The sequence below is a fragment of the Amborella trichopoda genome, chromosome 3 (genome assembly GCF_054954075.1).
Source record: "Amborella trichopoda isolate Santa Cruz 75 chromosome 3, AtrichopodaSantaCruz75HAP2 v2.0, whole genome shotgun sequence".
NCBI lineage: Eukaryota > Viridiplantae > Streptophyta > Magnoliopsida > Amborellales > Amborellaceae > Amborella > Amborella trichopoda.
In genome coordinates this window covers 59,047,486-59,177,642 of record NC_142338.1, presented here as the reverse complement: position 1 = coordinate 59,177,642, position 130,157 = coordinate 59,047,486, and the positions used below count along the sequence as shown (strand labels likewise).

The 130,157-nt window shown below is 35.7% G+C and overlaps 10 protein-coding genes across 23 annotated transcripts; 5 read left to right on the top strand and 5 right to left on the bottom strand.

Moving 5' to 3' along the window:
* Positions 1–9,506: 9,506 nt before the first annotated feature.
* On the top strand, positions 9,507–14,317 carry LOC18429679 (nuclease). Of its 2 annotated transcripts, none has more exons than XM_006838962.4 (2): positions 9,507–9,846; positions 13,075–14,317. In XM_006838962.4, exons 1-2 carry the CDS (start codon positions 9,669–9,671, stop codon positions 14,142–14,144), a joined length of 1,248 nt encoding a protein of 415 aa, XP_006839025.2. In that variant the 5' UTR covers positions 9,507–9,668; the 3' UTR covers positions 14,145–14,317. The 2 variants fall into 2 exon arrangements, with proteins under 2 accessions (XP_006839025.2, XP_011621665.2); XM_011623363.3 differs by having other exon boundaries at positions 9,634–9,846; positions 13,120–14,317.
* A 2,345-nt stretch (positions 14,318–16,662) lies between these two features.
* LOC18429678 (F-box/kelch-repeat protein SKIP30) lies at positions 16,663–22,508 on the bottom strand. 2 transcript variants are annotated; one of them, XM_020664558.2, is made up of 3 exons: positions 22,360–22,508; positions 22,071–22,200; positions 16,663–18,283 (listed from the first exon to the last, which is right to left on the bottom strand). In XM_020664558.2, the coding sequence occupies exons 2-3, from the start codon at positions 22,093–22,095 to the stop codon at positions 17,178–17,180; spliced, it is 1,131 nt and encodes a 376-aa protein (XP_020520217.1). In that variant the 5' UTR covers positions 22,096–22,200; positions 22,360–22,508; the 3' UTR covers positions 16,663–17,177. The 2 variants fall into 2 exon arrangements, with proteins under 2 accessions (XP_020520217.1, XP_011621664.1); XM_011623362.3 differs by lacking the exon at positions 22,071–22,200.
* Positions 22,509–23,056: 548 nt separating this feature from the next.
* Positions 23,057–25,264, bottom strand: LOC18429676 (F-box/kelch-repeat protein SKIP30; the record flags this gene model as incomplete). Its single annotated transcript, XM_006838959.2, is given in 2 exon segments — positions 23,057–24,591; positions 24,673–25,264. Coding segments are annotated over 2 exon segments (981 nt in total), but the record flags the coding sequence as incomplete, so codon positions are not given.
* An 8,679-nt stretch (positions 25,265–33,943) lies between these two features.
* On the bottom strand, positions 33,944–40,073 carry LOC18429675 (F-box/kelch-repeat protein SKIP30). The gene is made up of 2 exons (XM_006838958.2): positions 40,036–40,073; positions 33,944–35,239 (listed from the first exon to the last, which is right to left on the bottom strand). Exon 2 carries the CDS (start codon positions 35,229–35,231, stop codon positions 34,197–34,199), a length of 1,035 nt encoding a protein of 344 aa, XP_006839021.1. The 5' UTR covers positions 35,232–35,239; positions 40,036–40,073; the 3' UTR covers positions 33,944–34,196.
* Positions 40,074–43,838: 3,765 nt separating this feature from the next.
* On the top strand, positions 43,839–49,286 carry PHP (PLANT HOMOLOGOUS TO PARAFIBROMIN). The gene is made up of 4 exons (XM_006838957.4): positions 43,839–45,074; positions 47,080–47,162; positions 47,282–47,385; positions 48,702–49,286. The coding sequence occupies exons 1-3, from the start codon at positions 43,859–43,861 to the stop codon at positions 47,372–47,374; spliced, it is 1,392 nt and encodes a 463-aa protein (XP_006839020.1). The 5' UTR covers positions 43,839–43,858; the 3' UTR covers positions 47,375–47,385; positions 48,702–49,286.
* A 3,170-nt stretch (positions 49,287–52,456) lies between these two features.
* LOC18429673 (non-specific lipid transfer protein GPI-anchored 15) lies at positions 52,457–57,179 on the top strand. Its single transcript, XM_006838956.4, has 3 exons — positions 52,457–53,012; positions 55,203–55,277; positions 56,862–57,179. Exons 1-3 carry the CDS (start codon positions 52,697–52,699, stop codon positions 56,984–56,986), a joined length of 516 nt encoding a protein of 171 aa, XP_006839019.1. The 5' UTR covers positions 52,457–52,696; the 3' UTR covers positions 56,987–57,179.
* Positions 57,180–64,101: 6,922 nt separating this feature from the next.
* LOC18429672 (uncharacterized) lies at positions 64,102–70,250 on the top strand. Its single transcript, XM_088860423.1, has 8 exons — positions 64,102–64,711; positions 64,811–64,837; positions 65,217–65,258; positions 66,123–66,359; positions 67,488–67,808; positions 68,667–68,702; positions 69,046–69,102; positions 70,019–70,250. The coding sequence occupies exons 1-8, from the start codon at positions 64,378–64,380 to the stop codon at positions 70,147–70,149; spliced, it is 1,185 nt and encodes a 394-aa protein (XP_088716549.1). The 5' UTR covers positions 64,102–64,377; the 3' UTR covers positions 70,150–70,250.
* An 856-nt stretch (positions 70,251–71,106) lies between these two features.
* SDE3 (P-loop containing nucleoside triphosphate hydrolases superfamily protein) lies at positions 71,107–86,568 on the bottom strand. Of its 5 annotated transcripts, none has more exons than XM_020664199.2 (5): positions 86,062–86,568; positions 84,209–85,088; positions 83,435–83,602; positions 80,970–82,415; positions 71,107–71,726 (listed from the first exon to the last, which is right to left on the bottom strand). In XM_020664199.2, the coding sequence occupies exons 2-5, from the start codon at positions 84,980–84,982 to the stop codon at positions 71,472–71,474; spliced, it is 2,643 nt and encodes an 880-aa protein (XP_020519858.1). In that variant the 5' UTR covers positions 84,983–85,088; positions 86,062–86,568; the 3' UTR covers positions 71,107–71,471. The 5 variants fall into 5 exon arrangements, with proteins under 5 accessions (XP_020519858.1, XP_020519859.1, XP_088717920.1 ...); XM_020664200.2 differs by having other exon boundaries at positions 84,209–85,114; positions 86,062–86,521; XM_088861794.1 differs by having other exon boundaries at positions 83,345–83,602; positions 86,062–86,521.
* Positions 86,569–99,251: 12,683 nt separating this feature from the next.
* LOC18429669 (proteasome subunit beta type-2-B) lies at positions 99,252–106,584 on the bottom strand. Its single transcript, XM_006838952.4, has 3 exons — positions 106,239–106,584; positions 105,530–105,653; positions 99,252–99,709 (listed from the first exon to the last, which is right to left on the bottom strand). The coding sequence occupies exons 1-3, from the start codon at positions 106,394–106,396 to the stop codon at positions 99,371–99,373; spliced, it is 621 nt and encodes a 206-aa protein (XP_006839015.1). The 5' UTR covers positions 106,397–106,584; the 3' UTR covers positions 99,252–99,370.
* A 3,073-nt stretch (positions 106,585–109,657) lies between these two features.
* On the top strand, positions 109,658–129,779 carry LSM8 (Small nuclear ribonucleoprotein family protein). 8 transcript variants are annotated; one of them, XM_020664344.2, is made up of 8 exons: positions 109,658–109,844; positions 109,939–110,092; positions 117,633–117,730; positions 117,981–118,021; positions 118,098–118,188; positions 118,997–119,060; positions 129,095–129,147; positions 129,356–129,779. In XM_020664344.2, the coding sequence occupies exons 5-8, from the start codon at positions 118,157–118,159 to the stop codon at positions 129,444–129,446; spliced, it is 240 nt and encodes a 79-aa protein (XP_020520003.1). In that variant the 5' UTR covers positions 109,658–109,844; positions 109,939–110,092; positions 117,633–117,730; positions 117,981–118,021; positions 118,098–118,156; the 3' UTR covers positions 129,447–129,779. The 8 variants fall into 8 exon arrangements, with proteins under 8 accessions (XP_020520003.1, XP_020520001.1, XP_088717916.1 ...); XM_020664342.2 differs by lacking the exon at positions 118,997–119,060 and adding an exon at positions 110,918–110,954 and having other exon boundaries at positions 118,114–118,188; XM_088861790.1 differs by lacking the exon at positions 118,997–119,060 and adding an exon at positions 110,918–110,954 and having other exon boundaries at positions 117,549–117,730; positions 118,114–118,188.
* The last annotated feature ends 378 nt before the right edge of the window (positions 129,780–130,157 follow it).

Below are 130,157 nucleotides of genomic sequence, written 5' to 3'. Positions count from 1 at the left end.
TACTTTGACTGTTTTAGGTTTGAGAAATGATCCGATGCAACGGTTGTATGGTAGTATAATGCAACCACACCTCTAGAAAACCATATTTTTGGCATTTGTATGACCTCAAATTTTACATACACATTCTCTTCATCCTCATAATCAATCCTACGAAATAAAAAATTAATTTAAGCTCTATATATGGTCAAAATTAGTACCTATCCAACAATGAATCTCGACCATCCATTTGGTGAATTTCAAAATCTAAGCCTTAACAAATTCAAAATCATTTTTTTTTTTTTTTTGAGCATTATGAATCTAATGATGATAACGCTACATAAAAACTTTGGGAATAAAAAAAATGCTTATGAGACCTATATCTAACCATCGTAATAAAATTGACGGCTTATATTAATTGGGTTAGAATGGAAACTTTCTAAAGCATTTTTTCAAAAAAAAAAAAAATTTGTGATTGTTCTTTAAAATGTAAAGAGTGTACATTTAAAAATTTGTGTCAAACAAATATCTCTAACATGGTTTTTGAAGATGATTGCATTATAATACTTATACAACCATTGCATGAAATCATTCCCCTTCAGGTTTACTTCTTATACAAATCACATCATCTTGGGTGAGGTTTGTATAAAGTGCCCACCATGTATTATACAAATAAGACGCACCTTTAAATCTTGTTAGAATATGTAGTCTAGTATCAAGAACTTTACGATAGCTCTAAAATCCTTGTTCAAAACTCGATTCCTATTAAATTACGCATTGATGTTAACTATTTAAAATTTTACATGAGGATTTTGATTTAATTTCAAAATGCCCATCAAAACAAGCACCATTTTGGATTGGAATAGTATAAAGTAGTAGAATGTTAAATGGTTGAAAAATTAGGTATCTTAATAAAATTTTGGCATATTTTCAAAGGAAATAAAATAAGTATTGTTTTTGGGCGGGTAGACCACCTCGTTAGGCCGTAGGGTTAGACCATGCAATATTTTTCCTATTTCAAATTCCATCTATTCTGCAAAGAAATCAAAGGCAAGTGTGAGCATTTAAAGTAATGAAAATGATTAAAATGCACCTAATTTAGCAAACAATTTGACATTTTATCTATTTTCAACTATTCCAAACTCCTGTGTGTTTGTTGATAAATTGGCCTTTAAGGTATCCACATCAGAGTGCTGGGTTTTGCTAGAACTCAAACCAAAATCATATGGGTTTTGCTAGAACTCAAACCGAAATCATACTTCCAAATTTATGCTCTAGTGACAATTGTGCCAAAGAGCCCCAACCCTAATTGGGGGAATTCAAATTTGTAATGGAATTTTTTTTATTTTTTACAATAATACTGTTATTTCATTAATAATAAGAAAAGTTACATAGATAGACTCTCCTCACATAAATAAAACTTCATATATCACCACCTCGCCGCTCTTTTGATATGCACTCTCTCTTGCCCAAGCTATCTGCAATCTCATTAGCCTCTCTATATGCATGCGTGAATGAAACTTCTAACTTATCACTATTGTCTATAAACCTCCATCCATTTACTTCTCGAGCTCTATGGTGATTTATACTCTTTATTACACCAATTTATGATATTAAGGGAATCACCTTCAAGATGGAAGTAAATCTCTGACGAATAAGGTGAATCCCTTGTAGCATAGCTTCCATCTTGTAATCAAATTTTCACATCACTTAAAAAGTAGACAATCATTTTATCGAATCAGTGGAAAGGAAGCTATATATAAACATGTCTATGGTCCTTCCCTTGTGGATCAAGTATTTCCTCAAGAGCCCTTCTCTTTTGAATCCAACTTTCTCCAAAACCCTTTGAGACCCCACATTCTCAACATCTACAGTAGCTTCTATCCTCTCCAACCCTGGCTTCTCCTTGAACACAGTAGAGACCACCATCTTCACTGCATGTGTTGCTATGCCTTGGCCCCAATACTTAGAAGCCAACACATAACCAACTTCTGCTCTACAAAGGCCAGCACCTGACCCTTGGATCAAGCCTATGGAGCCTATGGGTCGATCATTTAGGCAAATAGCCTTTTCCCGTTGGTGGGGAATGGTGCGATCTCTCAAGCGGGCTAGCCCATCTTCTTTAGATGTGCATGTATCCCAACCACAAAACCTAGCAACATTATCATCACAATGCCAAACCATGAAATCATCAATGTCTGAGAGTTGGAAGGGCCGCAAGCTTATTTTGGACATTTGGTCCTCCATTTTTTGACTTGGGTTTTTTTGGCTAGTATGGAGAGAAAATAAGAGGCTGAAAGAGAGAATGAGAGGCTCCTGTTGTTTTGATTTGTGCGGGGGAGTGAGTTTTTATAGCAATGAGGATGTTGGTTTCATGGAATGTGCTTTGAAACACAACCCGTGAGCTCCAAGTTTTTGTGAAGTTCAACTTTGAGGTCAAAACTGGCTCAATAGCCTACGTGGTCTCACCTTATTTGATAAAATAGAAGAACCAAAATGGTTTGATAGGGCTGCGGCAGCCCGGTCAAAATAAGTAAAAGTCGCACTTCATAACTCATCGAAAATTTGTTAAATTTATGTCGATCATCTCGGCTTGAACATTATAGTTGTGAAAAAAAATCAGGATTCAAGTTCTAAAAATAGCATACATTACAACAAATTATCTAGATCATCCATTTTGCCCTCAAAATAAGTATTCATATATCCCCAAGATTTGTACATTTTTTACTTTCAAATGTTATTATCAATGTTGAAAATTGATTTTAAAACCATCATGCAGATTTTCATTGTTGAAAGTGTTTTTTATTTTTTTGACAAGAGTACAAGTACTTTATTAATGGAAACGAAATGTACATATATAACATGGAAATTAAAAAAAAAAAAATTAGAAGAAAGAGAATCAAATAAATAGGTTCGCCTCTCCTCCATCTCTACTCCTCTGTTTGCAAGATCATTAGCCATTGTATTTGCCTCTCTATACACATGCTGAAAAGTTACAGTCAATTGATTAGACATGTCTGCAATTTTCATCAATTTGCATGATGAGTATATGTGGTCTTGCTTTAATTTGTTTTCATAAAACAGAGGCTGCATAGAATCTTCATTTTCATCAATTTGCCTGATGAGTATATGTGGTCTTGCTTTAATTTGTTTTCATGAAACAGAGGCTGCATAGAATCTTCATTCCCTTAAAGAAAAGCAGATTTTCATCTCTAATTATTAAAAGTCGATTTAATGGGGAAGAGAGTTGGTCAAGAGGTGAAACTTGCATCACAAGAAACTAGACATGACCCGAGTGCATTTCGTTATCTTAACATATCGCTCTCAAGTCATTTTGTGTGGACAATATCACTTGAGACCTTTTTCCATAAGTTATTTATCAATTTTGCAGCTAACTCGTGGAATATGGCATTGGGTTAACTCGACGTGTAGAGTATAGTCAATGAGGTGGTCAAATCAAACTTACTCGTTAAGGAGTATGAGAAAAAATGACAAATACATGCTCAAATGGTGAACATGCTGACTTCTATAATGCTTCAAAAGATGGTATATGTATGTTACAATTTGAACATATAGGACGCAGGAGCACTATGACTCAATTCTACAGACCACTTCTCCATAGTCTATAGTGCATGCTTATCCACTTCTACCGACCACTTCTCTATATTGGATCCGTGATCTAAGCAAATTGAGTTATAGTCCTCCCCAACTGCCGCATCCAATAAGGTGCGACCACACAGGCTAGGCTATTGAGCCAATTTTGACTTGATAAGTTGAACTTCACAAAAACTTGGAGCCATGAAGCAACATCCTCATTGCTTTAAAAACTCCCCCTCACAAATCAAAACCACACGAACCTACCTCTCATTCTCTCTCCATACTAAGCCAAAAAAACCCAAGTCAAAAAACGGAGGACCAAATGTCCAAAATAAGCCTGCGGCCCTTCCAACTCTCATACATTGATGATTTCATGGCTTTGGCTAGTGATGATCTTGTTGCTAGGTTTGTGGTTGAGAAGATGGGCTAGCCCGCTTGAGAGATCGCACCCTTCCCCACCCATGGGAAAATGCCATTTGCCTAAATGATTGACCCATAGGCTCCATATGCTTGATCCAAGGGTCATGTCCCGGCCTTTGTAGAGGAGAAATTGGCTATGTGTTGGCTTCTAAGTATTGGGGCCAAGGGCATAGCAACACATGCAGTGAAAATGGTGGTCTCTACTGTGTTCAAGGAGAAGCCAGAGTTGGAGAGGATAGAAGCTCTTGTAGCTGTTGAGAATGTGGGTCTCAAAGGGTTTTGGGGAAAGCTGGATTCAAAAGAGAAGGGCTATTGAGGAAATACTTTATCCATGAGGGAAAGACCATAGACACGTTTATATATAGTTTCCTTTCCACTGATTCAATAAAATGAATGTCTACCTTTTAAGTGATGTGAAAATTTTGACTACAACATTAAATTCCCCCACTTGGGGTTTGGGGACTTTGGCTCATACTAGAGCATAAATTTGGAAGTATGATTTTGGTTTCTAGCAAAACCCAACACTCCTATGTGGATACTTTAAAGGGAAATTTATCAACAAGCACACACTAGATGAACTATAAAACAATTTACTTAATTTTCAAATTAATTTTAAAAAGCCCATCGTACATATTTTATCATGAGCTGGGACAGTAAAAAACAAATAAAATGTCAAATGGTTGACAAATTAAATGCATTTTAGTCATTTTCCTTACTTTAAATGCCCACTATTGCCTTTGATTTCTTTGCAGGATAGATGGATTTTAAATTAGGAAATATACTGCATGGTCTAGCCCTACGGCATTACTAGGTGGTCTACCCGCCAAACAACACTTATTTTTAATGGATGGAGTTTCTATAAGCCCTAGGCTTTATGAAAACAAAATAAAGCCTCACCTCAAATCGTCATCTTGAAATCACTTTCAACAATGGAAATCTACATGATAGATCTAAAATCAATTTTCAACACTGGCAATAAATTTTGAAACTAAAAAAAAATACATATCCTACGGATCTATGCACATTTATTTTAAAGGTAAAATGGGCTAATTTTTTTTTCAACCATAATATTCAAGCCAAGATGATTGATGTAAAGGTTTTCCGATACTTGAATTCTAAATTTCAATGAACTACAAGGCGAGGCTTTACTTATTTTAATAGGGCTGTAACCCTATCAAACCATTTTCCTATTTTATTTCTTTTGAAAATATGTCAAAGTTTTAATATAAAGTGTTTGAATTTTATTTTATTTTCTACAAATCCAAATCACTTAAAATTTTAGACATGTTGTAAAAAATAGGTGAATATTTGAAAAATATTAAAAAAATATTTTATATGAAAACAAATGACCAAAATACCTTCCTAAATTTTAGGGGTATTTTGGTCATTTCTAATTTTACATATTATTTTTTATATGTTTTTATTAGGTGCAGCTTAATGAGAATGATATTTATCTAAAATTTCAAGTGATTTGGATTTATAAAAAAAAATTAAAATTCAAACACTATCAACTGTCAGATCGGCCCAGATTCAATCTGGGCCATTGGGCTTATATTATTATGTGAGCCAGTGGGTTCACCCAAGCTTTTTCCATATATATATATATATATATATACGCATGGACTAGATAAACACGCCATATTTAAAATCTAAAAATAAAATAAGTTTGGGGTGGTCTAAGATCTCCAATGCCAAACAGCCACATCTTGACCCATGTATGACTAATAACATGCACCAGCTTTGAATGTCCCATTAAAATGTTATACATAATCAAATATGAGCAATGATCCAATACAACGGTTTTATCACAGTATAATGAAACGACACTTCTAAAAAACTATATTTGTGGTATTTGTATGACCTCAAATTTTGCACACATATTCTCTTCATCTCAATAATCAATCCCCCCCAATAAAAAGGTTCAATTTGAACCCAGAATATGGTCAAAACGAGTCCCCTCCAAAAACAAATCTAGATCATTCATTTTGTGAATTTCAAGATCTTAGCCTTTATAAACTCAAAATAATTTTTTTCTTTTTTAACATTGTCCATCTAGTGCTAATAAAACCATCCAAAAAAATTGGCAATGAAAAAATCCTTCGAAGTCCTAGATCTAAGCTTCTCATCAAAATGAATGGCCTATGTTAATTGAGCTAAAAAAATATTTTCTAGATTGTGTTTCAATTTTTTTTATTTGATTATTGATTATTATAATGAAAACAGTATATATTTCAAAATTTGGATCAAGCAAATGGCCATAAGATGGTTTTTTAAGGTTGTTGCATCATATTATTATACAACAGTTGCATGAAATCATTGCTCAATCAAACATTGATATAGTCATTTATAAAAAAATATGGTGGACAGAATAACAATTATGACTCTCTCTTTATGCAATATGATTATAATTAGGGATTGTCTACATAGAGACCATTTACCTTTGTACAAGGTAGTTACAATCATTATTGTCCCTTAGATTTCAAAATGTGTGGTGGTAAGAGTGGAATTTGTTTAGACACAAAGTTCTAAAAAAAATAAATTATCGCACTTTGTGATTCACCCCAAGCTATCAAATGAGTGCGAATAGTTGTGACCTCATTATATAAAAAGTAAATGGTATATTTTAGACAATCCCAATTAATTATACTCTTTTTGTATGATATAATTTTATCATGGGACTATCTACAAATAGGGCATTTATCTTTTGTGTATGGATGTCACATTCATTTTTGTCTATTAAATTTCAAAATAGGTCGTTGTAAGAGTGTCATTGAATAGACATAAAGTTATAAAAAAAAATATCCTTTGACTTTGTGACTCACTTTAAGCCATCAAATTTGATATCTAATGAGTGGAAATGATTGCGACATTCATGTACAAAAGATAAATGGTCTATTTATAAACAATCCCCTCTACCATAATATGAATTTCACGATATCTACAATATTAGCCAAAAAATAACTCCAAATAATAAGGAAAAAAAAGTGATAAAGGTATATACAATTTTATAATTACTAAATTTACAATAATTATAACATGGATAAGCCTTCTATGTATCCCCTACTACATAAAACTTATATGTTTTTCCCTATCCAACCATCCATTATCAGAGGGTAGTTGAGATGGCCTTAATCACAACATCACGTCTTTAAACTATTATATTTTTAATTTTTTGAACAAAATATTTTGACACCAAATTTTGGGCGTCCACTCTACTCTTAAACTTGCACTTGTAAAAAATATAAAAAATTATTCCTAATAAAATAAAATGACAAAACCCTTGAAAAATTTAAGGTGTATTTTGGTCATTATATTATATCGAAAATATCTTTTTAATATTTATTTGAGGTGCGCCCCATTGGGAAGATGACACATACCAATTTTCATATTCATACAGTTGGTAGAAAAAACTAAAAAAAAATATTCCAAAGCATCAAATCTAGATCAAATAGTTAGTAGCTCACATGATTTAAATTGGATGGCTGGATTGAGGGGCAATATATATTTTCTATGCTGTAGGAAAAGTATAGAAACCTTTCCCTATAGTTAAAAGACTAAAATTAGCAAAGATTAAAATAAAGCCTGGGCTTTATGAGAAAAAGCAAGGCTGTCTCAAATCTCGCCGAAAATTACAATTTCGACGGTGAAAACCCTTCAAATCGATCATGTCAATCTTGACCATTATGAATATGAAAAACAAAATTAGGAATTCAAGTTCTAAAAATGATGTATATTGTAGCATATTATCTAAACCATCCATTTTCGAGTATTTATCGATGTGCGAGTCATGTACCATATTTTGAACTACAAATTTTAAAATCAACGGTGGAAACATATTTCAGAGCCATCACATAGGTTTACCATACCTGAAGTGTTTCCCATATGAAGTTTTGAGGTAAGGCTTTACTTGTTTTTCATTAGCCTAATCCTGACAGAGACTACATCATCAAAGACAAAGATCGGAACAGATAGCAAATAGGTAAAGTTAGGATAAATTGAAAACCAATAGGATCAAATCGGCACTGGAAATTATAGGCTTATGGCAAGAATAGAGGGGGTGCCTTCTCACTTAACATGTAATACGGTAATAGCAATAAATAGATAATAGACACGCTAAATGATAATATATGATACAAGATATGTAATTCAGGGCTATTTGGTCAATTTGGAGACAATCGGTAGTCGGATGTTGGAGACATCGTACTCCCCTCTATTTTTTACCTAAAAAAAAGAGAATTTCTTTTTTATTTTGGATTTTAAGGGCAATGTGATATTCCACCATCCGATCAGTCCCTACTAACAACAATCATATGATCCAATGTTTTCCAACATAGAATTGGCCCAAAAATAGGGCGGTCCAGACGTCTGACGTCAAGCTCCATTAGAATTCACCAAAAAAAAAAAGTTGGTAATTGGGGAAATTTCAGATCAAAAGGAATTTTTGTGAATTATTTCAGGATCTGTACATAAATCAATAGATTTTATATCCAAAATATACATTTGAAAAGATACCGCCTTTATTATTATTATTTTATGGGTAATTCAGTAGGAAAGACAAGCCCCACCCGTTTTTTCATATATATAAGGGGTTAGCTTTTCGAAAAGTATTAATGGGGTGATGTTAGTAATAGGAATGAAAATCACTACCTAGGCCCCTTTCCCTTGGCGAATAGGCGCCCCATCCAAAAGGTAGGAGCCCAAATCCCCATTGGCTTATCATTTTTTTCCAAAGCCCCATCCAAAGTTTTTTGGGTGCGGTTCGTATATAGCCTAGGCTCTGAACAATCAAATCAGAGCCTACCCTCAAATAGTATTAAGAAATGTGGTTTTCATATTGAAAATCTTTGTAATAGCCTTAAAATATATTTTCATATTTATTTATAAAGTTTAAAGTTTAAAAAATAGTATAGATCGATAGATCTATGAAAACTTGAAAATCTTGAAAATTGACGGTCCAAGTACGTGTTACAAAATACATTATTTTTAAAATTTAAAATCCATTTTTTTTCCTCATGTCTATGCATCTTGATGTTGAGATGATCGATTTGAAGATATTTGAGCATTAAAACAACCTCTTCTAGTGAAATTTTTGAGGTAGGCTCAAATTTGATTGCTTAGAGTTGGGCTCTATATAAACTTTTCCCAAGTTTAAAAGGGGTGATGAAGGTGCTTTATTAGTGTTATTCCAATAAAGGTGCGGTTTCTATAAGGTTACAACTTTAAACAATTCAATTAAAGCGCGCATTAAAATTCTATCATAACATGTAATTTTGTTGTAAAATTTTTTTAGTATTATTTTAAAATTTATTTTCATACCTAATTAGAAAAATTTAAAATTAAAAAATAATTAAAATCAAGTAGATTTATAAACATATAAAAATCTTGAAAATAGATAGTCTAGATAATGTATTGCAATATGTTCTATTTTAAGAATTTAAAAACTTTTTTTTTTTTCATATTATATATCACGATCTGGAGATCACCTCTTAAAAGGTTTTTTCGATATTAAAACAACATTTTCCATAGATTTTTTAGGTGCATGTGGGATTCTGCAATGCAACCTTATATAAACTTTTCGCTTCCAATAAATATCAATTATTCTCCTCAAATTAACAAATGACTATTATGCCCCTTCTGTATATATTGGCCCGGTTTCTTCGTTTTGCTTTGGTTTTATGGCGCCTGTGAAGAAGTTGAAGAAGAAGAAGAAGAAAAAGAAGAGCAAGAAAGGGGCCATTGTTGCAGAGAGAGAGAAATGCAGCTCTTCTCTTCCCCCTGAAGCCAAGGCTGTCGATTCGGATTGGTGGCAAAGCTTTTGCAATAAAAATTCTACTCCTTTTATACCCTCTTCAGGTTCTCTCTCTCCCCCTCCGCCCTTCCGTCTCTTTCTCTCTTGTCTGTCTCTAATAACTGGAAGCTCCCCTCTCTCATTTTTGAGTGATTTGATTGAATGATGAGTGAGAAATATAATAGAATATTTGTGGGTGTTTCCGTATAATCACAAGTGGTTTTTCAAACTGTTTGTAGGATCTACGAATGGAATATATTTTTGACCTATTTTTATTCTATTTTATCTTATTGGTATGTGCTCATCAATTTGGTTTTCTGCACCGATAATTTTTCTCACTTTATTTATGTTATTTTTCATTTTTTTTGGGATCAAATTTCCATAGCCAAAAAAAGGGTACGCTTGCTATAACGAGTGGTAGATATTGCTGTATTTCTGAACAGTTAATCTAGTGATTATTTATGAATATGTTATCATACCCCAATTGTCGATTCAAACGGGGTTTAAATAATATTATCTATGAAATAATGTTTCTTTCTAGTTCCTTGTTCGTTCTGGTTCAGTTTAGTTTATTTAAATTATGTTTCTGATGAATGTAGGTTATTATTGAACTTGTTCCTTTCCCACTAATCTGAAATATTGAATTTCAGTATATGATTATGTGTTAAGATTGTTTCTTGCACATTTTCACGAGGAAGAGTTTGAACTTTCTCTTGTAATTGCTAATGCAAATTTTCAGTCCTTCACCATTTGACTAAGTTTCAGAGGTAAGTTTTGATGGATGTTTGAATAGGTATTTTGAAGAATAATCTCTGAAGGGGATAATCATAGCATTCATTTGGCCCCTCTATTTTTTCTGGTCTGCAAATCTCTTTCTAGTTAGCCATTTGATTTGTGCACTCCATTTGAAAAGACTTAATATTGGGTTCTATAAATTTCTTATTCACCCTGAGAGACATTTTATAAAGACTTGCGACAAAGGGATCTGTTTGCCTTCTCTTCTTGTCCATATTTCCCTTTAACACTGATATCCTAGTGATACCACTTCCACTTATGTAAAAATGCCTTACAATATTGATTCATATCCTTACGTCGGTGGTTTAAAGCAAGGGCTTGGTTCGGGACTCGCTAGGGTGTGAAGCCCGAGTCAGAAAACTCAGCTGGCCAAGTCTGTCAGAGACTCGGCCGAGTCTTAGGCTTGCATGGGTTGGATTCTAGATTTCAACCTACCGTGTCCGAGTATCTCGGGCGAGACTGAGTCAGACTCACAGAGTTTTGATTCACCACCTTGGCTGCATATGTTAGTCGTAGAACATGCCATTTTCTCTACCACCCACATGCTCTTACTAAAGTTCAATTGGCCTCTGGAGCTGCAAGCTTCACTCTCCTTAAGACACTTTAGTACCTTTCTCGTTGTGTTTCTCCAAAGTTATATTATGCATAACATCAATCTAGTCCACGTTGCCTGGTTCTCATGTTCCGTTTTCCTAATACCCACGTCCCCTCTGTATGTTGATCTATGAGCCTACTGTCAGTTCATTAAGTTAATTTTATCCTTTTGGTGCTACCACTCCATGCAAAATCACATTACACTATCTTCTGTGTAGGCAATTTAAATCGTGATACATAATCAAGGGGCATCATTTCCATACAACATTAGCACTCCTCATTCTTACATTTTCCCTTTTGAAGCTTTCAACTATTGAAAGTGATTGAAATAACTGTAAATCCTGAAGTTTATGCTGCAAGGAAGGGTTGCTTAACTTGTTTTTATTTCTTCTTTTTTTTATCTAAAAGTGTTGTTTGATATTGAGTTCTTAAGAATTTATATATGAAATTTTACATTTCAGATTTTCGGTTCATTTCCCATGTGATAAAATAATAGCCATTGTTTCTTTTAGGTTTTTCTGTTTTGTTGATTTTTCTTAAAGATTTCATACACACACACAGACACAAACTCTACGTCATATCCCCTATAACTTGTGGTTTTCTCCCAATCATTACGCATATTCAACCTGTGGCTTAACTAGACGTCTTTGAGCAGTAAGCATCCAGTTGCCATTTTTTCCTAAACAAGAAAAAGGTATCCAGTTAGCATTGAGTCATGAGCTAGCTATGCTTCAAATACTGAAATACCTCCAACTGTTATCGGGTCACATTGCAGAACCCTTTATCTCAACCCTAATCGCTGGGTTCAATTGATATTTACTTGCCCAAAGAAAAATAAAAAAGCTTATATTTTTATGTTTATTTGTCTAGTAGCTGAATTCCACAACCACCCTTACCATATGAAACTTCAACATTGTCAATAATCTCTTTAAAGTATTGTCGAACACTAAGAAGTTGCATTCCATTATTTCTCAATCTTCATAAGGCTATGAGAACATCAATAAGAAAGACTCTGAGATCCTGCGAACATACCAATTTTTTGTGCTCCATATAATGAACTTGGCCCACTCCATGCACAACAAAGAACAACTGCCTATGTGGCCCATGCTTATAGGCGCGAGAAAAGTTATTTCATAATTATGGATTCCCATAAATATGGACTTCATTTGATCCATGAGTTTCTTATATGGCCAAAAGAAATTGTTTTGGTTACTGTTTAAGCTGGTTGGTGCAGTTTTTTCTTTGTATAAATGAGTAACAAAACATGTTATTTTGTTCTTAGAACTTTTTGCTCTTTCTAGGCTTTCTATATGATTGTCCATGATTTGTGTACATGATGTGACAAGTTGGGCTCTTGAGTGTTAAAGAACATAGCATAACTAAAATAGTATTAGCTTAATTTGGGCAGAAATTAATCTAAATATAAACCCGACTATGTTAACGAAGAAGAAAAGAAAAAAGCCCAACAATGTCTAGGTATCGTCTGTGACTTTGGATGGCAGGCTTCCACTTTCATGACCATGATTAGTATAATTCAGTTCTTGGTGCATCACAATGTAGAGGATGCTTGTGTTACAGCACAATGCATTACTATTGGTTATGCAGGTCTATATTTATGTGTTGCTTCTCTAGTACTCTTGTATCTGATCTACATTTCACAAACACATTTATGTATTCACTTCCTCCTATAATGAGCACGTTTCTCCCCTAAAAGGCTTGGCCGCTTAGGTAAGCCCCTCCCGACATAGTTGGAATACTTATGGTGATTTAGTAACACTAACATGGTTTTCTTTCATTTACCAATTTTGTTAGAATTACATTGTAGCTAATGGCTATTATGGCAACCATTAATGAAAATCTTAAGCTTAAGTTCTCCCTTCCCCTTCCTGTATATTTGTGACCAGCTTCAGAAAAGCACATTGTAGCTGACCACCCTCATGGTCAAGCAGGACCATCACTCCATGATGAAGAAGAGGAGAGGTTCAAACACTTCTTCAGGGTCTCGAAAAAAACATTCGACTACATATGCTCCCTCGTGAGAGAAGACCTGGTCTCAAGACCTCCCTTAGGCCTCATAAACATAGAAGGCAGACTCCTGACTGTTGAGAAGCAAGTAGCCATAGCGATGCGTAGGCTTGCCTCTGGTGAATCCCAAGTTTCTGTTGGAGAAGCCTTTGGTGTTGGCCAATCCACTGTCTCTCAAGTGACATGGCGCTTCATTGAGTCCATGGAGGTAAGGGCCTGCCACCACTTAAGTTGGCCGGGGCCCACTGAAATGGAAGAAATAAAGGCGGGTTTTGAGGCCAACTTGGGGTTTCCAAATTGTTGTGGAGCCATTGATGCTACTCATATAACCATGACTTTACCAGCAATTGAGACCTCAGATGATTGGTGTGACAGTGAGAGAAACTATAGCATGCTTCTACAAGTTATAGTGGACCATAACCTAAGGTTTCTAGATATAGTTACGGGTTGGCCAGGCAGTATGAACCTCTCTCTTATTTTGAAGTGTTCAGGATTCTTCAAGCTGTGCGAGAGTGGTGAGAGGCTCGTTGGGCCTGAGAGGGTTTTGACCATTTTGCCCTCGAGGGCTCGGGTAAGAGAGTATATCCTGGGTAGTGGGGCCTACCCTCTTCTTCCTTGGCTTATCACGCCTTATGAGGAGAGAGATTCTTCTGGTTTTAATGCTAAGCATCAGGAAGCAAGGAGAGTTGCAGAGAGGGCCTTGTTACAGTTAAAGGGGAGCTGGAGGATACTTCACAAAGTGATGTGGAGGCCTGATAAGCATAAGCTTCCAAGCATAATACTCGTATGTTGCTTGTTGCACAATATTATGATTGATGGAGGTGATGGACTGAAGGAAGGGGTTGCTCTTTCAGACCACCATGATCTGGGGTACAAAGAGGAGCTGTCTCAAGTTGTGGACCCTCAGGGGCAGGCCTTGAGAGATGATCTGTCGAAATATCTGTCATGAATTTGACTTTAAAACTGTGTGTGTGTGTATGAGAAGTAGAAATGTGATTCTATTTTTGTTGCCATTTTTCTGCTGATAAGTAGCGGTATCTTGTATGGTGCTGAACTGACTTCAGTCGTATCATATGATGAAAGAGATTTCAAATACTAAATCATTTGGAGAGTTTGGTTTGACATGCTGCCTCAATTAATATGAAACAAAACAAATGACAAAAAAAGGGTCTACATGGATTTTGGTGGTTAGGTCACTTAGGAAAACACCTGTATTTCATAGCCCATGTACTGGTAAGTTGTAAGTTCCTAGGTTGATGAGAAATAGGAAGGGAGAGAAATTCTCGTCTTGTCCCAAGCAATGAATCCCATGCAAGAATAAATTGACAGGTGCTTATGGAGCATTAGAAGATGGATGCTTAAGAGAATAAATGCATCTCAATTTCAATTATTTGTCAAAGCATGTTAGAGACATAGCCAAGTTATAATGTTTTTAAGTTACTGTAAGGGAGTGACTTACAAGACTAATTGAGATTGAATTGAAACTCCTTAGAAGTAGATATTTTTAATGAAAATAATCTACTTTTACGCAGAGAAAAAATTTATATAAGGTTGCAACCTTAATTGCAGAAATAAAGTTACAGTAAAATCTACAATATTTATTTTATTTAGATGGTGTAGATTAGAGATTATCTTTTAAGACATATTATGTATTGGTATTATTTTAAAAGATGTATCAAATCTGCACTGTCCAAATAAAATGAAACGTATAGAACATCGTAATTTTATTTTCACAAATAAAATTACAATCTTATACTAATCACAAATAATTACACTGCAAATACTTACAAATAAGATTGCAACCTTATACCAACGGTAAATACATGCACCCAATACACATATTGACATAAAAAGGATCCTCTCATGTTGATGCAGAAATGACCTTGATATGTAAGTTTTTCTTTTGCTTTTGCCTTTGTTAAAAAGATTTTTCTCTCTAATTGTGTTATAAAAGTTATTAAAAATGATTAATGTACGGTGGTCAAATGGAAATGACACAATGCAACATGAAAAGTAGTGCGTACGGGCGAGTTTACCTCTCACTCAAGAATAGGAATCCCTTGTCTTGTCCAATATATTTATATTGTATATAAATAAATTGTTTATCTTATTTTTATGGAAGTTATAATCATTTTTATCTTTTAATTTTCAAAATAAGTGATGATAAGAATTTGCCATTGAATAGACATAAAATTTTAATAAAAAATTCTCAAATTTCTTGACTCACTCCAAGCCAATCTAAACTCCCAACAAGATGAAAAGGTGAAAACACGTTGAAATAGGCTTCCAATTGATAATGGGGATCAATATTTTACCCATTTCCAACTATTCCAGCTCAAGTTAGGTATGATTTTTATGGGTAATTTCAAATTAAATCAAAAGATAAGGGTTATGGTGTTAAAATATTCATCTGTCATGGGTGAGCTAATAAATCTACGCTGACTATGTTATTGGAATTCATCAGGCATGAATAATCCATTTTTTGCACTTTTCCCATATTTGTACACAATTCGTTCCATATTTGTTAATTCTTTTCCTCGTAAATAAACTTCAGTGCTAGGTGTTCAAAATAGTCTATCTTATGGGCTTGCTAGTTGACCTTTTTTTGGTACGGACTTCTTACCTAATGTTATTTTACTGGGATTGTATAGTGTAAGGCCATTTATTTTTTATCTAAGGGGGTCAAAACCATTTTTAACCCTCCGATGTGATACAATATTTTGAAAATTTTATTTTGGACATTGTGCCCAATAAATGATATATCTCCAACCATTTAATTTTACATCTAACAATTAACAATAGTCGTGATCGACTTGTACCAAAAGTAAATAGTCTTATTATTTATATTTTTTTATTATATATATTTTCCATTTTACTAGCTAGTGGAAAAAATGGTATTTTATTACTTGTTGTAAAATAATAATAATACATAGTTTCAATTAAGGACACAGTTAATATGTGGTCAACCCAGATATTGTAGAAATGAGGGCTTGGCAATAAATATATTTTTTAAATATAATTTGATCCTAATTTTTAGAGAGTATAAAATCTTTAACATGAAGATCATGAATATGGATTTTTTTTTTTTTTGAAAATTAGAAGTAATAATTATATTAAGAAGATATTTGGACAGTTAAGTACTATTGTTTTTAGATGGACCACCTATTTGCATCCATCTTTAAGATGGATGCTTTATACCTCTTTACCGTATATTGTAGAAATGCGGACCATCCCACATGAAACAATTTTTCTTCAATTAATTCTTAGTTTCTTACCAACACATTGCAATTACACATTTTGAGACTTGTGCCATTCATTTCAAAAGTATGATGCCTAAAATGAAAAATTGTCCAAACTTAAGTTTTTCCCAAGATTTTTTGAAAATATTTGAATATTGCATTTTGGCCCTCTAAGAAAAAGTCACTCTCAGGTTCATAACAAAAGAAGTGCCAGAGGAAAATAAAAAATTTACAAGAAAAATGAGAAGCAAATTTATAAGAAAAAGGAATATTAGCAACAGAATGTTTATGTGTTTTCCATTCCCCTGGCCATAAGATTACCCACAACTTTTATACATGAGAAAAGCAACCTTTGCTAAGGTCACAGTACACACTTCTCTAAACATTGGATACGATTATTAAAATCACAAGTGAAATTGCTTAAACTCTCAATAGCAGGCCTTTATCTTTCCACATATATTCTTTTTCTCTTATCTTCCAAGACTCCTCTCAAATATTTTCGAGAAATATCATACTTCCAACATCCACGCTCCAGCATCTCCATATGCAACTACGCCATCCTAATACATGGCTTGAAATTGGGATTCGGGCACTTGGCTTTATGATTTGGTGACTTAAGGGCCCTAACACAACATCCAACCTCCAACCTCCAAGCCCAACTAACCCACTCTCCCCTGCCCAACATTGCCAAACCACCCATTCATAACTAGCCTCATCACAAGCCCTCCCCCCCAATCTCCCCTTCAAATCCTCAATGAAGTGCATCCAACCACAGTGCCCCTACACCGTGTCATGGGTGCCACACGTCGCCATGCCAACTCCTCCTCCCCCAAATCCAACATATCCACATCCGCCAGCAGCTCGATGTTCATGTTCGATCGCCTCATCCCCGAAATATTCCACCCCCCAACCACAAACAACTTTCCCCTGATGAAACCCACCCCAAATCCACCCCCCCTGGGCTCAGGACCCTGCCCTACTACCTTCATGGGTGCCCTCCCCCCATCCCCCCACTCCTCCACTCGGCCATGGCTCACAAAGTACACCTTCTCCCCCGCCACTACTGCTGGCCATTCAGGCCAGCCACAATTTGCAATTTCCCAACCATGTTCCCCTCCATCCCACACCTCCATTGAAGGAGTCCCTTTATGCATTACATGCACCTTACCACTAACCACAAGCCCCGAGCAACCCAGATTATGGGCTTGGCACAGGTTCGGGATTGGCACCCATATGTCGAGCTCGGGGTCATAAGCCTCTGCTGATGTCATCGCCTTGTGTCGGTTGTTCAAGCCCCCTGCAACCACTATCCGCCCCTTGAACGAGCAGCAGGCAAACATGGTGCGCGCTGCTAACATTGGCGCACATGGGGACCAGTGGCAGCGTACAGGGTCATAAGACCACACTTCGTTGGTGGCAAGCGTGCCATCACGGTCCCCGGTGTTCGGGTCCACACCATCACTACCTCCCCCGATGATAAAGAGGTTACCACCTATGCAGGCGGTTCCAAAGCGTTTGAGTTGTTTGATGGTTGAGGGGTGGGGGGGAAGGGTCATCCAGACATCTGTGGAGGGGTCGTAGAGCTGCCAGAGGTTCTCGGGCTGGAATGCAGAGACACAGAGGAGGTCCTCGGTGGAGTTTGCATTTATTCTTGCCTTGAAGAGGTATTGACTTTGTATGGCGTCCCGCCAGGAGCGGGAGACGAGGCAAAGGGATCGGTAGAGAGAGTATGGCAGTCGAGCCAGGCATTCGAGTGTGATTGCATCGGGAAGGCCTTCAATCAAGCTCATTGGTGACCCTCGAGTCATATCATAGTCAGAAGGTGCAGCTCCAAAAAGTGCAGAACAGCCTGGGTAGAAAAATAAGTTATTTATTCAAGTGATCAACATGAAGAACAACTACCATTTGACATGTGAGACAGGCTCACAAACATATAAGCTGCTCGCCTTAACAATTCCAAATAAAGCAAGTCATTCATAATTTTGTTCTTTTTTTTTGTTTTTTGTTTTCTTGGGGGGTGGGGAAGGAAACATAACAGTTTTTCAGGTGTCGAGAGATGCATTTACTCTCTAGAGGCAGGGTGTAAATCAGGTGGAAGCTTTGCAAATTCACTTTTGACAATTGGTAAGCCTCATTTCTAGCTCAACGGTGTTGGTCAACGAGTGCGCAGATTGGACAGAGGACAATTGATTTCATGTGCAAGCTTTAGAAGAAACTTGAAGGACATTAAAAGAGAGGAGTGAGGATGTTTGTTGGGTTGCCTAGAAGAAGAGTTTATTTAGCATAGGGCAGGACAAATTATTGAAGAGACAGAGTCAACTAAATCTTAGTCAAATTATTCTTTAGAATTCTTCAGGATGAAAGTGTGGGAGCTCCTCTAGCTGACTTTCATAATTCGGCATTGCACCCAAACTTTTGGCTGGTTGGCTACTCCATATAAGATCACCTAAACATGGGGCTTCAATCCCTAACATACAGTTCATAAATAAGGAGGATGAAGAGATTGTAGATCACGTTCTTACACATCAATCTTATGTAATCATGATGCAATATTAATACCTGAATATGCTAGAGATGAAGAAAAACATATAGAGTTATCAATGGTTGAACGAATGAACCAGAGGAACATGGCATGGGCTCCAGTCCAGAATGAACTAAATTACATGCTCATTATTTCCCTTCTGATAGTTAGAGCATATGATTGGATGCAAAGGAAAGAAGGTAAAGACGATGGCTAGCATCAAAATTTCAATTCTAGACCTTGCGTTTGGTTGGGTAAGCCATAAGACTGCTTGAAACCCAACTCTGATGGAAACAAAAATAAAAACTTATTTCATGCCTTCTATGGTGTAAAACAATTTCAGGAAATGGATTGCCAACTGCGATTTATATTCCTAACATGTACTGCAACACAACCTTTAGTTCTCACAACACAATGTATAAACATTCAAACAAGTATATATCATATGTTACAAAAAGTGTATCAGGAGATTAAGAAGACTCAATATAAAAAGGTGAGAACTTTCTAAACATGAAGCTCTCTAAAACAGGAAGCTTGGCTCTAGTACTATTGTATGCAAGCATGGACCAGGTCCATTGGCAATATAAATGGGGGTCTATATGATACAAGTTTCTACTTACATTAGCAATAGAAATGAGGGTCTATGTGACATACGCTCATCAGCTGCAGAGTCAATGGTTAACTAAATGCTGGGGCTAGAAAAAATAACCTTGACCATCATCATAATTATGTAAAATAATGGGTTTAAGGATTTTGGTGCCAGATCAATATGACAAAGCAAGACACATGTTTATACAAAGTACCCAAACTATGATATATTGATATCCCATTGCATAGTAATTATCAACTATTTGGCAATCGACCAAGTATCACCCACTAGGGATGGTTTTTGTATCCCACACAAGTTATGAGACCAATTAATGGTGAATGATATTTCATTTATAATAGATCCAACAATCCTCATATTTAATCTGCAGCATAGCAATGAATTGTTTGGGTTTTGGATTTCCCACCCTATGTACTCATCCAGATCAGCTGGATCAGCGATTTGGATTGGCCGAATCCAATGATTTAAAAATCGCCGAGTCAAACCGGACTCGCCCGGTTCGACTCGGGAATCGGCACAGGCCATGCCGGTTCCAACACAAAACCGGGAACCGCCCGATTCCAGAGCAGAACCGCCGGTTCCTTCCCGGTTCTAACAATTCCCTCCCGGTTCTAACCGGGTTCCCTCCCGGGTCTAACCGGTTCCCTCTCGGTTCTAGCCTTCACACGTGTGTACGTGTCACGCGTGCCACACACACCACTCACACATGTGTGTACGTGTGACACGAGCCGTACACACTCCCACATGTGCCACACGCACATGCACGCATGTGTGTGCATCACGCGTGCCACACACACCACTCCCACACGTGTGTACGCGTCACACGCGCGACACACACCACTCCCCCATGTGCCACACGTGCAACACACACCACTCCTCCATGTGCCACACGTGCGACGCGCACATACACATACACGTCACACATGCGACGCACACCACTCCCACATGTGCCACGCGTGTGACACACACATGCACGTGTGCCATGTGCACTGAAGCCCTAGTGTTTTCACACTTGCATTAATCTTCCAATTACATAGTTATTTATATAGCATATTTGAATACTCATCCTTTGATGTGGGATAATTCCCAAACATCATTAAATGAAAATATAATGTAAATATATGTTATTAATAGGCAATTTTAAACACATATGTTAAGGAGGCATGATAGTTATCACTAATGTTATTTGTTTTGACATCTCAAGTTCGAATCCCCTCTCGGACCATATAAGAGTTATCTTTTCTTGAGCTAATTTTTGTTCCCCCTTGGGCATATAATAAATTAAAGTGTTTTTTCCAAAATTTGTACGCATTTTATTAATTTTTACATTGATAACCACATCTTTTATTTTATTTATTAATTTTTACATTATAAATCATGTAATGTACTATTTTTCTTATAGTTGTCAATAATACATTTTAAATTAGATAATATTATAAAATATTTTTAATTTGTTATTATTTATCTAATAAAATAATTATAAAATGTAAACTAATAATTATAATTTCAGTATATAATATTATAATTAGTTAGGTTATAATAATTTTGGATTATAGTTAGTTAGGTTGTAATAATTTTGGATTATAGTTAGTTAGGTTGTAATAATTTTGGATTATAGTTAGTTAGGTTGTAATAATTTGGGTTTTTTTAGCGGATTAGGGTTTTTCGCCAAAACGAGATTTTAATGGCCATTCTTTCATTGATTTAGTCTATTCTTTATTAGTCCACGTATAATTATATATTTTATCCATGATAATGCTATGATTTTTTTTTATGTGATGCAAATTTAATACTTAAGTTTATACAGGGAAAGAGCATCTCAATATTAAAAAATTGATGAAAAAATTGAAAGTTAATAATGTAGTACCCTCATTTCTTATTGGATTTCTGAAAAACAACATTTATAATGAATTTTAATAATTTTTTTGGATTTTTTTGAAGCTTTAATCCGATCAATTCAGCCGATTCCCGATCCGGATCGGTTTTTGAGGTGCCGATCCGGGTCACCAATCCGCTTTTTAAATCATTGGCTGAATCAGTGAAGAACTGGTTAAAAAAAAAAAATCAAATAGGGGGGATTTGGGGGGGAGGGGAACCCCATTGTCCACCACTTCAATTTGATACAGATTGGTCATTGATGCATTTAGTCTTTCAAGAGTTCCTTGAAATTTTTGAAAAGGAAATCGTGCATGTCACATTCCTTTCAAGCTAAAACCAACAAATTTACTCTAGATAACCCCTAAAACCAACATATTCATCGAAAAGAAAGTAACTAAAAGAATGCATTTCAAAATACAAAATTAACAACTAAATGTGATTTAATGAGGAATAATATCACAGTACACATGAAATGAAGAAAGAAAATAATGTAACTCAATGATTTAATAAAATCACAGAAAATAATGTAACTCAATGATTTAATAAAATCACAAAAATGTTATAACTAAATTTCTAGGAAGGAAGTAGAAATGTGAAAATAAACCCTCTAGAAAGAGTAGAAAAGAATACCCCTAGGAGTAGGACCATTGATCATGAGCCACTCAAATATCAACTTGCTAAATTATAGAAGATAAAGGAGGAGGAAATTGAAGAAAAACCCTGCTCTCACTTGATCATGAATTTCCCAAACATCTTTTTTCTGGTAAAATGAAAAAAATACAGCACCCCAATTCCAGCAATGCTTAGGCAACAAGAAATTCGATGAAAGAATACAGTTTCCAAAAGCATAAAAATTGTAAAACCACTCACTTCAGAAAAAATAAGCCCCCAAAAAATGAAGAGAGAGAGAGAGAGTTACCATTAAAAGAGATGGAGATAATATCGAAACCCCAACATGATTATACGCTGAATCACGATCCACTGATTCCATCCAGGCCATTATAATCTGTTTCTTGCCCTAGGGCAAGTAGTGGTCAAGGGATATCACCGTCGATTGAAATGATGAATGGTTTAGAGAGAGAAAGAGAAGTGGAAACTAAAGCAGACGCAATTGTAGGTCCTCCTCTGGAGCGTCCAAGAAGTCCCCGTACAAATGTTTTGTATTTACGTGCGTAATTTTATTGAGCGACTAACATAAAACCCTCATTCGCTACAAGTCAATCAAGACGGTGGCGCTCCCTTTTTACTCTTGAGCTCATATAGTGCTCCCTCGGGATCGTCGTATACATTTACTCCCTCGGGGCAAAAATTTTGGGATCCACCCTAGATGATTATTTTAAAAAAAAAAAATGGATTTCTAATTTTTTAATATCTAGATTATTCTCTGCAAAATGGTTCATGCAATCTTGGGATCTTTTTTTTTGAACCACTTTGAGTTAATTTTTTTTCTTTGAGGTTGGTTGTCAGATCCTAGAAATCACATCCCCAAAATTTGGGATCCAAAATATCTTCCTAGTGTTAATTTTGTATGAGAAAGTAGATGGATACTATGCTTCTGCTGGAGTAGGAAATCTTTTTCTTTTTTTTTTTTTTTGATGATTAGTTCCGTGGCCCTACGTGAAACACGTGTAAAAAAATGTGGTCTGTTTTTTTCAACCATGGATGGGTGGGATATTTTGTGTCATAATGTGACCTTTTTACCTGCAACTCAGTTTTACAATAAATTTGGGTGGCCCTTGCCTTAATTGGAGCCAAAATAAAAAGTACATTTTATTGTTTAAGGGTATTTTGGTTATTTTAACTCACAAGCATTTTTTGATTTTTGTTTCTCATCGGGTGTAACCCTTAGAGGCACACATCATAAATATCAATGCATGATGATTTATATATGAAAGCAAACATAAAATACTTTGAGCCATCCAAACAAGATCCAACACTCGAAAATTAATTAATAATATTACGCCTGTTATCATCCCAATTGTGTATTCATCGAAATCCGATGAATGGGAATAAAGATGAGATATTTTTTATAAATAGGTGGGGCCACATATAAAGTTTTCCCTTAGCTAATTTGATCATAGGTGCTTGATTCCAAATAGTCCATAAATGTTGGGTTTCTAGCTTAGATTAAGGGTTTTTTTTTTCAGACAACAGTGAGTCGTCGATTTTATACTTTTTTTAGTTGTTATGTTTCAGTATGGCCAATCCATGGGAGAGAAAAATGACAAACACATGCATTCTACATATAAACAAAATTAAGATTAACAATAGTTCTCTCTTCTTTCCCTTCCAAAAGATCACATAACATGTAATAGGGAAAGAACTCTTAAAAACCAGTGTGTAACCTTCTCAAGATTCTTCTTCTCTCATCTTCCAAAACCTCCTCTCTCAAATTCATGCCAAAGTATCATATGCCCTTCTAATCCAAATCCATCTTGAATCATCTCCCCAACAAGAAGATGCCTGTGATTCTACCTTGCAGTGTAACAATCATGTGGCTCCCATGCATAAATAAAACTAGGTTTTAAGTTTAAATCACTTTTAAGGTTCCTATCCCAATAAAAAGAAAGGAACAACATGGCTGAACTACTTATTCTTTACTGAAGTCAACTGATTTAAACATCTTGCCCGTCCCATTTCCATACTCATATCCCTACAGAAGCAGAATCCAACATACATAAAAAGCGACAACATGGCTAAAACTACTCATGCTTTACTGGAAGTTAACCAACTCAAGCCTCTTACTCCTCCCATGTCCATCCTCATATCCTCAGATTAGTGCAATGCAACACAAAGCCCAGGCATCGAGTCATGGGTGCTGCCCGGGGCAATGTCGGCTCGTCCTCGCCTAATCCTAATACATCCACATTAGCCAGATAAGTCGCGTTGGAACCAGACCAAATTCTCCAAGCCGTCCTTGTTCTTCTCACACCCCCAACCACAAACAACTTTCCCCCTGCATGACCCACTCCATAACCAAATCTTCCAAGACAGCTGGGGGGACCTTGTCCCACTTCACGCATGGGCCCAAACCCTGCCTCCTCGTAGGCAGAAACCGACCTAGTGGTCACAGTGTAAAATGCATCCGCCATGACTACACCCCACGTCTGGGGTCCAGCATAGTTCACAATTTCCCAACCGCGCTCCCCACCTTCTCACACTTGTGTGTTTTCACGTGACCTTGCCACAACATGCACTTTCCCTCTAATCATACGTGCTGAGCAGCCCAAACCTCGTGCTGCACGTAAATTTGCGATCGGCTACCACACATCAAGCACGGGGTCGTAAACCTCTGCTGCATTGATCTCCACCTCTCCTGTAGTGAAGCCCCCTGCGATGAGTATCCGGCCCTCCCAAGCACAACAAGCGAACGAGTGACGTGGAGATCGCATAGGTGAGTGCTGGGCCCACTGGCGCCATGCTGGGTTGTAACACCACACCTCGTTCGTCACTACAGGGGGTCCGATTTCCCCAGTTAGTGGGTCCAAAGGATGTTCACTTCCCCCAGTTAGTGGGTCCAAAGGATGTTCACTTGAGGTACAGAACCATCTAATTCTATGGATAGTTGTTGGGAGTGGGGGCAGGCTCATCCAGATATCCCTCGAGGGGTCATAGAGCTGCCAAAGGTTTTCACGTTGCGCGGCGAAAACACATAGGAAATCCTCAGTGGAGTTTACTTCGATCCGCATCTTGAAGAGGTCTGGGCTCTGTATCGCATCCCGCCATGAGTGGGAGACGAGGCAAAGGGTTGGGTATGAAGAGAATGGCACACGAGCCAGGCACATGAGTGCAATATCATCAGGGAGGCCTTCGAATATGCACAATTAGAAAGCATAGACAAGGAAGAAGCTTAGGGCCTGGGTAGGAAAAAGGTCCAAGGGATCAATATGAAGAATAATAGATTCACATTTTACATCAAAGAGGGAAAGCAGCACAGAAATATACAAAAGGCTACCCTTACCAATTCCATCTAAGGCATGTTATGAAGCCCTTAAGAGATGCACAGTAACATGCAAAAATGTGGCAGAAAGAAATGCACGAAATGCATGTTGTTTCAATTGAATATAAGTACCTTGCAAATTCGTGAGAGAAAAAGGAAAGAGAAATGTACAAAATGCATGTTGTTTCAATTAAATATATGACTAATGATGCATTTGGATGTAACCATGAAAAAACACTAGGAATTATATAACCCTGGAAAGAGCATGGTCACAGGAAACACTGAGCTCAGACTTATTCAAATTGGGCTCCTTTGTGTAGAGGATCTACTTGACCTTGGCTTGAAGTTGACTCGAGCTTGAACCATCAAGGTTGAGCTTGGTTTAATTGAGGGTAGATAAACGTGAATTTGGCATGGGTTGGCTTGCTTACTTTAATAAGCCCACAAACAATTTGAGTTGTTTATAAACAAGTCAAGCACAAGAAAGTTATAAGTTATGCATACATGTGTGTGTAAACAAGCACAAGCGGAGCTTGTTAAGCTTGGTTTTGTTTCACTAATAGCCGAGCTGTTGGGTTGGGCTTGGCTTGGCTTGTCAGGATGTAGAATACAACTCAATTTAGCTCATTACAAGCCAGACCAAGTTGGCTTGCCTTGTTAACATCCATAATTATTAACTGTTACTTAGGCGATGATCAAGGCGTGGATCCCACAAAATATGCCCTCTTGTACTGGCTTCAGTCCCACCATCAATGTCCAACCTGTTTCATGGGGCGGTGATGACCCTAAGTCCATATTCTTTCCATGATGCATGAGTATACAGACCCACATAACTATATCTTCCACTTGTATGTGGGCAAGTATGAGCACCAAAAGACAGCTGAGGTGCTAGGGCACACACAGAGAGTTTAGGGGTGGGGTTGGACTAGGGTCGCAGTGTTAAGATTAGAATATCTGTTAAGATTTCATGTAAAGCGAGAGCTTTGCAGATTCGGATTTGAAGCTTGGCGAGCCTTGGAGCCAAACTGAGCCAGCTTGTGAGCTGGCTTGTCTTGTTAACAACCCTAGTCATAACAATCATGTCAATGGTTTTATATGAGATGATTGGGGAGTGGGTCCCACAAAATAGGAATTCATCCTTTGGCTTCTCTCCAATCATCAGGAGCAACCCATTTGATGGGATAATGATGACACCAAAGGTTATAGTAAACATACCACATAACAATAACTGGCACTTCTTTGTGGGCATGTATGACCAGCAAAAGATGATTGCAGTGACAGGATTGAAATTAATGTGGGCTAGGGCATTCAACGTGTAGCTGGGAATCACTTAACTAGCTTGTCTCAGAATCACTCAATGCTGGGTAGGAGGAATCACTCGGCTCCATGTAGGAGAAACTTGCTCAATACCAAGTATAGTAGAGAGTTTGCTTGCAAAACAAATAAGATTTTTCACTCGAAAGACCCACCTCTTTTTTCATTTCTCTTGGGTATTTCTAGGATAATTGAGCACTTGGACAACTAAGACTCATAACCCTGTAACTATATTTCCATACTCAAAACCTCATTTTCATAAATTTTGCTGTTTACTCATACATTGAGAGGACAAACTTCACCCTCAAACTACTCAAACATTGACTAAACACACATTGAAACCAAGAAAATAGTAACTTTGAATTATTAATACTGATACTCTAGCCATTGCTTATTCTCCAAAAAAGCCTCAAACACTGCTGAATACTTCCAAAACTACCCTATTACAAGTTGAAACTTGACCAAACTACCCCACCCTAGTCTGCTATGACCATAACTTGCCGAATTTCCCACGTTATTTGAGTTCTTAGAGAGGCTCAATCAAGGGGGCATCCTACTTGCTCCTGCATCAAACATTATAGAATTTAGTAGTGAGAATGGATTAGGGTGGCAATGGTAAGGTCTGAATCTTAGCTCATATTCTGATATTCCAAATGTGGGCGGCCTCTCGTTTCTAACAAGTACGTGTTGGACGCAAGTGTGAATTAATTAAATTGAGGATAATGTGAGCTTTAGAAAAAACTTGAGGGATACATAAAGAGATTAGGAAGAGGAATTTATCTTGTAGATTGGACAACTAAGACTCATAACCCTGTAACTATATTTCCATACTCAAAACCTCATTTTCATAAATTTTTCTGTTTACTCATACATTGAGAGGACAAACTTCGCCCTCAAACTACTCAAACATTGACTAAACACACATTGAAACCAAGAAAATAGTAACTTTGAATCATTAATACTGGTACTCTAGCCATTGCTTATTCTCCAAAAAAGCCTCAAACACTGTTGAATACTTCCAAAACTACCCTATTACAAGTTGAAACTTGACCAAACTACCCCACCCGAGTCTGCTATGACCATAACTTGCCGAATTTCCCACGTTATTTGAGTTCTTAGAGAGGCTCAATCAAGGGGGCATCCTACTTGCTCCTGCATCAAACATTATAGAATTTAGTAGTGAGAATGGATTAGGGTGGCAATGGTAAGGTCTGAATCTTAGCTCATATTCTGATATTCCAAATGTGGGCGGCCTCTCGTTTCTAACAAGTACGTGTTGGACGCAAGTGTGAATTAATTAAATTGAGGATAATGTGATTTGGTGCCCAAAGCTTTAGAAAAAACTTGAAGGATACATAAAGAGATTAGGAAGAGGAATTTATCTTGTAGATGACAGGACCAATTTAAGGAAAGGAGCAAGTGAAGAGTAGGTCTCAGTCAAAACATCCCTTAGAATTCTAAAGAGAGAAGGTCTAGGAAACTGCTCAAGGTCCTTGGGCTCAAATATTCACATACTGACTCACAACCTAACTTTTATCTGCCTGTCTACCCTAAATAAGATCCTCAGAACATTGGTTCCCCAAGGCATATGTTTCATGCCCAGAGAGGCTGAAGAGATCTGGGATCAATTTCTTACATATTTTTCCTACATGATCAAGGTGTTCTCTTGACTAGTTAGAGATGGATTGGTTAATGCTAGAAAGCACTCGTTCCAGAAAGCATTTTATCCAAGTCTGCTCTTGAAGTTGTTCATGAATACCATTTTGTTAAAGAGAAAAATGAAGTTTAGTAATGGTTGCAATGACTTATTAGTCTCTTGCAATAGAAATGATGGTTTGTATGATGCAAACTTCACATTTATCTAAACACCATGAATAGATGAAGACTGGATACATGGCTTGGAATAAAACATGGAAAATATGCGATTCCTTAGCAACTATGCTTGACAGTGCAATAATCGATTTTCATCAATTAGATGCACTATGTACTATTCACATCCGAACTAATGGCAGGTCACACACCCATCTAGTTTCTTAAAAGTTTTCATTTCGATTTTGAAAATAAGATTGAACAAGACTTAGATTAATTATGTATCATAGTAAGTACTGAACTAGGAAACCTCTGAAAAAAGGAAACAATTATTGAAACAATTGTGTTGAGAACTATACCCATTTGTGTTTTTTACAGTACTCTAAAATTTTTGTAAGTTAATCATGCTTGAAATTTTCCTTTTGATATAAAACCAACTTCAGTTTTGGAGAAACACTTAAGCCAACATATTCATATTCATGGATACTATAAATAACTAAAATAACTTTCCATAATGTAACTCAGTGACAACCTTGCATGCATGCCAATAAATCAATATAATTCAACTTGCACGATAACAAGGGCATGTTTGGATGAGGCGAATAACTCGTCGAGCCAAACTGCTGTAGTCGGGATAAGGGGAAATCTGTTTTATGTAGTTTAGCCTTAATTCCGAAAGCACGCGATTTTCCAGATAATCGGCCCCACACTAAATGCCTAACAGAGTGGGGCCAATTTACAAAATTGCTCTATTTGCCACTTATAGGCCATTCGAACATCTACAAACTTAGATAGTTTAAATTTCTATTCAGGCAGTGGAAATGCAAAAAACACCCATCTGGAAACAGGGGGGAATTTATTATTAAATTCCCAAACATCATTTTGCTAAGTAAAAGAATCTTATTCACGATGTTTTTATTAGGATGCAATAGTGTGATAAGAGGTATATTTTGGGTTGAAAGTAAAATCCAAGTAGTGATAAAGACAACCAATTTGGGATTAGTAAAAGAATTTATCATTTGACATTAGGTAAGAAATGGAGCCAATTTAGAATGTTTAGGTTAAGGAAAACATCTCATTAATTTAAAATAGAATCATCCAAAAAGACTTGAAAAATGTACCAAAGTAGAAACAGTGAAAATGATATGCCTAAAAAAAGTTCACATGTACTAGAAAGGAAAGGATGGCACAAAAAAGAATGTGGCTGTCATTTTCCTCTCCCAACAGATGCATTGACCACTTTCATTGAAGAAGTTCAGACACTCACTTAGTGGTCAGTACATTAAGAAAACTGCAACAAACAAAAAAAAGAAAAAAGAAAAATGGGGAAACATGATTGAAACTACCAAACTACTTATTCATTATTTATATAACTTCCAACCCTCCTCTATGTTGGCATGAGTTTTTTTTCTCTACTTTTTTTATTTAAAGAGATATGGGCTGGGAGAGGAAGCTATAGTTGTAGATATACATTTATATTTCGTATGTGATTGGATTATATACATATGAAGTGTTTGATTATATTTTCTAGTGATGTTCAAAGACATATTTTGATCCAAATGTGATTTTGCACTAATCCGTATTAGTAGCCACTTTAAATCGATCCTGACACTCTCTTCTCCTTATCACAATCTAGCCAGTGCAGTTGCAGCCCTCAAGCACCATCCCATTAAGCACAAGCCCTTAACAATGCCCTTAGTGTAAGTTCGGCATGGGATCGCTCGTGTCGTGCATGTGGTCATAAACCTTGTGTTAGTATATCTTCCAGTCGATAATGTAGCCCTCAAAGACCATTATCCGCCATCCGCAAGTGCAACATGCACACATGCAATGGGCGGAAGGGATGTTTTCGATATGTTTCCCACCAGAAAACGCCTTTTCTAAGGCCATGGCAGTGACTTCCCTTGAGAAAAAGAGCATGCCTTCAATTCAAACCTTACTGAATAATTCAAGTTACTTAATGGTTGATAGAGGCTGGGACCAAGTCATCTAGATGTTTCGGGAGGGGTTAGAGAGCTGCAAATATTCTTTTCGAAACCACAAGCATTGATTGTTCCACTGAAGAGGTTTGGGCCTTGAATAGTTTCTTTCAAGAGTGTGAGGCATATTGGGTTTATGCGGCCTTTAAAGGCATAATAAGACATGTTAGGTTTATGTGGCCTTTAAAGGTATTATGAGACATGTTGGGTTTATGTAACATTATGAGAGTTTATATGAGCATTTTATATAGTAAAACATAAAACCAGTGGGAGTGTAGTCCTCTTGTGGGCCATACTAGGTAAATGCGATTTGCTGATATTCAAACTAGGCTCGACGTGCTAGGCCAGTCGAGTTTGAAAAAACTCAAGATAACTAGGCATAGGGATCTACCAAAAAGGATTTAATGAGTTAGCTCTTGATGAGGTCGGCATATACTGAGATGAGAGCCAATGGATTGTGTGGTCATTGCATGTGATAAATAACCTTTAGAGACATGACTAAAACCTCATCGTTATATCATCATACAATATGTATACAGATAGCCGTTTTGAGATTTACCAATGATGGTGAATCTTCTTAGAGTCATGGTTGCATCATGCTTGAAGGACCATAATTTTTTTGTCTATAGGGGAGAACCTGAAATCCATAAACTTTGCATCCCCTAGTCTATTGGCTAACTTTGGTGGTCCAATCATGAGCCCCTGCAGTTGACTGTTGGTCATGGGAACTGCTGGGTTAGTTTTAGAATGCTAGGTAGATCGTGGTTCGCAGTTAAAGGTGGAGTGCTCCTATATACTAATAAATTCTTAGATCTAACATATCCGATTCCTGTCAAAATCAATTAATTTTAATTAATTTTACGATATGTGAATTTTTAGAATGTTTATTTGAATTTTGGTGAATCTTATGATATTTTATTTTTGTCATTTGGATTTATTAATTAAGAGAAATTAATTTTTCAATGTTTTAAATAAAATATAAGATTTAAAAATTTAAATAGAAAATAAAATATTTTCTAAAATTATATGTGACCCTCCATAAATATGGGGCCAATTTAGAACATGTGGGATTGGGTGGGGCCCATGTGGGGCCACCAAAGGGTGCTACCGCACCCATACGGCCTAACTTAGCCAACTTTCATGATAAGGTTGAATATTTGAAATATTTAGTAAATCTTTGAATCAAGATTGTTTGATCAAAGAAAATAAAGATTGAATATACTAAAATAGAAAATAAGATAAACTTTCTTTATTCATGGGAATAAATCTAGAAAAAGAGGATAAGATTCTAGCTCATCCCTTTGAATATTGATGGTGGATCAAAAAGATTGATGGCCCAAATCTCTCACCCCACAAATCTCCTTAAATCAACAGTCAAGATATGACCCTACGAATTGAGGTAAACCCAAGGCATAGAATTTGACAATACTAAGTATGACAAATCTCAAGGCATAGAAAATCTATAAAAAGAGAAATCTATTTTTCTAAGCATACACCCCAACCAAAATCTCTTTCAAGCTAAAAAGGCATGCCCAAGTCATCTATCTCGTTCCTAGGTGTCACTGGCAAGGTTAGCTTGTGGTGGTTTGATTTTTGGGTAGCAAAGGAAATGATCCCCTTGCTAGTAGATATCTCCCTCTCTCTTTGATCTCTCTCTCTTTGATCTATCTCTCATCTCTCCAAAGATTAAACCAAAGGAGCTTGAGCAAGATTAATGCATTGAAGCCCGATTGAAGCAATCTCTGGAACTCTCTTTTTGTTTGTTACCATATTTAATTATATTGTCTTTATATTCTTAAGCATAATAATTATGAATGTTTTCTTTGTTTAAAGAGATTTGGTTTAATGGCATCAAGGTTTTTAAGATCTTAGATTTGTTAGTTTTATTTTTTTTGAAGCAAGAATTATTGTAATAAGACTACTTCTAAGTGATCTTTGCTAAAAGAAAAGAAAAAGATAAGAAAAAATGGTGAAAAGAAGAAAAATAAAAATAAAAATATATTCCCCGACAACATCAACATTAGTCTTTCTTTTAAGGTAAGGTTCGAATTGGGTAGAAATAAATTGGCAAGGTTAGAATTGGGTAGAAATAAATTGGCACATGGGATGGGCATTGGAGTGTGATGGATCTGGGAGGCCCTTGATCAAACACATTAGCAACAACTTCAAGAAGCATCACAAGGATGGGGAAGATGAGTCTAACTTCAAAACGTGGCCACAATCTAGAATTAATGAATTTAATTAAAATCCCCCTCTTTCCCTTTATACTCACGCTTGCAGTGTCCACGCACAAAATACCGAAGCCTGTCTGATGGTGTTTTGTGTGGACAGGCACTATGAAATCAATTTCCCAAACCAATCTGACACATTTTTTGTGCGAGATTAGACTTGGTCCGCCATATTTTTTGTGCTAGACTGGACTTATTTTTCCGTCAGGCGAAAAAAAAAAGCAAATGAAGTAAACATGGGTCAAATGGAGGTATTTTGATAAAAAAAATAGAACCTTTTTGACTTGGGGTGATAATCACAAAAAAAAAGAAAAAAAAAAAGAAAAAGAAGAAAGTATTGTGGTTCATAGAATTGTACAAAAAATGTTGGAGGGAGCATGCCTGTAAAGTTGAAATTGAGGAGGTTCTAGTAATTTTCCCTTAAAAATAAAAGTTTCCAAAGATAAACAAGAATTATAACTTTAACATGTAGCTGTGGGAGAGAGAGATACACGATTCATAATTTAGCAATTTATGCTCTAACTATAATTTCAAATTAAATTTATACAAGGAAAAGTATATAAAGAGAACATTCAGCTTTGGTCCAAAGAGATCACAATTAATCTTGACTATTAGATGTGAAATTGAAAATTGTTCCATTGACTACGCTCAAAGCTCAAAATTTTTTTTTTCAAACTTTATGACACACAAGCTACCAAAATTTCACATCCCATAGTTATAAGTAGCCCGGATAGGTATACCAAAATAAATGGTCTCATTGTATACATGTATTATAAATGTGTTTTGGGCCAGCAAGTGTGTATCCATGTACTAAACTGCCTTCAAAACATTTGGTTTGAATTCCAAAATATATGTTTCAGGGCTAGGGAGGCAGAGGGAAATCAAGCTTTATCAAAAGCAGTGAAATACCCACCAAATTAAGCTTCAAGAAAATACAAAGCATAAGGTATAGATGAGGGAAGTGCAGAAATACTAAATAGAGGTTTGGAAAAAAAAGGAAAGAAAAGAAAAGGAAAGGCGGAGGCAGAAATCAAATTTGGAATGTAGTGATGCAATTATTAACAACTAACCAATCAAGACTAAACCCGACTCAGCTGCAGTTTAAATTCTATTTATTTGCAACATAGTATGTTATGGTTAGAATAAGAATAAAGCTGGGACGATAATGATAATGATAATGATGATGATGATGATGATGATGGTAGAGAGGAGATGAAACAGTAGATATAGCTGTTTAACTCGTCAATAACCCAACAATTATCCATTTCATAATAGTCTTTCGGAACCCATCACTTCACTTGATCATCTCACCACACAGACAAGAGAAAGTAAAAAGAAAAATCACTCTCACTGCACACACAAAGTAAAACACAGACAAAAAAAGAGGAGCCCCAGTGATTACTAGCACCGCATCAACTGCCTCCTTCTTGCTCCACTGCAAACCCAGTTTACTAGCACTACCTCCCTCTTTCTCCCATTGCCGTTCTTAGATCCTGAGCACTGCAAATCCCAACACATTGCCCTTGCCGCGCGTCATGCCGGCACGGCAGCACCATTTCGGCTTCCCGGCCTCCACCTCATCTAAGCAATGCATATCATACAATTGCCGACGTTTATATTGCAATGTGCCCCCGAACACGTACACCTTCCCCCCTAGAGAGGCCAACCCGCCTCCAAACCTCTGATGGAACATCCGATGCCCCGGTCCCACTCGCCGTGGCGGCCCCCTTCCCCGCTCCCCCCATGCCTCCACTTGCCTGCAGCTCACAGTGTACAATTCGTCCCCCACAACCACGGAATGCAATGGCGACCAATGATGGTCCACAATTTCCCAACCACGCTCCTCGCCCTCCCACACCTGTGCAGTAGGCAACTCCATGTGCAGAACATGCACCTTGCCGCCAAGAACCAGTCCTTTGTGACCTTGACAAAGTACTGGTTCTATGCTCGGCATCGGCACCCATGCATCGTGCTCGGGGTCGTAGACCTCCACGTTCGTGATCATCTCCCGCTCGGTCGTGTAGCCCCCGGCAACCAGTATCTTCCCCTCCCAACCACAACATGCAAACATGCAACGAGGGGACAGCATGGAGGCGCACTGGTCCCATCGGCGCGCCGCCGGGTCATAGGACCATACCTCGTCCGTGACTAGGTTGGTGACGCTATGCCAAGTTCCCAGTGCCATGGCTCTATGGATTCCCCCCAGAACAAAGAGCCTCCCATCGACGCATGCCGTACCAAAAGATTCGAGTTGCACAATGGCCGGTGGGGGAGGGGGAAGGGTCATCCAAATGTTTCGGGCCGGGTCGTAGAGCTGCCAGTTGTTCCCGGGCTCCGAAGCACTGACACAGAGGAGGTCCTGGGTGGAGTTGGCACTGATTCGGGCCTTGACGAGGTCTGGGCTTCTAATGGCATCACGCCAGGAGGGGGAAACAAGGGACAGGGATGGGTAGAGAGAGAAGGGCACACGGGCCAGGCACTGGAGGGCGAGGTCATCAGGGAGGCCCTCGATCAAGCACATGGTGAAAGCTGAGTCACATCACAATTGCATTTAAAAGTGATGAAGAAGAGGGGTCAACTGATCAGTATGAAGAATACTAATTATATTATCAATAGAGAGACAGAGTTTTCAATACCACCGTAAAATGCATGCTGCAAAGCCCACATAAAATGTCGAATAACATGCAGTTATGAGAGGGAGAGAGAAAGGAGACAATAAAGTATGAAGGATGCATGCCGTGTGCTCTCGGACACAGCTCCTCGTCGAGTCGACTTATTTGGCCCACTCGGCCTAACATACTATACAAATATTCTTAATTTTTTTTTTTTAAATTGAGATAATAAAAAAATATACATTAAAATTGGATTCAAACCTGAAGCATTTTTTCGAAGTTTAAACAAGGTAAAAAATGTATAAAAAACCTGGATTTAAAAAGACCCCATTTAACTGATATTTATAAAAATTCAAAAAAATAAAAAATGTGATTATGGCAAAAAAAAAATCCTCCAATCTTTGTCAAATACATGCAAGAGAAATATGTATAGCATATCTTTAGTTTTTACAATTTTTTATTTTTTTTATTTTTTTTTATATGCCCCGAGTTGTACATATAACTTGTGGGTACTCGATTGAGTTTGAGGGGACTCAGCAGAGTCCCGGTACATTGGATGCATGTTTTTTGGCTAACATTCGAAAGCAAATTGGATCAATAACTTGCACATGGTCATAACGATTTGAATTTTTCAGGGGCTTGGAGAAGCATTTGTGCCAAAGGGCAGAGTTTAGGAGGAGAAATAGATCTATGATGAGAATAATAGGCATAGGTTATTGGTGTACTTTTACGGTTTTTTTTTTTTTTTTTTGGGTTAAATCAGATGGGAAAGGGTCACCTACCCCTTCTCATAACTAATAACAATAATAATGTTACATTAAATACAACAAGATGATCTCTGTGAGGGGATATTCGCTATATCCGAAATTAAATAAATGTTAGAAAGACATGAGCCCTAACATGTCAGACTATAGCCTCCGAAGATCGAGCCCATGTTTTCCTAGTCCATCGGCAATCCGATTACCTTCCTTGTATACAAGATTGTTGGACAACATCCGTTGAAAATAAGAGGTCCACCATCAGCAAACATAGCATCTACTCTAGAGCTGTTGGTCAATAAGTGCATGCATTGGGATGTGGCCCTTGACATAGTGGTCAAGGTAGACATTAAATAACATGATGTCAAAAGTTCCAATCCCAACCATATTTAGAAAAAAAAAAAAAAAAAAGTGTATGCATTGGAGGTAGAATAAAGGATTGGTGCATGTCCTTTACAAGAAACAAGAAGTAATTCCAAAAAAAAACACAAAAAGTTCATTGGATGCATGTTTTCATGATTACATATGTGGCTAAAATTTGAAAGGAAACTGGATCAATAACTATAACTTGCACATGTTCATAACCATTTCAAGCTTTCAAGGGCTTGGAGAAGCATTTGTGCCCTAGGGTCAGAAGGAGAAATAGATCCATGACGAGGATAATAAGCTTAGGTTATTGGTCTACTTTTACGTGTTTTTTTTTTTTTTTTTTTTTTTTTTTTGGGGGGTAAATCAAGAAAAAGGGTCACGTACCCATTTTTATTACTAATATAAATAACATTACATTAATACAACAAGATGACCTCTGAGAGGGGATATTCACTATATCCAGAATTAAATGAATGTTAGAAAGACACCAGGCCTAGAACGTCAGACTATGGCCTCCGAAGATCTAGCCCATGTTTTGCTAGTCCATCTACAATCCGATTACCTTCTCAATATACAAGATTGATGGACAACATTCTTAGGAAATCGGAGCTCCAACCTAGCTTCTACCCTAGAGGTGCTGGTCAATAAGTGCACACATTGGGATGTCACCCTTGATATAGTGGTCAAGGTAGGAATAGCTACAACATGATGTCAAGAGTTCCAAACCCAATCATCTTTATTTAATGTACGTAAAAAAGCATGCATGCGTCGGATGTAAGATAAAGGATTGGTGCATGTCCTTTACAAGAAACATGAAGTTATTCCTAAAAAAACACCAAAGTAGAAGAGTTGGATGTTTGTTGGTCTAACAAGAAGAGAAATTTTTTTTAGCCAAATTTTAAACAGTTCCTCACCCTATATAAGATCTGCAAAACCACCAATAGAATGCTAGTTTTATACTTTAAGCATATGCTTCATGCTCCTGGTGGCTGAGGAGAATGTGAAAAATCATGTTATATGCTGTTACTGTGTGATCATAATTCAACCTTTAACTTGCTAAATATGGATTGGATGATCTAGGCTCGATGCCTCAATGTGTGGTTCACAAAGAAATCTAAGATTTAATAACTGGAGCTTTAGGGTTTTCACAAAATGAATCAATCATACACTGGTACATGGGCTTTAGCAAGGAGGAATTAAAACAGTTAACAGAGTATGTAATCCGATTTTCTTAGTTTTTTTTCAGTTAAAAACATATTAAATGACGTGAGATTCGATGATAGTTGCTGCAAACGAATTCTTAGTTCAGATTTTGGCTTGATTGCAGAAACCATCAAAGGGCTGATTGAATCTCAACACCAATGAGGCTTTTAATGAATAAGCAATTTCAACTCATGAATCACCAATTGGGACGCAAAATGCTAATTTTTCCCACAATTCATGAATTCTTTATTTGTCAAAGAGTACAAAATTCAAAGATGTACATAAAGCGAGATGATTGGTGAAATTGTGCTATCAAATCCATCATACAAGTTCAGCTATCCATCATAAGATAGGGGAATTTTCTTGTTTCCCAGTCCCCATTTTTCTAAAGTGTCTCACGAGTTGTTCAATGATTCGTTAAAACTCGATCCAAGAGGGATTCATACTAAGAAAGGGTTTTGATACTCGGGGAGATATAAAAATATGCAAGATTCCTACTCCTATATTAGAATTTCTCCGGGAGATATATAAATATGTAAAAATGACGGTGTGCTATGAGATTGAATTGGTCTAGAAAGTTATTGTTTGAAAATTGGTTTATTTAAATTTATGGGAAATTTATGAAATTACCTATTAGAGATAATGTATTTAACTTTCTGCTCATTTACAACCATTCCAACTCAAAACCATGTTATTTTGTATGCGTCTTTGGAAATTAAATAAAAAATAAGGATAAAATATTAAATTGTTCATCTCTCAGGGGTGATCAGACAAATTTCTCAAAATTTATTAACCAAAATAATATTATCAACCCATATACTAACCCAAACCATTTTTGAAATGTGATTGAGACTACTTAATGTAATCGTTGGATCCTATTAGCAAATGGGTTTCCTTAGCTTTTAAGATTATGTGGACTCGTCTAGATATTCAAGAATAGTTCTGATTGAGATTACTTAATGTAATCGTTAGATCCCAATTTTGCAATCCCACAATGGATCTCCTTCCATTGATAATATCTCAAGAGGAGTCAAATCCACCTGATCATTCCTATTAAATAAATAGATCTCACGTGGAAATAGGCTCAAGGCTAGATTGTCAGGGTGGAATGACTTGCATCCCTATCATGGGTAAGAGACCTCTTTCTGCTGAACCACCGAAAAAGAAAAAAAGATCTCACATACTACAGAAAGTAGGTTCAGGGAATGACACGACTCGCATTACAATAATTTTCAATTTAGATGCTTCAAGCTAACCAAAAAATATGTTAGTTAAAGCTATAAATACTTGAGTTTGAAGATGTCATAGAAATGTGAGTTCATATGGCATAAGCCAAAGAGCTTCAAATTTAGTATGTCACAAAATTATGGCGTTACAAACTACAACCTTACTATATTTTTAAAGGATACAAGGGACGATTTCAATGTGATAAAAGCCTGGATAAATAGATGGTTTCGAATAAGCTTGGATGAATGGATAGTTGCAAATCAAGTATGCAAATAGTGCCATCAATTACATGACTATTTTTTTTTACTGATTATCATCTCTCTTCCATGCAAATGGCAATAATGACATATTTAAATGCTTAAGGAAAATTAATGATCATTTTTTATTTCCACTTAACCATGTAGGTCCCAAGCCCGGAGAAAGGAGGATGGTTGTGTTAGTTTGATAGCCAAGATAGAACTTTTGATGCATCTATGTCATGAATCCTACACCTATTTGATATGGCGGAAGGAGATTGTTGTAGCCGACCACAAATGGTTGGGATAAAACTCGGATGATAATGATGATCAACCCAAAAATAATTTAATAAATTATGCATTTTCCTAGATTATTTTAGATATAAATACTTGACAAGGAAATGAAAAAATTTACTAAAGGTGATGAGCACTTGTATAGCAAGTCTTCCTTAAATTCTTATCTATCAAACTAAAGAAGTAAGAGCATGAAAAAATAAAAGTCCTACTGGATAATTAATAACCCTAGGCTCACTGGATCATGAAAAAACTCATTTCCTTAAATAAATATGACAAGTTCCATTTCCATTTGAGTCAAGCCAGCAGTATCTTTATTTGCACTAACCAGTTTCTAAATTCAAGATAAACAAACGAAACATGCAAAATCATCCATAAAGAAAAATAAAAACTTAAACATGCAATTCAAGCACAAGAAAATGAAACATGAAAAATCATCCATAAAGAAAAATAAAAATAAAATAAAAGTTTAAACATGCAATGCTACACTAGAAAAAGAAAGCAAGCAACAATCAATAATAACTTAAGAAATAATAAAAGAGAGAGACCACATAAGAAAATAATCCAAGAGATTCTAAATAGAGAGGAGGGAAGAAGTGCAGAGAGAGGATGTTGAAGAAGCAAACCTTGGAATTTCTATTGGTGTTTCCTCAAAAAAAACCTTGCTACTCCAATTGGTCTTTCCTCACATTTATAGTCACTCAGAGGAGATATTACCAAGAGGGGGTTCAGAAAGGGTGCCACATGTGTGTAAAATTTGCTTTTGGTCCCAATGATACCCCTTTCAAGTATGCTAATTTTGTATGAATATGTTAGGTTATATTGTAATTTAAGATTTTATTTTACCATTAATCAAAAGTTATGCATTTATGTCTTAAACTTTCTCCATTCAATTTTTTTTAAATTTACCCCAATTAAAAAATACACCTATTTTTTTTTTTTGTGAACTACCCCAGTGATACCATTGATGTTTAGGTTCTAAGATATCCTAAAAATAGTATATAATAGTAAAAATAGTCTGTATTAGTAATCTTACCATCTTCGGACTTTTATTTTTCTCAAAAAATAAGAAATAAAACGTGATCCGAGGATGAAGACCTTGGACCGCTGTTTTTCTCAAAAAAATAAAAAAGAAAGACTGGCCCAGGGAAGGGGACCTGGGACCGCTCGGGCACTTCCCCTAAAGCTTGGGGCACTGCTCTACTGACGAAAAAAGCTTAAAAAAATAATAATTAAAATTCACTCCTAGGATCGAGAGATAATTTTGAAAAAAATAAAAAAAAACATTATTACTATAGGATAAATTTTAGGGTTCGTAAGTAAATCACTCAACTATACCAGTCGCGAATGCACATATTTGTATATCATATTGCTCTCTAGCTAAATACAACTAATTTTCTCCTTTAAAGCTGGAGCTACTCTGTCAAAGATATAAGATGCATGTATCTCCCAAAACAATCTCTCAAATAAAATTCAACTTTTGTAACGTTCTTAATCCATTTCAAGTAAAAACCTATCTTAAAGATAAACATGAAGAAATTGCCTTTAATGCAACTCCTAAAAATAGGAAAATAGATAAGGCTTCAACCTTATATTTAGGAAGAGAAATAGGAAACTCTTCCCAGCATGGTCCCAGTGGCCCTCTTGTTAATGGTATTGTACCCTAAATCCTATCCTTATTTCAGGGTCCCTATTTAGTTGGTAGATACTTGTCCCTACTCTTACCTGTGCCTTATACGTGTACAATAACCTGTGCCTTATACGTGTACTATATATGTGTGTGCACACACACACATACACAGAAATATATTTTTCAAGACAAATAGATAGTTGAAAATTTTAAAAATATTTTAAAAAAATGATAGTGACAAACTAAGTAGCAATATATTGTTAAATGGAAAATGCATTCATGCAGTCCCAACATTATTAAAACTTTAAGTTTTATTAAAATAACAGTATGTTGCAAGGAATAATACTTTTTTTTAGGAAATTGTGCTGGGGCTGGATTGGTCAGCCGTTGGTGTTAGCAAGGCCATATCTCAATTTCGATTCATACAGCTTAACTAGTCAAAAAAAAAAAAAAAAAAAAAAAAAATGCATTATTTTAAAAAGAATAATAAATATATATTGTATTTATAAAAAAAACCTGGATTCCCTCAATAAGAGGATATTCTGACATGTTGCATTTGCACCTCATTTCTACCTAAAGCTAAAAAAGTATTAGTTCAAAAATAAATAAGAAGATTATATATATGGTCCGGTTTGTATAGAGCCTAAAAATCAAATTAGAGCCTACGTTCAAATAGTGTCCAGAAATGTGGTTTCAACACTTGAATCTTTGTGGTAGCCTTAAAGTATATTTTCATCTTTATTTATGAAGTTTAAAGTTTAAAAAATAGCATAGATCGACAGATCTATGAAAACTTGAAAATTGATGGTCCAAAAATGTGTTACAAAATACACTATTTTCAAAACCTGAAATCCATTTTTTTCTCATGTCCATGTATTTTGATATCGAGATGATCAATTTGAGGATATTTGGGCATCAAAACAATATCTTCTAGTGAAATTTTTGATGTAGGCTCTAATTTGATTGTTTAGAGCCTCAACTCTATATAAAATTTTCCTTATATATTGGATATTCACTTAAAATTTTTCTTCGTTCTTTTTAATATTATCGTCATCATCATTATTATCATCTGAGCCTTATTCCAATTATTTGAGGTTGGCTATATTAATCTTGTTATGCCATATCATTCTATCAAGGGCCACATACCATCAAGAAAAGAGCCTGAGTTTAATTGGTTTGCACTTGACATTTTGTAACGTTAAGTCCTAGGCGGCTCAATTCTTATTAACGGTAGCTCAATTCTTAGGCTCAATTCTTATTAACGGTAGGCCCTCTCTCCACGAACTCATCCAAAATTTTTGAAATTTTGGCTTTAAAATTGAAAAAATGAATATATGTAATAACATATTAACACAAACTTTAAAATATTTTCATAATAACAATAAATATAACGGATATCTATGTAATTTTTTCAAATATAAAATACAATAAATTCCAAAAAAATCTCCCCCCCCCCCCCCCCCCCCCCCCCCCCCCCCCCACTCATGCCGGTTCAAACCCTAAATTAGTGCTCTCGAACAAAATACTTGTATTCCTAGTATAGAACTCAAAAAAATTACAATCTTCAAACCCCTTATAAACAAGGATATTTGAAGTCTACTTTGAACGTTAAACAATCCAATTAAGGTTGCAACGATATTTGTATTCCTGGTGCGGTTTCCATAAGGTTGCAACCTTAAACAATGCGCAACTTCAATTTTGATCATCACCGGTAAATTTTGATGTAAAATATTTTTAGGATTATCTCAAAACTATTTTCACATTTAATTATAAAATTTTAAACTTAAAAAATAGTTAAAATCAAGTAGATCTATAAACATATGGAAATTTAAAAAATGGATGGTTTAGATAATGTGTTGTAAGACGTACTATTTATGAGACTCAAAATCATTTTTTTTTTTTCATTATCATACATTTCGATGTCAAGATTCTCAATTACAAGGTTTTTTAATATTAAAATAATACTTTTCGATTGATTTTTGAGGTGCATCCATAGTTCTACATTTAGGTTGCAACCTTATATAAACTTTTTCCTTTCATAAATTTAAAGAGTGTGGTTTCCATAAGGTTGCAACCTTAAACAATCCATTTAAGGTTCACTTTCAAATTTTATCATAATATATAATTTTGATGTAAAATATTCTTAAGATTATCTCAAAATCTATTTTCATATTTATTTATAAAATTTTAAACTCCAGAAATGATTAAAATCAAGTAGATATATAAATATATGAATATCTTGAAAATAGACAGTCTAGATAATGTGTTGTAAAACACACCATTTCTGGGACTCCAATTCCTTTTTTTTTTATATAATCATTCATCTCGATTTCGAGATGATCAATTAGAGGGTTTTTCATTATTAAAACAACCTTTTTCGATGGATTTTTGAGGTGCATCTGTAGTTCTACATTTTAAGATTAATATAAACTTTTTCCAAATTAAAATCATACGATATTAGTATAGAGTATACTTAATATCCATTTACCCCCTCTCGTATAACTCAATATAGGATTATCTTTAGAACCCAAAATTTAGAGATGTAACTTCAAGCCATAGGCTAATCCCACTAAAAAAAAAGAAGCTCCTAGTTGTTATAAAACTGAAAATTAAAATTTTTATGTTAAAATAATAATCTAGTAATTCTTAAAATTTCATAATAAAAAAATATGGGTATTCTCATCGAGGGAGTATATATGTACACTATGATCTCGCGGGAACATCGCATACCCCAATTTTCAATCTCCAATTCTGATTTTTCGCGTATAAAAGGCGCTAACTGCTGTAGTTGCCCTCTGCAAGTTTCTTGCTCTGTAGCCATGGATCCTCTCTCTGCTCTTCGTGACTACACGAGCCGAGGAGACCTCCAAAAAATCGTCAGAATGGGTGATGAATTTTTCTTTGGCGATGAGTACTCTTTTCCCTGCAATTCTCCCACTTCTTTCCGATCGAAACAAGGTAGTCTTTATACCCTAGACTCTCTGGTTCACTACGTTAACAATGCCCACCTTAAACACACAGATTACATGCAAAATGCCCGTTTGTTGAAGCTCCAACCGGTCACTTTTACGGATAGGAAACCCCTTCTTGATTACCTTCAAGGAAAGATTTCATCTCACGACTCAATTGAACCGGTCTCCATAAACCCTAATTTCCCAAACCCTGGTTTTGCAAACCCTAGTTTTGCAAGTGTATCTGATCAACCCCTGGGCTATGATCCGTCTGCTCCTGAAAAGACCCTAAATTCGAATTTCACCCCATCGCTGAATCTCAATTCCATTGCTGAAGCACCCATCTCACTAAACCCTAGTTTTCCTGGACTAAATTATGGCAATGATCCTGGTGCCCAAAATTACGGTTTTGACCCTAGTGTTACTGTCGATGAGCCTGCAAGTGCCAATGGTCTGGTTGGAGAAGAAGGAAACAAGAAGAAACCTAGGATTTTGGATGGGACAGGGGCAGGATATATCAATTTGATTAGGACAATGGAGAGGCCATTGAAGGATAGGGAAACTCTGTTGGAGTGTAGACACAGAGACTTTCACACCATTTTGTTAAATTCTAGTAAGAGAGAGGAAGAGAAAGTCCGAAGGGATGGGGTTTTGGTGAAGAGTAGAGGAGATGATCGAAACTATTCTGAAGATTTTGGGCCAAGAGATTCGAAATATATCAGTGTTTTGAGGCCGTCGAAAGGGAGCAAAGTAGGTGAAGGGGTGCCGATTATTCTGGTTCCAAGTGCGTTCCAGACTCTAATTACTATTTATAATGTCAAGGAATTTTTGGAAGATGGGGTGTTTATACCAACTGATGTTAAGGTTAAGGCCATGACTGATGTGAAGCAGACAAAACCAGAGTGTGTAACTGTGCAAAAAAAGTTTAGTAGAGATAGGGTTGTTGCTGCCTATGAAGTTAGGGATAAGCCATCGGCTCTAAAGGCGGAGGATTGGGACCGGGTTGTAGCAGTCTTTGTTCTCGGAAAAGAGTGGCAATTTAAGGATTGGCCATTCAAGGATCATGTCGAGATCTTCAACAAAAGTAAGGTTCTATATCTTTATTTTTTTCTCGTTTTAGTTTTTAATCTTCCATTTTATGGGGGCCTGTTATTTTGGATTCTTGGGTTTGGTGATGGCTTAGATTGCATCTTTCTTTTAGTAGAATTTGCACTGTTGAATCAAGGGTTCAGACCTATTTATTTACTGTGCAGAGTTGCTTCTTTTTCACATGATGAGAATAAATAAGTACTTATGAATGGTTTAAACTTTCGAACTATAATCATCAACTTTTTAACTTAAGTCGGTCACATGTTTGTAATGTATGCAGCATTCAATCTTCCCCTTCTTATTGTTTCCCCTGTTCTTTAGTTCAATATTTCCTGTAATTTGAGCTAATACAACAAGATTTGTAACACTTAGCTGATTAGAGATGTCGAATGCCCAAGTCAAAATATAAAAACTATCTATTGTGGTTGACTCCTCATTAACCACTCCAATTTTCAAGAGTCTTATTCTCATCTCCTCCTTTAAGGACGTTGTGAAATGCCATTATCATCGACTAGATACTCTCGTAGACCACTTTCATAGCATCAAAATCCTTGAAGAGGCCGATGTCTTGTATCATGCCCATTTGATAACATTCAACATGTAACATTCATCTCATAATGATCAGAAAAAGGCAGAGAAAACACCATTTGCCAACTCAGACACTCTAAGACCCATTAAAAAAGCCTTAAGACCTAGATGGCCCAGGAATTACCAATGTACTTTCGTCAAAGTTTAGCTTATCAGGCCCCAAGAGGGATCACCTTATCTTAAATTCATGCAAATCACGAAGCATAGTTTTCCTTGATTCCTATTGCATGTCCTTGACTTGGGTGGCAACATGTCGGGGTGTGTTCGGGTCGACCCTGACCTGGACTTGAACCTGAACCGACTAGGTTTCAATTGGACCCGGGTTGGATCCAAGTCATTCGGACCTGGAGTTGTCCTGGACTCGGGTCTAGAAATTTTTTTTTTAAAAAAAAAGCATTTTATATATGTTTAGTACATAGACTTTTATACTGGGTTGAGTTGACTCGGACCTTGATCCGACCTGACTCGACCCGATTTGGGGTCCATGCCAGACCCGGACCCGACTTGGACCCTATCCCGCGGTCCAAAACGTGAACCCGGACGTGGTTCGGGTCGACCCCAGCCGCGTCGGCAGGTCGACTTGACATGATTGCCACCCCTATCCTTGACCCTAGTGCACTAGTACTCGGCCCTTTACAAACAAGCATTGGATAATCTTATCCGCTATTTTATCATCGTTCTACATTCTTTAACGTCATTGAAGCTCCTAGTGTTAACTTCATAAAGTAAGAGGTTTAAGAGTAAATTCCAAGTTCATATGGCAAACCTACAATGGATCAGGTAGTGATCAACGTCCTAGTGGAACATGAGACTTGGTTTTTGTGCCTTCCATGTTGTATATAAGCGTGCGAATCACCCAAATTTTTTTTGCACCGCCTCTCTAATGCAAAGTATTTCATCATCGTCGTCAAAGCCTTTTCCCAACTAATTGGGGTCGGCTACACAAATCTTGGTCTGCCATTTTGCTCTATGAAGGGCCATACCCTCAGTGAAAGCAAATAACGTAGGTTCAGGATTCATGATAAGTTTTACAGAGTTTTACGTTGGCTGCCTACTTAATACAACCCAGCTCCTTCCATGTTAAGGGAAAGTTTAAGGTCCCCACCTTTCTTAGACCCCTACCGTAAAGTATTTAAATGTATAAATGATAATTATGCTAATATCCATGGCATCCATGTTAACTATTATTTGAACTGCTATAAAAGAATGTGAACTACTATCATTTGAACTGCTACAGACACTGCATTGTTGATTTATTTTGAAAATATTTTGTTGAAAATTCTTATTATCAGTCTTAATTTCTGTTGGTGTAGAGATTATTATCAGAAGAGCAATTGCTGTCAATATGTTTACATGTTTAATACCTATTTAAACCGCACTCGGCATTTAACATAATTTCATCTATGATGCAGTAATTGGATTTTACATGCGTTTTGAGGACGATAGTGTGGAATCTGCTAAAACAGTAAAGCAATGGAACGTTAAGATCATTTCGGTTGGTATTGGGAAACTTGTAGTTTCATTTCAGCAACAATGTCGATTTCTGGAAGCTATTTTCGCACTGAAAGTTCCTGATTTTTCTCTCTTTCCATTTGACTTAAAACTGAAATGCAGATAAGCAAGAATAAGCGGCACCAGGACAGGGCGGCAGCTCTTGAGGTTTGGGATCGGCTAGAGGAGTTTGTTCGTTCACGTTCTCATTCTTGATGTGCTGCAAGGTTTGCATATTTCTTCTTCTTTTTATTCCTTACTCCACAGTTGTGATTACATTTTGACAATCAGAAGAAATTTTTTTAGGTTCTCATATATTTTTTCGTTACTAAATGGCATAATGTTTTGGGTGAAATTTGAGTTTCTCTTGCTTATGGTCCTTTTTCAATAATGATTAAGGTGAAGGTGGCTTGTGATTTTAGGGTCTCGTGGGAAATTCTTCTGGTTTATCTCACCGTGGAATTTGAACTAAAAGCATGGATTTTTATGGTCCTGTGGGAAATTCTTCCTGTTCATCTCACATGGAATTTGAACTAAAAGCATGGATTTTTATTTTGGAGTTGACCTTGAATTTAATTGTTGGTTAGCAGCCTGTGGAATCGATGTTCTTAGGAAGTTGAAGGAGTAACGAGAAGCGGTTAAAATGGTTTTTCTAGCACTACACATGGGCGATGTTCTCCTCAATAATAATAATAATAATAATAATAATAGTAGTAGTAGTAGTAATAATAATAACAACAACAACAAACAAATAATTAAATAAATAGTCAGGTCGGTCAGCTTTTTTGATGATATGGGACAAACTTCAAGGGTTGGAACCCTTCACCTCCCTCTCCTAAACTGATATGTCTACCATTAAGCTGAAGCCCAAGGGATGTGCATCATGTTTCATGTAATTTCTCTTTTCTAGTATTACATTCTGCGCCACTATATTAAAAACTTACCATTAAATTGTGATTGGAAAATGGTATGGTATTCCATTCTTTGACAATAGAGTTAATTATACAAGGGAAATTTGTCAAAATGCACCTAAGATATTGAAAAATTAACATTTTAGCCATAGGCTTTGATTTAATTTCACAATGTCAATAAAAAAACACATGATTTTGACTTGGAATAGTATAGAAAAGGTATAATGTTAAATAGTTGAAAGTTGAGATATATTTTGATACATTTCTTATTAATGATTTTGACTTGGAATAGTAGAGAAAAATGTATAATGTTAAGTAGTTGAAAGTTGAGATATATTTTGATAAATTTTCCGTTAATAAAAATGTTTCTTTAACCTGAGATTTCAAAATTGGCGTGGTAAACTATTTTCTGTCAACTTTAGCCCGATTGGGTTGTAGAAGTTCATGTCTTTTGTTTTCACTTCCATTTTCCTAGGAACACCTGGTACTTTTTTCAATGGAGAACTATTTATTGTGGAAGCAGTATGATAATAAATTGAAGAGTGGTTGTTTTAAATTTGTAGTAAAACTCCTACTAATTGAAAATACAAATCTGGTTAAACCCTTGACAACTGGTCTCTCTCTGAATCCAGGTGTCTCTTGCATTTTTGATACTTCTTATACTACTGAATTGTATGGAGCTGAACTGATAGATTTGGTGGATTCGCACTGATTTGTCTCGACACACGAAAGGGATGATTTCCGTACAACCAGAGAGCTAGCTGATCTTTTAATTTGACGTCACAAAAGTGTAGACGATTGATGATCCCCATCAAAGAAAATATCTTCAGCATGAAGAGGCTTCAATTGCCCACTTCCAAAAAGAAAAAAAAAGAAGAAGAGAGGCTTACAAATAGCCCGTATGCATCATTTTGTCACGTATTTATGGCTGCGAAATATAAATAACAAGTCATACCAGAAGTTTCTTCTCTCTAGTGGTTCTCAGAACTGTTGAATAGTTTTCCTCTCTGTAGTTGCTGTTGAGAATTTCTTCCTAGTAATGTGATATGGTGACTTTTGCAAACCTCAGAAATTTTCGAGTGCTCAAAACCTTGTCCCAGTTTGTGCTTCAATTGTGGTAATACATGTATCATAAACTTTTAGGAGTTAATTTATTATTCCTTGTATCATGAAGTTGTTGAAATTTTTTGAGTGAAGATGGCTGCTGTTATAAGGAAGTATTTGCCACTGACTGGAAACTTTAATTTCTCTATTCCTTACAATTGACAAATGCACTGCAATCTCTTCACTAAGGCCATGTCCTCACAACGATTCATCCACTTATTTATATAAGCTCATAAATATTTGGGGAAAACAAACACCTGAGAAATGCTTGTATCAATCTGATTGACTGTTGGTTTTTTCCGATAATTGTCAACACTGTAACCAATCAAACCATGGTCAAGTTTTAAAAATCTATGGTACGGGACTGAATTTTGTAGAGTCTTTCAATAATAATATATTGTATAAATTTATCTTATCCCCAATATGCAAATTGTGATTTTATTTTCACAGAGAGAGAGAGAGAGATTAACTCTCTTGATTTTAATTTCCTCTCATTAATTTAATTAATCAACATTGGTCAAAAGAAAAAAAAAAAACTATCGAGCTTAGGATTAACGGTGGGCAATGTAATTATGACTTGTTTCTTGAAATAAAGGTGACGATGGATGAAATCAAAGATGCCATTGCTTCCCAGGTGTGTATCGTATGACTTGGAGGTTCTTCATTGAGTATTGAACAAGTCTCAGGAAGGGGTTAAAGGCATGAAATTCAAGAACCACCTTAAATGAGAACGATTGGATTCAGACTAGGAGTGGGGCTATTGTAAGGCCTAGGGCTTTACGGTAAAAAGTAAAGAAGCATCTCAAGCCCACTCCAAGATGGGAAGTATTGGAACCGGAAACCATTATGATGGCCTGAAAATGAACCGAATCTTTACAAGATGTGAACGTTGAAGTTCTGATGATTGTAGATCTGGTGAATTTGCGAACACTTAAAAAGATGAATGTTTTAATAATGTACTAAGTGAACTCGAATCTCTTTATTTTTATACTAATAGTTGGTCAGATCCAAATGTCAATTTCTAGGTTTCCCGATAACATCTTTTTTGGTGAGATTTGAGTCGCAGCTTTGAAAAATCAAATCGTGACGCTACGCTGACTTTTTTCATTAAATATTCGGACTGGTAAGGCTTGTTTTGATTCCAGAATAATGTCAAGCATGGATGATTTTCGGGAAGGGCCAATTATCATGTAATGGCCTACGCTCCATAATGGAGTACCTTAAAAATTTGAACAAAAGGATAGTTATTTGAGAGTAATTTCTGAAATTACAAAGGAACGAGTAAAGAGCTTGAAAAGAGATTCAACAAAATATGGAAAAATATTGTTGAGATTTCAGCCCAAATAGATTTCTATTTTCCATCATCTTTAACTAAAAAGTTGGAAAAAGAAGCAACTACAATTGCAATATTTAAAGCCCAATTTATCTTAGGAGTAAACTTTATTCCCACGCTATTGGTTCACATAGGTTCTAGAAATCTATGGAGGGCAAATCAACAAAAAAAAAAAAAGACTCTTCTTCTTCTTCTTCTTTTTTTTTTAAAAAAAATATTGACTTGTTTCTCAGGTCTTAGTCTGCCCATGTGTTAGAAAAGATGTTGAATCATGTTGCTTGTATACTATGAGAAAAAATCATCTCTACTTGGTACAAAGTCATGTTTACTTTAGCCTCAAGATATGAATCATGTAACTTGAGGTGTGTCATAAAGTTCAACAAAATATTTTTGAGATTTTAAGATCAGCAGCACGCCCCCAGATTCTATATTTCACTGGTAAAGGAACTTGTGATTTCGTAATGTGAATGATCTTCTTGTACATTTTCTCTTAAATCTATATAAGAAAATGTGTCACAAAAATCAGAACGACACTAAAATAGCTGAGCACAAACTGATCGGTAATTCAATTAGCTCATCTGAAAACCTAGTCAGGATCGGTGGTCTGGATCGACAATCTAGGGGAGTGCATTGGCCAATTAAAGAAGAAAAAAAGAGACAAAAATATGTAAAAATAAAAAGGGGGATCGGTTCTAGTCGACTCTCTGGCGGTTCTGTCAAAGAATCGGCTGTCAGAGCGGGGCAGTTCGTGGTAGGAACTGACTAGTTCTGAACATTTGGTGGGAAGTGGACCAGTCCCAATTAGCCAGTTCTCTAGCAATTATGTTAGAGAACGGTAGTTTGTAGTGGGAAGCGGATCGGTCCGACCAATTAATCGGTTCTCCGAGAGAACTGGTTCTCTAAGAGAACCTAACGGTTTTTAAGTAGGACTGGCTGATTCTCGATATTTAGAGGGAAGTGGACCGATCCCATTGATTAGCGATCTTGATCCGGTGATTCCATTCTAAATCGTCATATTCTTGAACCTTGATTGAGCATGAAAACAAATTCACCCATTAATCCTGGTATACCAAGATGGTCCTATTTAAACATATAAAAAAAATCCGCATTATCTCTAATAAGAGCCAATATTCCAACAAAATATGGCCTCTGGTTTTTTAGCGTGAGAGAGGAGAGCATATTTGCACCTAAGCTGAGTATTTAACTAAATATAAATTGGAGTTAGTTTGGTCAGACACAAGTATCAGACCAGCCGCCGATGTTAAACTCTAGAAAAACGACCTCTACCCGTCTCCCCGAAATTTCCAGCCCCAGTCTGTTGGTTCATCAAAATCTTTTTTAAAAGTTTAAAATTTTAAGACCATTAGATTTTCAATTATGTTTTTTTTTTGTTCTTTTTACAAATATGATATTTTTATTTTATAAAATGCCAAACCCTTATATTAGTCAACTTTCTTTCCATTATCTTCTATTGCCTAAAAACCAATCTTACTTCCGTAGACCCCATTCTATAAATTTAGGCATGAAAAGAAAATGAATTTTTTTAAAATATTTTGACCTATTTTACAATGGCATTAATATCTTTTGAACTTAAAAAATGATTAATCAAGAACTTTATTAGTATTGTTAATGGATTATTATTATTTTTAATTGATTTAATTAAAGAAATTTCTCAAAAATGAATTATTTAACAATTAATATATTGTTATTATTTTAATTAATAATAATAATCATTATCATGATCAATAAAATTTGTATATGAAGTCACAAAAAAAAAAACGGATGAGTAAAATGTATAGGTTTGGATCAAATTTGTAAAAAAAAAAAAAAAAAAGAAAAAAAAAAAAGTAGATTTTAAAGTTGGGAGGGTGGGGGGAAGTGGTAAATGTGATTTTCCTGAATAGGAATCGTTGACAATGAAATGGTTCACCTAAGACGCAAAAAACGCACGAGTTGTTAAAGTTGTTCATCCACAAATACCCACATCTCATCCCTCTGCAAATCCATATCTATATAAACCCCCTCTCTCTCTCTCTCCACTGCTCCCGGAAACCCAGTAAAGGCACCAACAACCTCTCTCTCTCTATAAAAGCCCACCTTTCTCTGGAATCCTCTCTCTCTACGTAAATTCACGGCGCTCTGTTTCTCTCTCCACGTATATTCTCTCTCTAGAAAGAGGAATAATTAGGTATGGGTTTGAAGGCAGCAACAGCAGTCCTGTTGGTGGCCACGGTTTGCAGGCTGTTGGCCTGTGCATTTGCTCAGACGAGCTGCACAACCGCTATAATAAGCCTCTCTCCATGCCTCAATTACATTTCCGGAAACTCTTCGACTCCGGCGCCCACCTGCTGCTCTCAATTGGCCAACGTTGTGAGCACTCAGCCACGGTGCCTGTGCACGATACTCGGAGGCGGCGGCTCTCTCGGGATCACCATTAACCAGACCAAAGCCTTGGAGCTCCCCGGTGCTTGCAACGTCCAGACGCCGCCTGTCAGCACGTGCAACTGTAAGTTTCTCTACCCTCTCATTCTCTAACCAGAAAGCCTCAAGTATCCAAGGGAATTATAGAAATATATTCGTCTCTTCTTCTCTTTTTCTCTCCCCAATTACTGCCAATGGAAACTGAAAATAAAGAAGGATTAATTATGAATCTATTATTATATTCAAAATATTAGAGAATTAAGCTTTAAAATGGAGCTTCATAATTTTGCTTGCTCGACTGAATACCATTTTGCAAAAAGAAAGAAGCTAGGAGAAAACTGCATATATATTTATATATTTTTGCATTGGCAAACGATTCATTTGGTTTTAATATTAAAATTGTAAAGGTCAATCAAGTCTAAAACTCTCTGTATTGCCGTTTTATGATTTCTTTTACTTAGAGAAAATAACTTGATTTTCGATTTCTCTTGCAATTGAATTGTTCTTTAAATGGAAATATTTTCTTATGCAAATCTTTTTTACACAAAAAAAAAAAAAGAAAACCAGGACTGGAAAATATAGGGCTGGCTGAATCTTTGCAAATCTATTTTTCTTGGTAAGTCCATTCATTTCTGCATAATTCAAGACTAGCAATTAATTTTAGGAAAAAGTTAGAAAAATATTTTAAGTCTACATCTCCCAACATATTGCCTGGACCTTCAATTTTTAAGATTTTGTGTTTACTGACATGTTTGATTTGAACCATTTTTAGAGTTTAAATTTTATAATTAGATATAAAAAAAAAGATCTTCCTAAAATATTTCACCAAAAATAGTACATCCCCCAACATATTGTCTGGACCTACATTTTTTAAGATTTTTTTTGTGTTTATAGACATGCTTGAACCATTTTTTGGAGTTTAAAATTTATAATTAAATATAAAAATAGATCTGCCTAAAATATTTCACCAAAATTAAATCTTATTACAATGTTTGGAAACCTCACCCTTAATTTTATGGTTGAATCTTTAGGATGGATAGAATTTCAAAACATGGAGAGCACTCTCCATATATTAATCTTGATAAATAATATGCAAGACCCCCATATTTAATATGCAAAGGACTCTCTTTATATTTGATAAAAAATATACAAGACCCATATAAAGTTCAGTTAAAGATAAATATCAATAGTTATTGATAAATACTAACTAATCTTATCAATAGATACCAACAGTTAAAGATAATGTATTTTCAGTGACGTTACCTATTTTCTAGAAAATCATGTGGCTAAATCTTTTTACAGGAAAAAATAAAAATATTAAAATGATTATAGAGCCTCAAAAAATTATCTAGGTGGTTAAATGTACTAAACATTTTTCTTAGTGGATATATATATTAAACATTTTTCTTAAACTGCATATTGGGTTTGTCATTTAAAAAAACAGGGGTATTTGGGTAATTTAACACCATTAAGTGGCCATTAGCATATTTTTTATCCCATAAATTATCCCACTCATCGGCTTCCAAATGCGGAATAATGTTTCAGGTTTGGAAAACTATGTATGTAACCCTTATTGGGATTACAAATCTAAAGCATTTTAAGTATTTTTTAAATAGGTCAAGGAGTATACCTATTTTGCAAAACGATGAGTAAATTAAGATAAGTAATCAATGGGTAAAAATCATACTAGAAATTGCATGATAATGGTAAATATAATCCATGTGCCAATGGATATTAAAAAATATGTATACCATTGTTCTTTAGAAATTATATTGCACAGATATGAAATACTCAGGTGATTAAAAGTAGCAAAACATAGTCTGATCCATTGTGGTTAACGACTCGACCATGTCTATTAACACCATCGAATCAAAGGGATTGGAAGATGATGGAGGGATAGTGGATCTACAGATGAATCCATGACATGTTTGATGGGTCCGCTCCCTCCACCTCTCGATGAATTGATCGTATGGTGACGACTGCTAGATCATGTCGTTACTTATGACCATAGGGATCATTTTATGCGGCCCATATCTATGTTTTTTCTTATAGTACGGTGATTATCAAAGGCTTGTTTTTTAAATCCTAAGATATCTTGGTCATATCTTGTGTGTTTTGATAGGCTTTTTGAAATTAAAGCAATAGTGGTAGATTAAATGCTAAAATGGTCCATCTCTTAAATAGTTTTGATAAATTTCCCTCATGTCCATTGAATGTCTACTAATAATTATGCCACTAAATTGTGCAAATTATTTATTTGTCCCTTTTTTTTTAGCACCTGGGGGAGCACCTTCGGAGTCGCCTGCCGGGTCTCCTGAAGGATCGGTCGAGCCAGTTCCAGTTCCTGGAGGTAAGAAAAGTCCCTTTTTTTTTTTTTGTAATATTAGTTGTAAAGCATGGGACCACCAAGTGAATTTGGAAGATTTTTTTGCAAATAAAAATGCTCATCACCAATAGCTTTGTGTCATTGACCACGGCTTGAAGAAAATATTGCAATGGCTTTTATAACAGGAACAGCCATTAGACATCGTAATTGAACAACATTATTCAAGTTTTTTGCTCCACCTTCGTCTTAAAGCCTCCTTGGCATAACCAATGTCCCCAAAATCGAACCGAAACTGACCTAACAGGTAAATCGGCCGATTCAACCATTCTAACTAGACGAGTACCGGACGGTCAAAAAAGTGTTGAAAAAAATAAAAAAGATAAAAAAAAAAAATCTAGTAAAATATGAAAAACATATAAACAATGATTAAAACAAAACACATTCAAATGAAGTGAAAATTAATGAAAAAAATGAATTTTAACAAATTGATTACTGTATAGGGGTATTTTTAAAATTTTATGAAAAATATGAGAAAATATAAAATTGAGTATTAATGACCAAAACAAATTTTATTCTTTACCATAATGTAAAGAATATTTAAAAATCATTCAAACCAAATTCCTTATTTTTGAGAATTTATATATATTTTCTTGAATTTTTTTTTAAAATACATGTTGATCAACAAAACCGAAGGTTTCAGACGGTTAGATCGCCCTGATGGCGCAATGCCGTTATTTAACCCTCCGTATCGACTATAGGGATAGTAGCATACAAGCATGCCGCAGCTAGTTTGTAAGATCAAGGGCATTTATGAAAAAGTGAATATTAAAGTTCAAGATACTTAAAAAAAAAAAATTACAGTTATAAAACAAAAAGTTATCCACATTAATACATAATATTTACATAAGTGTTGAATTCAAGATGATATAGATGCCAACTACCCAAAAGAACATGATAGAGATGCTTGACGGGTGCAAGCACCATTCCGTGGCTCAGATTAAGCTCAACTTATCCAAAGGCTACAAAGTGATTTATATATATTAAGCTCAACTTATCCAAAGGCTACAAAGTGATTTATATATATATATATATATATATATATATATATATATATATATATATATATATATATATATATATATATATATATATATATATATATATATATATATATTATTTATTTATTGTGAAAATTAGACATCCATACCATTCAAAAACCGGCATATCCATTAAAAATAAAATTAAAAAATATTTTGAATAAAAAAATTAACCAAAACACCTTTCAGGGGTATTTTGGTTAATTATTTTATTCAAAATAATTGTTTATTTTTATTAGATGTACCCTAAAAAAATGAATACACACCCCAATTATAGGTAAGAGAATTTGTAATTAAAAATAATAATTAAAAAAAAAAAAAAAGAAGAAGAAGAAGAAGAAAAGAAAAGACGAAAAAGAGAAGTCCAAATCAATTTGCTACCCTCGAATCTTCTCACATTAAATCTTATCCGTTGGAAGGGTGCTTGTACAACCTCTAGTTTTCCTTTGCATTATTAGGGGGTTAACTTCATATACTTTCATTATTAACTGCTATTTATTTTATTTTTCAGGTAAAGGGGCTAACACCCCACCTGCAGTTAGTGGAGCAGGATCCATTGGAGTCCTAAGGAACACACCACCTTCTCTCCTCTTCCTTGTCTTGCTTCTTTGTAACCAACATGCACACCTCTTCTAAGTTGTTATTCACCACAGCTGTTCATAACTTTTGAGTATTATGTGATTTTCCTTTTTTCCTATTTTTTTAATTTGGGGTGTGGGATGTGTGATTTGTTCCTTTGTTTCTGTTTTCCTGTGTTATGGAGTTATGGTGCGTAAGGATTATTGTATGTTTACATATACACATATATGGAGACATTTGTTATTTGTTTGATTTGAGGTATTAAAACTTTAGTGAATTGCACTTGTTGAGCTGTAATTCTTTTGATGTAATTATGCATATATAGCATGGAGTAATATTTTTGGGACTGCATACGATAAGACCATTTATTTCAAATAAAATGAGGTCATTATCAATCATAGCCGTTAGATTGAAATTGAAATCATGCGGCTAGGGAGGCAATGGAAAGTTTGAGAAAAAAGTTAATTGAGTCTTCAGTATGGTCATTAGCACAAATACTGGATTCCACATCTAATGCCTAAATTATGACCTTCTTGTGCTAAAAATATATGTCGATTATTTGAATGTATATTCTTTCAATTTTCCCACAGTAAGACAAAATTCACCACAAAAAATGATTCGTGTTTATGGGCTCAAAATCTAGTAAATATATATAAAGGGATAATTTATAAAGAGATTGTTTATCTTCTGTATGTAGAAGTAACAATCATTATTGTCCCTTATATTTCAAAATGAGTGGTTGTAAGAGTGTCATTAAATAGACATAAAGTTCCAAAAAAAAAAATATTGGATTTTTTTATTCACCCTAAGCCTTCCAATCTGATATCTAATGAGTAGGTATGATTGTGACTCCAAGTATAAAACATAAATGGTATCTTTGTAAACAATCCCCATTATGGTTCCCTTTGGATTTGTTTTTCAAAGGAGCTTGGGTAGAATAAATAAATAAATGAAAATAAGCGTCATTTTCTATCAGTTCTTTATTTTTTTAATTATTATGAGCAACATGAACGTCCAATATTCAATCCTAGAATGCCTGCCTCCACAATAGTAAAGAGCATACTCCAGACTTCTTTCTTTTATATGTTTAACTATCAAGTAGATAAACTTATGTTTATGAAGACTAAACACTCTTGATATCATACGAACTGGGGGTCGCTTTATTGGTCCAAAGGCCCTCACAAGGAATAGGTTTTTAAGTTTGCTTCTTTAGACGTATAGCCACTAGGGCTGGGAAATGGATCAGGTCGACCTGTGGACCCGATTTGTCGACCTGACCGGCTCTAGGTTTGGACACAGACAGTGGACCTAATAGATTGGGTTTGGGTCCACATGACCTGATCCAGGCTCGGGTCTGAGTATGTGTCCGGGTCCAAGTCCAACTGAAATCATGTTGGATCACGTCAGGATCAACCAGACCCAACTTGATATGTATTAGTAGAACTACAGTTAATAATGTTAAGTAGTTATAAAATATACATATAGTTTTGATGTAGAAAAATTTGCGGGAACAGTAAAATTAGCAAAAATCAAAGCCAAACCCAAGCTAGGGTTCTAAAAACAATTTCTAAAAATAAGTTGAAATTGACTTCTCAAGGCCCCATACACCTCTTATATATTATAATTTGAGAAAGCTTTCTATGTTCCCCCTACAACATAGAAGTTCTATCCTCCCGCTTATCCAACCGTCCATTTTTTAATGGAGGGCTACGATTGCCCCAATCACAATGTCACATCTCTATACTGTTTTATTTTTAATTTTTTTTCTATAAACTATTTTGAAGCCAAATTTGGACGTTCATTCCGCAATTAAACTTGCACTAACAAAATATATATATATATAATATTTTCAATAAAATAAAATTACCAAAATACCCTTGAAAGCTTCAAGAGGTATTTTGGTCTTTATCAAAAAATTATTGTTAATATTTTTTATAAGTGCACCCCAATGAGAAGATGCCATGTACCAAATTTCATACTCAAAAAATTTGTATAAAAAAAAACTAAAAATAAGATACTTTGAGACATCGAATCTAAGAGCAAATGGTGAGTGGCCCCCTTGATAAAAAATTGACAGCTGGATAGTAGCGGGAAGATAGAACTTTTAGGTTGTAGGGGGAACATAGAAAACTTTTTCTTATAATTTAATGGTCAGAGGCATCGTTTATCCATACAATGATTAAAATAGTACATGTGAATAGTATTTTTGAATAGTACTTATGAAATAAATAAAAAATAAAAACCCTAGAATCCCTAAAAAAAAAAAACTAGAAATAAATCCTTAAACTCAAACTATGATATACATTCTTTAAAGTTGAATAAAAATAAAAAATAAGAATAATTTTACCATCCATCATTCTCCCTTGGTTGGAGAAAGCTTGTCCTCGAGTTTTGAAGTATGCTAAAATGAAATTGGCCCTAGTCCGGCAATATTCTTCAACTCAAATATTGTAAACATGATCTTGGGACTTATGGGTTATTGCACTAATCAAAACACAATGATTGTGCATTAGAACTAATAAACCCTCAAGGAAATGGTCATTGTATGTCGGTAAAATATTTTTAATCGTATAAATTTGTTGAAATTACATCACTTCAGCCAGGTAACCTTGCTGAATTTGCCTAGATTCAACTCTAGAACACACCATGCTAGCATTTTTTACATCAACGACTAAACCAACAACTTCATCTATCAATTCTCAATTGGGTTCTTCATCTTTTTCGTCGTCAAGTACAATTCAATCACAAAATCTTGATCATCATCATAGATTAGATCCCCTACATAATATTGTTCTTCATCTAATTATGTGTCGAAGATTTGTGGCAGATCTCAATCTACATGCTGCTGATTTTCGATCTCATCTTTCAAATCGAAAACCCTACAGTGATGTTCCCCACATTTAGGTATTCTATCACTAACTTCATCATTCGACTCCCCTCACGGAGCGCAAAATGTACTTGAAATCCTTTTGGGCTAAAAGATCACCATCCTGCCCATTATTGAGGCTCGCTAATTGCTGCGTCAACTACTGAACTTGTCATTTTAGTTCTTCAATTTTGTCATCTTTGGGACCACGAAACGGATCTACAAAAATCCCCCTTCTACAGCTCCTTCTTGCTGATATGAGTTTGTCAACATCACAAACCCTAGGTAAATAATCGACAAATGACAAAACATTAGCCGAAAGCAGCAAGAAACAAAACCAAACACAAGAACAATTCAAAAAAAAACTAGGGTTTCATCTTGATACCTAAGCTAAGGTTCCAAAAGCCTAAGCTTTTCTCTTTTTCAATTTCTAAAAATTATGTAGAATTGATCATCTCAAAGTCCCACACGCCTCATATATATTATAATTCAATGTTCAAAGACGTTACATGTCTATATAATAATTAAAATGTCCAATATATCCTAACTCAAACTTAAATTCCATAGTGACAATTTTACCTTGTAAACAATACTCGTGAACAATATTTGTAAAAAGTATTTATGAAGTAAAAAATAAATAAAAAAACCCTAAAATCCCCAAAAAACTAAAATTCCCTAAAAATAATCCTAAAACTCAAAATATAATATGCATATTTTAAATTTGATTAAAAATAAAAAATAAAAATAATTTCAAAAAAGGCAAGAGATAAGCTCAAAAGGACGTGGGGACTTACAACCTTATTAAAGATATGACCATTAATAGAGCAGAATGACAAGGCAGGATTCGTGTAGTTTATCCCAATTTGTAGGGAAAAAGTTATGACGATGATGCTGATATATAGTTTTATATTTTCTTTTTTATCTAGAGACTGGACCCAACCTGACCTGGTGGGCGGGTTTCGGGTCTAATTGATTTGGACCCGAACTAGGTTTGAGTCAAGTCTGAGTCCAACGTCAAGTTGGGTTGAGGTCCCCCGAACCCAACCCGACTCATTTTCATTGAAAACTCGCTCGTCTGTTCACTAGTTATTCGCATAGTGGTTGCGCTCCCTAGGACATTCCTTTCACTAAATCGATATTTGAAAGACTCATTTCTTTTCCAACGATAAGAAAATTTTTAAAAATAAAAAAAATGTAGCAAAAGTAAAGCAATCCGTAAAAAGTCCAAATAAGCTTACAAATATAGACATATGGATTCATTTTAAAAAATTGATTTTATAGTTTGGGGAATTTTAAAAAATTCAAAAAAAAAAAATATGAAGATAGGGATTATGTCAAAAACACACGAAATTTTTCCAAAAACATCTAAATTATATCCAAAAATAATAATAGAACGATCTCACATTTTTGACAATTTTTGGGCAATTCTTGAAATTTGTCATGCCATGGAATAATACACACAACTTGGGGAAAGTCGGCTGAGTTACTTGGCCGAGCACGGTGGTTTTCCGCACATTATATTGTTGCTCTAACCAAACTTTCTAAAAGTGGTTTAATACACCAGTTGATCCTGATTAATTCAATTTCCTACTCCCAAAATAAGATTTGGAGGGCTAATTACAATTTGGGATAAATATTGCATCTCATCAATTTAATCCTATTATAAAAAATGAAGAGGAAAAAATAACAAACAGATTTAAATACAACATTATGAGGGAAGCCTCGAGGGCCGGCAATAGGTGAGGCGGCCTGGCTTATGAAGTAGCGCTTGGGCGGTCCAAAAGGCTGGGTTAGGGTCAGGCCATCATGAACCCAAACGCTAGGCCAAGCCAGGCATGGGTCAAGGCCATAACAGGACCAGCCCAGCCTAGCCCCTATTTTTATTTATTTTTAACTTTTTTAGTTTTGTTAGGTGGGGCTGGGCCAGGCCCAGGCTAGGGTCGGCCCGTGGACACCCCCTTGGTATAGAAAAGTAGGCACTTTCTCCATGGCGTAACACAAACTGAATGCGTGATTTAGTATTGCACGGAAGTGTATGAATAAATATATAACTTACAAAAAAAAAAAAAGTGTGTGAATAAATATGCTATAGGTAGAGACGCGATCTGGAGTAAAGGTTTATAGTGTAAGAGAGAGATGGTTTATAGTATGAATAAATATGTAACTTACGAAAAAAAAAGAAGTGTGTGAATAAATATGCGATAGGCAGAGACGCGATCTGGTGTTTGTAATTTTTTAAAAAATAAGATCTAATTTTGTTGTTAAAATTTTTTAGTATTATCTTAAAATATATTTTCATACCTAATTAAAAAAATTTAAATTAAAAAATGGTTAAAATCAAGTAGATCTATAAATATATCAAAATGTTGAAATTGGACGGTCTAGATAATGTGTTGCAAGATGCACCATTTTTCGGGACTCAAATACCTTTATTTTTTCATAATCATACATCTTGATGTCGAGATGATCGATTAGAGGGTTTTTTCAACATTAAAACAACATTTCCGATAGATTTTTGAGGTGCATCTATGATTCTATATTTTAAGGTTGCAACCTTATTATAACTTTTCCCTCCTAACAAATACCTATTCCAGTAGGAAAACGTTTATGGACACGGTTTCTATGTGGCTTTGTGATAAAAATATTGTATAAATGTGGGCTTTGTGATAAAAATATTTTTAAAATATAATTTGATCTTGATTTTCAGAGAATATATAATCTTTAATATGGAGATCATGAATATGAGAAAAAAAATAATAATAAATAAATAAATTGAAAATTAAAAATAATAATTATATTAAGAAAATATTTGAACCATTAGTTACATTTATTTTCAGATGGACGACCTATTATAAAACATCTTTAATATGGATGTTTTATACCTGTTGAGCTCATATGGTAGAAAATCGGTCCAACCTGTATGAAACAATCTTCCAAAGTTTATATAAGTTGTCAACTTTATACTATGCAAGTAAGACCCACTTCAAAAATCTACCAAAAAGGAGCGTTTCGATATTGAAAAACCCTCAAATTGATCATCTCAATCTTGAAATGTAGTGATATGAGAAAAAAAGATTCTAATTTCTAACAATAGTGCATCTTCATAACAAGTGATTTAGATCATCTATTTTCAAGATTCTAAAGTATTTATAGATCCGTTCGATCTACACTATTTTTAAAGTTTTCAATTTCATAATTAAGGATGAAAATAGATTTTAAGATCATTATAAAATTTTAGATACCGGAACTACATCTTCCAGCAAAATTTAGAGGTGCGCCTTACTTCTATGATACCAAATAGGTACATTATACAAACTTCACCCATTGCTACATGGGGACATTTTATTCATGTATCTCATAATTAACTAAAACTAGCTCCAGCCCCTTGCTTGGGCAGCAAGCCGCAGCCAACCTCGGCAGCCATTAACGACCCGGGCCATTAGGTAAGCTACACAACTAACTAATTTACCAAACCATTATTTTATACGTCCACTTTTCTTTGATTAAAAATTAGGTTATCAAGCTAAATTCTTTGAATATTTGAGGTTATAGCCTTTTTGGCACAGGAAACAAAGGTTATTTTAGGGTACAAGACAACACTACAGCATCCCATGTGTAGTTCATGATATGCTTATTGCTCACATTATGCTTTTTTGTATATTCTAGGTAATTAATTTACTGAACTTTTGAATTTATATTGTTGTGCATTACTTTGCTTGGGTGGATTGGCTATCTGGAAACCGGTACATATTGGTGATCCGACCCATTCTCCTGGGTCAGAATTGGTCAATAAAAAATAAAGAATAAGAGAAAAATGAAATATGCGGGAACGAGGTGATCTATTTGGTCCTCGTCCAGACCCTTATAGAAATTCAGTTCCCTAATAGGATTAGTCCGGACCGATTAACCGCCTGTTCCATTTCCAAATCAATCAATCTGATCTGGATTGTCCTTTTGAAGACTCGGGGTGAAAAAAAAACATTCCAAAAGACAACAAATTAAAAGGGTTACGTACAATGAGACCATTTACTTTTGATATAAAAATATCACAATTATTTAAAAGTTAGAACTATTTGATGCGAAAGTTAGTAGCTTGGTTGCCATAAAGTTTGAAAAAAAAAAATTTGAATGGAATAAATGCAGACACCCAATTTCACGTCCAATAGTCAAGATTATTTACGATCACCTTGTCCTATAAAGGAAGATGGTATCATTGTATACTTTTCCCAAACTAAAATAAGACTCAAAAAGAAAAAAATTGGGTACATCCATAAATACTGTATTCTCAAAGAATTATAGTAAGGAAAGTATTTCAATCCCCAAATTATTGGGGTTCCGTGTTCATGACTAATTCAAAGAACAAAAAAGGGCTCCACTGCACTTCTAAATTTTCTAGAGAAAACCAAAGTTGGTGAACTCCAAACCCACCTCAAAATCTACCACTCCAGCTCCATGTATATATTCCATACCCCCCATCCTCTTTTCTCCACTCTACTCTCTCTCTCTCTCTCAAACACCTGCACATACATCACTCTGCTCTGCCTCCTCTCTGTCTCTGTAAATTTACAAGAAAACTGTAGAAATGGAAGGTGGACTCCGGTTGGTCATTTCAATGAGCATGGTTGTAGGGGCGATGATCAGTCCTGTTTGGAGCCAACAAATAAGCTCGGCTTGCACAAGCTCCATGATCACTAGCTTCACTCCTTGCTTAAATTATTTGACAGGAAGCACCAACAATGGCTCCTCTCCAACTCAGGAGTGTTGCAGGTCGCTCAAGAACCTCATGAGCAACAGTGTCGACTGTGTCTGTCTCTTGGTCACAGCAAATGTGCCTTTCACTATACCCTTCAACCGCACACTCGCCATCTCTCTACCTAAAGCCTGCAACATGGCCGGTCCACCTGTAGAATGCAAGGGTACTCTCTCTCTTTCTCTCACCCCTGTAGAATGCAAGGGCACTCTGTTAAGGAAATTTATTTTTAATAAACTAATTAAGGATTTTTTTATTTTTGCAGCCTCTGCTACTCCTCTCCCAGCTCCAGGTAATATTCTACTCATCCCTGAAAATGGCTAGAGAAGTTTATCAAAATACATATAAGAGCTTAACTATTTAATATTTTATGTGTCTTTTTGTACCTATCAAAGTATACATGAACACGAATTGAAAAATAAATAAAATTAAAATTATTGAAAAGTTAAGCATATTTGAGAAATTTCCTAAATATTCACATTTATTTTGAAAGGTTGCAATCCGGAAAGTTTTTTTTTTTTCTTTTGTTTTCCTCATAGCCGTTGCTCTTTTGAATTGCTCTGGCATTTACCTTATAAATGTTATCATGTTCCCTAGTTTAAAAAAAAAAAAAAATGCTTCATGTATCATTTGATTACTACAGATACTAACACCCCAATTCCCTTGTCCAGGTCCTTTCTCATTCGGGCCTGCAGGACCTGCACCCGAATCAGGTAGTAAACAAGTCCCCATTTTCTTAGTCTAGGTTAGCCTTCAAACCTTATTGAGCTGAAAGCCCTCCATCCAAGGGCTGGCAATAGGCCGACTTAAAGATGGGCCAGAGCCAGACTATTGGGCTGTCAACAGGCCAGGGTCAAGTTGGGCCAAGACCCTAGGACTACAGGCTTAGTTGCAGTGGCCTGAACTCCTATGGCTATTGGGCCTATATCATACCAAGGACATGGCCCGATTGACAATCTTATTTGTTGATAGCATTAAATCAAGAAAAAAATAAAACCAATTTCACATCTATTAGCTAAAAATTTGGACGGTGGGTAAGCCATTAATCTAACCTTAACATATCAAAGTACATATATTTTTTAATATATATATAGATATAAAAAAAAAAGGGATTGAAACCCTTTAAAAGAGTAAAAAATTACAAATTACTCTCGAAATACATGCTTTTCAATTTCAATATCAATAAGATAAATTCTTAAAAATGTGTTGAAAAATGTTTAAAACCCTAAATTCCTATAAGCCTTACCCTAATGAAAATTGGGGTAAAATTACCAAAAAACCTCTAGTTGTCGTCGTTTGTAAATACGGAACAGGGGCAATTTGAAAAAAGAATTGTATTTTTTTAAGAACATATTTGATTGATCTAGAAATTGTGAAATAACTTGTCTATATTTTACTAATCGATTCGTGAACCCGTTTTCAAGTAGTGTTTCATCGATTGTCAATTTATAACTTTTTGATCCTTTTAGTGAAACAATAATCGTCTTTTTATATACTTTCAGAAATATTTATTTTTATTAATAGTTCATTTTCTTCATTAACACTTACTTCTCTGTGTCTCTCTGTCTTCTCTTTAGATTCTTCAGCTCCACAAACACCATCAGTGGTGCAGCCCCAAGATTTGGCACCCCCTCCATCTACCGAGGTTTTCTCGCCGCCGCCATCGGCAACGCTTGATCCACCTCCATTGCCACCGGTCTCAACTCCAAGCCTCGGGAGCCTCATTCCAAGTCTCAATACAAATTCAGCCAAAAAACTTCCCCAAATTTCACCAATTTTCATCCTAACCCTGGCTCTAGGAACCTTCTTCTACTGAGCACGTCATTCTTAGTATAATTTTGTATGATTTATTGATTTTTTTTAATATGTATTTTTCCTGTTTGTTTTGCGGGTCTTTGTATGAAATTCGTATTTATGTATTGAAGCTTTATGATATAATTTATTTGTGGTTCTAAATTTCTATGGAGAATATATAGGAAGTGTTTGGCCCATGTGTGTATAAAATCAACTCCGCCATTGGCAGAGCCAAGCAACAGTTCAGCTCAGGGTCTTTTGGCGCTTAAAAATTCAAAAAAATAAATAAGTAGTAAGAGTAAATTGAAACCGAGAACAACTTAAAAAAGTTAAAATAAGCTTACAATGTAGAAAAAAAATGGATTAAGAAAAAAGAAATTAACAATTTGAGATATCTTTAAGAAATTCAAAATATAAAAATACTGATTACGGCAAAAGAAAAACACTCAGCAATGTTTTTAAATAGATCTCAGTCAGAATAAGAAGAAGAGGAGTGTATACAATGAGGCCGGTAATAACTCGGGGGGCGATATCGTCCAGCTCAGTTGTTTGAAGCCCATTTCAGTAACCTATCTCTCTCTCTCTCTCTCTCTCTCTCTCTCTCTCTCTCTCTCTCAAATCTCAATAAAGAAAACATCACTCTTCTGTCTCCTCCTGCTCAGGCGAGGAAGAACGCTCCTTCCATTTCTCAAGAACACGACGCTCATCCATTCTCACTCTCTCTCCAGGAAAAGGCATAACTGCCTCACCATTTTCTCTCTGTTCCAAACAAACTCTCTCCCCATTTCTCTCTGCTCCCCTTCATTCTCAACAATCCATTCTCCTCTCTCTCTCTCTCAACAAGAAACCCCTTTCTTTCCTCTCTCTCTCTTTCTCAATAAACAAGAAAGGCCTCCTCTGTTAAGAAACAATAACCTTCGCCCCTCTCTCAAGAAACAACCACCGCCCCCATTCTATTAGCGATCAGGAAACCAGAAACTCCCTCCTCTCTCAAGAAACAAGAAACATCCCTCTCTCTCTCTCTCTCTCTAGAAACAAGGACCGTACTCCATTTCTCCCTCAAGAAAGAGGAAGAAACCAAGTTTCTTCTTCACAAGAAACCCTAACCCCCCCCTCTCCCTCTCTCTCTCTCTCTCTCTCACTCTCAGCGATGATGAACCGCTTTCTCCTCCTGGTCCTCATCGCACGTGCCTCTCTCACGTGTGCCACCCGCGCCCCAAACAATTGCGTGGAGGCCATCCTCCTCCTCGACACGTGCCTTGCTTCCTTCTCGCTGGTGGGCCTCACTGATGAGGCTCAGTCTGTACCGTCGGATCGTTGCTGCGATGCTATCAAGGCAGTGATGGAGTCCACTCCTCTTTGCACGTGCCACCTGGTAGTGGATCCCACTATCCTCGGCTTTCTAATTAATTCCACTCGTGTCCTCGAACTCCCTGCCCTTTGTGGCCAGCCACCTTTGAGCTGTGATGGTAAGTGTATTAATCTGTTAATTTGTTTGATGTATTTTTGGCATTGTATTCTTTGTTATCTTTTGGAAAAAGTTTATATAAGGCGTCAATCCTATATTATGAAAGTAAGATCTCGGAAAAGCGTTGTTTCAATGAGCAATAAAACCTCCCATAAATCTCAATCTCGATATATATGGATATGAAAAAAAAGAGTTTCCCTAAAACCAAGTGTATCTTACAAGATAGCAAAATTTATCACATTAACTATGAGAGATAAATAATTTAATGTATTGCTCATATCTTTTGATTCAGCTCCAAAATATTCATAACACATGATCTTGATATTGGAAATATTTGCATATGGGGTAGAACATAAAATGATCCATCCTTTTTTTTTTTTACAAGACAAAAAATGATCCATCTTGTGTGGATATTTTGATAAATTGTCCCAACATCTTATCTAGACCGTCATTTTTGTACTTTTGTCTCTCGGTTGATGAAAGAATGGGATTAACTTGTATTTTGTGCTAAAATAATTTGTTGATGCTTTTTTAAGATGAGAAAAATGGGCTTCTATGTTCATTTTTTGTACATGATTATGCTTCATGTGGAATATGAGCATTTGTATTCTTTTTTTTTCTTTTGAGATTAATTGGGTGTCAAGCATCCTTCTCATCCTCTCATAACTCATTTCCTTTTTTTTTTCTTTTTTCTTTTTCTCCTTTTTCCACTCTTTTCATTGAAAGGAATAATTCCATTCTAGTGAATATGAGTATTCTCATCTTTTTTCGGTTTTTTCCTTTTCCTTTATTTTGCATTTTTTTGGGTTTATTTTTTTTAATCTTGTCTTTTCTTTTCTTTTTTTTTTTGGTTTGGCAGGATCCCAGAGTTTGCCTCCCTTAAGAACGCCTTCGGGTAAATAATTTTCTTTTCTGTATTTATTGATATCTCTCTCTCTAGCCCATAACTAACAAACAGTCAGTCTTGCCTCTTTTTTCCTCACTCTACGCTTTTTAAGAAGGATAAATTATTACTTCACACGCTTCACTATACTCAAGTTACATATAAACTTGGAGTAGCAAACAACTTGACTCGAGGAATAAATCCATGGCTTGCTCTGATAAAGCAAGGAAGACAGAGAGAGACTCCGCGTCTGTTCCTTTTCTATTGCTATTCTTCTATGTTCTGATTTGTTTCTTGCCTTGAGAGAGAGAGAGAGAGATTAACTTTTTCTTGGATCTTTTCTTGTGTTCCATAGACTCAGAAAGCACGAATGAGACGGACCATCTCCATGCCTCTTCTCCCAGTCCCTCAGGTGAGCCTCCGTATCATCCTTTCGTAGCCTAGCGCATAACGATTAGGAGTCGCCGGTCCGGATCCATTTTGGTGGGTGGGTGATCTGGGTCACCATCTCTCACAATCTCCCTTGTTTTACTTTTTATTTTAACCAAATTTTCACTACTTCGGTCGAGGTAATCTGCATCAGCATAGTGATTGGGCCACCCAAGTCCGGATTCCTGATTTCAAATCACTATTGCATTCCTTGCCTAAAGCACCTCGATCTCAGAAAGCCTAAAGAAAAAGGTTCAAAATATCCACCTGATTTAATGTATTGACGCTCTCTCTTGTTTTTTTTTTTTTTTTTTTCAAGATTTTTTTTTTTTTTCTTTTTTTGTTTTTTTGGGGGTAATGCAATGGGGATGAAGGGGTTTCATGAGAATGAAAACCTCCAGGATCTTAGTTGGGACACATGTAGTACTACCACCACGACCCAACTCCATTCTCAGCGAAATGGCATGTTTGTTTCATTTTATTGCTTATAGTCGGGAAAAAGTAAAATCAATATATAAATATTAAGGACCCGGTTTCTATAAGTTCGAGCAGAAATGAGGTGCCTCTTGAAAATCTATTTTTGAAATGAATTTTTGTACTTAAATTTTTAGGACATGGAATATAAAAAATTAAAAATAATAATTTCATTAAAAAAATATTTAGACAGTTAGTTTCAATTGTTTTTAGATGGACATCCAATTTCGATCTATAAGACGTCACAGTAAACAATTTTTCAAATATTAAAAGGGTTCCAACATCTGAGTCCTGTACCCGATCCTGAGCATTGCTATGATGCTCCCGATGTAATACCCCATTCCCAGAAGAGACTTGACAGAGACTGTCCAATTCTGTTGTTTTAAAAAATTCAATTAATAAAAATGACCTTTGGGTGTTTGCAGAGAGCGATTTCAGACCAAGTTCAAAACCCTACTCGCCACCTCCGGAGTTTGGACCTCAGCTCACAAGAAGCCAGAGTTGCCTCTTTTCACCTAGCGCCATATTCCTCTTGTTACCGGCACTGTTCTTTTGACACTCTCTCTCTCTCTCTCGTTTGTTTCCAACTAACCTTTCTCCTGTTACAATTGATACAATCATAACACTGATCATGAATCTCTCTCTCGCTTTGCTTAAGGTTGGATCGATAACCCATTTGCGTCCATCTATTTGTGCTTTCATGCATATATGTGTACTTGTGTGTGCGCGGCATCATATTCATTAATCAACATAACATCTCGCTCTCTATTCTCACTGTTAACATATCAAAAAAAGGAGGTAGTTATAAGTGTATCCCAAAGTTTCAAATTTGGGTTCATTATGACCTGATTATAGTATAGACCCGTCTGGTCTCACCTCAAACACAATTCTTCTCATCGATTAAGGATCCAAAAATACTCTGAAACACTTGTATTTCCTTTGCCATTATAAAACAAACGATTTGGAGCTCCTATAATTCTCTGAAGCTCATCGATCCATCATTCACTAAAATTAACAGTTTCAGGGCTGATTCTCAGTAAGGCCTCTGAGATGGAGCATGCTAAGAGCCCCTAATTCGTTTAATTTGGAACTTTTTGAATGCACTCACCCAAACATGGCTAAGTGAGTCGTGGTCACAGTTTTGGGTGTGCCCCCAGCCGTAGCAACAATTTTCCTTCATTTTTTGCACTTAGTTTCCTTCAATGATCTCTCTCACACACACACACAAAAACACAAATATACACACCATATTAACTTTCCAGGGAAGTCCGACAATGATAAAAAAGCTCAGTGGCTGATTCAATAATCCAATACAGAGTGGGATGGTTGAGTTGAGAAGCAAAGTTATAAAAACTTCGAGTTTTTCAATTTTTTGTCAAGAACTCAAAATAAAGCAATAATGTCGATATCATGGAACTTGTATCCGACTTCTCCCCTAGTCAAGCCACACCCAGCCACACCAGATAATGACATTGATACCAGAGATTTATATGCAACCAAAAACTTGAGCAAGTTTTTGTGAATTTCTCTAAATTGCAATTGAGTTTTCTATTCACTGGTAAGAATAAAGAGTGCATCAGAACATGGATATCGCAACTGCTTCCATTTCAACATAAACAGCATGTGCCTGCACAGACACATATACAACACTACAGATAGATTCGGCGAAGCGCTTATATGTCATCCATAATCAAAATGGATTAAAATGATTTCAACCTCTATGTATACAACAGAAAACTTCTTTGCTGTAAAAATAGTTTGAAGATGCATATGCAAAACAAATCCCCCATCCCACCATGTGTATATGCATTCTGCAGAGAGAGAGAGAGTCATTTCTCTTAGCATCACCCAAGAGAGAGAGGAATCGACTAACTCCTATTAGCGCCACCCATCGGACCACTCAGCTTCATCGGTTACGGGAGGTGGAAGCTCTTCGACTTTGTTGAAGGTACTGTGGTTGTCCCATCCTTGTTCATTGCTAGTATCTGGCCATGGGTTCCCTTCATCATGAAAAGTTTCTTGATGTATGTCTTCTTCTGCATATTCCTCTGGCTCATGCAGCTGAGGTAGAGGGCACCCCTCATAAGAGTTATTATCTGTACAGTGCTTCAAGAGCTTAGCCCAGTGTTTGTCCTGCAATGAAAATAACCAGTTAAAACCAAATACAATCTCCGCATAATTATCAAATTCTCAGTTCTTTCACATAACAGATGAAATGAAAACACAACATAGAAAATGGATGATTCTGATTGAACAGTGGATATGTTGCTGAAACATCTCGACCGTTGATACTGCTTCATAGCCACAAATGAGTAAATTCCTAGAGATACTGTTTAATGTGGAAAAATGAGAGCTCTCTGAACAAGATCTGGCAGTTACCCCTGCCCTTGCTAGCATTTACATGCAAGACAGGAAATATCATTTTGGTTGGACTGGCACATGTTTAATGCTCTAATAGAACCAATGTCAATGTAAAATGTGTCTCAACAATCAAACCACACAAAATACTATGTGCTTTTCGTGGTATTTTTGCCATTGCCTTTGGTAGTCGTAAAAGTCTAGCAACAGAACATATGATAATTTCATGTCAAATAATCTGGGGGATTTTTCTATGAAGTTTGATACATATGCAGTACGTTATATACTTTACAAAAAAGAAAAATGTTAGATGATCCTCAATATTCCCCCACCAAATTATGTTCACCATTGCACACATGCCTTGAAACCATGTAGCATGACAAATTGTAGCAATCATTTGATATTTGAGTCCTCAAAAAATAAAGCAAATTTGCAAAGATATGAATAAAACTAGGTTGGACTCCAACCTCCTTAAGTCGTCACACAATATTATGGGGCTATGCATGGGAAGTCAAAATGACTATTTTGCCCTTCATAGCACTAAACTTTTGAGGCAGATTCAAACAAAAACTTCTAACAATTCACCTATACTCTTTATTCTGACACTCAAAATATGGGTGGCAATATGGTCTTCTCTTGATGTCAGAAAAGTGAATGCTAGAATTTGCCCCAAATTATAAAAGAGCAGTTCAGAAGGGCAAAACAGTTATTTAACTTTCCCACTGCTAGATATACAGCACAGTGCCACATGCATAACCCAGTAACATCATATGAGAAGTATACAGAGTCGGGGTCCAACCTAGTTCTATACCTGTGATTTGTAAATTTTCTTAAGCATACATTTGTGAAAAAAAGCAAATATTTTAACGAAAAAAATACAGAATGTTTTAAAATTTAAACTAATAAGAGATAAAGAAAAATGACTAACAAGCAACAATAGTCACCATCATCATCATCAAAGCCTTTTCTCAACTATTTGCATTCGGCTATATGAATCATGGTTCGTCATTCTGCTAACTAGCAGCAATAATATAGCAATATATTACAAAAAAGAATAAAAAAGCATTGTCAGACTCGTTTGCCAATGTTGCAAAAAGCAGCGCCGGCCTCACACCAAGGCAGCCGCATCGAGCAGGGCACAAGCCTAAGTGTTGTGCCTGGGCCAAGGTGGGCCTCCTAGGCACCCTATCCTCGGGAAGTTGTCTACCAACATTGGCACCTCGGTTGGCATATCATGCAATACGAACACCTAGGTAAGCCTTTGCTTGGGTAAGGGACAAAAACACCATTTTCCCCCATATTAAGGGGGCAAAGAGATTACAATGGAAACAGGTAAATAAGAGCTTGAAATTTACCAAAAACATCCAGTATAGAAGATCCTGTAACAAAGCTAGCATCTGGCTTTGATATAAGTTAAATTTAGGTGTGACTAGCTATAAAGACCTTAAACTTTCCCTTAACCTGTCCCAAGTGTTAGGTAGGCAGCCCACGTAATACTTTAGTTTAATTTTCAAAATTTATTACATATTAGAAACAATGAAACTATCATGGGAAAAATAATCTTAGTGAATAAATTTTAAAAACTACTAGATTGTAAAGCATGGTATATATGTATTTTTTGTCTGTCACCCCATGCAACAGATTGCACCTGTTTAGTGGATACAATCGAAAAAGAAATTTTGAATAGGTTTGAAGATATGATAATGTGACAGTATGAATAGGTTGAAAGATGTGTATATGTCTTTATGTAGATCTGCATTTTAGTAAGATAAGGATATGCTTCAGTGTCCATTCTCAGAAAAGAAAAGGAAGTGATCTAGTGTCCTTAATTTTACGTCTTTCCAAAACTATCTTTTATTTAAGGATATTGCAATACATTAGTTGTTTCTTATTTGTCTTCCATGAGTTGTTTTTTGTATTTGTCTTTCCTTCGTTACAAATTGGTTTTTCATTCTGTCTCTCTGTTGCTTTCTTTTTCTTACTAACTTTTTCCTTTCTCTGTTTCGACTGTGGTAGGCACAGTTTGTGTTCCAGTATCTGTTATTAGAAGAAAATAGATATTTTTTCCTAAGCCTTTAATGCTCTTCTAATTTGATTTTGTTAGGAAAATATTACTTTTGTTTTTAACTCTTATTAGAGATAAAATTTCTAGTATATGGCAAGCCTTTCCAATATGGACCTAGAGGTCTAAGGACCCTCTGCCGATTAAGACATTTTACTTCCCAATTAAAGGGACAACACATCTCAGAGATCAACTCACCTGCCAAATGTGTCTGACACTTCAAATAAACACCTTATTAGAGGAGATACATACGCAACACCAAGCGAAAAGCCAGGTCTTGCAGAAATACTGCCATTTGAGGTACAAAACAAGCTTCAATGACTAAAAGGATGCATTCAATACACATATCATTTATTTAAAGTGTGTGATTTGCATAAGGTTGCAACCTTAAACAATCAAATTATGGCACAACTCGAAATTTTATCTAAGATGTAATTTTGGTGTCCAAAATTCTAAGGATGGCCTAAGAATCCATTTTTATAACATTATAAAATTTTAGACTCAAAAAATTGGTGAAAATCAAGTAGATCCATAAACATATGAAAATCTTGAAAATGGATGGTCCAGATAATTTGTTGCAAGATGTAATATTTTTATGACTCAAAATCTTTCTTTTTTTTTCATATTCATACATCTCGATATTGAGATGATCAATTAGATGGTTTTCCAACATCAAAACAACTATTTTCGATGGATTTTTGAGGTGCACCTTAATTCTACATTTTAAGGTAGCAGCAACCTTATATAAATTTTTTCCTTATTTAAATTGATGAATACTAATACTTCAGACACACACCTTTGGTTTGGAGATCAAAGCTGAATGCTTTCAGTCTCTTTGGCTGAAGAAAAGTGCATCTGATAACCACTAATGTCAACCAGTGTTATTAAATTTGCTTTAGAACCCACTTTGGTTTGGCAGGAGAAGAGAAGTACTTTGCCTTTTGGCGCATTGACCCTTTAAAAGAAAGACTTTGGGAGAAACTTTCAAGAAAATAAAATTAAGTAAGATTAACAAAAAGAAAAAGAGAAAATAAAATTAAGTAAGATTAACAAAAAGAAAAAGAGAAATCAAGAACATTAATAGAAAGATGACCTTTTTCGACAGCCATCACAACAAGAATGTGCTGAGCATGTTTCAATGAGTCTGACATGGAAATGGGTTTGACACATCTCGATAAGTCAGACACAATTGAGGGATGTATACAGAGGGGCTTGGAATTTGTTTGTGCCAGGCATTCGACCCTTGGCAAACATTAATTTGTGCACCCAAATTCTAAACAAGTGTGTCCAAAAGTTAGGATATGCCTGTCCATAACTTTGGATACATTTGTTTGCAACAGAGCTAATGGACCGCAAAAGAGGTATTGGTGCCTAAAATGCGTCTAGCATGTTGGCCCAATACCCCACTACAGTCCAACACATCTGTGCAACTATTTATATAGAAGTTTTGTATATATTACATAAATAAATCACATAAGAATTTCAAAACATTGTAAATTAGAATTATGTAAAATCTAAAACAATCAAAGATCAAACGAAATGTTTCATGCAATAAAAAGAAAAATATTTTTATTGCTATTCTTTAGCTTCCAATTTCCAAACTGTACTAATAATAATATTTTACCAAATTTGTACCAAATGCAGTGCTACAGATACTCCTATGTTCCTTATCATGCATTGATATGTATCACAAATTAAACATACGTCACCACATTGTCCATACTTGTCAAGTAAATAAGTGCTCCAACAGAATATCAACACTCCCATCAAGCATGATTACTGACACGCAGTATCAACATGTGATGTTGTAGAACCATTTACAAGTACAAAGTGGGGTTTGAAACCTCACCTCTCAACAAGTAGGCAAAAGAGCTAACCACAACACTATCAGTGTCACATGCATCACATATTTTGAAGTTAATTTACTAATAGTCTTACATGAAGTACAATTTTAGACGCAAACCACTGTTGGGATCCCAACCTCTCAATTAGTGTTCAAAAACTTGCCAGAGTCGACTCAGACTAAGGGTATCTTGTCCAATACTCAGACTCAAAAGCCTGCCAAGCTGCTAATCTATTAAATCTTCTGTAAAAGCCCCAGCAACAATTACGTTAGTTATATGAATATAAATTACTGGTTTTGTAAAGACTTACAAAAATATCACATCGAAAGAAATATAAACATGAAACCCCTAAAATCCAGAGAAAATATGTATGAAAGCTTCCAGATTTGTTGAATTATTCCCTTGGTACACCAAGCCCATTTAAGTTTGGTTAACAAAGGTCAAAAATCACCCCAAGCCGTGAGAAATTGGGTAGTTGTAGGTTTATCATTGAACGTGCTCAAAGTCCGAGAAAATTTTCTTCAAACTTTTTAGGGGAGAAATGACACAACCCGATCATCTGATTTTACCATAGTTACCAGGATCGGAATTGGAACCAGTTTCAAGATTGGATCGGGGGCAAGGGATTGTGAAAGACTACAAGATACTAAGGTTCGGTATCGCTGTCTAGACCACCCAAAATTTAGGGATCGAGATCCCAATATGTTGGGGAGCTTGATCCCAACTTCTAGGGATTGATTTATAAGTTACCTGGTGCACTTAACTAGGGCTCCCTAGGTCAGGATTGCAGTGTGCATACTATTAGAAATAAACTAATAAATTTTTTAAGAACAAAATTTCATTAATAAATGTGAGGATTCCAATTATTCGATCATCATCATCAACATAGCCTTTTTTCAATTAATTGGGGTAGGCTACACGAATCCTGGTCCGCCTTTCTACTCTATTAAAAGTCATACCCTCAGTGAGGCCATAAGTTCCCATATCTTTTCGGACCACTTCCAACCACGTCTTTTTGGGCCTACCCCTTGTCCTTTTCAGTCCTTCTACTTGAACTAACTTGCACCTTCTAACAGGTGTTGTACGCAACCCACCTAAGTCTATTGCCCCTCATCATATCGCATATTGGTGCCACATGTAAATTCTCACGAATGGATTCATTTCGAATTCTATCCCACCTTGTCTTACCACTCATCCATCTCAACATTCTCATCATTACTACACTCATTCTATGGGTATATTGTTTTTTGTCCGCCCAACATTCAGCCCCATAGAGCAATGTTAATCTCACAAATGTCTTATAGAAATTGCCCTTCAGCTTCAATATGTAATAATTTGATATGTTTTACTCCTTTGGTATGTTTTATTCTGTAATAATTTGATATTTTTTACTCCTTCGGGAGTAGTCAGTAGTTTAATTAAGTAATAAAATTTTTAAAGAAATTGAAAAATTTATAAAAATTTAGAAAATTGAATCATTACGTTGTATTTCAATTTTTGCATTTTTTACATGCATTTTATGAGTATGAAATACAATAACAACCATTGCCATCTTTCTTCGTTAAATTAAAAAGTATTAAATAAATATTAAGCTGGAGCCCAAGGTAACCCGTGACCTATTAAAGAGGCCAAGAGGGACAATATAGTCTCTACCAACATCAAAAATCATGTGTGAGAACAAAATATGAAACAAATATATTATATAATCCTTTTAACTAAGGGCAATGATTTCATGCAATTGTTGTATAGTAATATGATGCAACAACCTTAAAAAACCATCTTATGGTCATTTGTTTGATCCAAATTTTGAAATTTACACTCTTTTCATTCTAATGAACAACCACAAAAAAATAAAAAAATTGAAAACACAACCTAGAAAGTATTTTTTAGCCCAATTAACAAAGGCCGTTCATTTCCAAGTTTTTTGGATGGCTCTATTATCATTAGATGAACAATGTTAAAAAAGAAAAAAATGATTTTGAGCTTATAAAGGCTAAGATCTTGAAATTCACAAAATGAATGGTCTAGATTCTTTTTTGGATGGGAGTTATTTTTACTATATCTAGGGTTCAAATTGAACTTTTTTTTGGAGGGGGATTGATTATTGAGATGAAAAGAATGTGTGTGCAAAATTTGGGGTCATACAAATACCACAAACATGGTTTTCTAGAAGTGTCAATTCATTATACTATGATACAACCGTTGCATTGGATCATTACTCTTTAACTAATTATGCAAAATAGTTATTACTTAATAAGTTGAAGCTCAAAGTTCGAACTTGTGACCTATTAAAGTGGCCAAGAGGGACACATGAGTCTATCACCAAGGGAATCTTGACCCCATGTTGGTGGAACCTTGGTTCAGTTTACCTATTGAAACACGGATATGATGCTGAGGAATTTGGATTACATGTAACTCAGAATCTCAGTCCCCAATAGGAAAGATCGAGATCCCAGAGTTATCCTCAAGTTTACAAATCGCATAGAAGCAGGATATCCCTCCTTGGAGTGCAGGAGAGCTCCCGGAGCAGGCTTAACCCTTTGGTTGAGTTATCCCAGCAACTATGGATTTTACATCTGATGCCTTGGGCCGTTAATGACCTTTGTTTCAGAAGGCAATGATCTCATTGTGTGTGTACACAACATATACAAAACAATTAGTAGATGTAGGACTTGTCATGCCACTTTGGCTTTTTAGGCTGAAGCACTGCACACCTATGACTTTCATGTTATCAAGTGAGACAGAGATAGTTTACACACCTATTATGTTATCTAGGGAGATAAATAATAGTTTTTAAGGTTCCATGTTTTAAATTTTTATGGAAATAAGATTTATAGCAAATCCATAAATTTGCAGACTCACTTAAAAAGGAAACTGTAAGAGAGGAGCACATGAGTGGCAACAGGCCCCTAGGCCTAGCCCACCTGGCCCCGACTGGCAAGGCTTGGGCCCCAATTATAGCAAGACTCAGGCCTTGCTTATTGGGCTGAGGCTTGGAGTAGGGCAACAAGCCTATCAGGCCCTTAAAGGTATCATTTATATTTTTAGTGCAATTAGAAGACTTGGGGTTGGGACTTGGTTCATGGAAGCCAGTATGTTAAATCCCACCGCTGAACTACCAAAAAACAAAGCTTTAAAAAAAAAAAAAAAAAATAGTCACAGTTTGGGCTTGGGCCAGCTCGGTCTGAACCTAAACTTTGGCTCGGCCGGGCTCGAGATAGGCAGCATGGTAATAGGACGGGCTCAGGTCTGGGCCCTTAACCCCATTTAGGACTCCAGCCTTCGGCACTAGGCTACCAGCCAGGCTTGGGCCAACACTGGCTTGCCACCCTATGCAGTGCCAGAGGTGGAGTTACTGAGATAGATATCACTCGTCATCTTCTTCGAAAAATGATTTTGCTATCTATATTTAAAAACTTGAATAATAATCCCAAACTGTTCTATAAAAAAAAATTAAGGAGTGACTTAATGTTAGGGAACAAAATGGTCTTAATTTTTTTTTGAAACGCAAAATATTCCATAAAATTAAGACTGTTTTGTTCCATAAAATGGTCTTAATTTTATGAAACTACAATGGGCATATTTTGTAGATGTACATAGATTAAGTCAAAACAGATCTCAAAAGCAGCTTTTCAACCTAAAATTCTATTTACCAGATAAACTAAATACCACATGTCACTATGGCATGGAGTGCAGTGCAAGACAGGCCCATGTGCCATGCATCATGTTATAGTACAGAGTGGTGTCAACTCTTGAACCAACCAAGATACACACTGCTTTGTTTTCTATTTTTACAATTTCCTTTGGTCTATGAATAAATTTACCCCAATAGTAAAGCAATTTGAAACACAAAGTATGAATATTCCATCACAAACAATCTGGTGCATTTTGACAAGGTTTGATACATAGGAAGTATAGTATGTCATTATCATCATCATCATCATCATCATCATCATCATCGCCCTTTCCCAACCATTTGGGGTCAGCTAGGAATTATATTATGTGATCCCTAATATTCTCACACCAAAATTTGGTTTCCACACCACCTCGTGCGTACAACCATGCTTAATTGACAAATTAAGGCAATAATAAGATAGTGAGTCTTTAACAGCTAAAGATCGGTATGCATACAATTGCGTTACAATCAAATATGTGAACCCAAAAACTGCAACATCTAAACCTAAGCCCTCAGTTAATAAGATAAAGGGTGCGGTTTGTATAGAGCCGAGGATCTAAACAATCAAAGTAAAGAGCACCTTCAAATAGTGTTGAGAAATACGGTTTCAATACTAGAAATCTTTGTGATAGGCTTAAATATATTTTCATCTTTACTTATAAAATTTAAAGCTTCAAAATTAGTGTAGATCGAGCAGATCTATGAAAACTTGAAAATCTTAAAAATTGATGGTCCAAAAATGCATTACAAGATGCATTATTTCCAAAACTTGAAATCTATTTTTTTCTCATGTCCATGCATCTTGATGTTGAGATGATCAATTTGCGAATATTTGGGCATCAAAACAACCTCTTCTAATGAAATTTTTACGGTGGGCTCTAATTTGATTGTTTAGAGCCTCAACTCTATATAAACTTTTTCTAAGATAAAAGCATTAATAATCGACATATAGTGACAATATAAAAAACATATATATGACACCAGATTTTGGTTTTCACAACACATCATGCATGTCTACAACAGTGCTTAGAAATGACAAATTGAGGCAAAAATAAGATATTGAGTCTTTTTTCTTTTTTTTTTTAAATGAATACTGAGTCTTTAGATGATAAAGATGGGTATAGATACATTAAGATTACAAGCAAATATGTGGACGAAAAAACTGCAATGAACTAATGTATAAATCCTTAATAAGAGAAAAGAATAAATAACCTACAAATAGCAAGAATATAATACAGATTATGAGACAAATTAAACTCTATAAAAATAGAAAACTAGCTAAGAATAAAACAATGCTATGATCTCTTTCAGTTGGTATGCTTGAGAAAGAATCTATAACAAATTAAACTCTACAAAAATAGCAAACTAGCTAAGAATAAAACAATGTTATGATCTTTTTCAGTTGGTATGCTTGAGAAAGAATGTATAAAGAATACCTTGCAAACGATATGTGGGTTACCGATGATGATGAGCAACGAAATTGCACGAGTAATGGCGACATTGAACCTCCTAGGATTGCTTAGAAACCCTAGGCAGTGCCTTTTGTCAAAATCATCATACTTGACAGTCGACCTCACCGTAGATATGATTATAACCTGCCTCTCTTGCCCTTGAAACTGCTCAACGCTCCCCACTTTTATGCCACCCAAATCCATGGATTCAAGGGCTAGCCTGAGCTTCGACACTTGTTGGCGATAAGGTGTTATAACCCCGATATCGTCTGCACCCACTTCAGCATCCTCTGTAAGCTTTCTAATAATTTCGACCACTTTGCTAGCCTCGATACGGTTAAACCAAGAAGGGTTCGTCCCTTCTCTCTCATCACAACCTTGAATCCCAAAGAAAACAACAGGGAACTCCTTGTTTGGGAGCTCCTCCCACTCATAAAGGGCCAAATCACTTTCTTTCTCTTTGCAAGCAATCAAATCCCCACTATAAAATAGATTAGAAGGGAGTTCAAGGATGGCTGGGTGGCATCGATAATTCCTCAAGAGCTTTATCACAAAAGAACTATCTCCATTGGCATAGGGTTCACAATAAGAGAGCCTCTCCAAGAAGGATGTCCCCAAGTTATATGTCTCGGCAACCTTAGAGTAAACCACAGGGCCCAATTGCATTGAGTCACCTGCCAAAACTACCACAGTTTCTCGGTTACAAAGATTGGAAATGGGAATCATGGTCTCGGGCTCTGAGGCCTGGCCTGCCTCATCAAGAAATATGTGGGAGAAATGGCCTCTCCTAATGCCTTCAGCATAGAGACAAGCAGTACTCATATATGTGGAGACTATGATCTTATAACGAGACAAGGCAATGAGAGGAGGGCACTGAAAAACCATGTCATCAAAGTAACAATATTGAATTATGTCCTGCTTCACTTCTTCAAAGGGGCGGCTACTAGCATTGAGCCTAAATATTTGATTTTCTTTAACATGTGGTATGAGTTTGTCTAATACATGATCAGCCGCACTATTGGAAGAGGCACAAACGAGTATGCGAGAATTATTTCGTATTGTGTATAGTTGTGATATGGCCTCTACTATTGTCACAGTTTTACCAGTACCAGGTGGGCCATGGATAACGTAAGGAGGGGAGCCTCGGCATCTGAGTATCATTTCCACAGCGGAGATTTGTTCCTCATTCAGGCCCTGGTTCAGGGGTGTTATTGGGGGTGCCCTTGTGAGCCTCCTTTGAGAAGGTGATGAGGGGAAAAGAAGCTCAAGGCCTAGCTCTTGGGCTGCCATGACAGCCTGATACAACCGCCTCATGTTTACCCTGTTATATGAGAAACTGACATCATATTTGTAAGTGTCACGATGATACTGATGAAATTCCTTCGCAAACTTCAGAAACACTTGATCAGCTTCAACTCTGTGGATGTACCCCTGCTCATGTCAAACAATGCATCAACCAAAGGAAACAAAGTCAATTATCAGAAACACCAGAGGATGAAGGCACGCACACATGGGTGTGTGTGTGTGTGTGTGTGTATATGTGTGTGTGTGTGATAGAGAGAGAGAGAGAGTGAGAGAGAGAGAGATATGTGGATTTCTGAAGTTATTCTCAAAGTGTTTGCTTTAACAGGGAGGACTGGCATAAATGAATTTTGTTGTGGGTGAATGCATGAATGAACCTCGTTTTAGGTTGACGATTGTTTATGACATTACAGATACTAATTATTTAAGATGGTTATTGTTCAAGAACATGGATATGCAACTGAAACAGCAGTATTTTGAGAAAAAAAAAGGTGTTAAAATAGTAACTTTTAACAATGAAGTATTGTACGAAACATCACAAATACTGATGGTGGTGAATATCTCACTAATTGGAAGGGGATAAAATTGGGGCTAAGTACATCATGCTACAGATATTGTGAGACCTCTTGGCTTTCTACGTGGCAATCATTCTGGCTACTTCTACCGAGGATCAAAGATCTTGTGATTTAAGAAAAAGTATTCAGAATGTGAGTGGTTAAACTGGAGATTAGAACCATTAAATATGATTGCAGCATGGACGCAGCAAATTGAATAGGATTTGCAAGTAATGGCTTGAGTTCCACCCATTGGAGCAAGATTGCCAACTTCATGAATATGCCAAGCATACATGGACCATGGTTATCTAGCCTCTCTAGCCCAATGTACAGAAGAGTGGAAAAAAAAGATAAAAGAGATGGCGAGTACTTTATAGTCACTATAATGCAGGAAAAGGATGCAATAACATTAGATAGATCTCCGTATTAAGACTATACTTTAAAAAAATATATACACAAAAAATTAGCAGAGAGTAGCAATTACTTATGCGGAGATATTCTGACCTGCTTAGATATGCAAACTGGAAGAAGATAAAACTAATGACAGTTCGGTGATCTTCGGAGATAAGAAAAACAACTTCATGAAGTAATAACCTGGTATGGTTGTCCATCATCTTGAAAATCATTTGAAAGTTTGGCACATATATAATCTCCACACACAAGTGAAGGCCTTTTCTCTGCCAATCCAGGGACCTCCAGAGCCAAGAAGGGGCCACGCCTCATCATCATCACATTGTACATGTCATGATTTCTCATTTCCTCCTGAAGAAAATCTTAATAATGTTTTCATCCCCAATTTAACTTTTTCTTTTTGCCTAAATTGAAAAGTGGGCACACCACACTTTACTCAGAAAGAGCTAATTTAACAAAATAAAAGTTGACCACAATGTTTTCTTTTTCTCCCCAAATTATCTGAACCGGAACAATGAAAGTAAGAGGATAAACAAATTCAGTCAAGGAAAGTTTTAATAGAAAGATAACAAAATTTGGAGAGAATATTTAGTGTAAATTTGGAGAAAAATGTTTTCTTCTCTCCCAGAACTTCCTAACTGGGACAGCGAAAACAGTAGGAATCGAGCTTGAGCTTGAATGGTTAGTTGTTGACAATCACAACACTACATCCCAAGTTCAAGTCTCACCACTGAACTACTTCGAAAAGAAAATGAAAACAATAAAAGTTGAGAACTACTTCCTTTTCCCACTGACCCATCTCACATAACAACTTCTCATTTTTACAAAAAACAAAAATGAGAACAAAGATTAAATAAAAAAAGAAAGTAAAATAATTTTGGGGACTAAATTCTTGTGTTGTCTTATTATTTTCTGAATTAGAGTATGAAAATAGCTAGCCACTGTAAGAATTGTTACCTCCATATGAAGCTCTTCCAAATTGAGCAAAGCAGTGAAGTAATACATATAATTCTCTGGGGTTAGCCCCTCCATTAGAACCTCTGGTACCTGCTTATTTTTTGCCATCTCCCTAACAAAAAGAGGGATTAGAAACTTTGGTAGCGGAAATCGATATCTAGGAGCTGTGCTTTGTGGCCTAGAACCTGCAACAAATTTGTCAGTGCCAAATGATTTCTTCCTGTTCTCTCTCAAATATGGCTTTCTTGAAGTTAAAAGCTGGGAAACGTTGTCCTCTGCCAATACAAATGCTATCCTCTCAACTCTATCATCCCCAACATCAAAATGTATGACACAATTATGCAAACCAATCTCCTTTGCTTTGCAAGAGAGCCAGATTTTAAAAACTTGGCCTGGGTCCAGAACCCGGTCCTCTAAAGCCATGGTTTCTAAGAAGTAACTGAGAGTTTCTTCATCTGCATCCGTCGACGGGGGCTCAGTAGTAGAGAGAGAAAATGAGCCTGCAGGGTTGCAAGAGTATATTTTCACACCCCATAAATCCAAGGGCTCAGCTGTCATGTTTTGAACTGTTATTATATCGACTGCAGTTTCACCGATGAGGACAGATGGGGGTTTTCCATGAACAAGAGCAAAAGGATTTGAAATGGTGACCGGCCCCTCATATCTCCAATCCACACCAACAATGGTTTCGTCATCCTCAAAGTCCAAAAACCCCACATCAGGCTGAGCTCCAATGACAGAGACACTATCACAGTCGTCATCCACACTGCCCATTATGAGTCGGAGTTCTTGTTTCTTTAATAAACAATATGAAATCCTTGACAGATCCCTGATATTCTTGTCTCCGATGCCGAATACCCAATTAAATAAACCTCCTTAACTGAGGAATAAATAAATCATTCCAATCTGCATTCCATAAACAGCTAGAGGACAATATGAAATACACCGAATACTAAAAAATGAGAGTCTACAATCACAGACCAAAAGATGATACAGAAAAACAGGACAGCTAAGAAAAGAATGGTCAGATTGATAATCTAAAAAGCATGACACTACAAGCTAAAACTATCAGGACTCATAATCTACAAATCATGACACAAGAAGCTAAAACTATCATTTGTACCGAACTGGAACATAAAACCCAACTGCTAAGATGTTTTAAGCCCTAGTTTTGCTTTATGCAACGCACTGAACACATATACTCCCTTCAGAAAACTGCTAAAATTCACACTATATTCGTAACCTGATTCAGTGTAAGCTGGCAATGATTGATGACATGAACGCTTACAATAAATAATATCACTCCAAAAACGATTTGCAGTTCATCAAGCAAACAAACAGAGGATTACTTTCTTCAAAATTACAGTTTTTAAAAGCCAAGATATTAGAAGTTTCTCCAAGTTTTAAGCTAAATAGATGAAAAAGTTTCTCTAATGCAGTAGCAATGCTTCATGGATTCAGTATAATCAGATAAGGATGTAGTAAGTTGTAGAATGCCACCTGTTCTAACAAAACATTGGCTAAACCGCATTCAAAATGACACCATTGCTTGATGCAATTTACCGATCATCTTAAACCACATATGAAACACAATCCATAGAGTTTATACAAAATCATTGCTATAACTAGAACAGAGGAAAAAAAAGCCTCCAACCCTTGGGTGTTAAAATTTATTATGAATACGGGAAATAGATCAAAAACCCCAAGAAAAAATACCAAGGGCTCGATATATGAAAGAGCTTGTTCTGTAACAACAATAACGATTAATGAATGAACAAAAACCCTCTCTCTCTCTCTCTCTCTCTCTCTCTCTCTCAGAAACCCAAAAACAGAGGAGGAAGAAGAAAAGAAACCTGGTTTCACTGTCACTCGTGCTTCAAAACTACATCATCAATAAAACACTGGGTAGAATCACAATGCAGGTGCTTCCAACAAATGCACTTTCTGAATCAACTGTTTTCAGTGACTCAAGCGTCCTTGAACAAAACGAAGAGAGTGGGGGAGAGAGTGGTGGAATTATCCGTAAACTAAAACGTCTAAAATTTAATGTGACAGTTCCACATGTTCAGAAGAGAGAGGGAGATGCAGGCTTTTAGGAGTTGAGAGAGAGAGAGAGAGAGAGAGGTGCAGGGTTTTTGAAGGTGGATTCTTAGTATTGGCCAATGACCGATCATTTTTTCAATTTTTTGGTATAAGTTTCCTCCTGTTTTGTACCTTATGCTTCCATGTGCTCAACGCGTGAACTCCGAACCTGGGGGTTTGTTGTGACGGACGTTTTAAGCATAGGTATATGTAATTTGTGAGAAATGTAACGAGTATCTATCAACAACCGAATCAAATTTAATCGGAAAGAAATGTATGATCGTGGCATTTTTGTGATAGTTAGAGATTTGGTTAGATCAAAATTCATATATTTAATTAATTTAATTATATTTTAAAAATATTAAAAAAATTATAAATAATAATTTAAAATAATATAACATGTTAAGAAAGAAATTGTTGATTTTGTTTGGATGGTCAAATCGAGTGCTTGGACTGGCCAAACATAGTTATTGACCAAATTTGATTTTTATTCTAGATTAGACCGATTAAAACACTAGTCAATGATTCTATTAGTTTGGTTTAATCTTGATAATTATGGTATCAACTATATTTTCTTTAATTTCAAAGAGTGTATTTGCTTAGTTTCAGGTTGTGACCGTGAGTTTTAAAATTTATCAAACTAACCTATAAGTAAAAATGATAAGTAATTTAATTTTTTAAAGTAATTATTTCAGGTGTCAAAACTCCGTGCAGAACTCTGTTAAGGGGTCAGAATTCCCCATTAGCATTAGTGTTTACATGCTTAATTTCGATTTTTTGTGACTTCTCAAATAATTTCCTAAAATGGGTCAGAATTCCTGACTAACATTAGAGATTACATGCTTAAATTTCAATTTCTTGCGACTCCTCAAAAACAATTCCTAGAAATACTGAGATTTGATATCAGGATCCGTTTCACGAGCACCATGTAGAAAGCTCCAACCAAAAGACAAGAATGCCTTACTCATCTAGTATCTATGAGATTATTTAAATATTTTTACTTGCTCACGTTCTAGACCCTAATTTTAATATTTTTTATATTTTTTAATAAAATGAGTAATGATCATGCGAGGCTCTCCCACATCCACGCGTGTAGGACCCCAAATGATCACCATTAAATTTGATATAAATCTCTATAAAATTCGTCTTATAAAGGTGGGATTTGACTTTTTTAGAAATCCATGCCAAATTTAATGGTGATCATTTGGAGTCTTATACACATAAATGTGGGAGGGTCTCATAAAATCATCACTCAAATAAAAATTGAAATGAAATACCATACATGGGTTCCTTAAATTATATTTTCTTCTCTCTCTAAGCTAATTTATTCAATTAATATACTTCAATAATAGCATGACTCTTTATTTGACTTGCGATGATTCCCCTGCCTTCTTTACTCCACAGGCCGCTGAATGGTATCATTTGCTTCCCCATTTCTCTATCAAAAACTATTTCTCCTCTCCCATCTCACAAAACCACTGTTGTCCAACTCTTCGAGGTGAAGGCAAGTCTTTTGTAACATATGCTCAATGGTCTTTTTATCTCGTCGAGGCACACCAGTCAATTGAAGTTCTCTTTTAACCCCACCCAAGAGACACGTCTCTTTCGCTCCTCTATCCTTGTCAGATTTTAGTACGACGGGCAACCCGAAAAACAAATATGAGATCTTGTCAGATTTTAGTACGACGGGCAACCCGAAAAACAAATATGAGATCGAGATCGAGATCGAGATCGAGATCGAGACCCGAGATTGGACCTGATCCAAAATATATATGGGCAATGGGGCAATGATTTCACGCAACCGTTGTATAGTAATACGATGTAATAACTTTAAAAAATCATTTTATGACCATTTGTTTGATCCAAAATTTGAAATATACATTTTTTTTCATTCTCAACAATCACAAAAAAAAAAAAAAAAATTGAAACCACAACCTGGAAGTATTTTTTAGCCCAATTAACATAGGCCGTTTATTTTGGTGAGATGTTTAGATCTAGGCCTTGAAGGATGTTTTCATTTCCATTCTTTTTCATAGCTTTATTACCATTAGATAAACAATGTTTAAAAAGAAAAAAATGATTTTGACTTTACAAAGGCTAAGATATTGAAATTCACAAAATGAATGGTCTAAATTCATTTTTAGAGGGAACTCATTTTAACGATATCTAGGGTTCAAATTGAACTTTTTTTTAGGGGAATTTATTATTCAGATGAAGAGAGTGTATGTGCAAAATTTGGGATCATACAAATACCACAAACATGATTTTCTATAAGTGTCGTTGCATTATACTATGATACAATTGTTGCATTGGATCATTGCTCTCTCTCTCTCTCTCTCTCTCTCTCTCTCTCTCTATATATATATATATATATATATATATATATATATTTATTTATTTTATTTTTATTTTTTTTTTTATTTTTTTTTCAAGTCCCGAAATCTATTTTTTTCTCAAAATCCATGCATCTTGATGTCGAGATGATCAATTTGAGGATATTTGGACATCAAAACAACCTCTTATAGTGGAATTTTTTATGTAGGTTCTAATTTGATTGTTTAGAACCTGGGCTCTAAATAAACTTTTCCCCATATATATATATATATATATATATATATATTGCGCAATGATTTTATACAACGGTTGTATAGTAATATAATGCAACAATCTTCAAAAACTATTATGTCCATTTATTTGATCCAAATTTTGAAATATACACTCATTTCATTGTAATGAATAATCACAAAAGAGAAAAATTTGAAAAACACAACCTAGAAAGTATTTTTTTAGCCCAATTAACATAGGCCGTTCATTTTGGTGAGATGCTTACATCTAGGCCTTGGAAGAAGTTTTTCATTTCCAATTTTTTTGGATGGTTTTATTACCATTAGATGAACAACGTGAAAAAAGAAAAAAAAAGATATTGAGTTTATAAAAGCTAAGATTTTGAAGTTCACCAAATGAATGGACTAGAGTCGTTTTTGGAGGGGAGTCATTTTGAACATAATTAAGATTCAAGTTGAATTTTTTTTTGTTTGGAATTGATTATTATGATAAAGAAAGTGTGTGTGCAAAATTTTGGGTCATATATATATCACAAACATGGTTTTCTAGAAGTGTCGTTGCATTATACTATGATACAACCGTTGAATGAAATCATTGCCCATATATATTTATTTAAATATACACGTATTATTTATTGGGTGCAATAGAGCTGAGGCTATAAATAATCAAAATAAAGCGCACCTTCAAATAGTATCGAGAAATGTGATTTTAATACTGGAAATCTTTGTGATAGCCTTAAAATATAGTTTTGTCTTTAATTATAAAATTTAAAGCTTAAAAAATAGTGTAGATCGAACAAATCTATTAAAACTTGAAAACCTTGAAAATTGACTGTCGAAAAATACGTTATAAGATGCACTATTTTCAAAACTTGAAATCCATTTTTTTTCATATCCAGGTATGTTGATGTCGAGATGATCAATTTGATGACATTTGAGCATCAAAACAACCTCTTCTAGTGAAAATTTTGAGGTACCTCTAATTTGATTGTTTTTCTATATAAACTTTTCCTTTATTTAAATATTATTAAAATGTTATAAATTATATATTATTTATGTAATGCAACTATTCGGGTCGGATCCACGTGGAGCCATGCCCAACATGCCGGGTTCTAGTCCTTTGCCAACCCTATTGAGGGTGAAATTGCTTTGCTCCTCCTCGTTTCAACTTGAACATTTTTTTGGCGCCTATAGTGCTCCTGTGGGAGCATGTAGCATGCATCTAATCCCCCGCCAAGAAAACTTATTTAGGATATTTTTTTAATCTGAAATTCTAGGTGCCCCCTAAGAATTATTATTTTTAAAATAAAATATTTGAATTTTAAGTTTCCTTATATTCGGATCTCACTGTCTAAAAATTGTCGGGTAGTCTATATTCAATCTTGAGAGAATACCTTTTTTTTCAAGTGCATAGAAGGTGCAATTAGAAAATCTTTTTCGTTGATGTTGATTTGATGTTGATTTAGGGGTTGAAGAGGTTATATCCTTAGAATTTAGGGTTCTAAGATTAATCATGAGTAGAATTTTACTTAAGGGAGGCAATACTCCTAGGAGAGTATAATACAATATTGTCATATTCGCTTCAGAATCTTTTTCAGTTTGGTGAGAAAAATGAAGAAATTTAATGTTTCGGTCGATTCAAGAGAAGACTTTAGATTTTATTAAAAAATTAATATATATATATATATATATATATATATATATATATATATATATATAATAGAAAAAAATTAACAAATTACATTTATATAGTGAATTCTTTGCTAGTTGAAGCATGTCCGAAGCAGTCTAAATTTGACCGAAGCAGTTGAAGCGATCCGAATTTGACCAAAGTGACAGCGCCATACTTCGCTTCTGATCGGTTTATGCTTATAAAGATTGGTATAATATCTTTTGGCTTTTTGTTATTTGAGCTAATATTCCCTAACGTCAAATGGTTAGTACAAATTAAAAATATCTTTCCTATTTTATGTAGTGGTTGTGGTTTGTATGAAGTGTTTATTTTAAATAATAAAAGTACGGTGCACCTTTGAATTATGTTGGAAGATAAAGTTCTAGTGTTGATGACTTGAATATTTGTCTTTGCCAATAATTGTTAAATTTAAAGCAACGCAAGTAATGCAGATTAAGCAGGTTTTTAAATACCTAAAAATCATGAAAATTAACTGTTTATATACTGTATTACAAGATGCATCATGTTTAATACTTTGTCATTACCATCATCATCAACGTTTCTTTCCAATTATTTCGGGTCGACTACACGAATCCTAGTCCGCTATTCTATTCTATCAAGGATCTTACCCTCAATGAGAACATTAATCTCCACATCTTTTGTTACTACTTCCAACTATGTCATTTTAAGCCTACATCTTGCCATTTTGTAACCTTCATCTTGAACTAACTCGCACCATTTTTAAGAATTGAAATTCCTATGGATAAAATTAAATTAACTTCCTACATTGAATTTTCTACCCATAGATCCCCCTAATATTTATCTATCCACACGATAAACCTTGTTACTATTTTATTTGCATTGATGCCTTAGTGAATTTTTTAAGTCAATTTGATGAGAATGCCCATTTGAGTCAAACATAAAAAAAAAAATTTTTAAAGCTAGTTCGACCTAGTAAAGTTATCAGAATCGATAGTGTAGATCGAGCAGAACTATGAAAGCTTAAAAATCTTGAAATTTGACGATTAAAAAATGCATTATAAGATGCACTATTTCCAAAACTTGAAATCCACTTTATTCTCATGTTTATGCATCTTGATGTTGAGATGATCAATTTGAAGATATTTGGGCATCAAAACAACCTCATCTACAGAATTTTTTTAGGTGGGCTCTATATAAACCTTTTCAATATATATATATATATATATATATATATATATAATGATTTTATGAGACCCTCTCACACCTATGTGTGTAGGACCCAAAATGATCACCATTAAATTTGACATAGATCTCTAGAAAAATCGAATCCTACACCCATGTGATAGCTTTTCTAGAGATTTGTGCCAACTTTAATGGTGATCCTTTGACGTCCTACACATATGAGTGGGGGAGGGTATATATATATATATATATATATATATATATAAGTAATGATCCTATGAGACTATCTCATACCTATGTGTGTAGGACCCAAAATGATCACCATTAAATTTGACACAGATCTTTAGAAATATCAAATCCTACACTCATGTGATAACTTTTTTAGAGATCTGTGCCAACTTTAATGGTGATCATTTGACGTCCTACACATATGGGTGGGGGAGGGTCCTATAAAATCATTATATATATAGGCTCAAATTTATTTTAGAGAAGGGGGAGAGGGGGGGGGGACATTTTTTAGCAGGGACAAATCCCGTCTCTTATCATTTTATAGACGTTATAATATTCATATTTCCATGTTAAAACAATAAAGTTATTAATTTGACTTTTTACATAAAAGTTAGGGATTATCCCTATTTGGACATTTGGTTTGTGTTCTTGGGCTGTGTAATAAAGATTCTAACTTTTCACTTGATTAATGTGTGGTATTTGTCATTTACAGGTGATCTTGATACATATCTAATTGATGATAGTCTGTTATTACTGTTATAACTTTTAAAGTTGAGCTTACCCAAGGTTTTAAAACTTGGTCGAGTTACTTTGGCCGTAGCACTTTGGCGAGATGATTCCTGGTTACAAATTAGGAATATATATTAAAAAATATATATGGTTTTTTACTAAATCAATATATAAATATGGTTAAACAATTTTAATTTTTTTAATGATGATTTGCAGGTTTTTCTTATCATATGCTATAGTTTTTGTATTTTTCTCTTTTTTTGGATTTTTTTTATTTCTTTCCACTTATAAATTAATTTTTTTCCATATTCAATCATTTATATGCTTTTTCCCATCCTTTTTAGACTTTGGGTGTTGTTATTTGTTTAATTTACTTTTTATGGATTTTTCTTTATTTTTAGACTTTTTTTTTTGCACATTTTTAAAAACAAAAAAAAATCCACCCTTTTTGAGCTTTTGTACATGACTCTGGTGTGCCTACCCGGAATACTCAGTATTAAGAGCGCTTAACATAAGAAAAAAAACAATAGTTCAATACTGAGAGTACTAAACATTTAAAACTTAAAAGAATCAATTTATCGGTTTTTTTTTTTTTGTTGTACCAAACTTTATTAAAAACATGAATACATTTGGTAATATCAGTACCTAATAGTGTTTTTGCAAGAGTACCAAACTAAAAGGCATTTTGGAAAGAATAAAGTAAACGGAAAAAGGGACATTAATATAAATTTCAAAAGTTTCTTGGACATTTTTTTAAATATCCTAAAATATGAATATTTAGGTATATTTCCCAATAAATAAAGATATTAATATTTTACAGGGTATTTAAAAGTAAATATAGCATTTCACCATTTATTTGAGCATTTTTCCAATATATGGTAAAGTACAGCTCATGAGGTATGGCCAAGAGGGGTTTTTTTAGTTACCCAATACCTTTGAGACAAGATTCTCAATGGCTATCAAGCCAGGAAAGTTCCTTAAGCCTTGAGAGAACATTGAAGGGTAAAAGACTTAGGGGCCTTTTAGGGTGCTTTCAATTTGTGTTTGATTGAGACTTACACACAGACACATACACATACAAGCGCAACCAATGGAACTATGGTAGGCCGCAGTTGAGATTTTGGATTGCGCCAATCTTTTTACTTTTATTTTTCTAGCCAAATCTTTCCACCACATGTTCATAACATGTACAGCTAGTTGAGCCATAAGGGGTTGCAATTTAGATTTGGGTTTGGGCCAAAGTTTTTTTCTTTTTCTTTTTATATGTTTTGTTACTGAACGTGTTCAGTGGGTGTTTATACCCAAATCTGATATAAGAAGTCCAAGATCTCTCATCTATGATATGTGTTAGCTAAGATTTAGACCTTGGATTAGTGAAAACTAAGATTATAATGAACAACCAAATTATGATCCATTGTCTTTTATGTGATTAGTGAAAACTAAGATTATAATGAACAACCAAATTATGATCCATTGTCTTTTATGTGAATCACTGACTGCGCCAGTCTCTCACTTAAAACTTGATAATTTAAATATAAGAATCAAACAAGAACATAAAAAATGGAGAGAAGATGACAAAATCAAAGAAAATGATGAAAAACTTACTTAGTTGGGCCTACTGGTCAGGCACTTGGAGTTGGGGCCCAGATCAAATCGGCAAATTTTGACTAAATCCTCTCCAATTTTGAATATTACTTACTTGGACTTGAAATTGAATTGAATATAAATGTCTAGATTGATTGACTTGGTTGAGATTGAAATACTGGTAAGGATTGACAATCTAGGGTTTCCAATGGTTCTTGGATGGGTCAAGGTTTTGATGCTTAGCTTTGGGCTTTTGGTATGCCTGTGGTGCTGGGATTTTAGGGAGCAAAGATGGTTAGGGCAAAAGTTTTGGAAATTAGGATTATTTAAGAAAAGCACCAATTGGGTCCCAAATCAGGTTGAAAAGTGGGTAATTATATATGGCAAACACTAATTTATTACCTCTCCAAAATGGGCAGTGTGGGCCATCTTTCCGGTCATGCCACGTATTGGACCCCGCCTCACAGTCGCCATAATACGTGGCACACAACCCCCACCAAATTGATTGACATTTTCATTGATTTCAAAGTCAATAAACCCTAAGGGCACGTCAGTACGCGTGAAATACTTCCATTAAGAACTCCCCCTAGTGATTAGATATGAGAGTTTTTCACATCAATTGGAGGCAGTTCTTTCACTTGAAAATATCTTCATGTGTACTGAACATGCCTTGACTAATGGATTTTAAAGGGAAATTTCCAAAATTAAAGTTAAAGTATTTTCAATTCAGCCTCTCTAAAATATGAAACTTCATTTTTTCCTAAATATTTTGAGTTATGAAAATTGAGAACCTTTAATTTAAGGTAAAATACAAAATAAGAATATTTATCTTTGATGCAAGGAGATCATAATTACCAATAACTGTTAAATTTAAGATAAGATGTTTGTGAATATGTCATTAATCAAGTTCAAAGTTCAAAAGAAAAATTTTCAATCTATGCACCGCAACCTAAGCATTAAGATTTGACATCTAATAATTTTGAATGATTGTGACCTCATTGTATCAAAAAAAAGTAGTCTCACAGTATAGAATCCCTTAATTTAAATAAATAGTTCCTTGCTATATTTAGAGATGAGAAAATAAAGAATATTTAAAACAAATTGAATTTTGAAAGCTGAAATTTTAAATCCAAAGTTTACCAATTCGATTTGGAAAGGCTTCTAGAACGCGGCAAAGCCAAGTGGGGGCACATGTCTCTTCATCCCTTGGTGGAACCATGCCACACATGGTTGTACCAGAGCATGGGACTTCAGAATATAATCACCTTTAGATCATTTGGTTCATTGTGGTCTATAGCAGGGTTTTTAGGTGAATTAGACCTATTTTGAGCAATATTTTTAGGTTTGAAGGCAAATTGGAACACCAAATCAATTCAACAATGGGGTGTCTACAATACTAAATTTTTGACCAACCTATCACCACAGTGAGAAACTTGACTTTTCACATGAGTCTGGTAATTTCGATTTAGATCTCTAATTTGAATGGAAAATGTTCAGACTAAACCAGTTTTAAGATAGTATGGATCCCAACTCAATTCCCCCTAAAGTTCTTTATATATAGGATCATGTGGCCCATATGATAGTCATATTTGACTCCCAACCCCATAGACCCCTATACAAAGGATCATTCGGCGATTTAGATTGGAGCTTATTCTCTTTAGCTTAATCCCAACCCTATAGACCCTTATATATAGGATCATTCGGGCAGCTTTACATGGTTTAAAGTTACTGAAGGATAAATTTTTGGGGAATCCATTGTTTGGTTGAAGAGGGCTCTCAAAATGTCATAAATCAGTGTACCAATAAGAGCAAATCCCCTGGGCAACTTTTTCTAATATGGGCAAAAATTGTTGATTTATGAAGAGGTATGGAGGTATCGTTCAATGATGTCTATTGATATGCAAATGAAGTGGCAGACTTGCTAGCTAAAGAGGGGTATTTATTTAATCTCTTAAGAAATTGTAGGGGCTATGTATTATAATTTATGCTTTACTCCATTTTTGAATAAAGCTTCGTAATCTTATAAAAAAAAGGAATAGAAAGGGAATACACCCATCAGAGAGAGAAAAGGGACGTAGAGAAAAGAGGTAGAGTGAAGGTCAATGAACTTAGAAAACCAAAGGATAGGATTAGAGTGAAAAGACCTAGAGAAAGGTGTTAGAAATAAAAAATAAACATTTAGAAAAAAAGGAGCTTGAGAGAGAAAGGTAGATCAAGGAGTTAGATAGAAATGATACATTTAGAGAGAGAAATAAGTCAGAGAGAAAGCACACAAGAGATAGGAGAGAGTAAGGTAAAAATATGGTTAGAGAGAGAGGATTTTGAGATAGAAAGAGAGAGAGAGAGAGAGAGAGAAGCTAGAGTAAGAGTAAGAAAAATGGCATAGAACGAACTTCCTTAAGTATTAGGATAAGCAAATTTGTTCAAGAATGATGGAAAAAGTCGATGTTTCTTTCTTGTAATGTAAGCAGCAAGGTAAAAGGCAAAAGCTTTAGGTGCCTTTTCACTGTTTCTGAATTCTTGTTTAGAATACTCTTCTTAAGGTCAATTATATATTGGTGTGGTATTCATAAGGTTGCAATCTTAAATAATCCAACTAAGGTGCATCTTCATATTTTATCATAATATATAATTTTGATGTAAAATATTTTTAGGATTATCTTAAAATCTATTTTTATATCTAATTATAAAATTTTAAATTTAAAAAATGGTTAAAATCAAGTAGAGCTATAAACATATGAAAATATTGAAAATGAATGGTGTAGATAATATGTTGTAAGATGCACTATTTTTGAGACTCAAAATCTTTTTATTTTTCGTAGTCATACATCTTGATGTCGAGATGATCAATCACATGGTTTTTCAACATTAAAACAGCATTTTCTGATAGATTTTTGAGGTGCATCCGTAGTTCTACATTTTAAGATTGGAACCTTATATAAACTTTTTCCATTATATAAAAGGAAAGTATAGAATGAGACTATTTACCTTTGGTACAAGGTGGTCAAATTAATATTGACAATTGAATGTGAAATTGGGTGGTTGTAATTATTCCATTGACCAAGCTCAAACTTCAAATGAAAATTTTTTGAACTTTGTAATACATCCAAACTATCAAATTTCATATTGGATGTTTGTAAATAATTGTAACCACCTTGTATCAAAGATAAATGGTTTCATTGCATATAATCCCTTGTATAAAAAAAAAAGTTTGTTTAATACCATTTATATAAAGGAAAATTCTATATAAGGGTGAAATTTATAAAGGAAAAGTTTTGTATGTGATCCCACCCGTATAATGTATACGAGACCCATGGCTGGGATCACTTATATTGTGTCATATGCTAAAGCACTCCTTGATTTTTTATTTTTTTAACAAAATATCATTGAGTGGAATTTGGGCTATTTTTTGGATTGTCTACAAATAGACCATTTATCTTTTGAACATAGAGGTTACAATCATTCTGGTCCCTTAAATAAAATGACCAAAAACCCTTTGAAATTTCAAGGGTATAATTTTATACTATAAAAAATGGGTGCGGTTTCTATAAGGTTGCAACCTTAAACAATCCAATTAAGGCGTACCTTAAAATTTAATCATAACATATAATTTTGTTGTAAAAAATTCTTAGTATTATTTTAAAATCTATTTTAATACCTAATTAGAAAATTTTAAATTCCAAAAATAGTTAAAATTCAGTAGATTTATAAATATATAAAAATCTCGAAAATGGATGGTCTAGATAATACGTTCCAAGATGCACTATTTCTGATATTAAAAAACTTTGTTTTTTCATATTCATAGATTTCGATGTCGAGATGATTGATTAAAGGGCTTTTTCAACATTAAAACAATATTTCCGATCGATTTTTGAGGGGCATCTCTAATTCTACATTTTAAGGTTACAACCTTATATAAACTTTTCCCATAAAAATATTTCCATTATTTTTAGCATATTAGATGCATGCATGGCCCAAATTTCATTTCAAAATAATTTATAGCATAAAAATTAAAAATAAAATACATTTGAGCCGCTGTGACCTTATTCATTGAAATAAGGCGTACCTCAAAATTTTGCATGGAGATATAGTTTTGATGTCAAAAGCCTTCGGGCTGGCAAGAAAATCTACATTTGTCTTTAGTTATGAAATTTAAAATTTTAAAAATCGCAGATCGAACAAATCTATAAACACTTCAAAATCTTAAAAATAAATGCAAATAACTTGTTATAAGATGTTATAACATCGAGTAGTCCAAATAACTTGTTATAAGATGTAATATTTTTAGAACTCAATTTTTTTTTTATATTCATACAATTCGAGGTTGAGATAATCAATTGGAGAGTTCTCGAGGTTGAGATAATCAATTGGAGAGTTTTCTAACCGCATAACACTCTCTAGAGATTTTCAAAGGTACACCTTACTGCAATGGTGAGCCGGGGACACTTTATATAAACATTTTTCCTCTATAGAATAACTTTTTTACTTTATATAATAACTTTTTATAATGGGCATTTTGCTCAAATTTTAATCATTCATTTAAACATGTAGTGTTCACCAGTTGTACATCGTACAACCTCATCCCGAGTAAAACTACTAGATCAAACCAACAATCGAACTAATTGTAAATTGACCGGTCACTTTAGCGGTCCCAAATTCTTCATTATCATCAGTCTTTTTCCCAAACTGCAAAACCTAAATATGCCGAGTAACATTCAAACCGGTGGTTGCCCAGTCCGATCAGCCGGTTCTGAAGGTCATATTAAAGAAAAGGTCCCCCCACTAGAGCTAAAAAACAAGGGACTGCCTTCCCATAATCTTTTACTCGTCATTATAGTGGTTTCTCCTATAACAAAATTATCTTAAATTGAAAACTTTTAATCTAATTTGGATGTATTTTGAAGTTCTTTACCTTCATTGTCCAAAAATGCAGGGACTTTTTCTCGCCCAAAAGACTTCCAATCCCATACTAAAAACCTGATGATATAATCCGGGAATAGCACGACGCAATATACACACTGGCATATGATATGCTTAAGCCACTCTCTCTCTCTCTCTCTCTCTCTCAGCTGGTCAGAGACACCACCTACCCCACCCAACCGCTTTTCAAGCAATTTTACTGTCACCAATTCGCGATTTCAAGAGTATAAGAACAGTTTGCCCTTATATATTTCTTATGCAAATATCACCCACAGTTTAGAAAGAAAAATAATCCTCCACATCATCAAGGCTTAAAACATTCTAAGCAATCAAACTGAAATTTTATAAATCCCATTCTATCCAAAACAAGAGCACAATTCAAACATACATCCTCTTGTTTTTAAGAGTGCGAAATGAACCTAGATATCATGTTAGTCTTTAAGAAGAGGGAAGCGGGGCACCTGCATCTTTCACGGTTTCCCGCCATGCATACTCTCTCGCTCCATCTTTGTCCACGATTTTAATGACAAAATTGGGGGGAGCCACTACAAGTCTGGACCGAATCTCCACTATGCATTTGTCGACTAGGTCCACAGCCTTTTCCAAGGACATGCCCCTGTGATAGTGACGATCCATCATTGCCAGAGAAAAGTAAGATCCGTATCCAAATGCCCCCTTATCAACTTTGTGGAGGGTAGCTATGTAGTCAATGAAGTAGAGAGATGGACCCGTCTCTTTGTCATAGCCAGCTAGGAGGATGTTCACAAAGTAAGGGTTCTGCATGGGAAAAAGATTATTATGAATCATAGATATAAACTGATTATAGAGAGTAGAACTGCCGTGCCCAACCTATAAAAAAAGAAAAAACAAAAGGAATCGAGATACAAAAATTTCTCTCTATTGTATTGTTAATTTAGTAAACTTCTGAAGCACTGATACAAATATCAACACCCTGAGATCAAAGACAAATGCAACCATAACAGCAATATTACTTATCGAACGAAGGAAAAACAAAAAGCAATATGATAGAGAAAGACCAGACAAGGAGCAATACATGCAACCAACAGGACTCTAGAATTCTTATTCCTCAAATTCAAATGCTTACACTTCACAAATAATGGAACGGAATACTCGTGAAACTTCATGGATATTGCAAAAAGCAAAATCCCAAATCCCTGACGTATCTAGATGTCATTTTGTTCGGTGTTCACATATTTAATGAGTCGGATTTATGCAGCTATAGTTATTTTTTTTCCTTTTTTTTCCTGGTAGTTGGCGTGTGTGCATGCATGCGCATCCCAGAGGTGAGAAATGGATTGGATTCAGTAGAGAAATGGCTTTCTAGTTACTGATAATATCCCTTACACTCACAATAAAGAAATGGTTTGGAGGGCATTTGATTATACCCCATACCCCCTTCTAGTCACAGATTATTTAATTCCAGCACCACCTTCCACCTAGGAATTCTTCCCCACCACTTCTTATACCTTTTAGAATAGGAGTCTCTCTACATACCTGATCAGCACATCGAGAATTAGAAACCCACTATCAGATATCCAATGGATTTCATAGGTGCAATAGTCAAAGCCCCATCAGGATTCCGTATATAACTGAGCCTCTCTGTCTCTCAAGCCATGAAACCCTCCCAAAGAGAATGAGGGGAAGAACTCAATTTGTTCATTGATAAGCGCTCCATTACAAAACCAAGGGACTTCACGTCTCATAAGGGAAGTAGAACTGAACGCAAGCACATGGAATCACATAAAAGACACACGGGAAAAAAACAAAGTTCAATCGAAGCTAAATACCACATACAAGTATGTGAATCATGTGAGTATAATTCAACACCCTGAGATCAAAGACTGAAGCACTGATACAAATATCAACACCCTGAGATCAAAGACAAATGCAACCATAACAGCAATATTACTTATCGAACGAAGGAAAAACAAAAAGCAATATGATAGAGAAAGACCAGACAAGGAGCAATACATGCAACCAACAGGACTCTAGAATTCTTATTCCTCAAATTCAAATGCTTACACTTCACAAATAATGGAACGGAATACTCGTGAAACTTCATGGATATTGCAAAAAGCAAAATCCCAAATCCCTGACGTATCTAGATGTCATTTTGTTCGGTGTTCACATATTTAATGAGTCAGATTTATGCAGCTATAGTTATTTTTTTTCCTTTTTTTTCCTGGTAGTTGGCGTGTGTGCATGCATGCGCATCCCAGAGGTGAGAAATGGATTGGATTCAGTAGAGAAATGGCTTTCTAGTTACTGATAATATCCCTTACACTCACAATAAAGAAATGGTTTGGAGGGCATTTGATTATACCCCATACCCCCTTCTAGTCACAGATTATTTAATTCCAGCACCACCTTCCACCTAGGAATTCTTCCCCACCACTTCTTATACCTTTTAGAATAGGAGTCTCTCTACATACCTGATCAGCACATCGAGAATTAGAAACCCACTATCAGATATCCAATGGATTTCATAGGTGCAATAGTCAAAGCCCCATCAGGATTCCGAATATAACTGAGCCTCTCTGTCTCTCAAGCCATGAAACCCTCCCAAAGAGAATGAGGGGAAGAACTCAATTTGTTCATTGATAAGCGCTCCATTACAAAACCAAGGGACTTCACGTCTCATAAGGGAAGTAGAACTGAACGCAAGCACATGGAATCACATAAAAGACACACGGGAAAAAAACAAAGTTCAATCGAAGCTAAATACCACATACAAGTATGTGAATCATGTGAGTATAATTCATCCATTAAAGCCAAGCATCCTAATCAATAAATGACATGTAGAGGACATGATCGCATGAACAGGATGGCTTGAGTTCAATTTAAGGAGACGGTATCCTGCAGCTAGATAACCTGCAGCATCCTAATCAATAAATGACTTGTAGCGGAAATGAGCCCATGAACAGGATGGCTTGAATTCTAGTTAAAGGAGACGTTATCCTGCAGCAAGATGACCTGCAGCCAAGTATGCAAGAACCTAGATGCACAAAAGAGGTGGGGCATACAACACGCTATGCAACTAAAAGCATTCAATAAAGGTGAAAGAGGGAACAGCCTTAAAAATCACATATTCATGCTTCATCAATCATACATTCACGTCTCCTTGAAGAGAAGTAATATGAAGCAATGAAATCAATTTTTAAACGCTATCCCACTGAACTAGGAGACCTCAGCACCCAATCACCAGACAATCTTCCAATCCATTACTCAAGCACATCCATTTGAGACAATCAATCCTATCCTTCTTCATCAACTCGAACTTCTAGCTTTTGGTGACTTGTTCTGCAATGTTTCCACCTCCATTTACACATCCAATCACCTTTCCCTATCACTAACAGAACTCAATAGAGCTCATTCTCCCATTCTCCAACCTACCATAAATTAAAATATTCTATCTTAAATTCACTAAACTTTACATGAACATATACCTGGAGAGTGGCTCACATAAAAATAAGCTTCAATTAACCTATCTTGATCCCCCCTTATGGGGGGAAGCTCAAGTCAATTTGCTCATTGCTGATGTTCAAATTATTTGAAGACCTTCTAATAAACAGCCCTTGAGAATTTCATTTCCTTGTGTTCATCCACTAGAGTAGAAAATAAGCTTTCAATTTTTATTTTTATTTTTTTTTGAACTGTAAGCATCTAAAATATTTTATATCACAGAAGGACGATAACAGAAAGACAAAACAAGTCAACTCCCTATTTTCAAGGGAATTACCGAAGAGCTCCAATATGAAAGTAATGGTGCCATGAGGGAACATGGCCAAACATGAGCAAATGCACTAACACACTAGAATTTCCGGACACTCGTCAAATTTACCCTTGATGAGCACCTTGTCATGAGGTTTTTATATAGTATCAAGGATTCATCACTCGCAATTAAATTGTGCACAATTCCTTCGACCCTGCAAATATGCATCTAGGATATATATAATCCTTTATGGGCAGATTTTCATCATGAGGAATTGTCCAGGCTCACGTGGATTTTCTCTTCATTCTGCCATTCAAATTCCTTGGCAATTTCCAGTCGCATCAAGCCAGTAGATTGGAAACATTTCCAAATTTTCACCCACTGTCAAAGGTGTTGCAATCATGCCATCCATGATTATAACCATTGGGTATATATCAAGGGAGCTTCCTCGGTTGACCGAGATGGCCCACCAAATTGCGACTGCACTAAAAGTTGCCCACATTTAGGCAACAAGGTGGCTGCAAACAGTGACAGGATAAAAAGTGAACATCCCAGCGACGTGAAGCTAGAGGTGATGAGGAGAATGTAATCTATTAATAATAGTATGAAAGGTAAATCACAAAGTGGGAAATAATTTTATGACATATTGATGCAGTTAACTTTCATGACTAGGTGGGAGATGTTAGTGTGTACAGACATGTAATGTGCAAGAGTCCCTAATAGGGCCTGACCTTTATAATATTTTCTAAGAATAAAAATGCTTTTTCTATTCCGAATCATTTAAGATCTAGAATACCAATTTTGATAGTAGTAGATACATGATAGGAGGCAGAATTTCTGAGACTCAAAAGTCAGGAAGAAAATCCATAATTGGTAACAACAAATTAGCTCCGGGTCAATTCCATAAAAGGGTACAAAGTGCTAATGGAAGTAAATATGTTTGCATATCAGACTCCAAGAACCTGTATGAAAAAACAAGCCATTTTTATGATCATCGATCTTGCTACACTCCATTCCGAAGACTGCTATCTTTTTTGCTTATTAATTGTATTCGTGTTTTTTATGGTTTTGTCTCCCACCATTGAACATTAGAGAAGAGACATTTTTCCCATTCACTCCTAATAGCACACTCAGTTCTCTCTCTACATGTTTTTTCTTAAGCAACGTAATCAGTTATCCTCCCTCTCTCCTCAGCTATAACTAACTTCCATCACACAAAAATTCATCCAGTCTGTGACCCTTCAAAATTATCACCATTCATTTTCTGCACTGACTGGTCTTCTCAACTGCTGCCTAGGAGACAGATTTTTTTGGATTAGGCCTAGGAGACAGATGCTCCATTAGGGTGATTATTGCAATATATCCTAAAACGCAAGTCTACCAATGCTTTGAGAGAGAATGAAAGGATATAATTTAGGCCATTCCCTAGAAGCATGCCATTGACCATGAAGCAAAGAGTAATCAGGCAAATGAGTCCCATTAGGTCAAGACAAGTGCATATGGTTTATCACATACCTTAAACTTCACAAATTTATGAATTGCAGTCAATTACCCAAAAAGAAAAAAATATGCATATTGGCTATATGCTTTTTCACGGTGATGTCTTTCTAAGGGATGATTGAAATGGAGACCCCATAGTTTGGATGACTAGTTTTTCTAAAGGACTCGAGATGGATCACAAATAGCAGAGTGGTCTTATGGTTCGCAAAATTTCATATTATGCTGAGGGAGGAAACCAAACAATAAGACATTTACAGTCAAATTGGCAAGGAATGGTCCTTTATACATGATCAGATTTGAGCTTTTTCTGATCATGTCTAGGTCTACATGTGCTCCAATGGCAGACATCTGGAGCAAGCTCCCTCACAAGGAGAGAGTTCTATGAGGATTGATCACTACAACCACATATTGGGGAATTTGGAAGGAATAACAAAAATACTTTTAAGGAATACTTTAAGCACGAAAGAGCAAATCATGAACAAAGTCACCACTTGGACAATAACCAAGGAAGTGCTTTGGGGCACTAGATTAATGCCAACTGTTGTGTTTTGCTGGTTGGTTGCTAATATAACTATAGCTGCTCAGATAACAAAGTTGCATAGGATTTATTCATCCCGAGGATAACTCGATTTTCACACTAGAATGATAGGCAACCCTAGGCCTAGCAGTAATGAGTAGGAAATATTCTTAACAAAAGCAATAATGTGGCAGTTAAGGCCTTCTCAAGGCTTTTGGGAGTTTGAAACGCCTCGGAAGCAGAGGATAAGTCATCCTAACCGGCAATAATATCACTGAGCAATCAATGCCCCCCTTGTGGAAGCGTTAAACACTATTAAGTTATTAGATGGGTCCACAATAAGTCCATTATCATGTGCACTTCAAGGAGATTTTCACAGGGTGTTGTTCCCTACTTTGCATCGGATGAAGACAAATGCAACATATATTTTCACCTCTGAATTGTGCTGTGGTCTGCATGTTTTCAAATTTCATGATTTTTGGACGATGACTCATGTCTTCGGAACCTCTTCCATTTAAAAGCCATACCAGGTAACATCCACAAAATTCAAATAAGAACCTTCATTCTACTTCTCAAATACTAAAAATGATAAGCTCTTAATCATGCAGCGGTGCAAGGTTCTCAACAAAAATAATCCAAAAAATACATTTTATTTCAAACATTTATCCATAATTACAGATGGTATAATAAAACTCCTCATACATGAAATATTAGTAGAAATTCAATGTGCCTTTTCTAATCTGCGACAAATAACTATCAATAGCTAGTGCAATGGTGATGAGTAATAAAACAGATCCAAACCACATAACAAACAGATACAAATGTAGACAAGAACCCTAGTTTGTACCTTCCTCAAGGCAGTGGCGAGCTCACCACGAGTGAAGTTAGCAGTGGCTGCAGTAGTCAGGGGGATCCCATTGCGAAATTGATAAAGATGAACATTCTTCTGAATGTATTCAGTGAATTGGACTCTGCAATCAATAAGCAAAACAAGAATTCAAGGAGATTTTGAAAGCATAGAGAATACAATCTTTGAAAGGAAGCATCCTACCAAAACAAAATCAAGCATTAAAAGGAGATCATATGAGAAGAAGTTATCAAGCATTGATTGAAAGAATATCATATGAGAAAAAGTTCCCGAAGAGAATCTTTGGATCAAACATTAGGGTTTCACTTATAGAGGGGCATCAGGGGATTGTAATAAATACAAACTAGGGTTTGAAGGAAAATCATCAGGGGATTGTAAGAAAAACAAACTAGGGTTCGAAGGAATAAATTGTAACAAATACAAACTAGGGTTTGAAGGAAAAATCTTTGATTAACAGAGAGCACATGAAATAGCTGGGAAAAAAGTAGGGTTCGACAACCATGAGCCAGATTAATTTGACAAAAAAATAACCAGAAAAAACATAATCACATACGCAACACACCAACACCAGTGTTAAGCGAGAGGCTTCAAAAAAATTTTCACCAGAGTTAGAGAGAGGCTTTTCAAAAAAAAAAAAAAAAATCAGAGAGAAGATAACGAACAATTAGTAGAGAGAATGGCGTTTTACCTATCTCCACTCTCTCCACTCGCCCCCATAAGCTTATGGGCGTCAAGGATCATAATCTTGTCCTCATTTTGCTTATGAACTAAAATACTATGAACTGCTGATGTATCAGCAGCTATCAAAGCAAACCCATCGCCTACGAGTCCAAAAACGCATTCCATTGTTGTCTCTCCCTCACCACGTTGCCTTGGATAAGAAGCGGGAACACACACGAAGCAGAAGAAGAAGCTAGGTTGCCTTGAAGAAGAAGCTAGGTTGCCTTGGAGAAGAAGAAGGAGAACAAGCCCGCGGGACCACTTCGACGAAAATTAGTTTTGGCCATGGTTTTAGATCTATTATTTATGGGTGCGGTTTGTTCAGCGCCTAGGCTCTAAAGAATCAAATTAGAGCCTACCTTCAAAATAGAGTCAAAAAATGTGTTTCACTCCCAGAAATATTTGTGGTAGCCTTAAAACATATCTTTATATTTATTTATAAAGTTTAAATTTTTAAAAATAGTGTAGATCGATGTATCTATGAAATTTTTACAACTTTGAAAATTGACAATCAAAAAATGCATTACAAAATGTACTATTTCAAAAACTTGAAATTCAATTTTTTCTTATGTCCATGCATCTTGATGTCGAGATGATCAATTTGAAGATATTTAAGCATCAAAACGACACATTCTAATTAAAATTTTGAGGTACGCTCAAATTTAATTGTTTAGAGCCTCGGCTCTACATAAATTTTTCCCATTATTTATTCCTAAAAATATTTTTTGTTTTGTTGAGTTATATGAACTCCTATAACAATACGATATGCATTTTCCGATGAACTCTGGTGGCTTCCCGTAAGGTTCTTTTTTTGGGTGAACCGTGGGTGCTATGGACTTACTCCCTATAGTTTTTGTCTATTGATCATTATATGTACTTATTTTCTTATGGTGCAGGGATTCATTCTAAAATTCTAGTGCATAACAATACTCATTTGTATATTTAAAGGTATGTTGTTGATTTATTTATTTTATTTTATGTATTAAATTATTGGATTTTGTTATCATTTTAAAAAGTGTGACCCATTTTTATCTTTTTTTTAGTAACAAATTTGTAAATAATTTTTTATAAAATTTAAAAATATTTTTTAGGTTTAATTATTTTAAAGGGAAATTATTGCTAACATACCTTTACTTTAGTAAAATTGAAAAAAAGAATCCTAACTTTTCAAAACCTCGGCTACACATTTTTTCCCAAATTTCGGTTTTTTTATTTATCAAAATGACATTCACGATAGTATTTTTAACGTAATACATTTTAAGCTTTACGGTAATCAATACACTATAAAAATTTCAAAGAGTATTATAGTAATTTAAATAAGGTAATAGTTTGAATTGTTATTACGATATTCTTATTACCGTAATACTTTCCCAATCAATTCCAAACCCGTATTGGTTGAAAAGTTTAAAACCTAAGCTAATATTAGAATTACCCTTCTCCTCGGTTCTTCACGGGAGTCTTCTTGGAAGCTGTAATTTTCAAAAAATCCATATTCTCATGGGTGCACGATGTGGATCTACTCCCTCGCATAAAAATACCTATTTAATAATGTTTTTGTTCTAAAATTTTGAAAACCATATAAAATTTACTAAATTATTTTTTAAAAAATTTAATTGTAAGTTACGTGACACTTAAATCTAGTTATTTGAAAATTTGATAGTTTCTATTCAATATTAAAGTGTTAGGTTTTTCTAATATACAAAATAATTTACTTGGAAATTTTCTTTTGCTTAAATTATTCTATAAGTAGTAGAGATTATATCGTAAAAATTTGATATTTGAAAAATCCAGCTAACATGGATTTTTGTCAAGGGAGTAAATAGATAGTAGACTCCCGAGAGAGTATAAAATCCTTTGTGTTATTTTAATGAGACGTGAGCAATATTACAGTAATTAAATTACCGTAATACTACTTTAAGGTATTACGGTATTTTAATTACCGTAATACTCCTTCAACTTATTACGGTATTTAAATTACCATAATGTTATCACGGTAATTAAATTACCGTAATAGTAATACTACTTTAAGGTATTACGGTATTTTATTTTCTGTAATATTCCTTCAACTTATTACAGTATTTAGATTACCGTAATATTATTTATGATACAAATACAACTGTAAAGGTTATTTTGGTCAAAAAAAGACCAAAAATTGTGAGAAAAGGTATAAATGAGGTTTTGGTGTAGGTGATGTTTTGAAATTTTGGGATTTTTTTTTCAATTATAGTAAAATATAGATATATTAACGATAATTTCCCTATTTTAAAATAGATTGGAAGATGGGCCTCCAATCCAATGGAGCCGTATTCCATACCAATGATAGAATCCCAAGCAACTCACAGCTATAACTATATACGAAATGCAGGTTTCCATATAGCCCTAGTTCTCTTTGGCTAACCATATACGTTGAAAACAATTCTTATTGCAACTTGACAATAGGATCGATAGTTTTCAGTAGCTATTTTTTTGGGGTGATTAAGTGGATGCCCCTACCCATTTTCTCAAGTATATTATGAATTAGTGAGACAGTGTTAGTGACGGGAATATAAACTACAACAGGTAATTAGGGTGTGGGGTGTTACCACCACGACTTTAGCCCCTTTCCAAATTGGTAGGTCAGTGGGGATTTGGGTCCCACTTTTTTGTGAGAATGGAGTAAGAGACTTGACAATGGGCTCAAAATACTACTTCCAATAGCCATTATTGAAGTCACTTGACCTACTAACCCAATTTAAAGATAATTTCAAAATGGCAAACGTATTCAACACAGGGCACTAACCCACTCATCTCAAGCAAGCTATTAAAATTTGGGAAATTCGTATAAAGAACCAAATTTTTTTTTTTTTATTTAGAATCAAGAAATAGAAATAGTTCATGTATTTGACCAGCATGCGGTGAGAATCATAATTTTCAAGTAGTTTTATTCCAATTTTATCGTCCAAAATATAATAATACAAATGTTTGAGTGGTTTGAAAGTCCAATTATGACAAATAAAAAATACTTAGGCAGTTTCAAAATAAATATTTTTCTATACGGTTTGTACAAGGTTACAACTTTATTAGTAGAAATAAAGTTGTGATACTCTACATTGTCCTTTTTACTCTGACCATATAAAGTTGTTACATATTTTGAGATAATGTAGCATATTTTAAGATGATATCTAAATCACTATAGTAACACGGGCAGTGCATATTACTACAATCATATTTAACAAAATAAAATTTATATATATATATTTTGTTTCAAACTTTTATTTGTGTAATATACACTACCAAGTGGCTTTTTCTTTTTTCTGTTTTTGGGACAGCTCAAAATCCAACTTCTTTTATAACCCTCACCTTTGTTCAGTTCAATATTTATTTTCCTGTTTGGAAAGCATGAAAATTAATGTTCCCAAAATTTAACACAGAATAACACTATTCGCCGAAAAAAGCAGAATAATGTCTCTCTAAACCCTCGTAGAGCGTCTCCCAAACGCCCGTTTCCTCCGCTCTCACACTCAAGTTTTTCAAACCCACTCTCGCACTCTCCTATCACGCTCAAAGTTTTTCAAACCCTCTGTCTCTAACCCTCGTATTGCTCTCTCCCAAACCCGTCTGCTCCTCTCTCACACTCAAAGTTTTTATCATTTTGCCGTGGAAACCTCTGAAATACTTTTTTTTTCTAGGGTTTCTGGTGAAATGGCGAGCTTCCTGCTGGGTTGATAAATAGAGCAATGGTAACTGTGATTTGTAGAGACTGTTGAGTATTTGCAGATACAGAGTATTTGCAGAGACAGAAGGCTTTCTAATTTTCCGAGAAGTTTTCGCTCTCTAATTAAGGTATTTTTTTTTGCAATTTTATTTTCTATCCTATTATTTTTGTATATTTTTGTGAACAATGTTGAATGTCTCAGTGACTGATGCTGAACGTTTGAGAAATGAATTTTATATGTTTTTCATTTTGGGGAGAGAGAGAGTTCCAGTTGGAGAAAGAGAATGAGAGCTTACGGTGGAGAAAGAGTGGGTGAAAGACAACATTAACTACAAAAGTCCCCTCCTTTTCCTTCTTCCGCCTCCTCCTTCTCTTGTTCGTTCTTCTTCTGTTGTAAGAAGGCAGCCTCTGTCAAGGATCAACATAAGTTCCACAAAAAAAAGCCTATAATGGCGAGTGTTTGATTCTACTACATAATTTTGGGTCCCCTTTTTGTAGAGAGATGGATTCATTTGGTTTTTGGTAGTCTTGATTGCTTGGTTTCAATTCCAAGAATTCTTTGGTTCTTTGTTTAATTTGGTTGGTTTGTTGTAAATAAATTTCTGGCTGGGTTGTTGATTGTTTCGTAGCAGTAGGTGCTTTTCAATTTTGGTTTTCTTTGTTTTCTTCTTCTTATAAGTTCTGTCAAGTATGAGTCATTGATTATATTCTGGTAACATTTTCAAGTATCCCTGCATCGATTTACAGATGCTTGTTTTTTCATCCATGCGTTTTCTCTCCTCTCTCTGTCTCTCCCCTGTGTGTGTGTGTGTGTGTGTGTGTGTGAGAGAGAGAGAGAGAGAGAGAGAGAGAGAGAGAGAGAGAGAGGATCCCTGACCTGATGCTTTCAAATAGGCCAATTCAGAGAGAACTAACTATCCATTGTTTATTGTAAATTTATTTTTATTCTTCAGAGAATTGGACATTTCACTGGCAAGTGGGGTATTCTAGGTTCGTTCCCGTACATTTCTGATGAATGTTCTGGATCATATGCTTCATATAAACCTGAGATTGATCCTTTGTTCCTTTGTTATTTCATTCATCCTCTTTCTTTGAATGTTTTATGTTGTTGCTTTTCATTTTTTTTAAAAGACTGCATCATTGGCATTCTGATGCATATTTGAATCTAAGCACATGATTCATGTGTTTGTTTGCTCTTATATGAGCCATTACTCATATAGCATTGGCATAGTGGTTAGCTTACTGAGTAGAAGTGCAGATCAGGCTAGTTAATCCTTGTAATGTTCTTAGTATCAGTACTACATTTTGAGAATAGTATCTTTTTGTTCCAGTGTGATCTCTTGTAAGTTAGTAACTAATTTCTGTTAAGTATTGTTTCAGTATCCACTAATCTCAGCATGTGTGTCTTTTTATTTATTTTTATAATTGGCCAAGATGACTTAGTAGATCCTCAAAATTATAGCATATGGATTTCTGGTCTTTAATACTTTTTAATATATGTTTCTTTCAAAAGGGATGTGAAATATGGCTCTTGATGTTCTTTTTGTTCCTTTTCTTCTTAACTTATTTCACCTTTTGGTGGGGATTGTTTATCATTTTTTCTTTGAATCTTGAAATTAAGGTTCACTTTTATTATGTTTCTCTTTCTCATAGAAATTACTCCGTATTGTCTTAATGAACGACATGGAATGGAACTTTAGAATAAATTCAATTTAATGTAGTTTAGTCCATAAGCTTGAATTTTTGTAGTTTACATTAGAGTTGGGTTTGTTTTTTGATCCTGCTTTCCGTTTATGAAGTCCATGGATTTCCATACATGCTCACTTGACTTTTTTTTTTCCCTTTTTTTTTTCGTTTTGAGTTTTTCGTCTTGGATTGGGGTATATTTATCATGTTGTGTTTAGATATCTAGCATCTGTTGTGGTTAATATATTGAGTTTCTACACATCTAGCTTGTACTGATTTCTTATGCATATATCTTTATTAACAGTTGAATCACATAATTTTTGTTTATTGAATGTTTGAATGCTGCATCATATAATATTTTGCAATATTTTCAAACTTGGAAGCTGAAGAAGGGGGGTTGTCAAAATGGGTAGATGAGTTATTGTCATAATCGGACATGGTTGGCAATTGCATTTATTTGAATAGTAGATTGACTGTTATGCGTTGATGCCTGTTTTCTTTTGACAACGATAATTTTTTTGACAACGTGTGTTGATGCCTGGTAATAGTGTGTATGGAGTAGTTAATACACTATTTTTTTTATATGAAGGTGGCAATATATATATATATATATATGGGGCGCCTAGGCCTAGGCGTGCGGCCTGAGGTCTCTTTGGTACCTAGGCGCTGGGTGGACCCTTTTTTGAAACCTGGTTAACAATGTATGTTGTCCATATATGGACTGTTAACAGTTCATAGACACTGTTATCACATTGTTAGCAATGCTAACAGTGTTGATGGATGTATATGGACTGTTAACACTGTCAACAGTGTATATGAGCAGTCCATGACACTATTAGCTGTGTATATTGGTAATCCATAACACTGTTAACAGGGATAAAGACGGCTAGCAGCCATATATCTTAACAATTTCTATCATAATTAGGCCATTTTGGCGGTTGCATTTATTTGAGTGATTGATTGATTGTTATGCATCATTTGCCTTCTTATATATCCACTATAGTTTTATTGTATTATTTGAAATTTGTTTTGAGAGAATTGTTACATTATTTGAATGATGGGTTGATTTTTATGCATCAATGCCTTTTTATAGTCCATATGCACTGTTAACAGTGTACATGGACTGTGAACAATCCATAAATGTCACTCTCAAGTGTATTGGACTCTATATACTGTTAGGTTCATGTATGGACTGCTTGTAGTCCATACGCACTGTAAACAATGCTATGGACTGATACACTATTACAGTCCATATACATCCATAAACAATGTTAACATTGTTAACAATGTGTTAATAGTGTTAACAAATAACGTGTTATTAGCAGCGGTTTAAAAACGGATCGGTGCCCCAGATCGGGTACCCCAAAAAACCCATCCGGATCGGTGAATCGGCAATTCGGATCGGAAATTGGTCGAATCGGTTGGATTAAGCTTTAAAAAAATCTAAAAAAGATATTAAAATTCATTATAAATATTGTTTTTTAATAATCCAATAAGAAATCGGGGTACTTTTTTTTCATCAATATGTGAATATTGAGTTTTTTTTCTCTGAATGAACTTTTTTTAACAAAAATACTTGTTGTATTTTTGACAAAAATAAGAAATGAGTTTTTTGACAAAAATATGAACTTATTTTAACAAAAATAAGAAATGAGTTTTTTTGACAAAAATACTTGTATTTTTTTTTATAACAACTTTTTATTTTTTTGACAATAACTTTTTATTTTTTATTTTTTGTTTTTTGACAAAAGCCTTTTGGTTTTTTGACAAGAAAAAGAATTGATAAGAACCTTTCATTTTTTTTTATGCAAAACTTTTTTATTTTGTAGATAAGAAAAAAAATTGACAAAAAGCGAAATTGATAAAAACCTTTTATTTTTGTTTTTTAGAAAAAGCCTTTAATTTTTCTTTATAAGAAAAAAATTTGACAAAAAATTTCATTTTTTTTATACGAAAATTTTTATTTTATTGATAAGAAAAAAATTGACAAAACCAAAATTGATAAAAACCTTTTAATTGTTATTTTTCCAAAAAACCTTTAATTTTTTTGATAAGAAAATAATTTGAAAAAAAAAAAAGGAAAAAAAACAGTTCCTCAACGAGAGGAATCGAACCCGCGTCCATCCACACAATGAGCGCATGCAATAACCAGTATGGCACTTGCAACTTCTTGTTAAGATAATCGTTAACAATATGTATAATATATGAACGTTTTAAGGTATTACTTTTTCACATAGTCCCACATCAAAGAGAGAGAAGCAAATATAGGTGAATAAATAGTTCTTTGTACTCACCATTCGTAGTGCGTGTGAAGCAATAAGATCACGCGATGCGTGTGGATCGTGAGCACACATGCGTGAAGGAACTCAGGGCCCGTGAAGCGTGCCCGGGGTGGACCCGTGGGCTCCCCCGTCTTTGATGAATTTTCCGGTCTCCCGACGAATTTTGCCTCAAAATTCCCTGAAATTTATAAAAATGCCCTTGATTTTAGAAAAATCGGCAGGTCCTGACGTCATGACGCAAAAAACCGGGTGATTTACTATGCAGAATCGCTGGTTCTGTCTAGAACCGGGCAAATCCCGGCTTTACCTAAGAACCGACACGGGATGACCGATTCCCGATTCGAATCGGTCGATTCCATGCCGACTCGGTGATTTTTAAAACACTGGTTAATAGTGTTTATGAGCTGTTAACAGTCAATATACAATGGGCTGTTAACAGTCCATATACAATGTTAGCCGCGTAACTGTTAACAATTTATATGTATGGGAGTGAGGTTTATGGACTGTTCACAATTCATATACATAGTTAACAGTGAATATGGACAACATACATTGTTAATAGTTACATGGACTATAAAAAGGAAATGATGCATAATAATCAATCCATTATTCAAATAAATGCAATAAGATTATCATGCATATATAAGAAGGCATTGATGCATACCAATCAAACCATCATTCAAATAAATGCAATGGCCAACCCGGCCTGATTAGGATAGAAACTATTAATAGTGGATATGGACTGTTAAATGTCCTTATACACCGTTGGCAGTAGTATAGACTGCGCATATATAGTGTTAACAGTCCATATACATCCATAAAACTATTGGTGTTAAGCCCCTTTGATATCTCTTCATCGCAAAGAATTCTCAATGTGCAAACATAGAGGCAAAGGACTAATCTTTGAATATAAAAAAGAATGGATTTGCGGGGTCCCAAATGAATTCGCCTATTTGACGAAAACCTTTGTTCTTTAGAGGATCTATCTCGTGTCTGGTATTGCGTGGTTCCACTCTACAAGAACTGCAAATCCTTATGTCTTTTTATGAGAGATGTTCTACTTGTCCCAAAATGACATAGACCGATAGGGAATTGTTAGCATTGTTGTCAGTGCGTTAACAATGTATATGGACTGTTATCTTGAGAGAGAGGGAGAGTTCTCTTGAGAGAGAGCGATACTTTTCATTGACTAGCCTTGAAAGAGAGAGGGATACTTCTCATTGAATAGCCTTGTTTGGTCTTTGGATATATCAATTCTATTCATAGTTTTGTTATGGTCTTAATGTATCAATACTATTCATAATTGTTTTCTGCCTAAAGCGATGTATCTAGAATAAAGCCGCAAGCCTTGCCTTTTTGCAATCTGAAGAGCAAAAGACTGAAATGGAGGTGTGCAGGGGTAGGTTAGACAAAATTAAGAGGAAAAAGCACACGTTGGAGGTTAGAAAAATAGTGGAAAGCCTCTTGGAAAATGGGAGCCTAGTCTTGGATGGAGAAGCTGGGTTAGAAACATAAAAGAGAAGCTGGGTTAGAAACATAAGAGATAGCTTTAAGCCCTTTGACAATGGGAGCCAGTTCACCAATTCTAGATGGGGAAGTCGTTAGGAGCCCTTGAAAAATGGGAGCCCGATTGCCAAGTCTGGATGGAGAAGCCGTCAGAAGCCCCTTGAAAAGTCGGAGCCCTATCTCCGAGTCTGAGATAAAAGGTAGCTTTAAGTCCCTTGAAAAATGGGAGCCAGATCCCCTAGTTTGGATGGAGAAGCCCTCAATCTTGGATGGGAAGATAAAAGGCTTTAAGCCCCTTGAAAAATGGGAGCCAGATCCCCGACTCTGGATGGAGAAGCAGAGGTTAGAAAGATAAAAGATAGCTTTAATTTTCTATCTGTGAAATAGTTTTAAGTTTTACCCATCAGCATGCAGCCCCTCATTCCAAATTTCCTCATCAGGAAGAGCAATTTCATTGTGCTGTGGCCATTGGAAGTTCAAATATATATTAATTAGTACTAGAGTATTAAAATGTCTAGTTATGCCGCTTACCTTGTCCTTGGCATCAAAGTAGTGAACTAGACAGAGAGCGTCCCCCCTCCTGAAAATTGCCAACAAAAATTAGCACAAAGATGAGTTTTTAAATATGTATATACTAAGTAGAGTTAATTATTGGAAATTACGAGTTAGCAAACAACACATGAATCATGTGTTTGAGGAGAAATGGAAAATGTGCAGGTATACTTATTTTATTTCTTGAGAATCTTACATTTTCAATATGAGGTTTAGATTCTTGAAATCTTAGGTGCTGCAATGATTCATATATGATGACCCAATGGAAAAAAAAACAATGGTATACTGACAATAAGAAAGAAAGAATAAGAACGAAAGAGGAACAATAGCACACGAAATAGTAGTTAGGGTAAAAATGGAAACTGATGCTAGTTTTATTGGGTTTTGGTCTGGAGCATTCATTAAATGGTAGTTTAGCTGTTTATATTTGATTTTACAATGAGAAAGAAGTTAGTTTTGAATCGGGCATATTGAGTTACCTGGGTGATTAATGAAGTATAAATTTTTCATTTTCCTGTTGAAGGTAAATATGGCACAGAAACTGTACAGCTTGTGTTTATAATTCCTTTTCATTTAATATTTTCTTTTTTGTAGATTTGTATTGGATGTGAACTTTAAATTTAAGTTTAATACAAAATAAGAACACTTGTATTGGAATTCTTGGAGGATCATGATAGTGCAATACTGTAATTACTTGGTGATGCCCATATAATTTATTTTGATAATTTTCATATATGGGATCCATACATGATTTTTTATGAGGGTTAACGCATTCATTAATTTAAATTATACTACCTCATTTTAGTTGATTGGTAACTTTATTTTATTATGTTTTACTTGGGTGGCTAAGCTAGGTTTTGAACCGTAGACCATTTCTTGCTAGTTACTATGGGTAGGGATCAAAGTATGAAACTTTTTCCCCTTATGTTTTACTTGGGTGACTTCATATCTGCTTTTCTCATCTTGTATTGGTCTTGAGTTTATTAATTCTGGCTAGTTGGTTTCTGATGTTGTCACCCTTGGGGAGGGGCATAATGGCTATTCGGTGCCTACAATTTTCTCCCCTTTGTTGTGGATTTTTGGTATCCTCCTGTTATCCTTGGAATTTTAGCCGAGCTTTGTATCTTTCATGGTAGCCTTTCGTGATCATATGAAAATCATTCTAAGTATTGAAAATGCAATTCTACTCCATTTCTAATGACTCTAGAGGCATTTATACTGAAATGAAGTACCATTTTATTTGGGGGCCACACAGATTGCACATGGCTAGTGAACCTTTGTAGGCTGTATCACGAAAGAGCTACTATCGGTCTGCTTCTTTTTTACCAGTGTCAAATACATTGTGATGCCTTTGTTTATTCTTTTCATTATTCCACATAAAAGAAAAGTATCCCTCTCATGCCTTAGTTTTCTTGACGCTGATTCTGTTTATGAGCATGATTGTAAGTTAGAACTCCTTATTGTGTTGTGATTCACATATCTTGTTCTAACTTTGAATAACACCAGCAGTTCATTTCTGCCAAATGTATCTTTCTAACATACAAAGCTCATTGGCCAGGCAGTTGGTTTCTCATTAGATCTGGCTTAGTGGCCTTTTTGGTTAGATTTAACCTGGATGCTGCATCTGTTTGGGCTTCTGCAGACAAGATTGACTACACGTGATTTAAAATCTACTGAAAGGACGGCGTTAAGATTTACTCAGAATGTCAAGTGGTCCTGGGCTTGAGTCTCTTGTGGACCGTATGTGCCTAAACTCATGAACTGGCTTGTTAAATGTAGAAAATATAGAGTCTCTCATTGCTTTTAAATGTGTTCTCAATATAGTGGAATGCTTGCCAGAATGGTTGTGTTGATGGTACACAAGTCCTATGCTTTTAGAACTAGGTAGTCATTTTAGTTTGTTTCAGTCAATTCTCTAGACCAGCTGTATTTGGCTATAAAGTTTTACTACATTCTCAACTTACGATTCCCTTGTTTCTGTTATGTGCAGAAACTATATCAGTTATCACAAATGATGGGCGGAACATAGTGGTATGTATGCAGGCCAAGGGTTTGAACCATATTTTCTTTGATTAATTCTTCTTTATATCTGATTTATGGGTAACAGGTGTTACTTCTTACAGGGCATTTTGAAAGGTTTTGATCAGGCCACAAATATCATCCTCGATGAATCACATGAACGAGTTTACTCCACAAAGGTTTGTGATGTTTTTCTAAGTACTGATTCTCATTTTGGACTTGAAGTTTGAATATGTTTCTGTTATAATATGCAAGAAAATTGTGTAATTCTAGTTTAGATTCATAAGATAACAATATTGGTAAACAGGGAGTGCAATTTGTGATGCCAGAAAGATGCTAGCAGAGTTTTGTACATTGTTTGAGTTGGGACTTAGAGTATAACTGGGATTGATAATACTGTAGCATGTGCTTCTTAGATATTTTCATTGTCATTCTTAGGTGACACTTTTTTCTTTTCTGTGTTTGTTTTTTTGGGATACATTTGTTCTTAGATGACACGAATTTTGCATCATTATGATTACTACTAGTCATCTACTTAGAACTTTTACTTTATCCTTCTCTATGCTTTTCGTTCTTGCGCTTAGCTTAAACCAAATACCATTATTTCTATGAAAAAAATTATAAAAACATGTATGGATCTAGGTAATGTCAATCTTAAGAAATTAGTGTTAGAGGCTCGGCTGATTTCCCTTGGATTCCCCGCCCCCGTATTGTACAAAGAGGCTCGGCCGATTTCCCTCGAATTTGCCACCTTTTTTTGTACAACTTGTGGCACATAAAAAATTCTAAAATCCCAAAAAATAGTTGAACATATGGATTGCTGAATAAATATTTTATACATAATTTGTTTTTTTTGGCAAAGATCTTTTTCTTTTTTCGCTAAAATTGTGAGGGGTTTGAGCAGTGGGTACCTGTCCGTCGTATTAATAGGTGAAAGAAGAATATACAGTAGATGAGAGTTATCTTACTATGTACTCTTCCACATAGGTATGTACACCATGGCCTCTCTACATGCTTTCAAGGGGGCTTTGAAGTTTCTAGCCAAAGATTGGTGAGTTTTTTTTTTCCCCATAATTGCGTTTTTTATAGTTTCCTTTTTTTTGTTTTTGTTTTTTGAAATGTTCCCAACTATAAAACAATTTTAACTAATTTGGAATTTTAATTTTGCTCTTGGTTTCTTGACTTTTAATACATTTATTTTAGTTTTGATATATTTTTATTTCTTAAATTTTTATAGGGCTTTTGGCTTTTGGCCTTGTATAATATGCAGGTGAGTCCACTTGGACTTGCCACAGGGACCGAGCATCTGGCCCAAGGTGAGTTTTTAAACACTGTAACAAATATGTTACTCACTCCTAGGAAAAAAGAGAAATCATTAGTTATCAAAGAAGTCTTAGTTATGGACGACTTAACTAGGTACCTACAAGATGAGGCACCGTAGTGCGTGTTGTTCGCAGGTGACATAGTTTTGATCGATGAGACCTGAAACTACGTCAACACAAAGTTAGAACTTTGGAGGGATGCTCTAGAATTTGATGGTTATAAAATTAGCCGGACTAAGATAGAGTATATGGAATGCAAGTTTAGTAATAATAGTAGTAGAGACGAGGAAGTAGTTAAAATTGACGGTATAGAAATACCAAAAAGAGCGCACTTTCGCTATCTTTGGTCGATAATCCAAAAAATGGAGAGATTGGGGAAGATGTCGCACATAAAATTAGAGCTGGGTGTGCGAAGTGGAGATATACAAACAGAATTTTATGTGATCGCCACATAACAATGAAGCTGAAGGCCAAGTTCTATAGGACAATTGTGAAATTGGCTTTGCTCTATGGGGCAGAATGTTAAGCGGTCAAAAAACAATATACCTATAAAATAAGTGTACCAGAGATGCAGATGTTGAGATGGATGAGTGGCAAGACAAGAAAGGATAGAATTCAAAATGAATACATTCGGGAAGATTTAAGTGTGGCACCAATAGGGGATAAGATGAGAGAAAGTAGACGTAGGTGGGCTGGCCATGTGTGGCGCAAACCCAATACAATACATGTTAGGAGGTGCAAGTCAGTTCAAGTGGAAAGCTAAAAAAGGGCAAAAGGTAGGCCCAAAAGAACATAATTGGAATTAGTGAGAAAAATATACGAACTTATGGCTTCATTGAGGGTATGTCCCTCAATAGAGCAGAATGGTGGACCAAGATTCGTGTAGCCGACCCTAATTTGTTGGGAAAAGGCTTTATCGATGATGATGATGATTAATTATCAAAGAATGGGGCCCGTTTTCTTAGATAATGAATTAGATATTGCTTAGTTTATGAAAATCAGATCTTAGTGCTTAGTTATGATAGTTATAATCTTTGTATGTTGCTTAGTTATTATAGTGATCGTCTTCGTTTGATTGCAAGAGTTTCTCTTGGATGAAGAACTTATACGGGAATAAAGAAAAAAAGAAAGAGGCAAAGTTAGGGTAGTTGCACTTTAAAGGAAATTCTTTTGTGGTGGTATGAAATAACTACCTACTACTTGCCCTGGCCTTTCCCCCCCCCCCCACCCAAAAAAGAAAAAAAGAAAAAAAAGAAAGATAGAAAAAAAGGAAAAGAAAAAAGTGAACCCCACATGCTGCAAAAAAAAAGAAGGAAAAAAGGAACACGCATTAGAGAATAGAAAGGCCAAGTTGTCAAATATTATCTTGGCAATTTTACAAATTTACACCTGCCTTCCCCACCATTAAAAACACGCGTTCTGAATTGACAGTTGATGTTGCTTGCGACTTGGGCAATGGGTAGTCAAATGACTATTTTACCTTGGATCTTTTTTTTCTGTTTTCAAAAGTTGAGGACAACATAGGAACCGTCTATTATTTCTCGAAGTAAACTTCGTAGCCTGCCTATCTACTGGCATTTCATTTGTTCAGATGTTGGATTTCTTGTTATTTTTTTTTTGCCCAGTTAAGATGACAATGGATTGCTGTTATCCTTTGAAAAGTATTCTATTTTTATAATAACCAGTGATTAAGGACCTTGACTTGGGCTTTGGCTTGTCAGGGTCCTTGTTCTTTTTTTCTGTTTTCAAAAGTTGAGGGCAACATAGGAGCTATCTAACAATTCTCAAAGTAAACTCTGTAGCCCACATATCCTACCGGCATTTCAATGTCCAGAGGTTGGATTTCTTGATATTTTTTCTTGCTCAGTTAAGATGATAATGGGTTGCTCTTATCATTTGACTAATAACCAGTGATTAAGGACCTTAATTGGGCTCTGGCTTGTCAAGGTCCCAAGCCCAAGTCAACAGTCTGACTCGGCCAACTCTCCATAACAATTACACCACAAAGGCAACCCACGACTTGGTCAGAGTCGCCCCTAGTCTTAGGTATTCAGTCCCAGTCACCAATTTTTAATTACTAAATCATTTCCCTTTCTGGCGCTCCCCCCTTCTCACCCCTTCACTGCCCCATTCCTCCCCCCATCCCTCCCAAATTTTTTTTAATCACTAATAATAGAGCATAAGGTAAGTAATAATTATTAATTTCTTTTATGAGCTTTGGATGGTGTTTGACTGATGCTCTACTTCATTGTCGCTAATTTGTGGTCCATATTTGGAACCACAGGGAGCTATGACCATGCACTCTATATTCATACCATAAGTTCTATTTTCGCTATCAAATTCATCACTGGTTGGGCCTCGATCTCGTCGTGACCTGGGACCCGGTGTGAGGCCTGGCCCGGGATCGCCCTCTCAAAAAACCACGGGGTGCCCCGTGCGCGCACGTGTATTGCATGTTGCACGTCCGTGTGTGGGTGCGGATAGGTGTCCCAACATGTGAGAGGGATTTTGTGCGGTGAGTGGTTCAACTACTTACCTCGCGGCGGGTTGGGTTCGTGGATGCGCCTAGGCCCTTGTGAGCCCTCTTAGATCACTCTTGTGAAAGCCCCTTGGCCTTCTCAGTCGGGTTTGGAACTTGCTTCCTTCTCAGTTCACGGCTGCTCTTGTATTTTCGCACTGGTTGAACGTACTTAGAAGGGGGGTGGCTTAGAAGAGGTTTAGAGTTGGGTTGACTTTAAGGGAGATGGTGGATGAAATAAGAAGCTAGAGGAGGAAGGAGAGGTAACCTCCCAGGAATTGGGCAGCCTTTTGGTGTGACCTCCCTCAGGAGGTAATACTGGATACACGGAAGGAAAAGGTACTAGGGACAAGGCTCTAGTACCTCGGAGGATTCAAGAAAGTGGAGTCCGAGAGTTAAAAAACTTGTCAGAGAATCACTTGTTGAAGAGTCCCCTAATCAATGGAGTAGGTGAGAAAGAAAGTGTGAACAAGGAGAAGAAAGAAGAGTAAGAGAGAAGAGAGGGAAGCAAAGGGGACCAACTACTCATAAAGTAGCCTCGTAGATCGCCCTGGGTCTGAGTGGAAGAGAGAGAAGGCAAAAGGAGAGAAAAAGGAAAAGAGAGAGGAGAGAGGAGAGAGAGTGGACCTAGAATGAGCTTGAACTTAGGTGCGCCTTCAAGGGTCCCTTTGCATGCACTTTAGAGAGAGGTCTTGGTCCTTGTGAGTCAAGGCTAGGGTCTAGGCTTTAGGTGTATGGGCTTAAGTGAGCTACGGTAACGTATGGTGTATGGAAACTAGGGTGCATACACTAGGTTGGTATGCATGGAAGATTGAGGGTGTATAGATGCTAGTATGAGATAAGGTAGGGTGTAGGAAAGCTAAGGCGTATGGGGTACTATGGTGTATGGAGTAGGGTAGGGTGTAGGAAAACTAAGGTAGGGTGTAGGGTGTATGGAATAGAATTGGGAGTTGGGAGTTCTAGGGTGTATGGGAGTTAGAGTGTATGGGGTAGGATTGTGAGTTGGGAATCCTAGGGAAGTTGGAATTTTGGGGTTCTAGGGAGTGAAAGGTTCCTAGGGGTATTTTCTCTCTCTAGGAATTGTTTCTCTCTCCTCTCTACTTGAGTCTTGGGTTTGGAATCAAAGCAAAAGAAGAAGCTTAAGCTCTTAGAATTCTCAAGCTCTTCTCATTAATTTCCAAAACTCTCAAGAGTCTCATAACAAATGACTTCACTTTGCTTATATAGAGTAACCCCAAAACATGGGTGGATACTCAAAAACCTCTAGAATTGTTGAAAACTACACATTTAATGAATAAAAATATTAATCCCGTTTTTGGAATTAATGACCAAAATACCCTTAGCCCTTTTCAGCAAATGACAAAACCATCCCTCCATGAGGGACCTTTTGCCATTGCTAGGCCGCAAGAGCTTTTTCGGATGTTTATGGTGGCAATTCGAGCGATTAAATGTTGTAGAATCGATGCTTGAATTGCTATGCACGTTTTGATACCCATTGATCGTCTTGGAATGGAGTTTTTTAAGGAAGAACCCAAAATCCAGCCAAGTCCATAAACTTGTGATTCTTCGACCACCAATTCGGCATGATTCGTGATGTTCTGAGACTTCATTTTGATCACAAATTGATGAGGATACTATCACGATCATTTTGTGATAATTTTGGTCCATTTTGGTCTATGTTTGAGCGCGTTCCAAATTTGAGGTCGCCGGAAAATGGGATTCCGGCGACCTGAAAATGTGCCTTCTTCAACCTCAAAATTCGGTGTCATCCACCCTCCGATCATACTTAAAGATTGTGTCAAACTGAAGTTCTTTGAAGTATGGTCGCAACGGACCCATACTTGAGACGATCCGACATCGGGATCTTGAGGTATAGCCTCTCAAAGAATAAGATGTTTCTCTTTTTAAAATCTGAATTTTCATGTTTCGAGCCCATCTTCTCTGTAAGAATTCTCTCGTTTCGGGTCACGTCATGATGCTTGCTATATGTCAAAACGAGCATATCGTCGAGATCTAGCTCATGTCCGAATTTGAGCTTAATTGGACTTAAAATGAGCAAGTTATCAGCATTTGTAGTTCATTTTGAAATGAGATAAACATAGTTTCTATAAATGGAAACTGGTTCATTGAAGCTGCATCGCAATAGTGTAAAGCTTTCGGTTAATTAGGTTCGGACCAGGGGGTCTGATTGAGCCGAAACTTGGTACCTGGGGGTTTTTCGACATTCCGAATCCAATGGCGGTGGTCTGATACTCTTTTGAGACCCAGAAAATAGGGCTGTAGTTATGGGGTCCATTTTCAGCATGATATGAACTGGATTTAAAAACCGAGATTCGTCCTGATCGGCTCAAAACTTGTTAGAATGCGACGAAACTTTACGGGTGTTCTTAGGGCATCCAAAACTACCCTCTCATGCAATTTGAGGCCATTCTAACACTTCTTTAGAGGTCACCTAATATCAAGCTTATTGCTACAATGTTCTCGTGGTCTGTTGGCATCTTTGGCACTGGTGGGACCATGTTACTCCCGGCTTTCTCCTTTTGCATCCCGGGGATACAAGTACGTCAAAAATGACGTATAACAAGGAGGAGAAGAGAAAAGAAGAAAAAGGAAGAAGAAAGAAGGAGAGAGAAGAAGAAGAAGAAGAACGAAGAGGAAAGAAAAGGGAGAAAGAAGAAAAAGAAAGGAGGAGAAGAAAGAAGAAAAGAAGAGAGAAAAAGGGATCGGGTACCTAGCAAATAGGGTGATGGCTCGAACCCCACGGTCCCTTGCAGGCTCTTGAGAGGGATTGGGTCTTTGGGTAGAGGGTTAGGGTGCACGGTTAGGTTTGGGTGAACCTAGGTGGGCTATGGTGTATGGTTGACCGGGCTAAGTATGGGTGAACTAAGGTGTAGGATATGGTGTGGTGTAGGGAGTAGGCTTAAGTGGGTTGAGATGAGTGATCAAGGGTGTAGGGTATGGTGTGTTATAGGGAGTAGGGTTAAGTGGGTTAAGATAAGTGGTATAGGGTGTAGGATATGGTGTGGTATAGGGCGTAGGGTATAGTGTGGTGTAGGGAGTATAGAGCATGGGAGTAGGAAGTGGGAGGTTTGGAAGTTTGGGATATGGAGGTATTCCTCTCAATGCAAAAATATTCTCTGTCCTCTCTCTTGAAGTAAGAAAGATGCACAAACTTAAGGTCAAGGGGCAAAAGCTTAGGATTTTTTATCTCTTCTTTTCAACTTAGGTTACAAATGAAGGAACTTATATATGATCTTTACAAAACAAGGGTGGATGATCAAAATAGAATATTTTTTTTTGAATAAAATAATCAATCCCATTTTTCTGCACAATGAACAGTTTGCCCTTGGAATCTTGCAAATGACAAAACCATCCCTTTTGGAGGGGCCATTTGCTATAGCTAGGCCTCAGGGCCGTTTTAGGTGTTTTACGACATCATTTTGAGAGATCCGACATCGTAGAAACGATGGTCGATTTGGTACCCATTTTGAAGCTTGAATCAAACTTTTGGTGATGAACCCAAAAATTCCGGCCAAGTGTACAAACTTGCGAACTTTGATCCTTAATGTAGCTTGATTTATCGTGGTTTTGGTCCTTTCTTTTTCACAAATCGAAGGGGAAGTCGTCGTGATCATTTTGCAACGAAACCCCCCCCCGATTTGAGTGCCGATTGATCACTTTCTTATTTTGGATGGTCGCTGGAAAATGGAATTCTGGTGCCAAAAAATCATGCCTTCTTGTAAACTTGAATTAGAGTGGCTTCTTGACTCCAATCTTAAATAAAATTTACCTCAAATTGAAGCCCTTTGAGTTGCGGTCGCAAGACCCGCTCTAGACGAAATTCAATGTTGGGGCTTCGAGAAACGACCATGAGAATGAATGGATGTTTCTCTTTAAAAATTCTGCAATTCATGGCTTTTTGGGTCCAACTTCTCTCTAGGATTTCTATCGTTCTGGGCATCATCTCAGGTCGTGCCATATATCAAAACATGTGTTTTGATGAGACACAACATACTGAAATTTGAGCTTGATTGACCTTAAAATGAGAGAGTTATGATCTTCACAAGGAATTCTCGTTTTCAAAAAGCAGTTTCCATTTTTGGAAACTGGTTCACTGAGGTAGCACAGGAATAGTGTGAAACCCACTCATTTTATGTAAGTTAAGCCTAGAATGGTCCAAAAAGGTCCAAATTAGCTGAAAATTGGTATTATGGGGTTTTTCGATCTTCTGAATCTATTGGTGGTGGTTTGGTACTCACTAGAAACCTTGGTAATGTAGCTCTAGTTATGAGGTACTTTTTCAACATGCTAGGAAACGGCATTGTAAATGAAATTTCCTTCTGATCTGCTTTATCTTTGTCCGATCGAGACGAAACTTGGCGGGCATCCTTGAGGCGTCAAATGCCATCCTCACAAGCTTTTTGAGGTCGAGATGATACCTTTTCAGATTCTCCCAAAATTAGACTTATTGGTGCGGGCTTCCATAGCCCATAGGTGTGACTGGCACCCACGAGCCTAGGTCGTAACTGCCTCCTCTAGTATTCGTGCCGGGGAATTAGTGCGTCAAAAATACATACTAATAATCACGTTTGGAAATTTTTTGTTCTGGTGATCGCATGCTCCATTCTCCAAGAACCCTTTTGTTGATTCTATACACATATGGGCGATATTCATTAATGGATATATTTTTATACTTTTCTTGTATATTACTTAGAATCAAAAAATGATTTTTTTTTCTATTTTAACACTCCATTGGCATAAATGAGGGTGGAGGTCATAGATACATTCGTAGGATTAAGATATCGGAACTGAAAAAAGCTTTGAAGAAGATGAAGATAGGAAAGGCTTTATGATCAGATGGTATCCTGATAGAGATTTGGAAGTGCATGGGGAAATTAGCATTGACTGGCTGACCAAGCTGTTCAACAAGGTGTTGAGAACAAAGAAAATGCAGATTAATGGAGGAAAAGTATTGTACTACCTGTTTACAATAACATAGGTGGCATACAAAATTGTACGAACTATTGAGGATCAAACTTATGAGCCACACTATGAAGCTGTGGGAGAGTGTGATTGAACAACTACTAAGGCATGAAATGAGTGTATTAGAAATCAATTCGGTTTTATGCCAAGGAGGTTAACAATTGAGGTTATTTTCCTATTTAGGCAGCTGATTGAGAAGTTTAGGGTTAAGGGAAATTACTTCCACATGATAAAGTGCCTCGAGATTTAATTTGGTGGGTGTTGGAAAAGAAAGGGGTTTTCAGATACTGCATTGACGTGGTGAGTGATATGTATGAGGGAGCGCTAACTAGTGTGCGAACGACTAGTGGCGAGACGAGTGAGTTTTCAGTGACAATAGCTCTATATAAGGAATCAATATTGAGCCCATACCTCTTTGTCTTAGTTATGGCAACTTAACTAAACGCTCACAAGGTGACATACCATGGTGTATGTTGTTCGTGGATGACATAATTTTAATCGATGAAACCCGAAATGTTGTCAACACAAAGTTAGAACTTTGGAGGGATGCTTTAGAATCTAATGGTTTTAAAATTTTCCATATTAAGATAGAGTATATGGAATGCAAGTTTAGTAATAATAGGAGTAGAGATGAGGAAGTAGTTAAGATTAACGGCCAAGAAGTTCCAAAAAGAGCACACTTTCGAAATCTTGGGTCGATAATCCAGAAAAATGGAGGGAGTGGGAAAAATATCGTACATAGGATTAGAGCTGCGTGGGCGAAGTTGAGACGTGCAACCAAAGTTTTAAATGATCGCCGTATTACCAATGAAGCTGAAGGGGAAGTTCTATAGGATGACTGTGCGACCAGGTTTGCTTTATGGATAGTCAAGAAGCAAGATACCCATACGATAAGTGTAACTGAGATAAGGATGTTGAGATGGATGAGTGGCAAGACAAGAAGGGATGGAATTTAAAATGAATACATTTGAAAGAACTTAGGTGTGACACCAATAGGCAATAAGATAAGAGAAAGTAGATTTATGTGGGTTGGCTATATGTAGCGCACACATAGTACAATACCTGTTAGGGGGTGCAAGTTAGTTCATGTGGAAGGCTAAAAAAAAGCAAAGGGTAGGCCCAAAAGGACATGGTTGGGGGTAGTGAGAAAAGATATGGGAACTTATAGTCTCACTAAGGGTATGGCCCTTGATAGAGTAGAGTGGTGGATTAGGATTTGTGTAGCTGACCCCAAATAGTTGGGAATAGGCTATGAGGATGATGATGATGATGATAATGTATTTTAACAAGTTAACACACATTTCTTTCTCAAAAAAAGAAAAAATACATTGACATACATTGTGTATGTGTGTGTGTTGCCTATTACATTATTCTCCTTTGCTCTCATGCTTCCATATGATCTTTATGATTACCATAAATCTGTTTTGCACTGCTCCCTCTATTCTGCTTCTCAGAAACCCTATTAATCTTCATATTTTGGATTACTGCTCCTTGAAACTTATCCCAAATAATTCTGACCTATCCCATCATTTCGATGCTGTCCAGCCTCTGGTTCGATGTTCCTCTATTTTAACAAATGCCCCCAACCTCTGCTCAATATACCCATCTTATCCATATCTGCCTTCTATCAAATGGCTGTGGAATTTATTCTTAATTATTTTAATACTAATTGTAACAATAACAATAACAAAAAAAGACATATAATAATAATGTGAATTTTGAAAACTCAGAAGAAATAATTAGAAACTGTGATGCAATCTACATCGTTCTGTGAAGCAAATTTGTTTCTTAACTACAACTTGATTATTCTATAACAATTTATATTATCAATCTGAGTTCTAAACTGTCTTTGAATGAATTGAAATCTGAGATCTCGATCAAGATGTGGACCATCAGCTCATGTATATCTAATTTTCTCTCGACGTTATTGTTAACTGGTTCTCCTGTTTAATGACTCTCTATAAGTTGTTTGAGAGCATTACTCTTTGAAAAAGAGAGCTCTTTGAATGATTCTATGAACTTGAATGCATTTATTACTGAGGAATTGTGCACTTGAAAATGAGGAAAATATGGTTCAAGAGTACTCATATTCATCCATAAATATAAAAAAAAGAATAATTACTCTTCGTAATGTTTTCTTAATGGGGTTCTTCATATTATTTTCATTCTAGAATTAGGTGTTGATCTTTTCCATTGTTGCTTCCTTTTTTATTATCTATCTTCTTCGTTTCCTCAACCAGTTTCTTTTGGGGCCTTTTGTAGGAAGGAGTTCAGCAGCTTGTTCTTGGCCTGTACATCATCCGTGGAGATAACATGTGCTGGACCTTTACTTTCTGACTCACTCGCATTCATTTATTTACAATGATTTCATTTTTACTAAATGCTCATGCTTGTGATATTTCCTGGTTGACTGTTTCTCTTTGGATTCAGATAATCATCGCGAACAATCTTCAATGATAGTCTTATTCTTAAATGACAATGTTGTTAGTTATATGACTAATCTCTCCGTTGGTCATTTTGCAGAAGCGTAATCGGAGAGTTAGACGAGGAACTTGATTCAAATCTCGACTTGTCAAAACTGAGAGCACATCCCTTGAAACCTGTGATACACTGAGAGTTGTAAGATATTCCAGATTTATAGTGTAGGATTGTCATGTATGAAGCAGCATGTGCACCTGGATGTCTTTTGATTGATTGATATATCATGCCTGGGCAAGCTTTGAGAATCCCTGGAGCCTTGAGTTATGAAATATCCTCATGAATATAATTCCTTGGGTTTTCTTGAGGAAATTGCTTCATGGCAGTTAAATTTCAGATGAACTGATATACTGCTTTTTGTTGTTGGTATTTGGACATGAAACGAGGACATGAGGTAAATGTGTTCGATCTATGAGGGCTTTACAAAACTATGTAGTTCTGCCATGGATTTTTGCTGATTCCTCCAAAATTTGGTCCAATTTGTCAGGTTGTTATTAAATCTATGTTGTTTAGATAATATGGGGTGAAATATTACCAACTTGGGTGTTCTCAATAGTGTTGGTCTAATCGTTATTCCAAATCTAGATGGACTAGGTTAAAACCCATCGAGATTCGAGTGGTTCATTTCTCAGAAATTTATGCACGGATTTGAATAACAAGAGTGCCCATTTTATGGTGCTATTTTGGATTATAATTGGACATTTGGATTTTTTAGGGCATGTTGCTAATTAGGTGGAAGGATTCTAGGGTCCGAACGGTAGAGATTTATACAGCCGAAGATATGAATTCAAGCTTCTTTATAGTGCTCTACAAATGGTCATTAATCGTGAATCTGGTTTTTACGAGT

What these genes read in the sequence shown, in the direction of transcription:
- LOC18429679 (XM_006838962.4), top strand. Translation starts at nt 9,669, where the DNA reads ATGGCGCCTGTGAAGAAGTTGAAGAAGAAGAAGAAGAAAAAGAAGAGC. An exon ending in TCCTTTTATACCCTCTTCAG is followed by an intron (nt 9,847 to 13,074) that starts GTTCTCTCTCTC and finishes ATTTGTGACCAG; the next exon opens with CTTCAGAAAAGCACATTGTA.
- LOC18429678 (XM_020664558.2), bottom strand. Translation starts at nt 22,095, where the DNA reads ATGATCAATGGTCCTACTCCTAGGG. An exon ending in CAATGGTCCTACTCCTAGGG is followed by an intron (nt 18,284 to 22,070) that starts GTATTCTTTTCT and finishes TTTTCTACCCAG; the next exon opens with GCTGTTCTGCACTTTTTGGA.
- LOC18429675 (XM_006838958.2), bottom strand. Translation starts at nt 35,231, where the DNA reads ATGTGCTTGATCGAGGGCCTCCCTGATGACCTCGCCCTCCAGTGCCTG.
- PHP (XM_006838957.4), top strand. Translation starts at nt 43,859, where the DNA reads ATGGATCCTCTCTCTGCTCTTCGTGACTACACGAGCCGAGGAGACCTC. An exon ending in TGTCGAGATCTTCAACAAAA is followed by an intron (nt 45,075 to 47,079) that starts GTAAGGTTCTAT and finishes TCTATGATGCAG; the next exon opens with TAATTGGATTTTACATGCGT. An exon ending in GGAACGTTAAGATCATTTCG is followed by an intron (nt 47,163 to 47,281) that starts GTTGGTATTGGG and finishes ACTGAAATGCAG; the next exon opens with ATAAGCAAGAATAAGCGGCA.
- LOC18429673 (XM_006838956.4), top strand. Translation starts at nt 52,697, where the DNA reads ATGGGTTTGAAGGCAGCAACAGCAGTCCTGTTGGTGGCCACGGTTTGC. An exon ending in GCCTGTCAGCACGTGCAACT is followed by an intron (nt 53,013 to 55,202) that starts GTAAGTTTCTCT and finishes CTTTTTTTTTAG; the next exon opens with CACCTGGGGGAGCACCTTCG. An exon ending in GCCAGTTCCAGTTCCTGGAG is followed by an intron (nt 55,278 to 56,861) that starts GTAAGAAAAGTC and finishes TTTATTTTTCAG; the next exon opens with GTAAAGGGGCTAACACCCCA.
- LOC18429672 (XM_088860423.1), top strand. Translation starts at nt 64,378, where the DNA reads ATGGAAGGTGGACTCCGGTTGGTCATTTCAATGAGCATGGTTGTAGGG. An exon ending in TACTCCTCTCCCAGCTCCAG is followed by an intron (nt 64,838 to 65,216) that starts GTAATATTCTAC and finishes TCCCTTGTCCAG; the next exon opens with GTCCTTTCTCATTCGGGCCT. An exon ending in AGGACCTGCACCCGAATCAG is followed by an intron (nt 65,259 to 66,122) that starts GTAGTAAACAAG and finishes TCTTCTCTTTAG; the next exon opens with ATTCTTCAGCTCCACAAACA.
- SDE3 (XM_020664199.2), bottom strand. Translation starts at nt 84,982, where the DNA reads ATGGGCAGTGTGGATGACGACTGTGATAGTGTCTCTGTCATTGGAGCT. An exon ending in TGGAAGAGCTTCATATGGAG is followed by an intron (nt 83,603 to 84,208) that starts GTAACAATTCTT and finishes GATTTTCTTCAG; the next exon opens with GAGGAAATGAGAAATCATGA. An exon ending in ACCCACATATCGTTTGCAAG is followed by an intron (nt 71,727 to 80,969) that starts GTATTCTTTATA and finishes TTTTCATTGCAG; the next exon opens with GACAAACACTGGGCTAAGCT.
- LOC18429669 (XM_006838952.4), bottom strand. Translation starts at nt 106,396, where the DNA reads ATGGAATGCGTTTTTGGACTCGTAGGCGATGGGTTTGCTTTGATAGCT. An exon ending in AGTGGAGAGAGTGGAGATAG is followed by an intron (nt 105,654 to 106,238) that starts GTAAAACGCCAT and finishes TATTGATTGCAG; the next exon opens with AGTCCAATTCACTGAATACA. An exon ending in TCGCCACTGCCTTGAGGAAG is followed by an intron (nt 99,710 to 105,529) that starts GTACAAACTAGG and finishes TTTCCCATGCAG; the next exon opens with AACCCTTACTTTGTGAACAT.
- LSM8 (XM_011623360.3), top strand. Translation starts at nt 117,694, where the DNA reads ATGTCAAGTGGTCCTGGGCTTGAGTCTCTTGTGGACC. An exon ending in ATGATGGGCGGAACATAGTG is followed by an intron (nt 118,022 to 118,113) that starts GTATGTATGCAG and finishes TACTTCTTACAG; the next exon opens with GGCATTTTGAAAGGTTTTGA. An exon ending in ATCATCCGTGGAGATAACAT is followed by an intron (nt 129,148 to 129,355) that starts GTGCTGGACCTT and finishes GTCATTTTGCAG; the next exon opens with AAGCGTAATCGGAGAGTTAG.